Genomic DNA, 117,081 nt, shown 5'->3' with positions numbered 1-117,081 from the left:
CGAACTTGTGGCTGAACGTAAACTTTTTTTTTGTCTTTCAGAAACTTTTTTTTTTTTTCAATAAATATGTCAAACACAAACCAAAAAGTAGGGACAAACGTTCAACAAAAGCAAGATGTGCACAAATAAAACAATACAACAACAAAGCAAACAAGTGTGCGCCATCAACCAAAAAGAAATCCAGGGAGGAGAACGGGGAGAACTATTTACATGGGGGGGATGGGGCAAACAGGGGCACCAAAAAAAAACAGTCCAACTATATACACAACAACAAGGGGGGGCCACGTCCCGGGCCCATCGCCCCTAGAGCCCAGCACTGGGCGTGCCCGGCCGGGAGCCCCGCCGTGCCTGCAGTCTGGTCCGCGGCTGGGTGGGAGCAGGCTGGACCGGAAGGTATCGGTGCCGGCGAGTCTCAGGTGGCTCCAGGGGTCCCTCGGCGCTGTGGCCCTTGCGGGTGGGTGGTGGGGCGATGGCGGACGGCCCGGCGACGGCCGGAGCAGCTGGTGGTGGGGCTGCAGGAGTGGGCGGGGCGGGCGATGGCTGGGCCGGCGCGGCATGGGGGGCCAGGTATTCAACCAGGCAGTTAAATGTCTGGATATAGGCCCCCCATGCCTCCTGGCGCCAGGCCAGGGCCCGCTCCTGAAGCTGGAGGTGCTGCTCCGACACCTCCAGCTGCCGGCGGAGGATGGCCAGCAGCTGGGGGTCCGTGGCCATCGCCGGTAGTAGGCGCGGGGTAAGCCGTCTTGCCCTCCACGGGGCTGGTGGTTCCTCGGCCGAGGGGCTGCCCTGGAGCGATGGTCCCGGAGGGCTCTCCGGGACAACTGAGGCCTCGCCGGCGCTCTCTTCCGGTCCTTCGGATGGTGCAGGTGCAGGTGCAGGACACAGGAGAGGAGGGGGGAAAGAAGAATGGAGACAGGCGTTAGTGTGGGCCCCGAGCCGTGGCCTCTGTCCCCCCCGCCCTGTGCTGCAGGTTCCCCGTCCCCGTCCCCGGGACATGCTGCTGTGATGGACGGGGTTCAGGGGTCCCCCTGCCCTGCAGCCCGTCCCCTGGTGGGAGCGACTCTCACTTCACTCCGCAGGGTCTGAGAGCAGGAGAGGTTTCTTAGGCCACAGATGCCCAGTTTCTGGCAGGAGTGACAGCACCAGCTGTCGGAAGAGACAGTCCTTCCAACCCGTCGTGGGGAGAAGACCCCAAGGGGTGCCCCTCTGGGATGCAGCTTTCCCCCTCCTCTGGCTGGCTGCCTACCAGCTCTCCCTTCCCCTAGCCTCTACCTGTGGCCCCCACGCTCGCCCCCCAATTCCAAGCCAGCTCGGCTCCTCCCTCCTGTTTGTTCAGGGCAGAGGTGTCACCTGCCAGCTGTAGCGCCAGGATCCTCCTTTGGCCCTGGGAGCTCTTCGGCTCTTGTGGCTCATATGTAGCCTGAGTCTCCCTTTGGCACTCCCCCCACTCCATCACATGCTGCTGCTGCAGGGTGTCCCACCCCCTCCGCCCGGGGGCCCCTCGAGGTTCTGCTCCCCCCGGCCCGGGGATGGGGCATGGCACTGTCATGCAGGGTGGGGGGGGCAGGGGCTGATGGCTGCAGTGCTGTGAGGGCCATGGCCCTGGTGTCCTTGGGGCCATGGCCATGTGAGCGTGTGGGGGGCCCTGGACACATCTCTGTTACCCCCGCCCCTCAAGCCCAGGGGTGTCCACCAGAGAGGGGTACCTACCTGTGGGTCCGCTCCACCGGTCCGGAGATCCCCGGGGGTCGGAGGCCCTGCTGCTGCTCCGGGATGGCAGGAGGAGGATCTGCAGGCTGGATTCTGCGGAGGAGGAGCCCCCCTCCTCCTCCTCCTCCTCCTCCTGCCGCGATGTCCCAGGGATGGCCTCCGGGGGGGGCCCCCGGGGTGCGGGGCTTGCCTCCGGGGCGGACTCCGGCTGCAGGGCCTGCTGGGCCTCGTCAGCCGAGGTGTCAAGGGTGGCCGGAGGGGAGGAGGTGTGCCGGGAGCCCAGGATGTCCCTGAGCTCCCTGTAAAAGGGGCAAGTGACGGGGGCGGCCCCAGATCGGCTGGCCACATCCCGGGCCCGGGAGTAACCCTGCCACAGCTCCTTCACCTTACTCCTGACGTGATCAGGAGTGCGGGCAGGGTGACCCCTGGCAGCCAGGCCCTCGGCCAGCCGAGCGAATGCATCCGCGTTCCGCCTCTTGCTCCCCATTACCTGGAGCACCTCCTCCTCGCTCCAGAGCCCCAGCAGGTCCCGCAGCTCGGCCTCCGTCCAGGAGGGCCCCCGCTGCCGCTTCCCAGACTGCCTGGCCCTCTGGCTGGGCTGGCTGCCCTGGCTCCCCTTGGGGGGGGTCCCCTGGGGGCGCTGGGGGGGGCTGCTGGGCAGCCATCACCGCTGTGTGGTGGGCTGAGGGCTGTGCAGGCTGCCCGCGTGTGCAGGCTGCAGCCTGCACGTTGCCTCAGCTTCCTGCAGAGTCAGGGCGGGGGAGGGGACCTTTAAGGGGCCGCTCCACGCGGCCACCAGTGAGCTGAGGGGCTGGAGAGAGCGTCTCTCAACCCCCCAGCTGATGGCCGCCATGGAGGACCCGGCAATTTCGACGTTGCGGGACGCGGATCGTCTACACTGTCCCTACTTCGATGTTGAACGTCGAAGTAGGGCGCTATTCCTATCCCCTCATGGGGTTAGCGACTTCGACGTCTCGCCGCCTAACGTCGAAGTTAACTTCGAAATAGCGCCCGATGCGTGTAGCCGCGACGGGCGCTATTTTGAAGTTAGTGCCGCTACTTCGAAGTAGCATGCACGTGTAGACACAGCTTAAAAGTGACATTGGGCCAATCCATACATCTCTAAGGATAGTTCAGTGGTTTGAGTATTAGTTTCCTAAACCCAGTGTTGTGAGCTTAATCCTTGAGGAGGCCATTTAGGTGTTGGGGCAAATAGATGTCAGAGATGGTGCTTGGTCCTAGCAAAGGACTGGACTCAATGACCTCCTAAGGTTCCCTTCCAGTTCTAGGAGACATGTATCTCTACTATTTAAAGCTAAGGGATAAAATCACTGTGAGGTCCTGCCCCTAGCTGAGTTTCACCAGGGACTCTCGGCCTCAGGTGGTGCCTCGACTCTTTGCCCCCAGCTGGAGCAATGTCCTCTGTGGCCCTGATGTGAGGCACTTCAGGACTGAACTCCCTGTGGCAGAAGGGACAAAACATGTCAAAATACTTCTGATTCAGTTATATACATTCCCGTTGTGCTTTGCTTGCCAATGTGTACCTTGTGAATGTGAGTAGCTTGGAGTAGGTAAGCTTAATAATTTACAGTATCCCTAACTGGCTACATGTGAAGCAAATTCCATAATCCTGCCCATCCGTGGCCTAGTGAGCTGACAGGGCTAGGGGTTAACCTCCAACAGCCATCCTCATGTCAGGGCTCCAACAGCAATTTACAAGGCCTGGGGCTTTGGCTGCTGCTGCTGCCACAGTAGCAGTGGAAGTGGCCCAGTGCCCTTTTAAATCACAGGGCCCTGGGACACCTGTCCTCTTCTCTCCCCCTCATCAACAGTCCTGACATTGGTAAACTTGGGGATTGTCTACACTACCCTCCAGATCAACAGGCGGAGATTGATGCAATAGGAGTCGAGTTATAATATCCAGTATCGACCCAATAAATCAACTGCTGAGCAGAGTCCCACCAATTTTGAAATGCCACCAGAATGAGAGTGGCTCCGATGGGGTTCTCAGCTGCTCTGGTTCCGGCTGCACTGGGGGTTCCTCCTTGGCTGTGTTGACAGCCACTGTACTAGGGGGTGCCATCCTCGCCCCCTGGAACCTAGTGGCGTTGCCCATAGAAGGGGCAGGTGGACATCCCTGCCCCCAACCTCTGCCACACATCCCGGGACCCACATGTACCCTGACAGAGCTCCTTCACTTTGGCCCTCACCTGCTCCTGGGTGTGGGTGGGGTGCCCATGCTCTGCCAGGGCTGCAGTGAGGTGGACGACCCCCAGGCATTCTGGCGCTTGGTTGTGGAGTCCAGAAGAATGGCCTCCTCTCCCCAGAGCTCCAGCCCAGACCAGGAGCGGGCCCAATTCTTTGACCCCCCCCCACAGATTGGGTCCTGGGACCCCTTGGGCACATTCCACAAGGGTTCAGAGAGGTCTTGGCTGACCTCTGATATGCCTGCGGTGTCTGGGAGCAGTTGTGAGGATGTGCGGCAGGCAGTGTGGTGAATCTGCTGCTCACATGCTCTCAGCTTTCTGCCATGGGTTTCGGGGGCTCCTTGCACCTTCAAAATCAGACAGAGGCAGAGTGAGTAGAGCTGTGATTGCAGTGGAGGGGGTGCCTCCTGGGTCCAGCTGGCCAGTGCCACGGAGGACCTCTCTGTTGAAAAAAGGGGCCCCCTGGAGCATCTACTTTTTTTTTTTCAACAAAGGCGTTATTCCTTATTGTGGAGAGGCACACTGCTGTTGGCGGAAGGGCCAAGTTTTGTCAACAGACTGTCGACAAAACACATTTTGTGTGTTGATGCCAGTTTTGTTGACGAAACTCTCTCATGTAGACGTAGCCAAAGGTATCTTTAATAGAAGTCAAAGTGTCAATTCAGGAAGAAAAAAATACAACTAATTCATATCAATCTTTGCAGACAACTTTCCTAACAAAAATATCCTTATGTGTTACGATGGGAAAAGGGTCCAGATAGACAACTTATTTCAGAAGAATGGGATTTGATCTAGAAAAGAGGACCAGCATGCAACCTCACTCTATAGCACAGTAGAAGAACATTTCTTTATGATATTGTTTCAGTGGTAGTCCATACCAATCAGCTTAAGTATATGGAATGGGAATAAGTGTTGGAGAAAATGCGGTGAAAGAGGGGATTTTATACCTGTATGGCTGCCATTTAAAGTCATTAGATTTGGGATGCAATTCATACCTAAATAACATAAATTGTTGGATATTTATTTCCAAATTACTCTTTGGTAAGTTTTTCAGGGCTTTCTAGCTGAAGTGGTCACCCAAAAGGAGATGAAAAATTACTCTCTCATCTGCAAGTGGCTGCTAGGCTACTGACAGCCCTTCACTGGAAAAAAATAGTCAACTCTAGAGAAATATTTTTCTTAAAAAAGTGGAAGATTGTTTTGAAAAAATCATGTACCAGTCACATACCCGGCAACATAGACCAAGGAGAAATAGATACTTAGGTATTTGGTTACCATTTATTCAGCACTCTATGAATGTACCTTCACCAGCACAAAAACCAGCTCACTTGTCCATTTTTTAAAATATGAACATTTGATATGTCTCTGCCTTGTAAAATATATGAAATCAGAGATGTCACAATATTTAATAAAATCACAAGAAATAACTTGTTATAAACACTTTAAGGATGTTCACCCTGCAATGTGGTAACACTTTTAAACAGAGAGATCTGATGACTACATTCTTACACTGTATAATGATTCTATAAACAAAAGTTCACTTTTGTAATGGTAATTATTTTGTATTTACATGGAAGAACTTGTGAACTTGTTAAATTTCCCAAATAAAGAAATAGTTAAAAAAAACCTCCATTATGAAAGTCTAGTACTAAAGAACGTAAATGCACAATCAACTTGACATGCAACACAGAGGTCAGTGGATATCTTCCTGTAGAATAAGAGCCTTTGGCATTGTAAAGAATTATTATGGAAAATGTTATTGTCCTGAGTGGCAGCTGTAAGACATTTTGAATGTAGGTCAGCAAATATTTGCCAAAGCTCCTAACTATTGCACTAATATTTCCCTGAAACAATCTGCTTGTGTTTCATCATTTATAATTAATACTCTTCAGCACTATTATTTTGGTGTTGTTCTACGCAGGTCACAGGTCTCTTCTTGTTTCTGTAATGGATTTAATTTCAGATGGCAATAATGACTGGAATATAGCAGATATAGGGGGTGGGGAGGTCACAATGAGCAAAATTATGACTAGGGACCTACCAAATTCATGGTCAATTTCACAGAAATAGTATTTTAAAAATTGTAAATTTCATTATTTCAGCAATTTAAATCTGAAATTTTACAGTGTTGCAATTGTAGGGGGCTCAACCCAAAAAGGAAGGTTTTGTGTGTGTGTGTGTGTGTGTGTGAGAGAGAGAGAGAGAGAGAGACACATAGGGAGAGACAAGGTTTTGTAGGCAGGGGTTGCCATACAGCTACCCTTACTTCTGTGCTGCTGCCTTCTGAGCTGGTGGAAGCCCAGGTCTGAAGGCAGAGCCCCCACCAGTAGCAATGCAGAAATAAGGGTGGTGTAATATGGTATTGATATTTTTACTTTTGCGCTGCTGCCTGCACAGCTGGGCCTCCGTCATTATTTGTCACAATATGGCCACCCAGTCCAGACAGCAGCACAGAAGTCACCATGGCAATTACAGGTGATTGCAAAAAAGAGGGGGTTTTGAGAGGGGTGCTCTCCAGGTGACAGAGGAGCAATTCACAGGACCTTGGGAAAAGTGGCTGTCTGGACTGTGTGTTTGTGTTTGGTGGTTATGTGTTAAATGTGTACTGGGCTTGTGTTATATGTGTGTTTGCAGGCCAATGTGCTGAGCTGTTTCATGTGCTAAGCCGTTTGTTTGAAAGACTGTGTGCTGAGGCTGGCAGTTAGGATTTGAAATATAGAACCCTGTGCTCATTGGTTGAGCTGTAGCCAGGGGGTGGGGCTTCCAATCAAGGCCAGAACTTATAAATTCCGCTAGTAAGTGACCAGGGAGCGTATGAGCAAGTGATCACAAACAGGAGGGAGTTCTGTGAAGGGAGTTTAGAGAGGAAGTTGAGAGGAGAGCTAGTTCCTTTTGACATTCTTTGAAAGTTTAACCTAAACTAAACTAGCACATTTAAATAACAACCCCCATATATAATCTAATTATGCATGGAAGACCAGATTTCACAGTCTGATGTATTCTTCATGGCCCTGAATTTAGTAGGGCCCTAATTATGATTTTGTGTGTCCACCCAGGCAGTGGAGTTAGAACCCCTTTCCACTCTTTTGTTGACTACCCCTTGGGCCAAGATTACATACATCATTGGTGTTGCATGCATCTTTACTCCCTCATGAAGTGGACAGGGAGTGAAATGGAATAGACAAAGCCCCCTGGAATGGCATCTATTAATGCTGTAGCCACGGGGAGGAGTGTCATAATTTTCTGCTCAGAGAGATCAACAGCAATTTACTTCCTACACCTGGAGCAAGGGGAAGGAAGGAGAAAATAGAGCTTCAGGAGGGAAATGTTTGCAATTTTTCGATGAACTGCTAAAACAAAAACATTTTGGTAGAATACCATCTTTGGTTAAAAAAAAATCAACCACACTGCAAAAATATTTACTGGGAATTAGGGTTTTTTACCTGAACATATTCATGTTTTGAAAAACTGGACACAACCGCATATGGTCACACACACACATGCACAAATTGTACTTGAAAAGCTATTTTTTTGTCCAAAATATCCGTAGATGAACTTTCAGATAACACTAATTCCCAGTTTTTTGAGAGATTGTATGTTAGTGATAATGTAGATGGAAATACAGTTGCCTGTTTAAGGGTGATCACTGAGGAGTCTGGTATCTATGTTCACGGGTGTGGTTGTTACTGTACAAAAAGGGGCTATGTGACGCCTCAGAGCTTAATTCTTTATCTCATGGTATTTGTGGTTCTTACTTAAGAAAGATATGGTACTAGTATCCCTAAGTAGTTTTTATATAATTTTCATTCATGCGGAAAAACTTCACTAACTTTTTACTACTAAGTTCTTGATATGTTTGCAAAGAAGACAGAAACACTTTGTTCCAAATGTGCACAATTTTCAGACCAATGCCAACCTTAAATTGACACCTCTTGGACAAATTATATAATACCTCTGTCATCCTGTTGGCAAATGATCCACAGAGGATGACAAGGCATCTTCATCCAAAGGGTGATAGAGAAACATCCAGAGCAACCAGCTGCTCCTCCCCAAGAATCAAGCTGTTTAATTAGTTAGTTGAAGCCTCTTAAGCCAGCTGGCATGTAGGGCAACAACAAAGGTCCTCCACTTCTGTCTGTCTTTGGCCATTTTCTCCAGCGTGTCCCAGCTGTAGTTCATTCTCTGCATGTCTACCTCAACTGTACACCGCCATGTTGTCTTGGGCCTCCCATGTTTCCATTGTCCTTCAGCCATCCAGTGAAGCACTATCTTTACAATGGTATCTGCCTCCTTCCTCATCATGTACCCTATCTATCTCCAGCATCTTCTCATGATGATAGTGGTCATGTCCTCCTTTTTACATGTTACACAAATCCCAATCATCCTGTTTCTCCCCTGCATTTTAATGATCAGATCATGAATAACAGGGTGTATCAGACAGCAAGGCAAGAGAAACCAGTGCCTGTTGATTCTCTTCGATCCAGAGTTCAGAGGTGCAAAGCAGGTGGCTACAACCAGGAAACAGAAAGAACCTCTGGTCAGCAGGTATTTCCCACATGCTAGAGATTGGTAGTGAAATGCCAGGTTAAGTCATCAGGACCACTTTGCAAGTCCTTTTCAGCATTCATTGATTCCCTGCTGTGGCTCTCACTGAATATTCTGATAGAGATAGCAGCTGTGAGCATTGCATTTGGACATTGTTGCCCCACTATTAACTTCAACTTACAAAAGCACTGTTAAAGGTTAAAAACAACAAGACGTCCTGTGGCACCTTATAGACTAACAGATAAGCTTGGAGCATAAGCTTTCGTGGGCAAAGAAACCATATGCTCCAAAACTCTGTTAGTCTATAAGGTGCCGCAGGACTTCTTGTTGTTTTTGAAGATATAGACCAACACGGCTACCTCTCTGATACTTGTCAAAGGTTAACTAACTCTCACATGGGCTGAGGTAGGTAGTTATCATCCCACATTTACATATGGGAAAACTGAAGCCAAAAGGCCAGTGCTGGAATTTATGAATGTTTACCTGGGACGAAGAGCAAGGGACATCAGGCTAGGCCATAGGGATGGGACAGTGATTCCAGGCCTTCAGCATTTCTGGATGTGGGCTGCAAAATCTTAGTCATGCCAGGATGTTGTGTACGACTGTAAAGTGAGGAAGAGAAGGAGGAAGGCAAGACTTGTGAAGGGTCAGTTCCCTGCACATAGGGTGCATGAGACAAGGGGAAACTTTCTCTACCATGCTAAGATGCAGGTTATTTTTAGCAAAGCAGGTTCACTCAAGTACTCTGCATGTGCTGTATGAAGAGCTGAAAGGTGCCACAAACAGCCATGTCTTTTCAACTTCCATTAGGTTCACCACTGCCCCTGCCATACCGGTGCAGGTTAATCTTCCCTACCTTTTCCCACAGTGTTTTTAATTTTCATTTATTACATCACATCTTGGATTGGACTGTATGATCTCTATGGTGGAATGATGTCTCTTTTTATTTGCACTATAAGGCAAATGTTTGGGCATTGCATAAATAATGACAAGTATCAGAGAGGTAGCCGTGTTAGTCTGTAGCTTCAAGAACAACAAGAAGTCTTGTGGCATATATCTGTTAGTCTATAAGATGCCACAAGACTTCTTGTTTTTCATAAATAATGAGTAATAATAATCAGTACTACTGCGCATAAAGAAATTATTTTAGCTAATGTGAAACGGAGAAAGGGTTGTATTGGTTTGTGTGTGCTATACTGCCCTCTGCTGGCATGTCAGTTCCTTCCGAAGCTGATCTAGTTCAGTGGATATAGTCTGATATTTTGAGGATGAAGATCCTTTGCGTGAATTTCATCTTTCAGCACTACTCCACACCAGCGTTACTCCCGACGTTTATTGTCCAAAGCATGCTTCATGTGGTTTTACTATTCTATACACCACTCCTGTCAGAAATACTGAATATGTAAGATGATGTTACCAAAAAGGGTGTGTTATCCCAAAATAAGGAAAGCAAGAAAAATGTATGTTCTCCATAGAACAGCGCACCATTGGCATAGGTGAGGAGAAGATCATGTGAAATAGCAGGCTGATGCCTGAGGATAAGCCTTTGAACTCCTAAGGACCAACTTTCCTAGATCACAGCAAATCTGGTATATGGCCATTGTCACACACATTCTCCACATCCCCACTGGAGATTTCTCTGCTGTAGCCAGCCTGTCTGAAAAATCCAACTTCAGGTGTCAGATGCTGCTGTAAAGAAAAGCAAGGACTCAAACCCTGCTACCAAATTGCACCCTCTACTCTGACACTGTGCTGGAGGGAACAGCTACATAAAAGAATCTGGGTGCAGATAGATAAATATGGGATTAGTTTTAGGGGGTGGATGTGGAGAGCAAATGGGGACAGAGGAAAAGTAGAAGGCAAAGGGAGGTGAAGAGAACAGGAATCAGGGGAAAAAGTGGGAGAAGTTTCTAAGCAGGATGTGAGGTGGGAGGGTGTGAAGGAGCAGCCTGGGAGAGACAAGGCAGGAAGCAAGCTAGAAGGGATAAGTGAGAAGACAGGAACCAGAGCAGGGGAGTGGGTGGTTGAGATGCTGTGGGTGTCAGGAGTGGGAAATTAGGTCAGGAGGATAATAGTGTGCTGAGGGGAAGTTACACTGTAGTGAGGAGAGAGAAAGTTACACTAGAGGTGGGGAGGGATAGCTTAGTGGCCTGCTAGACGCAAGGTTGTAAGTTCAATTTTTGAGGAGACCATTTAGGGATTGGGACAAATAGATGTCAGGGATGGTGCTTGGTCCTGCCAAGAGGGCAGGGGACTAGACTAGATGACCTCCCAAGATCCCTTCCAGTTCTAGGAGGTATATATCTCCAATTATAATGTCAAATGCCCAACACCTAGAATGGGGAAGGAAGGAAGGAAGGACAGAAAAAATAATGTGTTGAGCAATGGTTCCTAAGCTTTTTATTTAGGTGACCCATGAACGTCTTTGTATCTTTGTTTTTTTTTTTTCACATTCTACCACACGTGTATCTCCACCTCAGCAAAAAGAGGAAGGAACAGATATAGAGACAGGATCAGAAATAAAGTCACAGTCAGACCAAGTGAGACTAAAAACAAACCAGCAGTCATGTAGCACACTTAAAGACTAATTAAATAATTTATTAGGTGATGAGCTTTCATGGGACGGACCCACTTCTTCAGATTTACAGTCCTACCAGAACAAACTCAACATATAAAGCACAGAGGTCCAATACTTGTAATTGAGATTGACAAATCAGAAAAATTGTTATCATTGTTGGCAAACCAGATGGAAGAGCAAGAGAGGGGGGTGAGGAGTGGGGAAGTGTTATATCAAACAGCAAAGTAGATCTGAAGAAGTGGGTCTGTCCCATCAAAGCTCATCACCTAACAGATCATTTTGTTAGTCTTTAAAGTGCTACATGACTGCTGGTTTCTGCTGATAGATTACAGACTAACAGGGCTACCTCTCTGGTACTATTCAAGTGAGAATAAAAGTAACATGCCAGAATCTGACTCCTTCTATGCTTCTTTATGCTGCTCGCAGGGGAGAATGTGGGGTGTGTCTGTTCCAAAAGGGTCATGGAAGGAGTGGGGAATATGTTACTCCCCCTTTCCAGCTTTCACCTCTCTTGCCCGCCTTCCCCCACAGCTACCTTTGCCTTTTCACTTTGGAAGTCTGATCCTCAAATGCACCTGGAAACAGACACTACTGGACCGTGGGTGGGGGTGGGCTGACCGACCCTCTGTAAGGCACCACCACGCTGGTGTCTCGCCTAGAGGCCCTCCGAGCACGCTGAGGGGCGGGGCTCAGCCCTTGCAGAGAGCGCCCCCTGAGGAGAGCACTCAACACGCCGCCGTCACGTCAGCGCGGGAGGTTGGGGGCGGCGCACGCTCAGTGGAGGAGGAGAGCGCGAAGCGCGCCGGGGACAAGCGGGTTACCGAGGGAGAGCGGCGGTCCGCCCCGCGCACTGCATGATGGGAGCTGTAGGCAGTGAGGCTCCTGGGAGTTGGAGTTGGAGTCGGAGTCGGAGTTTCCCAGGCATGGCTGCCTCCAGCCAGGTAATGCGTGGTGCTTCCTCCGCCTGCTGAGCCGGGGGCCAGGCTCAAGGCGGGGCTGGCGCTGCTGAGGGGAGGTGGGGTACGGCCCGTGGCCCCCACTGCATTAGCACGATGGTCGTCAGCCCCCCCACCCTGCGGCTGAGTCGGGCTGGGTGCCGGGTCTGCGCTGCAGCGCGGGGCGCGGACAGGGGGATGTGCCTCTGTCTGAGTTTGGTCTGACAGCCGCGGGGTCCGGGCCCCTCAGTGGCATGGATAACTGGGGCGTTGGGGGACCCTTCGTCTCCCCCCGTCCCCGCCCTCAGCCTTGGCGTGCTGCCCCAGGGAGGCCAATGTGGAGGGAGCGCACCAGGGCAGAGCCGGGGGCTCTCCCAGGGCTTTGTGTTGCTCTGTCCCCCGGTAGGTACTTGTTCACGTGGGCTGCTGTACAATAGACCCCGGCGTTCTGGCACAGCCCCGCCGAAGTCAAATTTTGCACAAGTGGGGGAGCCAGGAAACTGACCAACACAACAGCACTGGCCATTTTCCTGTCTCCTGTTAGTGGAGGGCAGCAGCGAGCCAGGCTGCCCATAGGAGAGGGGAAACTGAGCAGTCCTGCTGCAACTGGTCAGTTTCCCTGCTCCTGTCAGTGGCAGCAGCTGAGAGTCTGGAGGGTGTCTGGGTGGCAGCCAAGAGTCAGGAGCTGTGAAACTGCTTCCTGTCAGGGATGGCAGCCCGACTCTCACCTTCCCTGACAGGAGTGGGGAAACATTCCTGTAAGGGATGGTGAGAGTCAGGCTGCCACTCCTGACAGGAGTTGTTTCCCTGCTCCTGTCAGTGACAGCAGTTCAGAGTCAGGCTCTCCTCTGCTGCTCTTGTCAGGAGCGGAGAAACTGACCAGGGCAGCAGCTTCTCTGAGTGGCAGGAAGATGGCACCTGGCTTTCGGCTGCCCACCATTCCGGGCAGCCCAAAAACTGACCAGTGCAGCAGCTCAGATGAGTTTTTCCGCTTCTGTGAGTGGTGGGGAGCTGGCTCCTGGTGGGAGTGCACTGATGTGAAGCAAGCTGGCTCCTGTCCCATGAAAGCTCATCACCTAATAAATTATTTTATTAGTCTTTAAAGTGCTACTGGGCTGCTTTTTGTTTTGACAGTAAGGCTCTGTTTAAGACAATGTGTTTGCCTAGACTGGCTTTGAAGTCAGTGCAGCTCTGTATGGATGCAGAAGTTGCCTGCATGCATCTCTTTGCAGGCTGGGGGCTTAATGGTTAAAGTGTAAAATAAGACCATTGTGTCTATGAAATGTTATGTTTTGGATCAGCAGTTACCATGATCCACTACATTTTATGTGCATTATTGAAAACAAAGAAATTATGAAAAAATAGATAATAGGATTTTAAGAGTTCTCGTCTCATTTCCATTTTTTTCCCCATAAGTGCTGAGCACTCACAAGTCAGATTGCTGTCAGAGAGGAGTCTCAGGTGAAGAACACGCCTGAAAATTGGACTTTTATATTGTATCTGTCAGTCCTAGGGTCTACCATTTAAAAAAAAAACAGTAACAGAGAGAAAGCAGTCAAGTAGCACTTTAAAAAAGCAGTCAAGTAGCACTTTAAAGACTAACAAAATAATTTGTTAGGTGAGCTTTCGTGGGACAGACCCACTTCTTCAAACCATAGCCATACCAGAGCAGACTCAATATTTAAGGCACAAAGAACCAAAAACAGTAATCAAGGCGGACAAATCAGGAAAAAAAAGTGATCAAGGTGAGCAATTCAGAGAGTAGAGGGGCAGAAGGGGGTGGGGGGGAGTCAAGAATTAGATTAAGCCAAGTATACAAACAAGCCCCTATAGTGACCCAGAAAATTCCCATCCCAGTTCAAACCACATGTTAATGTGTCGAATTTGAATATAAAAGAGAGTTCGGCAGCCTCTTTTTCAAGAGTGTTGTGAAAATTCCCCTTCAGTAACACGCAGACTCTTAAGTCATTAACAGAATGGCCCACTCCGTTAAAATGCTGACTAACAGGTTTGTGGATCAGGAGTGTTTTTATGTCTGTTTTGTGCCCATTAACTCTTTGTGTAAGAGAGTTTGAAGTCTGTCCAATATACAAAGCATCTGGGCATTGTTGGCACGTGATGGCATATATGATGTTAGCTGAGGAACATGAGAATGTGCCCATGATTCTGTGAATTACCTGGTTAGGTCCAGTGATGGTATCTCCAGAATAGATATGTGGACAAAGTTGGCAGAGGACTTTGTTGCAAGGAAAAGTTCCAGGACTGGTGTTCCTGAGGTATAGACTGTGGCTGTTGGTGAGGATTCTTGTAAGGTTGGGAGGTGTCTGTAGGAGAGAACAGGTCTGTCACCTAGGGCCTTCTGGAGTGTGGCATCCTGATTAGGGGTAGGTTGTTGGTCTTTAATAATGAGTTGCAGTGGTTTGAGTTGGGGGATGTAGGTGATGGCCAGTGGTGTTCTGTTCTTGGCTTTTTTGGGCCTATCTTGTTGTAGCTGGTCTCTGGGTATTCATCTGGCTGTGTCGATTTGTTTTTTTTTTATTTCTCCTGGTGGGTAGTTCAAGTTTATGAATATTGGTAGAAATCTTGTAATTTTTGGTCTCTGTCAGTAGGATCAGAGCAAATGCGATTGTAATTAAGGGCTTGACTGTAAACAATGGATCTAGTTATGCGTGCAGGATGGAAGCTAGAAGCGATCAGTGGGTTTCAGGTACAGTGTGGTACTGATCAGGCCATCCTTGATTTGTACTGTAGTGTCCAGGAGATGAATCTCTTGCATGAAGTAATCGAGGCATAAGTTGATGGTGGGGTGCGGATTGTTAAAGTCTTCTAGAGTCTCTATACCATGGGTCCAAATCATAAAGATGTCATCAATGTATCTTAAGTAGAGGAGGGGTAATAGGGGATGAGAGCTGAGGAATCGTTGTTCCAGGTCAGCCATAAATATATTAGCATATTGGGGGCTATGCGGGTGCCCATAGCAGTTCCACTAATCTGGAGGTATAAATTGTCCCCAAATCAGAAATAATTGTGGGTGAGAACAAAGTTACAGAAGTCAGACACCAGACTGGCTGTGGTGGCATCAGGGAGGGTATTCCTGATCACTTGTAATCTGTCTGTGTGTGGAATATTAGTGTACAGAGCCTCTGCATCCATTGTGGCAAGGATGGCGTCGTCAGGAACTTTTCCGATGTTTTGTAAGTTCCTTAGGAAGTCAGTGGTATCTCAGAGATAGCTGGGAGTGTTGGTGGCATAGGGTTTGAGGAGGGAGTCCAAGCAACTGGCGCTAGGCCGGTGGCATGGGTGCCAGTACCTGAAATGACAGGGCTTCTGGGGTTTCCAGGTTTGTGGATTTTGGGAAGTAAATAGAATAATCCAGGCTGGGGCTCAAATGGTGTGTCTGAGTGAATAAGGTCCAGAGTAGCAGCAGGGAGTTCCTTAAGTAGTTGTAATTCCCTTTGGAATTCCAAAGTGGGATCAGTGGAGAGAGGCCTGTAAAATGTGGTGTTGGAGAGTTGTCTGGCTGCCTCCTGTTCATAGTCTGCCTTATTCATGATGACAACAGCAACCCCTTTGTCAGCTGGTTTGATTATAATGTCTGGGTTATTTTTGAGACTCTGGACAGCACAGCGTTCAGCATGGTTGAGATTGTGTCTCATTTGGCATTGTTTGTGTATAATGTCAGTCTGAGCACGGTTGCAGAAGCATTCTACGTAGAAATCCAGACTTTCACTATGACCGTCGGGGGAGTCCACCTAGAGTTCTTCTTTTGTTATTGGTGGGGAGCTCAAGAGAGTCAGATTGTTGTTCATAGGTGTGCTGGAAGAATTCCTTTAGACAGAGGCGGCAAAAGAAGGCTTCACGGTCACCACAGAGTTCTATTAAATTTGTGGAGGAAGTAGGGCAGAAGGAAAGACCCCGGGATAAGAGAGACTTTTCTAGTGGGCTGAGTTGGTAGCTGGGAAGGTTAACAATATTGTTAGTTGAGCTGTTGTTATTGTAGTAGTAATAGAGAGGAAGCTGTGCTAGTCTATACACTATCAAAACAAAAAGCAGTCAAGTAGCACTTTAAAGACTAGCAAAATGGTTTATTAGGTGAGCTTTCGTGGGACAGACCCACTTCTTCAGACCATAGCCAGACCAGAACAGACCTCAATATTTAAGGCACAGAGAACCAAAAACAGTAAGTTGAAGTATCCTGAGGTATGAAGTAATGTAGAAAATATATTCTCTTTTCTTTTCTTTTTGTAGGAAGTGGAAGTGTGTTTTATAAATTTCTTGTCTCATACAGGTAGAGCCTCACTGGCATGGCCCCACAATATGCTAATATATTTATGGCTGACCTGGAACAACGATTCCTCAGCTCTTGTCCCATATTACCCCTCCTTTACTTAAGATACATTGATGACATCTTTCTGATTTGGTCCCATGGTATAGAGACTCTAGAAGAATTCCACAGAGACTTTAACAAACCGCACCTCACCATCAACTTATGCCTCGATTACTTCACGCAAGAGATACATTTCCTGGACACTACAGTACAAATCAAGGATGGCCTGATCAGTACCACACTGTACCTGAAACCCACTGACCACTATACTTACCTACACGCTTCTAGCTTCCATCCTGGACACGTAACTAGATCCATTGTTTACAGTCAAGCCCTTAATTACAATTGCATTTGCTCTGATCCTACTGACAGAGACCAAAAACTACAAGATCTCTGCCAAATATTCATAAACTTGAATTACCCCCCAGGAGAAATAAAAAAAAACAAATCGACACAGCCAGATGAATACCCAGAGACCAGCTACTCCAAGATAGGCCCAAAAAAGCCAAGAACAGAACACCACTGGTCATCACCTACATCCCCCAACTCAAACCACTGCAACTCATTATTAAAGACCAACAACCTAGCCACACTCCAGAAGGTCCTCGGTGACAGGCCTGTTCTCTCCTACAGACACCTCCCAACCTTATGAAGATCCTCACCAACAGCCACAGTCTATACGTCAGGAACACCAGTCCTGGAACTTCTCCTTGCAACAAAGTCCTCTGCCAACTTTGTCCACATATTTTTTTCTGGAGGTACCATCACTGGACCTAACCCGGTTATTCACAGAATCACAGGCACGTTCTCATATTCCTCAACGAACATCATATATGCCATCACGTGCCAACAATGCCCAGATGCTTTGTATATTGGACAGACTTGAAACTCTCTTAGACAAAGGGCACAAAACAGACAATAAAAATGCTCCTGATCCACAAACCTGTTAGCCAGCATTTTAATGGAGTGGGCCATTTAGTTAATGACTTGAGAGTTTGCGTGTTACTGAAGAGGAATTTTCACAACATTCTTAAAAGAGAGGCTGCTGAACTCTCTCTTATATTCAAATTGACACATTAACATGTGGTTTGAACTGGGATGGGAATCTTCTGGGTCACTATAGGGGCTCATTTGCATACTTGGCTTAATCTAATTCTTGACTCTCCCCCCCACCACTTCTGCCCCTCTACTCTCTGATTTGCTCACCTTGATCACTTTTTTTTCTGATTTGTCCACCTTGATTACTGTTTTTGGTTCTCTGTGCCTTAAATATTGAGTCTGTTCTGGTATGACTGTGGTCTGAAGAAGTGGGTCTGTCCCATGAAACCTCACCTAATAAATTATTTGTTCGTCTTTAAAGTGCTCCTTGACTGCTTTTTTGTTTTATTTAAAAAAAACAAACCAGATCCAAGCCTCTTTATAAGTGGTCATAGTGCTCCATCTGCTGGTACCTAATGTTGCTAGCTACAAGCTAAATTGATATTTCTGAAGAAAACACCAACTGTTCCTGAAACATGAAGCCAGCCCAGGCTGTTAAGCAAAACTCTATGAACTCTTTCAGTTAATTTCAGTGTAGCATGATGTGGATCACTATATTCAAAATTAAAACTGTCCATGGAGCATGAATCACATAATCATAGAAGAGTAGGACTGGAAGGGACCTTGAGAGGCCATCGAGTCCAGCCCCCTGCCCTCATGGCAGGACGAAGCACTTTCTAGACCATCCCTGAAAGCCATCTATCTAACCTCTTCTTAAATATCTCCAGTGATGGAGATTCTACCACCTCCCTTGGCAATTCGTTCCAGTGTTTGATCACCCTGACAGTTAGGAACTTTTTCCTAATGTCCAACCTGAACCTCCCCTGCTGCAATTTAAGTCCATTGTCTCTGGTTCTATCCTCAGAGGCAACGAAGAACAAGTTCCCTCCCTCTGCCTTATGACACCCTTTTAGATACCTGAAAACTGCTATCATGTCCCACCTCAATCTTCTCTTTTCCAAACTAAACAAGCCCAATTCTTTCAGCCTTTCTTCATAGGTCATGTTCTCTAGACCTTTGATCATGCTCGTTGCTCTCCTCTGGACCCTTTCCAATTTCTCCACATCCTTCCTGAACTGCGGTGCCCAGAACTGGACACAATACTCCAGCTGAGGCCTAAACAGCGCAGAGTAGAGCGGGAGAATGACTTCTCGTGTTTTGTTCACAACACACGTGTTAATGCATCCTAGAATCATGTTTGCTTTTTTTGCAACAGCATCACACTGTTGACTCATATTTAGCTTGTGGTCCACTATAACCCCTAGATCCCTTTCTGCTGTACTCATTCCTAGGCAGTCCTTTCCCATTCTGTATGTGTGACACTGATTGTTCCTTCCTAAGTGGAGCACTTTGCATTTGTCCTTGTTAAACTTCATCCTGTTTACCTCAGCCCATTTCTCCAGTTTATCCAGATCCTTTTGAATTGTGACCCTATCCTCCAAAGAAGTTGCAACCCCTCCCAGCTTGGTATCATCTGCAAACTTAGTACGTGTACTTTCTATGTCAATATCTAAATCGTTAATGAAGATATTGAACAGAACCGGTCCTAAAACAGACCCCTGTGGAACCCCTCTAGTTATGCTTTTCCAGCAGGATTGAAAACCATTAATAACTACTCTCTGACTGTGGCTTTGCTTTTGTTTTTATTTTGATGCGTTTTGAGGGATTGTTTTCAATGCGAATGAATTAAGGTCCGTAATAGGTCTGATGCTCCAATGCCTTGTACATTTTATGATCATTTTGACCTGGGCAAAGTGCGTAAAAAATGTTACAAAATGTGAAGATAGAGTTTTTCACTCACCGAGCTCAGGTCTAAAGACTTGATTTTGCTTCATTAAAATTAATGGGCACTTTGCCATTGTTTTCAATAGACAGAACTGGTTTGTAAATGGCTATGTAATGTACAAGACTGTGGAGAATCAGGTTCAGTATGTGCATGGAGACACTATGCAAGTTTTCCTATAGAGTGAAGTGAGCAATAACTTTTGCAGGGGAGCCAGTCCACGAATTTGTTATGTGGTCACTGGTTGCACTTTGTTATATTAATGGAGCGGTCTGGAGTCTGAGTATAGGCAAGAGCTCTAGGCAGGGGAGGTGGTTCTGACCTGGGGCAAGGGCTGGGAGGGGGTTTGGGTGTAAAAGGGAGTTGGGGTGCGAGAAGGAGTGCCAGGTGTAAGCTCTCGCTCCCAGGAGGTGCTTATCATATGAAGCTACTGGTTTTCAGCCCAGCAGAATGCTCAGGCACCACCCCTTATATGTTGCTCAAAGTGGTCAGCTGCCGAGACATGCATGGCTCTGCAAATCCCTTGGGAGAAGGGGACCAGAACTGTTCCTGCTGCTCCCGTTGACCATTTTCTAGCCACTGGGAGCTGTAATGATGGGGATGGGGACAGTGTGCAGAGACCCACTGTGTCCTGTCTCCCAAGGGCCATGCAGAGAAGAGACATGCTTTTCCCAGCAACCAGCTGCTCTGAGCAGTGCGTATGGCAGTGGCATGCAAGCTGGCAAGGCTACCTGAGTGCCCCACTGGGCAACGGGATATTAGTGACCCAGAGGGTCATGGTGGGTCGGATCCAAATGTTTGACAGTGTAGATTTGGTCTGTGGATTATAGAGTCCTCCATACTATTGTCCATATATCCCAGCTCATATTTGCTTTTGCTATTCCAGGCCAGGGCAGATTATGAAGAGATTAGCAAATCAGGCTAAAATCCTTGGAATAAACAGATGCCCACTTCAGCAGAAGGAACTTTTTTATTTCTTATTTGTGTGCTCATCTAACTTGTCTTTGTCTACTTTTGTCAGAGACTTTCTTTCCACTCTCTAGTTGTAATTCTATGTGCTAGTTACAAATAATAGCTCCAGCGATTAAAAAAAAGTCTAGTGCCATGTCTCTAAGGAAAATTGTGTAACTGATTTCTCAAAATTTGTTCTTACAAAGATTTTCAACTTTGTTCTTAAATTTTTCTTGGTGCATTCCTCTCCCAAGTGAAAACTAAAGTTACTGCATTTTTGTTTTTAGGCATCTATGTGTTCCCTTTTCTTTACCTGGCTGATTCTTGTTTTCTTGTATTCTGAAGTGCAGAGCACAGGCATTGCTATGCTCCAAATGTTTCACTGCAGTTGTAAACAAACCAATCTATTTCAGATAAGGAAAGTATTCTGAACGTACAGTCTTTATAAAGATGATCACTTTTCAAGGGACACTGCTGTGGACCGAGCTATAACTCCCTCTTGCTTATTCATTTATGAGAGACCTCAGGGAGGGAAAGTGGTCATTTACACTAAAATTAGGAGTACTGGGCTACTGGAGAGGAGAGGCAGAACTGAGTATAGGCCAAAAGTGTGCAACGCTGCACTCTGTTACGTTTTGAAATAGTCTCCTAAGGGAGACAGTAAATGTCCGATTGCTGAGGACTTTTAAAAGTAAATTGGACTGCCACTAACAATTATATAAGAGATAATCCCCTATGGGTAAGAAGATGGATTAGGTAGCTTCGTAGAGCTTTTCTATTTCAGTGTCTGTGTTTGTGGTCATGTTTCATATTTCATTAGGTAGTGTTTTTCTCACCTAAAATGGTGTCTCAGCTTGATGTTAGGGCTCCTGCACTAGCAGAGAACCCCCTTTTTCAGTTCAGTTATAAATATGAGAACCTGGGTATTCAAAGATTGCATGCCACTGCTTGGCAAAGAGGTCAAGGACTGAATGAGCATAGAAATTCTTCTACCCTTCTGTTAGTAATCAATTGAAACACATTTTCAGAACAGAATTGTTGCAGCTGTCCCTGTTGGAACTTGTTCTATTGATGGAATACATCACATTCCTTTGCTAGCTCATTTCCTTCCAGAAGCACTTTTATTCACCTTAAGGTTAAAGAAGGAAGGGGAAGGAAAAGAGATTTGTTCACTTCTAGGTTCAAAATTTATTTCCAATTTTTATTAATTATGGGTCCCCTTAAGATTTTACTTTTATAAATATGGGGCATAGTTGTTTGTATTTTAAGTCAGTAACATTAAAACAGTAACAAGTAATATATAATTATAAACTGCATGCTTCTTTAGTGCTTTATAACAATTATACTTGCATCTGCTAAGAGAACAAACAAAATCATATCAGTATGAAGTATCACACAAAGTTATCAGCTACACAAATTATGTTTCATTTGACCATCTTTTTTTTTCCAGATTTTTACAAATTTTAGTGGTTGTATCTGTAGCTTTGTATTTGGTGACTTAACTGTGCACAGACTTGCACTGCAGGATGCTAATACTGTATCATTTGAGCAGTGTCTCTTGTGCTTGAGATGTGCTCCTAGCACCACCTCAGAAATCTTTTTGTTTTTTCATAGTAGGTATTTTGGTCCAATAATTTTATTGTGAGGGTTGAGCCCAGACTCTGTAGGTTTGCAAGCTACTGTATTGCTCCAATTAGTCAGTTGTTGGTTTATAAACCTCTTTGTAATAGAGAGATAGCCATGTTAGTCTGTATTCGAACAAAACAAAACAGAAGTAATGTAGCACTTTAAAGATTAACAATGATTTATTAGGTGATGAGCTTTTATAGGACCATTCTTCTCCTTCTGTTTAATGTATTTGATTTGTCAGGGTTTTTTTTGCCATTTTTTTTTTTTGGACCTCTGTGCTTTATAACTATGTTTGGACTGGAAATTCTGTAGATCTGAAGAAGTGGTTCTGTCCCATGAGAGCTCATCACCTAATAAATCATTTTATTAGTCTTTAAAACCTCTTTGTGTCAGTCATTAGAGCGGGGACAAAGACCCAGACTAATTTTAATGGATGTTACACTGGCCCTAGCAATTATTATGAATTGCATTTTTACTTACAGAGGTGAAGAGTGTGAAATTTTTTTTGTTGTATTTGGTAGGGTTTTTTTCATTAAAAAGCTTATTTCATTTTTTTGAAATTTCATTTTTAGTGATATATAATGTCAACATCACAGAATGGACACTTCCTGGACTTTCACTCTTCAAAGTCCTTTATGCGCATGGCATTCAGTCTGGAATGGGTGAGGCCCAGGGTGAAAGAGCAGGGACAGGGCTTCAGGGAAGAGGTGAGGCGCTGCTAGGATATTCAGTTTTGTGCCATCAGAAAGCTGACAACCCTAGATCTATGATGGGTAAGAAAATGTAACAAACCCAGGAAGGAGAAGAAAATACAACATAAAGAGGGAAGGGGAGTGTGTCAGCTTTTAAAAAAGTTGTTTATTCTCACTCTGTTGAATGCCATATTGAATAAGCAGTTCACAACTGTTTCATTCCTTTAAATGATAGGGGCCTGGCATCAGACATGTGTTGTATAGGTACATGATTTCAAACCCAATCAGGCATTGCAATGATGGAAGCTCAACTCAGATTTGGAGAGTTATGGGTTCTTGCCCTGATAAATTGGAGGAGGGGAGAGAAACCCAGTGAAATAACAGGATGAAAAATGTAGAGAAGGAGTTAGTAGGGTGGAGAACTAATGCCACAAGCTTGTGAATAAAGGAACATCATGGGAAGGAGGTTAAACACTGAAATACCCTGCTCTCCCTCAACATTGTATGTTATGGCAGCCTAGCTGGTTGAAAAATTTTTATTCCCTAATAGAGTAGTCTTGTTTTGCATGACTCATTCCCCAGGAAAAAATCCTGTGGGCATGAATTGAAGGGGAAAACCCATTTTTGTATTCAAGTTAATTTTATGATCTTCTCTTCCTCACCCCTTCTAAAATTGTAAGATTAGGGAAACCATGAACTAAATGAAGTTCCCCATTCCTATGTGAAAAAATAACTTGTGAGGGAAGTGAATAATCTCACCAGAGCTGAGTGAACTGCATTTTGTTGTCCATTCTTCAAATGAGTAAAATACTGAGATGGTCCCCCAAGATCTGTAAGGGATTTGTCACGGAGGTAAGATTAGCACAAAGGTGTTGTTAGTAATAGAAACAAAGGTGTTTGTTGTTGTTTAATATGGGAGTGTTATGTTGTCAGTGAGTCTTTGAACATTATTTTAAAATGGCCTTTCAAATAAATGACATTCAGGCTTTTTTTTTTTTTTAAAGGGATCACGAGCATCTTCTGCATTCTGCTTTGACGTTATCTTTCCAAATCACTAGTGTGGAAATGGATGACACTGGTCAAAAGAATCTGAAATGGAATAAAACTGAGAAGAAAGTATTGAGGAAACAGATCAAGGCCAGAAACACTTTAATGAGGCGTGAGGGCATCAAGTGTGTCTCTGACATCACCCAGGTAACTTGAAGCTCCAGTTATGTGAGGCCGAATGAACAGCTTATGCATATCCTAGCCTCACCTTATGGCTAAAAAGCATTTCTTCTCTGAAAAGGGTCAGAAAAAAAGGGCATAGTGAGACTCCATGTTGAGTGGGTTATGTTGATTCCACAGTAGAGCTGCACTTTGGGCTTTAGCCAAAATTTAGGCTGAAGGGATTATTGATGTGCCTGGGAAAAGTTCTGATAACAGTAATTGTTACTAATATATTTTTTTGCTTCCATCAATTAGTATATATGTTAAAGTTACCTGTTCTTTTTTACATTATTGTTTTCTGTGTCTGCTCTGCTTTCATTTTCAGACCTTCATTTATTCCCAGCATGCTGCTCTGCAAGGCATAACCTTGCTCCTTCAGACTCCCTATTAAAACCCACTCTTAGAAATCTTTTCTAACACTAACCCTATCCTCCCTAGTAATTGCACTTCAGTTTTTCATAGGTAAACTGTTGTCCCGTGTCTTGCCCTGTCTGTCTCAAGGTTCAGTCCTGCAAACTTTTCCTCATTCTAGTACTTGAGATTGTCATTGCAATTGTGGCAGTTGTTCTAAGGTAAGTTGTTGGACCTGTTCTATACTGAGATTTAGAATAACAGGAGAATGTAGGTAAACATTGACTTGAAAACCCAGTACAGATAGCAAATTGTTTGGGGGAAGGAATTACCTTTTTGTTCTGTGTTTGCACAATAGAATTCTGGTCTGTCATGGTTGAGGCTTGTATTTTACAGAAATAAAAATAATAATAGTAGTCCAGAATTTGTAAATTAATTGAACACAGAGACTTTGAAATCCCTCTGAACTTTGTGGTACCCAGATTAGGTAATGAAGAGACTCTCCTGAAATTGATTCTTTACTGAGATTTTGTTTTCTGTGTTTCCAACTAGAACAATTTTTTGTTTGTTTTATGGTTGCTTAGTAAACCTCTGAAAATTGTGATGTTATAGAAGTACTGATGCTGTCCTGAGACTTCATAATAGAAATATCTCTCAGTAGTTCCTCTGTCATGTCACCTGGCACTTGTTGCTAAGATTTTAAAGCTGCTGTCATCCCTTTCCGTTTATTAAACATTTCCTTCTAATTTTCAAGCCAATTTGTGTCCCTTTGGAAAAATTAGAGACTATAAAGTTTGAAACAACAAACACTTTTAGCATTTGCTTTCAGCAAAGGTAATAGAACATTTATAGAAATGCCATTGACAAAGATTGGCTACATCATTCTGGGGAAGATGTTGAAGAGAAAACAGTGTCTGAAATGCAGATGTTGATACATGTGTGTGCGTGCGCATGCGCGCTTCCCAGCTCTGTCCAGAGAGTTGACACTGCAGACACAGAATGGACTGCCCAATGCCCACCAGATCCGTTAAGGCACAAAGTCACCAGGCCAGGTTTATTGTTGATGAAGCACAGTAATATCTGGCAAACTCTACGAGTATCCTAATCCATGTATGTCTGTGACTGTTAACGCAACTCAGTGAATGGCAATACTTTTCATTCCTGACCCTGCCACAGCTAGACAGATACTCCCTCTGAGATTTATCTTTGTACCTGGATTCAAACAATTTATTACCTGCTTCTGACATCGTTACTGCCCCTTAACGTGGCTGGTTATTATCCATGACGTTGTAGGTGTTGGTTTGATCAAAACATCTCTGTTACATACTGTCACCCGGATCTTTTCTTTTAGGAAGGTTCAGTGTGTTCCCATTTTTCTTGGGGAAAGTTTTTTGTTTGTTTGTGTTTTTTGTACCGTCCTGGATATTGGGATATTCTGGTACAAACTGACACCAGGATGTGTTTGCCTGAGTACTCTTCTTCTTATAACTTTTGTGAGCAGGTTCTGCCTCTCACACAAGAACTTATGACTCAGGCTGTCTTCCTACTACAGCAGATATACCATTTTAGGGACAATAACAGTACACGCTTGCCCATTATATGAAGGCATTGATATCAGCTCCACATTTAAGTTCACATTTAATTTACCTTTAAGTTAGCACAACATGGGTGGCATAATGCAGATAGTCCCCGACTTACGAATGGGTTATGTTCTGAACACCTGGTCGTCACTCAATTTGGTTGTAAGTTGAAAATACCCTTGTGTACTTTGAATTTTGTGTAAGTCGGGGAGGGCCTCAGTTGGGGCCCTGGGAGGGGGCAAAGGAGTTATGCCTGGGGTGGGTTAGGGCGGCAGGGGTGGTGGGAGGGTGCAGTTGAGCTGGGGCTTGTAGGAGGTTGGACCTGGGCAGCAGAGGGTTGGGGCAGGGGTTGGAGTTGGAGCCTTGCGCACTGGGGGTTGGGAGCCCCAGGTGCAGGGTGAAGCCAGAGCCCCGCATCTTGGGGAGTGTGAGCTGGGGCTGTGGGGGATAGGGGGGACTGAACAGGATGAACCCTGGCAGGGGGTTTGCTGAGGGGAGGGTAGAGCCACATGCACCTGCAGTGGCTGACAGCTTAAGCCCTGTGCATGCTGGCAGCTGACAGCCCAGCTTGTGCCAGGTGTGGGAGTCAGCTGGTGATGGGGGTGTTGAACAGGGTGAACTGGGGTGGAAGATGTTTGAGTTGGCGGGGGGGGATAGAGCCCCTGTGCATGCCAGTGGCGGCTGACAGTGGAGCCCCAAGTATGGGGGTGGTGAGCTGGGGCTGTGGGAGGGAGGGATTGAGCCAAGGGGGGGAGGTTGAATGAGGCGGTGAACTGGGGTGGGGTGGGTGAGTGAAAGGGGGCTGGGATTCCCACCGAGGGCTAGTAACCAGAGCTCCAGGCACAGGTTGATTTTGGAGCCCTGTGCGTGGCGGGGGTGAGCTGGGGCTGCTGGGGGGTGTTGAGCCAGGCAGGAGTGGGTTTGAATGGGGGTACACGGGGCAGGGTGCTTGAGTGGGGGCCAGGTTGGAGTCCTGTGCATGATCTGGGGCTTTGGGGGGTGGGGGGGTTGGGTCCAGGTTGGCAGGGGCTGGGTGTGTGGGTGGTCAAGGCCTGGGTGTGCAAGGGGGTTGGGGCACGGGGGGGTTTGAACTAGGTCCATGGGGGTTGGAGGGGAGCCCCTGGTGTGTGGCTGGAGCCCCTCTGCTGGGGGAGGGGAGCTGGGGGTGAGCTGGAGGTTGGTCATTAAGTACGAATGGTCATAAGTCGATGTGTTCGTAAGTCGGGGACCGCCTGTATGTTTTATTGGGCCAACTTCTTAGCTGAAAGAGATGAGCTTTCGAGCTACAGAGGATGAAGGTTGAAAGGTCAGATGTAGAGTGATTGCTGTGTGAAAAGCATTCACTCACAGATGATGAGGTGTTTTTGTCTTTTATTATTTTCTTGTGAGAGGGCATGTCTGTTTAACAAATTATGGTGACCTATCAGTCGTCATCCTCAAAGGGAACTTATATAACACTGTCAGATGATGACTCTGGGAGCTAAACTTCATTACTTTGCTAGATAGTAAAAATCATGGCTTTAACAAAGACACTGGATGTATGGCTCACTGACAATCTATAACCCACTAACCCTCCCTTTTTGTCCAATTATTATGAGAGTATTAATGGGCCACTTCCCCCTGAATGGTTGATTGGATTAAGTGCTTATGCTAATACATCTGTTTGACCTTTGTCGAAGTTAGACTCAAGACTCACAATTTGTCAGACCACTCTGTTTATTAGCAAAGCTGCTCTGCTAATACATTTAGAAAAAGTGAGCCCCCTCCCAGGGCTCAGGTCTCTTAATTTATACAGATCAAGAAGGCAAGTTAATAGACAAAGGAAAAAAGAAAAAAAAACAGACACACACACACCCCATATAGTCCCTGAGACCAGTCAGGTACCTTCATTTCCATATCACCCTCAGCAATCCCCTGCCAATGACTCCTTAGTTACCTTAATTAATCGCCGTTTAGCACCTAATGCTCTGGTTCCTGCTTTTCCAGGCACACCTGGCTCTGTTTAAATCAGCATAACCTCCCCTTCTTCAGCTTAGAAGCAACATTGTATCAGTGTGATTTAATTTCTTTTTATAATGTAACTCTTTTATGTACGATGTCACATCTTATGCTTCCACACCTTATATTTAGCTGTGATGCTCAAAGTGCCTTTCACAGACCTGAGGAGGAGCTCCATGCGGCTCAAAAGCTTTCATCTCTCACCAACAGAATTGGGCCAATAAAAGATTAACTCACCCATCCTGAACCTCTAATTTCCTCGGACTGACACTGCTTGCCAGCCACTTTTGAAATTCTAAAATTAAACACTCCAGGGTGATTTCTCCTTACTCAAATTAACCTATATAAACTACAAGGAGGGTTCTTTTTCTTCCATCCAAGAAAGATGATGGGAAGTTGCATAACGAACCAGTCTTAGAAGCTCAGATAGCATCTGTTTTGAGGTTGTTTTTTTTTTTCTTGATAAACCTCATGGCATGGGGGAGACAGGGACTTTGTGGGCAGCCTGTGATTGAGGGAATCTGTCTGTGCTGAAGCATTGCTAGTTGGAGAGCTGCCCTGATACTACTGCTCCTGTGTGCCAAGAAGCAATGCTGGGGCTGCTGACCATATGTCTACTCTGTAATACAATCCCAGGTTTAGTGAGACTTGAATCTGTACACTCTGGGTTGGAAAGCTCAGGGCTAGTGTGTCCACACTTATTGGTTACCTTAGGTTAAGAATTTTTGAGCCTGGGACCCAGACTGGAGCACCTGCATCCGTACTGCAGTACTTAGATCTGAATCCAACAAATAATAAGCCAAACTATCTAATGCCTTCCCAGAATATGGCCATTTTAGCAGAGAAAACTTAATTGTCCATTCCACACATTACGGGAAATTGCCATGGCATGCCAATACATGCTGACAAGCTGTCATTTTGGACTTTATGCAACTGGAGTCAACAACTCCAACCACCATTCCCCCTTTTTTTTTCTATTTGCCCCAAATCTCTAAATGGCCCCATCAGGGACTGAGCTCACAATGCTGGGTTTAGCAGGCCAATGCTCAAACCACTGAGCTATCTCTCCCCGACTTGTGGGAGCTATAGCACTTGAGTGTCATGAAACAAATCAGTCAGAGACGGTTAAAGTAAACCCCAGTATGCTTATTCCGCCCTTTCAAGGATATTGCAGGACACAACTGTTAGCTATGGAATCTGTAAATACAAATGAACTCTGTAGCTGAGACAAGAATGTTAATGACGTGCCTTGCACATGACCTGAACTTACTGTAAATGTGTAGACTCCCCCCTTCGCCCCTCATTTATAGCCCATTGGTGTGCAGGCACCACAACTGTACCCCCAAACGAAGCATGTTATTCCTATTGGAGCTGGAATGTTCTTGCTCTGTAAAGGTTGTTGCTTAAATGTGTGCTATACTAACGTGCTCTAGGCCTCAGCTAGCCGCAGACTAATTGCAATGTCAATGTTTCCTTTGGAATGTCAACAAGAATCACAGACCAATTTTGAGATAATAGCTTCATTTCTCTTTATGACACGTGTTTGTGAAATGCTATTTTCAGGTAAACAAATCAGTGATGACTGCTAATATGTCTGTTTTTAATGTTGTTAAATTAGAGCTTGGTCATTGCCAATGGAGGTCTGGGTAATGGTGTGAATAGACACCAGCTGCTCAGGCTAGTAGAGGAATATGGATTGGTGGAAGAACTCTTGATGCCTCCAAACAAACCCTATTCATTTGTGAAATATGGGTCCACGGAAGACGCCAAGAAAGCCTACAACGCTCTCAATGGGAAAGAGATAACACTTGAGGATTCCAACCAACCAGTTACTCTATATGTTAACTGCGTGCAAGAAGGTATCAATATTCTGCTATCCCACAAAGCATCATTGTTATTCCTTTGCTTTCTAGTTGATCTAGTAGAAATGTTGATGAATTCTGGTCTCATTGGAATCATTGGAAGTTTTGTCATTGAGTTCAGAGGTGCCAACATTTTGTCCTATATCTTTTGAACTGAGTTTGGTTGTTTGGTTATTCATTCTGTTTTTTTGTCTTATTTTATCATCAGAAGATTTGCTTGGCATTGCTTGAGTCTTTCAGGGCAGTGGACTGGGGTGGAGGTGGGGGTGCAGGAGTCAGGGTAGGGGCTTGGGAGTTGAGGGGGCTCGGGGAGGTGGTGGAGGGACTGGGGGGAGGTGTTGGTGCAACCACTCCCTGTGGATGGCCTGGGGTTGTGTAGGCTGCACTACCTGGCCACCAGCTGCTCCCGGGCTCTGGGGGTGTGTGCTTGCTTACTGCCCCCCTGTGGTCATTCTGGGGTATAATTGTCCCTTCTACTGGGACCCCCCTCCCACTTTTTTTTTTTCGTTTGAGGAGAAACAATCCCATTCCAGACACATCCCATTGACCAGGCACAACCAAACCTTTATGTTGCTTTAAGGCGGGGTAGCCAACCTTTTAGAGTCTAAGAGCCAAAATAGCTGTGGGTAGAGAACAAAAAGCCACGTATTATATATTTGTTTTTATCTATCTGTCTATTTATCTGCCAATCAGAAAGGTCAGATCTATATAAAGCCTGCTAGCAAGCGACCAGGCTGATTGCAAACAGGAGGAGTTTTGAGTGGGGAGTTCAGAGTGGGAGGTGAGAGAGAGTTAGTTACTTTTGACATTCTTTAAAACTTTTATATTAAAACTATATCCCAGACTACCACATTTAAGTAATAACTCCATATATAATCTATGTAGCATAGAAAATGCAGGCAGAAGCCCAGCAGCAGAGTGGGGCTATTCTATTTATTACATCCAATGTAACATGTATGATTACCTACCCACGGTCAGGTAGTTTATGTGCACATTTGGTGCAAGGAGCTCCAGCCTCTCAGAGACCAAGTGTGGGCTTTGGACGCCAGGGTGGCTGAACTGGAAGAGATAAGGGAGCAAAGAGCTATGTTGATTAGGCTTTCTGGGGCACTGTAGAATTGTCCCCATCCTTCCAGTCAGGCTGCCCCTGCACTAAGAAGGATAAAAGGCTGAGGGAAGGAGAGCAGTCAACAGAAGCACAGGGAAACTATCCCATAGGTGGGACCTTCCTTTCAGATGGTGATATGGTATCCTCTCTCACTGAGGATGCCGCTTTGGTGGCGGGAACGCCAGTCAGTAGGAAAAGACAGGTGTTAGTAATGGGAGAGTTGATTATTAGAAGCATAGAGCTGGCTTTCCGATGATCAGGAAAACTATATGGGAACTTGTCTACCTGGTGTGAAGGTTGTGGATTTCTTGAGGCATCTAGATAGACTTATGTGTAGTGCTGGGGAAGAGCCAGAGGTCATAGTACATATTGGTACCAATGACATAGGGAAGGGTAGGAGAGATGACTGGAGGCCAAATTTTAGGTTTCTAGGAAAGAGACTGGAATCCAGGACTTCTATTGTGGCATTCTCAAAAATGGCAGTTCCACATGCAGGGCGAGGCAGGCAGGTAGAAATTCAGTCTCAAATGTATGAATAAGATGGTTGGTGTAGGGAGGAGGAGTTTAGGTTTATTAGCAACTGGGGAAACTATTGGGATAGGAGGCGCCTATACAGGAAGGATGGGCTTCCCCTGAACCAAAGTGGAACTAGACTGCTGGCACTTACCATTAAAAACTAAGAGATGGGGGAAAGCAGATTGGTGCAGGGAAGCAAGTGGATTGGACAGCGACTTCTGTTAGAGGAGAGTCTGTTGATAAACATTTTCTACATTTTAGTCAGGAGGAGAGGATGGAAGAGAATAAAGCGGGGGCCGGATCAGAAGAGAAACAATCACATGAAAAATAATCGAATGTGTCAGGAAAGGGCAGAGGAATAAATAGTGACAAGTTTTTAAAGTGCTTATAGGCAGATGTACTAGAAGCAGATGTGCTAAATAATAAGATGAGTGAACTAGAGTGCTTTGTATTAGAGGAGGATATTGGTATAATAGGCATCAGAGAAACCTGGTGAAATGTGGACAATCAATAGTACACAGTCATACTGGGGTATAAAATATATCGGAAGGACAGAACAGATCGTGCAGGTGGGGGATTGGGACAATACGTGAAAGCAAATATAGAATCAAATGAAGTAAAAAATCTCAAATGAATCAAAATGTTTCACTGAATCTCTATGGATAGAAATTCCATGCTCAAATACGACTATAGCAGTAAGGTAAGGTTATATTGTAGACCACCTGACCGTGATAGTGACTATGAAATGCTAAAGGAGATTATTGATTTTTTTTATTTTGATTGCTTTCCTAATCATCAGACATTTCAATTATCCACATATTGAGTGGGTACAGGTCACCTCAGGAGGAGATGCAGAGGTAAAATTTCTTGATACCTTAAATGGCTGGTTCTTGGAGCAGCTGGTCAGGAACCCAGAAAGGGAGAGGCAATTCTTGATTTGGTTCTGAGTGGAGTGCAGGGTCTGGTCTAATAGGTAACTGTAACAGGACCACTTGGAAATAGTGACCCTATTATAATAACATTTAACATTCGTGTGGTGGGAAGTACATCTCAGCAGTGCAACACTGTGGCATTTGATTTCAGAAAGTGGAACTATGCAAAAACGAGCAGGTTAGTTAAATGGAAATTGAAAGTGACTAAAGTCCCTGCAAACTGCATGGAAACTTTTCAAAGACACTATAATAGAGTCCCAACTTAAATGTATACCACAAACTGAAAAAAACACAGTAAGAGGCCCAGAAAAGAGCCACCAGGGCTTAACCATGTATAGCAAGCAGTGGAGATACAAAGGCATCTTTTAAAAAGTGGAAGTCAGATCCTAGCAAGGAGAATAGAAAGGAGCATAAACACTGCCAAATTAAGTGTAAAAATGTAATAAAAAAGCCAAAAAGGAGTTTGAAGAACGGCTAGCAAAATACTCAAAAAACAATAACTAAATGTTTAAGTACGTCAGAAGCTGGAAGACTGCTAAATAACCAGTGGGCCCCCTAGACGATCAAAATAAAAGAGAAGCACTCAAAGATGATCAACTCATTTCAGAGAAACTAAATTAATATTTTTCTTAAGTCTTCACATCTGAGGGTGCTAGGGAGATTCCCAAATGTGAGCTGTCTTTTGTGGGTGAGAAATCTGAGGAATTGTCCCACATTGAAGTGTCATTAGATGAAGTTTTGGAACTAATTGGTAACAATAACAAGTCACCATGGCCAGATGACATTCACCCAAGAGTTCTGAAAGAACTCAAATGTGAACTTGCAGAATTATTAATGTGGTTTGTAACCTATTCTTTAAATCAGCTTCTGTACCCAAAGACTAGGAAGATAGTTAATGTAATACCAATATTTAAAAATGGCTCTAGAGGCAATCCTGGGAATTACAGACCACTAAATCTAACATCGGTGCCAGGCAAATTAGTTGAAACCATATAGTAAATAATAAAATTGTCAGACACGTAGAAGAACATAATTTGTTGGGCAAATGTCAACATGGCTTCTGTAAAGAGAAATCGAGTCTTACTAATCTATTAGAGTTCTTTGAAGGGGTCAACAAACGTGGACAAGGGGGATCCAATAGATGTAGTGTACTTAAATTTCCCAAAAGCCTTTGACAAGGTCCCTCACCAAAGGTTCTTACATAAATTTAGTTGTCATGGGATAAGTGGGAAGATCCTTTCATGGATTAAGCATTCAATTCAGCCTCTAAGTGCTGGGGCATGTGCGCAGAGTGGCGGTGAGCACTCTGGGTGCATTGCATTTAGTTTTTGAGCAAAGAGCCACGTGTGGCTCAAGCAACATGCGTTGGCCACCCCGCTTTAAGTTATAAGAGGAAGCTGCTTACCAAAATTGGTGGTCCTACCTCTTACTATTTAGAAGGAGCTCTTGAAAAAACGGACTTACAGGTGATGGAGGCCCAGATAAACTGGTGCACAAACTCAACTATATAGTCGGTATAGCACTTAGTGAAATCTGTGGATGCTTGCAACAATATTTTTATATGGCTAAATAAAATATATGAATACATATATTACATATAAAGAACATGAAGAGCAAAATGAATTTATCAAGAGAAGCAAACAATAATAGGAGCAATAATCTACTTTCCTCGTTAATCAAAGTTTAGGAGAAAAAGATGGGTCTTTCAGCATGCCCTGAAATCTGTTCTGTTGTAGACTGTGTGACGGTTACTCAAGAGGATCCCGTCTTTCCACGAAGACATGAGAGGAACTGTCCAATATGATGGCACGTTATCGGATGCTTTCCGCATCAGGAGCAGCATCAAACAAGGATGTGTCCTTGCTCTGACATTGTTTGGGATCTTCTTTGTACTCCTCCTTAAACACGCCTTTGGATCTTCAACAGAGGGCATCTTTTTGCACACAAGATCTGATGGGAAACTGTTTAATCTTGCAAGGCTGAAAGCTAAATCTAAGGTGCGGGAAGTCCTCATCAGAGAGATGCTGTTCGCAGATGATGCTGCTGTCGTGTCACACACAGAAGACCAGCTTCAGAAGCTGCTGGATCGGTTCTCCAAAGTATGCAAGGACTTTGGGCTCTGCATCAGCCTAAAGAAGACAAATGTACTTGCTCAGGATGTTGCTGATTCTCCATCAATCAGCATTCACAACTATATGTTAGAGGTAGTCCACAAGTTCATTTGCCTCGGGTCCACCATCACTGAACCCCTGTCCTTGGAGACTGAGCTAAATAGGAGGATCGGTAAAGCAGCCACAACTCTGTCCAGACTCAGCAAGAGAGTGTGGAAAAACAACAGGCTCTACGCTTACACCAAAATGCAAGTCTACAGAGCCTGCATCCTCAGCACCCTCCTTTATGGCAGTGAGACTTGGACCCTGTATGCCCACCAGGAAAAGAGGCTGAACGTCTTCCACTTACGCTGCCTCAGGCGCATTCTTGGAATATCGTGGAAGGACAGAGTGTCCAACACCGCCGTCCTTGAGCAAGCTGGAATCCCAACCATGCACACCTTCCTCAGGCAGCGTCGGCTCCGCTGGCTTGGCCACGTCCACAGGATGAATGATGGAAGGATCCCAAAAGTCATTCTTTATGGCGAACTAGCCTCTGGCAAAAGACCTCCCGGACGCCCCCAGTTGCGCTACAAAGATGTTTGCAAGAGAGACCTCAGGGAAGTATACATCAAGCCAGACAGCTGGGAGGAGCTGGCAGACGATCGCAGTAGATGGAGACAGGAACTATACAAGGGCCTTCAGAAGGGTGAGTTGAGGATCAGACAGCTAGCAAAGGAGAAGAGAGCCCACAGAAAGCACGGCAAGGACCTGCCAGACACCCATTACACATGCAACAGATGCAGCAAGGACTGTCACTCTCGTGTGGGTCTTCACAGTCACAGCTGACGCTGCAAATGAGGATGCTGAATGGAACTACGAAGGGCGAGATCCATAGTTTACGTAGACTGAAGGATGCTACTACTGTAGACTGTGCCATGGAGTAAATACCAGAACTAAGGATTCTGAACAGAAAATGTCCTGCTAACAGCATTTTTGTGTTTAATGATCAAAGACTGCAGCTCGAATACCTTCATGAGTACATGTGGTTGTAGTGGGAGGAAGGGAGGCGGTCTGTGTTATTATGGAGCCATATCATTTGTTGCTGGAGAGAAAGGATGGTCATTGTGGTTAAGACAATAGATTTGGACTTGGGAGCTCTGAGATCAGTTCCAATTATATATAGACTTCCTTTGTGACCATGTCCAAGTCACTTGGTCTCTCTGCAGCTTAGTTTCTCATCTGCAAAATATAAACAATAGCACTTGTCTGTTTAGATTGTAAAGTCCATCTCTTTGTGTTTGCAGACCGCCTAGCACAATCAAGTCCTGATCTTGGCCTCTAAGTTCTATTATAGAACAGATAATCTTCAACAGTAATACATAGGGCTGCAAACTGGGAGCCTGTTATGTAAATAATTTTGCATTAAGATAAGTGTTGCAGTGACTATTTCATCACATCTGGTTGCAGAGCTAAAAAGGGCCATCTTAATTTTAAATAATTTATTGTATTTAAGAAACAGCATACAGCATTCAGATCCACTTTTTTCACTATACTCTATGCTTGTTGTCCACAAGTTGTGTCAAATCCTGAGTCCTGGCAAGATAAAAACAAATCCAACTAGAAACACTTCTGAAATGCATGGGAATGTTTTGAGCTCTGTTTTGACAGAGAAGTCAGATACTTTTTGGTAGTGTAAAACACTGTCTCTTGTGTCCTAAACAGAAAGATTTGAAAATTGAGGTGTATAGCAGAGAACATGGGGGTTTGTTTTATGCTACCATGGGGAATAATTAATTCAGATGACGATCAGTCTGTTGTTTCACTTATTGTGCAGTACAAGTACATGTTAATCATAGCTTAAAAGAACACAAGTGGATCATTTCCATAAGCAGCAGCACTGTTTTTGTTTTTATATCCATAGTGCATTGGGAGCACATTAAACCTATAAGCTTGCCTCCAGGTCTGATGATGGTGGAAGAGCTTGTGTCTCCTGAAGAAGAACAAAAGATGTTGGAAAGTATTGATTGGACCGAAAATGAAGTAATTCATAATGGTTAGTAGAACCAAAGAAAGTGAGACCTTTAGAAATAACTGCAAATAGTCCTTTTGTTTAATTTAATTTCTGCAAAAAGTCTTCATCTTTGCGAATGTATTCCTTAATATCATTCTGTTTTGTCCTTTTAAAATTGAGTTTTATGGCATACTGTTAAAACAGTCGGAAGCATGTGGTATAAAGTGATGATCTCCATTAATGGGTTAATTTAAATTGTGCTCCTGCTTTCAGAAGCAGTTAGGTAGAGACATTTTCAGTAACAGAGTTGGTCTGAGAATGTATCACCTGTGATTTAATAGCCTATGTGGGTGCAGGAGATTCTGTAGCACCAGAGAGAAGTCAAAGAAGCTCCCTTCTTAGCTGCGCATGTAGTTTCAAATGAGTTCCGTGGAATTCAATTATGAACAAAACCGGTTAGTTTTAGTAACTTGCTTCCAGATTACAAATTAACTTCTACTCCTCGGCACATCACAAGTGTTATATTGACTTTAGTTCATGTGTGGTTTAATGATGCAAGGAAGTGAAAGTTCCTATTACATCCAACTCATGAGCTTGTCAATGTATCAGGACTGTAAGAAGCGTCAGCCATGACTTAAGAAAATTGGTATTGTTGTCAGAGAGATAAACACAAGGTCCAGAGACCTATAGCCCTTCCCATCATGTGGAAGAATTTGACATCTGTAGGATTGTGGCGCTACATAAAAACATCAGGTTCTGACTTTGGAGAGCAGTGATACTATAGCTCTGTGTTGTGTTATCACTCTTAGTACTCGGAGAAGTTGAGTTTGGATATTGAGAATGGCTGGACATTGAGAATACTGTTGAATAGTTCTTGAGATGATTATATGGAATAGGCAAATGCCCTGCAAATAGCAAACTGTCAATAAATATATTGTGTATATTTTAATATTTTTACATTGTTTAATTTTTGTGCTTCACAGCCCAGAAGTCTTTAAAACACAGAAGGGTAAAGCATTTTGGATACGAGTTTCGATATGATAACAACAATGTAGATAAAGATAAACCATTGCCTGGAGGTGAGAACTTTCCTATGAAAAGGCATTTTAAAATGGCATTTGGTTTCCAGCAGATACAAATGGAACCTAAGGGCAGTACAGTATAGGGTCCCAGGAAGTAGTATAACAAAAGTCCTGATTGAGGAGGGTGTGTAAACAGGTGTGTAAATCCAATTAATGTCAATGGAATGTAAGGACATGCTTAAACACCCTTTTTGAGTAGGGATACTTTCCTGAATCAGTGCCTTAGTAATCAATTTTAGTGTACATATCTGAAACCCATTTCAATCATTTTTAATTTTGTATGTTAAAGATAGTTTGAAAAAACTCATAGCTGCCAATCTTAATTAAGGTTTAACCTAATGTGGGTTCTGAACTTCTAAATTTGGGTTATTTCTGAGCAATTGTATGAGGAAAATTTCAAATTCATTTTTATACTGGAAGAAAGCGGTGTACACACACGTAATATGATGATGTTCAAATTATTCAAGATAGTAAAAATATAATACTTAAAAAATTGAATAACCTGAAAATGGCTGAATACATTTTCCTAATTATTTGCAACACAACTCTGCTTTGTGCAGAAATCATTCATGGAAACTTGCTGAAAAATTTGCTTTGGGTCTGAGAGCTTCGAGTCAGAGAAAACAAAGTGAAATAGCTTACAACGTAGCTGTATAAACAATAAAACATGGAATTCAGTTAAGCTGAAAATTGAACACAATTGTTTTAGATGACAAGTATACAGTTTTCTCTGGTATAATATGACGGGGGTTCTTGGCACAGCTAAGGGAATCAACCCAGGGTGTTTTTGCTTGAAACTGGGCCACTTACAGCTCAGGCTGTGGTTTTCTTCTCACTAAGGCAAATTTATCCAGGCACAAAAGTACTTCTGCTAGCCTCACTGGCCAGCCAGAAGCCACACAAGCAAACCCACAGATTCTCCAGCTGTTTCAAAACACCCGGAGTCAGCATCCACTTTACTCAGTGAGAGGTTGTTTAAACCTATTTCTCCAAATGCACACAGATTCTTCCGGGCCCCAAAGGGTCCAGCCACAGTCCCAGGTCAATGTATACTTGGATCTTACCCAAAGCAGCATGTTGTACCATACTTTAGAATCTAAAGGCTTATTAACAAAGAAGGAATAGAGTGAGAGAAAAATTGTTAAAGTAATACATTTACATACGTCAATTACAGTTATTGATGCAGACCACTGATGTTGTATGCAAATTTATTGAAAGTCTCTGAAAACACACCCCAGGAAGGATGGGAACCCTGTTCAGATTAGTTTCTGGAGACTGGAGAACTGGAGCCTGGGACCAAGGTGGTCACTTCCAGGGCCATCTTGTAGGTTATTTATTTTATTTTTTAATGTGGAGGGAAAAAGTCCTTTTTCTTTCCCATAGCCCATGGAGCCACCTCACCAGGTGGGCTATTATGGCAAACTGCCATTGGTTGCTGGTTTCACCAGCACATCCCAGTCCATTTACTTGGCATGTGGAATGTACCTCTGGGCATCTGATCTGAACCCTGTTGCTCAGCCAGGTCACCTGACCAGATGGGCTGCATAATAGAGCACAAGTCCCAAATTTCTGAGAGGTATTTGACGTCTGAGCCTTTGTTTGGTCCGTCATTCTGGCTGGGGGAGGTGATTACACCTCCTATGGTGAATCTCAATATTAAAACATTTATAATACAGCTATAGAGCCAATATCCATAACTTTACATACAATAATGGCACAGGTATACAAGTAACATAAACAGATTCAAGGCATTATCAGCTTTCATTAGACACCTCACTTGAGCCACCTGGCACAAGGTTTGGTGCCACTAAGTACAATGGTCACAGACATGGCTTTACATTGCTTGTCAAAATTCAGTAATGTCATACCTGGAAAGATGGAAATTACATTGTATTTCAATGTCTGAAACTGTGCTTAATCTGTACTTAAGTGTTGATATTCGTCTTGCTGTTTTGTGGCCTCCCAGCTGGAGGTTGAATGGTCTGTGTGCAAGACAAACATAAATGGATGGAACAGTTTTTGAAGGAAAAACAGTAATAACCATCAATATTGACAGATTGCTGAAAGGAATATTTCTTAGCACAGCATTCAAGCGTGCTGTACCTAGTTGAATTTTCCAATTCAGTTTTCATCTGCCATAGTGGCGAAGTGCAGACTCCCTAAAGGTTTCATTTTTACATATTATTGATAAAATACTCTAAATTCAGTAGGTGTAACAGGAGACCTTATTTAGTTCAACATTTTAACTGGTGACAGGCTGTAAGGGTCAGTTTTTCAAGAGGTCTATCACAGGGTAGCCAGTTCTCATAGCTTTCATGAAGTAGCTCCCGTGTGCCACTACAGGTACTCCCATGAGGCACTGGTGGCTCTGGAAGTTCTGGGAGAGAGTCCTGGTGTGAATAGAGGAGGTTTTGGGGAAATGCTGCAGGGAGCAGAAAGCACCCAACAAAATCATTCCTGGGAAGTGGGAGGAATCAGAGACTATGTTTGGGTTTGGGACCTGAGGGCAGGAGACCAGCAAGTGAGGTCCCAAAAGGAGATCTCCGAAAGGCTGGAGAAGGCTGAAGGCAGGAGGAGCAGCAGAGGGAGTTGCATGGTGGAGCTAAGAGTGGAGGGGGCTATCAGCAGTGTAACAACTGAGGGACCTACCCAATGAACCCTAGGGCCAGAGAGGGAGTCCAAGAGGAACTGTGAGAGGGCTGGGGTGTATGAGGGATATTTCCATCAGAAAGGCTCTCAGGGTACCAGCTGGAAAAAGCGGGATTGAACTTTGATTGGAAGGGACACGTGGCTGCCCTTACACAAGGGCAGGAGAGGGCTGCATTGGAGAGCTAGGGTGTGGTGAAAGATGCCAGGGCTGTGTCTTGCATGTACCGTTTGGATTATGCCAGGGAAAAAATGTACTATGAAAGTGGGACTATTGTTCTGATTTATATAGACTATACTTTTTAATAAGATAACCCCACAAGTACTAAATTTGTCCTCTGATTCTGTGGACTATTTTGGGGGGAGGCTGCAGGAGGGAAACTGAGGCAGGCATGATTGTTATGCAGCAGCCTGCCACAGGATGGGTGCTCCAGGAGGGGTCTGCCCTAAGGCAGGATCTTAACTCAGCATTTAATTTTGCAAAAAGCCAGGGTGTATGTGGGTGAAATTGTGTACCTATTGGGGCAAGTACAGATTTTACCATTGATTACAGAATTTGGCACCCATTTCTTTATGCTCATAGACAACAGAATTTGCACATTCCAAACAATGAGCCCCGTGCGGCCAGACCTCTGTGTGTGTGGAAGGCATCTAAGAATGCCTAATAGTCTGTGTGAGTTATGTGTACAGAAGGTTTGCAGAATTAGACCCGCTCTTTTCATGCATACATCACAGTGAGGACAAACTTGCTTGTGTAGATGATCGCGTGCACATACTTATTAGCCTCATTTTGGCTGTAGATATTTTATCATATTTGTGTATATTTTGTCCAGTTGTTAGGGTTTTGTGTTGCTGAAAGCAGGAATAAAGAGCGACAAAACATCTGACTTATACTGTTGTTTGTAATAATAGGGCTTCCAGAAATTTGCAGCACTCTTCTGGAGAAGTGCTTGAAGCAGGGATATATCAAACACAAGCCTGATCAGTTGACAATAAACCAGTATGAACCTGGACAAGGTAAGTGCATTTGCCCTTTTAAAAAATTGGAACTCAATATTTTGTCTAGGATTGAAAACCAGAATGTCAGCATTGCCAAGTCCAGAAGTGATGCTTTCATGAATTGATGATGATACTGGATGCAGTCTTCCTAACTTGGGAATTCATGTTTAGAGATACCATGGTATTGAAACTCTGCAACAGAGATTAGATTCTGGCCCAAAGGTCTGAGGCCAGGTCATGGAAGCTGATCATGTAATGAAAGAGTTGGTAACGTGGAGAGGTAAACAGTCCATGTGTGACAGGATCAACCAAACGTATTTTTCACTCACTTCTGGAAACTAAGACCTGATCTACACTACTGGAGAGCCATCAACTTCAACGATGTGAGTAAGGTAGCTGAAGTCGACATACTTAGATCAACTTACTGCGTTGTCCTCACTGCGGGAAGTCAACAGCTGATGCTCTTCTGTCGACTCCACCTGCGCTTCTCATTCTGGCAGAGTTCTGGAGTTGACAGGAAAGATCTGGTTGATTTCACATGTCTAGTAGAAGTGATAAATCGCCTCCTGCTGGATTGATCACTGCCTGTTAATCTAGCAAGTAGTTTAGACAAATCCGAAGATTCAGGAAAATTACCTGGCCCAAGTGAAACTGTTGGGGTTTCAACAGGCTGGCCAAATCCCCCAACATTTCTTGCCATGTTCTGCCTGCAACAAGAATCCCCTTCTTTTAGTACATATGAGGGAATCTTCAGGGTTATGAAAACTGTGTTTCCATCCTGGAGGAAGGAATGCTGCTCCACAGTCAGTAGGACAGAAGAGGTAGTTCTTTCCATTTGGGCATTGACAGGGTAAAATGCAGACTGTGCTTTTTGCTGAGTTCAATCATCAAGGCAAGCTACCCATTCTTATGCTGTGGAACATAGCTGCTTTGTCCTTTATGAATGAAGGACAAATAGTTCCTTTGCAGAATTAATCTCTGGCAATGTATTTAGTACCTGCCATCCTACGGTCTCAACTTCTGACCCTGTTGATCCACATATCTGACAGCCAATTAAATTGGTATGGTCATGTGCTGCTAGCTGGGTTATCTGAATTAATTAGTATGAACTGTAATTTTCTTCCTAGGATACAGTGTATATATATAAAGTTTCTTAAGCACTTGTGATTTAGGACATTAATTAGCTGACAATATGTACATTCCAGTGCATTCATATAAATGCTATCTAGTATCTGTACCGAGTTAAATTCTATCCCTAGCTTCCAAGCTTTTCAAGGCAGGAACACTGACTTCATTTTTTTTCAAAATTGATTAGTGGCTTTGGGAACCTCAGTTTTTGGGTGGTTACCTTTAGATGGTCTTGATTTTTCTGAGGTCATTTTGAGAAAATCAGGCCTCTATAAGGCATCGCCAGTTGAAGGTCCCAAAATTCAAGCACCTGAAATCTCTTTTCACTTTCAAAAATTTAGACCCTGGTCTGTCTTCATGTGTTCATGCAGCTTCTACCACAGTGAGATCCTGACTGGAGAATTTGTCTACTGCTATAAAGAAATGATAGATGGACATGTTTTTTTAAATCAGGTTGACTTCAATATATTTCTCAGGGCCGAATTTCTACACTTCACAGTGTAACAACGTAACATAGCAAGCTTGATGTAAGAAACTTCATCTGTGTAATTCTGTAAGAGATGAAGTACTTAGCTTCCTTTGAAATGAATGAAAGTCAATACATTTGCATCAGGGCAAAATCTGGTGTCTGATATTAGTACTGTGTAGAGGAGTGGTCAAAACAATTAGAACAAAACATTTTGAGATGGAAAATGGGATATTGAAAAAATCAAAACCTTCTGCAGAAAGAAATACATTTTTGACAGAATTTTCAATTAGGAGAAGATAAACAAAATGTTTCATTTGGAGCCAGGTCAACATTAATCTGTGTGTCTGCCTCAGCAGCTGTCATACTTCATGGAAATTGTATTTCCAAGTCTTTCATATCCCTTTTCTTCCTGTGCGTCCTGCTCTCTGGCCAGACTGTCTCCCATGATGCACTGGAATCTCTCTGTGGCTCACCTGCTGAGTGCCTTTTGAAAACAAATGTTGATTTGGGATTAAAACAGTTGTTGAAATATCAGAATTTCACATGGGAGGGGAAGGAAATTCCATATTTTGATCTGCTGTAGTATTGTACTACACATATTGGGCATAAAAATCACAAGGGTTCTGTGTTGTGATGTGTGAATCCCAGGCTGGAGAGCAAGAGTTGAGAAGCAGCTCTGGGCCCAGGTGACCTTGCCCAAGTGTTCCTACAAAGCCTGTGCAAGCTGGAGACAAAGCTTGGAAATAGAAGCCAAGCAGCTCCTAAGGGAACAAGTAGTAGAAGGGAGCAGAATTGCACCTTGCAGTACTGTTCACGAGCACTTCCTTCTTGTGATCTGGCCACCTTGATTTGCCCAAACCTGCAGAGAAGGGACTTTTGACTCTTTGAGAAGGTTGGAAACTTGATTTTTGGGTCCGTTTTCTAATTAGCCGTGTGAGGGAAGAGGCATGAACTGGTAGGACGTGATCTAGGAAGGCAGCTATTTAGCACCTCAGGGTGAAGAACTTAGCTGCCTGTCATTAGGTCCTGGATTGGAACCCATTGGAGAAAGTGGGCTGAGGCTTCCATAGCAACCACTAAATCTGGGATAGCAATAGGAATCTACCCTTTGGTGGGGAATCCAGAATACACAAGAGTCCAGACCCTGAAGCGTGGAGCTAAGGAGAAAGACCTAAAGCTCTTCTCTGTTGTTCTTTTCATAGGCTCCAAAAGAGATGGACTGGAAAGGGGGATCCAGCCTTAGGGCTCAGCCACAAAAAAAAAAAAAAAAAAAAAGGGTGGGGGACCCCACAGGATGGAGCTGTAGATGGAGACATCAGGGATGGGGACCATTTGCCATGCTTTTGCCAAAGCACTAGATGGCACTAGAGGAGAGGGTCACCGTTCTCAGTTGTACATACAGCACACGAATGAATGTCCTGATGAAGGCTTAGCCCAATTATGGCACATGGGCAGGTCTCATAGAAACTACAAACTGGAACCATATTGTGATAATGACTTGAGACAGCTGTATTTGTAGCATAGGCCAACTTAATTCTGAAGTAAGGTGAGACCCTTCTTGTGCTCTTTTCACTTGCCAGGATGCAGAATGCCCTTCCAACTCGCACGTACTGCTACTGTTTGAGCGTGGGGTGCAGATCGAGTGGGTAGTTCATGTTTGTAGCTGCACCAAATCCATTTCTGCATGGTAATGTAGCTCTTTGATATATATGAGGCTTTGTTTTGAAGGGTATGGATCAGGAATTTATCTAGGTTTACATGTAGACAGCTGTGAAAATAGGACCTAGGAGATTACATTAAAAGTGATGGTACAGATGGAACCTTTCTCTATCCAGAACTCAATCTAGCATGATTTTGGTTAGCTGGACAACTGTTTATTGTGGGTGTGGCCAAGTTTCTCATGGTCCCATAAAGTTTGCTTATAGTCCTGGCTCTCAGTGTTCTGTGCTTTTATTTAGCTGTAATTTACCCCCTCAACATCTAAGAGTCCAGTAACTAGTGGAAGTGTTGGTAATGCTGTTAGACATATTGATGCACCATAGTCAAGCAAATCCTCTTGTTTGGCACTAGTCAGTTCCTGAGGGAGCTGGATGAGAGAGAGGTTTAACCTGTATGTCATTATAATTGCAATGGCTGTTTATTTGTTCCCTGGATTTTGTGTTGCAGGAATTCCCCCTCATATTGATACTCATTCTGCTTTTGAGGATGAAATAATCTCTCTGAGTTTGGGAGCTGAGGTATGTTTAATATTTCTTTTTATATTTTGATGACGCCTGACCGTAGACCTTAGTGTAGATCTCAGGAGGTCTTGATAAAAGTTTCTGTGTTTTACATGTCATTTCTTCTCACTCCTCCATGTCACAGTCGAGCATGCTAAGGTAATCTGTAACAACAGCTGAGTACCTGTAATAGGGCTAGGACTTCAACGTGGAATGAAATTTTCCATTAAACTGTTTTAAATTTCTAGTGCTCAATTCTCCATTGCCATTCCTCAGTTTTCTTTGTACCTTCTACCCCACTTCTTCCTGTAACATTCTCTCTGGTTTTCCGAGCCTCTGTCCTGTTGTTGTTGCGTGTATTACAGTGGCTCTTAGAGGCTCTACTGGATGGACATTGTATTGACACATGGCTAGAGATGGCCCTTGCTCTAAAGAACTCACATTCTAGACAGACACAGGGTGGGAAGAGAAATGGGGGTACAGAGAAATGAAAGGACACAGCAGGACGTTGGCAGATCTGGGAATAACATCCATATTTTCCTGCTCTTAGTACCCTCTTCACAGTTTTACACTTTTATTTTCCCTCTGTTCTGCTTTGAGAGTCAATTCTTGTAGATTGGTCACCACAGTGGAATCAGAGCATCTATATCCACTGCTTGCAGTGCCTTCTCTGCTTGGAACAGCAAAGGGGCGAGTCTGGGGCAGCCAGCCAACCAGTGCTGCCCTGGGACCCCATCTCCCAGCCAGTCCCCAGAGCCACCTGGAGTCTGGCGCTCCAGCAGTGCTTTAAAAGGCCCAGGGTTCTGGTGCTGGCTGCTGCTGCAATTGCAGCTTCTGAATTTCTGGGTTCTGGGGCAGTTGCCCCATTTGGCCTCTTCTGCCGTCTCCCTCACCTCTGTCAGCAGGCCTGTATATCTGTATTATAAGGGAAAGAACAATATAGACAATAATACCTACTGCATTTACGGCAGCACACACTGCTCTGGTAAGGCTACGGGGCAGGCCTTGATGGAAAAGCAGGAGCGCAAAGAAGATAGGTTCACAGTAGAGTAAAGGAGGGCTGGAGGGACTGAGAGAGTGTGTGTGTGAAGAATCCTGAGAAGTGAATGAACCTGTGGAGTGGAGCAGTCTGGTCTCCCACTGAGCTTCAGAGGGACCTGAGGCCAACTAACTATCAGGAAGTGGCCAGCACCTTGCAGAATCTTCCCAAATGGGAGCAAGCCACTTCTCTTGGGGTAGCTAGAGGATAGCGTGAGGCTACCGAAACATCCTAGCTTCCATAGAGCATCCCAACCAATATATTCCCCCGCCTCTAGCATGACTACAATATAAAAAACAATAATAATGTGAAAGAGAAGACTGAGCACTAGTTCAACTTTCCTTTCTTTACTGAGAAAATGTCACAAAAGGGGGAAAAAGAGAAGCAAAGGGGACAAAACAAATTCTAAGGATTTAACTCCTCTTCCTGAAAATGTCCGTTGTTTGAACAAAATGCAGCAAAAGGGGACAGAGAAGCTCTTTTACAAATAACTTCCACTGTTTTGGGGAGGCTGTTATTTTCTCTGCCGCCATATGGTGTCTCCAGAGATGCATAAGTTTTACAGCCTCCTATCAAAAGAGGATGGGTTCAGTTTGAGACTTGCTTTTGCAGCGATCTTAGAAGCTGTGGTTTTAGCTTGTGAAAGGAATTAGGATTTCTTTTGCAGACTTGAAGTGACTGTGAAAGAAGATTTTTCCTCTTTGAGCTTCCTGATAGTGGTTTAATTTGACATTTAACAGTGTCACAAATGAGCCCCATTTAGATTCTGATCCATTATTGAAAGGTAGAAGCATAGGAATTGTTATATAACAGGCCAATTATAGATCTCATTCGATGTCATGTCTTTGACAATGGTCTGTTTTGGCATGAAGATTCCTATAGAAAACAAATTATAACTTTGTATCGTGGGATGGCCTTTTATTTCTTTCCTGACTTCTGATCTCCTACGCTTAATCATGCCGTGCAACTCACAGTGAAGTGGAATCTTCTGTTTACAACAGGCCTCATTTGTTTCAAACAAGAGAAGTTTCAGAATGTTCAGCTAATCAGTAACAGAGCAGTAGCCATGTTAACCTGTATCTACAAAGCCAAAAAGTCCTGTGGCACTTTATAGACTAACAGATTCGTTGGCACACAAGCTTTCGTGGGCAAAGACCCACTTCATCAGATGCAACACAGTATCTTCGTTTATAAGGTGCCACAGATGATCAGGCTTATGAAGTGGAGCAGAGAACTTGGTGTGTCCCTAAACTCAGCCAAAGTCTCATTTATCTTAGAACTTCTTCTTGATAGTCTAAATGTGGTTGTTAAATTGTCCTTTTAGTTTAAGATCAATTGAAGCTTTGTCTAGCATCTTGGAAGCAGGGAACGGAACAAGAGAGGCCATAGAATCTTTAAAGGTATTCATAAGCAACTTAGAACCCTATGGGACATCCCACTATTAACCTCTTTCCATGCTGAGAACTGGCTACTTATTTCTGTACTTTGTTTCCTATCTTTTAATCTCTTTCTAATCCATATGGGTTAAGACAGAAATTGAGAGGATTTTACCTCTCACCCTGTAGTAAAACCAAGTTTTCTTAACAGCCTCTTGAGAGGGAATTTGTCAGAAGTCTGTTGAACCTCTAGATTACATCTTGTGGTTCTCATTTATATGCAGTCCTATTAACTCTTTCTTAAGTATTCAGACAAGTTGGACATACACTGTTTACCTTCATGTAAGCTACTCTGTCCCAAATGTATTTTACTTATCTTCAGATGCCTGTTCAATTTAGCGTGTGCTTGGTCCTTTTTTTTTTTTTGCTTCATTTGTTTCTTTCACAAGCGGCATGTAGTATCTTATGTGATTGATTAATTGTTCTGGTAATCATTAAGAGTTTGAGCCAAGCTATTCCCTAGTGTAGCGAGTCAGTATGGCCTCCTGCAGACCCGGAGGCAGGGGAGACTATGCAGAGGCCCTGGTGGGCGGGGCTGGAGCCAGGAGACCAGAGGCCCGCCCCTCAGAGGGCGGGGCCAAGGGCTAGAAGAGCCAAAGGCGGGACTCAGGACCCATTCGGGCCTGGGCCTCCGGGCAGGGAGGACGTGCCTGCACGAGCTCCTCGGCACCAAAGGGAGAGGGCCTGTGGCCGCCCGGCCAGGCCGGAGGAGCAGGCCCCCAGAGGCTCCAAGCAATCCCGGGTCCATATGCCCCAAGGGGACTACCCGGACTTCCCAGACCTACCAGGACCTTCCCGCTGGCGGAGACCCCCCACCTTGGAAGAGGCCCCAGGAGCGGGCTGCCCCAGAGTCCCGGCGGATCCTTACAGCACTGAGGCCCAGGAGCGCCTCGCGTCTCCTGTATTACCGCCGCCCGACTACCCTAACGACATTGTTATGGACGACTGGCCGGAGCCCCCGAAGGTGGATGACCCGGAGGAGACCGACCTAGGGGGACCCCTCGACCAGATGGACTGGGACCTTCCGCCAGCAGAGGGTGAGGTAGGAAGTGGCCCGGGGAACGACGCTCACGAACCAATGGCGGTGTGTTGCGGTCTGGATCCCCACTGCCGGGGTTGTGTGTGAGCGACCCCCAGGGCCCCGGGCCGGGTCACAGTGGAGTGGGAGGGCCTGCGACCCCCTACCCCCGCCCCTCCTTGACAGGGCCAGCCTGTGCTGGGCCTGCACTTAAACCCTTGGGTTGCTGCCCCGCCCCAAACTGAGGGCTGGGCTTGTGTTTAAACCCTTGGGTTGCTGCCCCGCCCCAAACTGAGGGCTGGGCTTGTGGTTAAACCTTGTGTTTCTGCCCTACCCTGAACTGAGGGCCAGGCCTAGAACTGTACTATTACCTGTGAACTGCTGCCCTGCTCTGGGCTGAGGGCTGGTCCCAGAACTATACTACTCTTGTGAACTGCGGCCCCGCCCTAGGTTGAGGGCTGGGGCCTGTGTGGTGTTGTAGTGGTGAGCCGCTGACCACCCGAGCTGAGTACGGGCTGGTGCTCTAACCCCTTTTTGCTGCCGCCCGCCCTAGGCCAAGGGGCTGGGCGTCTCTGGACTTGTTACACCTAGTCACACTAACAACATAATTGTATTTTGTGACATTGTTAAATAAAAGCAAACATTCTTTAAAAAAAAGTTTGTTAGAGTCTTTGTATCTTCCTGTAAAAATATCAGTCTTAACATTTTAATGGCTGCAGTTTAACCTTGACTAAGACCTGTGAGTTAATCCAAGCAGTTGTGCTTGAAATAAGAAGGGTCTGTCTTTACGGTCAAGAAGTCCTGTGGCACCTTATAGACTAACAGATATTTTGGAGCATAAGCTTTCTATAAGGTGCCACAGGACTTCTTGTTGTTTTTGAAGATATAGACTAACTTGGCTACCTCTCTGATACATGTCTTCACTGTGTGAGAAGTCACCTCTTCAAACCATTGTATGGACTCTCTTTAGCTTGCAGTGAGGATATCATGCCTTGTATTTCATAGAACTGTCATCCCAGGCCTTTTACTAGCATTTGTTGGGTGTCTGAATTCATGCACACTCTCATGGTTTCTTTGCACTAGAGGGAGAAGCCACAAGGATTGCTGGTGCACTTGTTAGTTCAATTCCGCAGAATGTGTGCCACAAAACAGTAGCTCATAGATGGAAGTAGTTAACCTGTTCCATCAGGGGTCGTGAGCCTCATGAGGGAGGTGGTTCAAGAATCCTAGAATTGGCGTAATCACAGTTGTAAGGCATGCTGGGAGTGGATGTGCCAAAAAATGCTGTACTGTGAACATGCCAAACTGTTGTAGAGTCAAGTAAGGCAACCATTTAATTCAACTGGTGTTCATGTGATGATTTCCTTGAATATGTGTGTCTTTCGTGTCTATACTGCAGCAGTGTGCATGCCACGCTGAGCTTGGACCTGATATAAAGTCTGCCAGAGGACAGACTCCCTGTTGACTTGAACAGGTGTTGAATTTTCCCCTCAGAGAAGGGGACTAAAACATATCCCACAGCTCTGCAGGGGAACATTTGCCATATTTTTTTTCCTATTTTTTAGGGCAAAAATATGATATTCAGAAAACCGTACTATTCCCAGGGTTTTCATGTCTGGTTTTCTCTTTCCCTCCCTTTTTATTAAAGATTCCTTCCATCACTTTTGTATCATCCCATTGCTTCCACCTGATTATTTTCATCTTTGCAGGGCTTCTGGATGCTCTGGTTTCCTCTGTCACGTTGATTGTTCAAATAGGACTCCACACCACAAATTCCTAATCCCTGCCTCTGCTTTCTCCCATCTCATAGAGTCATCTGCTTCTAGGCAACTCCTCAGTTAGCCAAATAATAGCTGCGGGTGCCCAATGTGAGTTAAGACACGGCCAAGTATCTGTGTCATGAAAGTGGCTGCAGTCTACTTAGAGATCTTGCTTCACAGTGAGATGCCATCAATACAAGCATTCATACAGCGTTGCCACCCGAATTACGGTGCTCCTATCATTTCTCTGGGAGCAATTTGACAGTAATTTGTTGTGAAGCAAGATACAGCATCTGATTCTTAACTCATCCCATCCCACTTGCTGTTGTAAAAGGCACAAAGCCAATTGTACGCTAAAATAAAAACATCTTAAAGGATGTTTTAAAAATATTTTATTTTTTTCCTATTTGGGTAAATCTCTTTGAGTCCCTGTTGCCTCTTCATGCTTGTTGAGGTACAGTGAACCTTAGAACATTTGTTTTCGCTGCTGAAGGCCTCACCTGAGAGAGCAGCTGAGGAAATGTGGCTCTCATCTCTCTCTTCTGTAGGAGCTGGTGACATACTCAGTACAGTTGGGACTGCTGAATAGCTGTGCTTACTCAGTTCTCAAACCTGGAATGCCTTTTACACTACATGCCCAGCCTTCTCCTGCACTGCCCTCCCTACCCCCAAACACCACCTCCTGCCTAACTCCTCCAGCCTGTTCTTTCACCCTTCCTCCTTACCAAACTACGCATTCCCACCTCAGCCCACTGCTCTCCCTCCCACCCAGGCCCTGTATTCCCATCCTACTCCTATACTCTGACCTGCTCCCCCAGAAGCACCCTGCCACACCCTCATTTTTGGCCTCACCTACAGCCCTGGGGGGTCTCACAAAATCTACTAACCTTGAGTCTGCACGAGTTAATCTGGCCCAAGGGTCAACCCTGGAGCTTACCAACCCACACCCCTTGTGAGGTTGGAGCTTAAGGGGAGTGAGGGTTGTTATATATATTTTTTTAATCCCTGTGTCTCTGTTTGGAGCCACATCTGTGAGGGTGTGTGTTGGTTTTTTTTTTTTGTTTTTTTTTAATTCTTCTCACTTGCAGGCCAGGTCAGTGAGGGATGTCTGCTTAAGCAGGTGATATTTATATCTGGCTGCAGTGCCAATGTGTCTTTACATCTGAAAACTGGGCTGGGCCTGCTTTTCTAACTTGGAGTAGGTTACTGCAATCTTATCACGTCACATACAATGTTAGTACACTGATTTTTCAGGACAACAAAGTGCAGCAGACTGAGTTGTCAAATGATGTCTCATAAGGCATACTCTGTACAAAATTTGTCAGAAAGCTGCAAAGCAATGAACATAGACCATCACAGAACCTCCTTCTGTAACTTTCTCTTACTGCTCTCACCAGCAAACCATGAGCTTCCTACCCAACGTTGGTGGGATCCTTCTTTTTATTTGCCCATGAATTGATTGAGAATATTACAGTCTGCTGTGAGTAAGGAGTAACATATAGCTTCCCCACTCCAGGAGCAGAGCATGAACTGTGACTTGGTGAGTCGCAGTAGCTCTCCTTCTCTCTTGCTGTCGGGGAGAAATAGGTTAATTCACCACTTTTGCTGGAGCAGCTTACTACTTCTCCACCCTGGCTGGTTTGTGGAGCCAGCATCCCTCCCTTTCCTTGCTCCTCTCCTGTCCCAGTTGTTCTCTGGTGAGGCTATCAGGTAAATACCCCCCCTGGCTCTACTCCTTCCGCTCAGAGTTGAATGAGGGTGAAGGAAACCTTACTTGTGTTCACCATAGCACCACTGAGCTGCTTCACCAGCCCCCAACCCAACACTTTGAAAGTGAGACAGCAAATGTGTAATTGATAAGAGACTAGGCTGTAGAAGAACCTGTTGGATACTGAGTGCAACGGTTCAAAGCGTTTTGAAAAATATACAGTACAGGTGAAATATGTCAGGAACCACACTGACAATTTACCTTACTCAGAAGAAGCAGACATGTTTTTCAGTACTGGAAATCTGCCAAGGGATTGCCAATCGTCTGAGAAACCATTCCATCTTTTACCAAACCAGCAAAACTTCCACAAAATTGGTTTGTTGACCTGATATTGCATTAACAGAGCATTGTTGATTCTTGTCCATTGCGTTCAAGCCTATCTGCTGTTTCTAATAGGGTGTCAATCTGATCTTTCCTATCGTGCATGCTGAGGCAACATCATTTCATTTCCACTTTGCGGCTGCCTGGCGTTCAGGCTTTAGTGGGATATATAAATATGCAGATGGAATTTTCTGGTGGAATCCACCCAGCTTACTACAGTGTCTTCTTATTCCGTAGCTCAACTTGGAGAATTTGTCTGCCATGCAGTGCAAATAGGCAACATGGGGGGTGGAAGGGACGAAGGAGCACTTGCCCCAAATGCCATAGGCAAGAGGGGTAAGGAGCCAACCAGCAGCTGGTAGCAGGAGCAAAGAGCTATCCAACCGCCAGGGCGGCTGGGGTTCCTGGGTGTCTGAGGAAACCAGCAGGGGACCTGACACCGTATCAAGAGTCTGCCTTCCCCTCTCCCACACTCATTCGCTGGCAGTGGCAGGGGAAGTGGAACAACATTGCCCCAGCTCTCTTTGCTCTCCCAGCCATGTCACTCGGGGAGGGGGTGGGACCATCCCCCACTCGTAGGCGGGAAACAAACCAATGTAGTGTGTGGAGCAGAGTGAGCAGGAGCTGGCCACATTGCTCTGCTTCCCCTGCTGCTGGTAAGTGTGTGTATGTGTGTTTGTCAGAAGGGTTGCGGGTGGGGGCTGAAGTCCTACTTCCAGTGCCAGATGCCCAGCCCTGCTAGTCCCCCAGGCTGCATTGATTTTTGGGAGAGGGGGCAGAGAAGGGGCAGGGTGAGGGAGGGGAGAGACAGGATCCATGCAGAGAGGGCGTGTCCAAGCTGTTCCCCAGGTTGCGGGGGAGTTGTCACATGGCAGGTGGCTCCCTGTGTCACCCTTCACTTTTCACCCCTGAATACGTAGTATGACTATAGCTGGTATCCTAAAATGTTTCATACCTGCGGGGGAAGGTCAAGTACCATAGTGCCTTTCCATAGGCATAAGTGGTAAATAGATTGGATCCGGTATGTATTTATTTCAAATGAGAGAGCAATAGCGCACCTGTGTAATTTACAAATGAATGAAATTAAATCCCCTTTCCCTGTCCCCTCAGTGCTTATCACTATGGTATCTGATTATATTTTTAGTAATGGGATCTCTTCTTTTAAGTAAAGTATGAAATCCTAGTTGTGATCCCATAAAAGTTGTGGTAATGGGTCATAGCTCAAACAGCTTGCGATTTAAATTACCCTACATTTTATGTAGCTGTGTATGTAGCTTTTCTCTCTGAAGCCTGAGAATCCAAAACCTTTCCTGGGAATGTAGAAGGGTTAAATCTGATCTTAGATATATCAATGTTGTTATCTGTTAGTAGACATGTAGTGAGATTTTTTTAAAAAGAAATCTTAATTTTTGGAAGAGCTTTCTCATTTTCATTCTTCATGCTATTTTTGGAAGATCAGTACATGGTGCATGAACTGAAACCCCTGTTGCCTGCTACAAATTAACAGTGAGCAAGCTGAACTCTAGGGCATTAGAAAGTCATTATCTTTAGCTGCAGCATTTCAGTAATATTTCAGCTCTGGAATTCAATAAAGAAAGCTAATTCCGTCTTGTCAGTGATGTCATTCCCTATTGTTATAGGAGTCTATTTTAGAACTGTGGCAAATTTCATTTAAAAGTTCACGCATACAGATGAGGCCACCATGTGATAAAATAAGAACCAGTCACAATTAGTCTTTAGGCAAAGAAACAAGCTTAATTTGTTAAGCTCATAGCATGGCATATTGTCTCTCCTGGATTTAAATTGGTCTTTGAGAGTATCTCAACACATTTTTACAAATGGAGGTCAACATGTATCTGCCTTTATGCTGTCTTTTCAAAGCAGAGAGGTCTGCATGCTAGAGTATCTTCTGCATCCATTTTTGTAATCGGGGTGTGTTTCAGCTGTGTTTAGACTTTTAGAGGTATATACTTAGCTAATTTAAAATATCAGAGCTCTTTAAACTGTGGTGAAGCTTTGATGTGTGTGTTCATTTCATGCCAGTTTCTTTTTGAAGTGCACTTAAACTGGACTTATTAAACCTGGGTTCAGAGTCACAGGATGGGAAGGGATGTTGGGACAGGTGGGGGAGTTAGATGTGGATTGTAAGCAACAAGCAAGCTTGATGAGCCCACAACAGGCCATTGCTCCAGCATGTGGAGGAGTTAACTTGAGGTCTTTTTTTTTTTTGATGAGGGAAGAAGAGTTTTTGGAAGGATCCAGGGGTTCATTGTGAGGTTGAGAGCATGGGTGATAGTGGTGAGAATGAGAACCCTTTCTTCCCTGTTCCTTGTCCACTTTCCATAGTTCTGTTTCAGTCACCGCTACCTGTGCCTTCCCAAGGCATCTGCTCCTTCATCTTCACCTGAGTACAACAGTTTTTACTGTAAAAACCTGTTCATACCACTGCAGTGGGAAGGATTTCCTGATGGTTAAAACTTCACTACCTCTCTTTTTTTTGATGCTCCAGCTACCAATGGTGCTATGGAACAACTTAACTATTCATTCAATCTTTGACTGCAGGGGTGAGGATTGTAGAGTGGATATTTGGGAGAGCACTGCATAGAACATTGATTTTGTAAATTGTTATGAGTTTCTTTGTTATAAACAACTGTCTTTTTTTACTTGGGTTTTTTTGTGATTTATTTTCTTATTGATTGTCATGAAGAAACAGAAAATGAAAAGTACAAAAAGGTAAATGACTTTGTTTTTCTAAGTGCTTCCCAGGATTTGTGGTAGAATCAGGTAATTTTATAGTTCATTGAAGCAGCAAGACCAGATAGTACTCAATAGAGCCCATTAGAGTGTGAGTTACAGTAATAAAATAGAAGCAAATGCACAAATAAGGAGTGGAGGGAAGGGGCGGGCTGGATGAAATGGTCTGCCATTCTTTGTCTCAATGTTTTTGTCAAAGTGTGTCTAGAAATGGGATTCAAAATAGTTTGAATTCCTGTAACTGGACTGTGAAGTGATGTTATTCTTTCTTTCATTTTGATTTCCAGAAAAATATATAGGAATCCATCAGAGGAGGGACTTCAGTCAGGCTAAGATTTCGCCCATATATATAGTGAACATAAGATGATTTATTATTGTGTGTGTTGTGGTGTGGTCCAGAGGCCAGGGCCCTAGTGTGCTAGGCAAACATATAATAAAGGCACAGTCCTTGCCCCAATCAAAGCGTAACAATATAGATAACAGGTGGCTACAGTAAAGTATACAGCAGAAGAAAATAAAAAGATACAGACAGAATGATGGGAATAGTTCCAGAGAACTACTGGTCAGAATAATAAGTGATCTCAGCATCCTGGCTGTGTAGCTGTTTATGGATTTTTTTAACCTATTTAAAACGTTACATTTCACAACTTTTCAGGGATCGGTAGTACTTTTGGAGAAGTTGAGAAGACACAGCTACAGCACGAAGTGGCTAAAGCAATCTCCTCAAAGTTTAAAGAAATCTATTTCTAAGAAAGTCATGCTGTGTTTGAATTATACTTCTCTGCCTGGTGAGACAACATTGGCCAAGAAGATGGCTTTCATTATTTTTATGCTCTCGGTAGCAGTAGGTTTTTCATTGCTAAGGAAAGACTTTACTTTTGTGTAGCTTAACTATTCTTTATATCTAGGGCCAGATTCTGGGCCCCTGTGTCCCCTGTATTCAACGCTGCAGAACAAAGAGGACATAAAGCTGTCCTACCTGGCCGCTCAGTGATTCCTGTTGCCCTGGGGTAGCTCTTAATGCTATGCCACCTGTCTCCTGCAAGGGGCATGTGAGGGTCAGGAGGGGGTCTGTGTATGTGTGACTTGTGCTCTTATAATATGCACCTTTTGAAACTGCTCCTGACGAGTCCTTGTAAGATGGTGCCAGTCAGAGAAGTGTTAATTGCTTTACAGCCACAGGTTCCAATCCAGGCTAGGTCAGTTTAGCCTTTTGTCTGGGCTGAGACATGGACATGATGCAGTGTGCTGAGTGGGAGTTTCAGGTGCAATGTGCTGGGGACATGGAGGGTAGGACCATCAATGGCTGTTATCCAGGAGGGGCTGGGATGGTGTTTGTAACCTCTCTTTGCCAGAAGGTGGAAATAGGTGACAGGGGATGGACCACTTGACAATTACCTGTTCTGTTCGTTTCCTGTGAGGCACCTGGAACTGGCTACTGTCAGAAGACAGGATATTGAGCTAGATGGACTTTTGGTCTGACCCAGTGTGCTTGTTCTTATGACACAGTGGTATGGCTTGAACGATGACTCTCTCAGATTTCTGTGCTAATCTGCTGAGGGGCCAGAGGTTCAGGCTCATAGAAGTGTAGTGGTAAGAGGGGAAACAGGGAGGGGCTGTAGGGCAGAGAAAGTGGGGGGATGGGCAAGGTTATAAAGGGGAGGAAAGGCAGGGAGGCTGTGAGAGGGGGTCTCAGTTATTTTGGGTTGGTGCAGCCTGGGGTCTGCAGGAGAGCAGGAGGGAGGCACAGGGTTAGGAGTGGTTCCTTCCCAAGAGCTGCTGCCTTGGCTCCACAGTGTCTTCCTTCCTTTCCTTGGTAGCCTCCTGAGGTGCAGAGAGGTGGACAGAGGAGTTGCCCCCACACGAACCCCTCCCTGGCTCTGCACCTCACCAGTGGGCACAGAGATGACCCCACTGTGCAGCCTCATGTTCACCACGACAGCCCTGGGGGATGGTCATGAATACAGTGGGAAGGATGGAGAAACAGCTCTCCTTTTATAATAGTGTAGATGATAAAGCTCAGTACAAGGGGCAACGAATAACTGGGGTGAGGACTAGGTTTCAGCAAAGATGGGTATATTTGCATACATTTGTAGCCTTAGTAAGATGGCAGCTACCAAGTATTATCATTTTGTAAACTCAGGCATTCTGTTTTTTGGACGCTAAAGGTCCCTGAGCAGGCAGTAATTTTCGCAAGGGAAAAGGTTTGTCCTGAGACAAAGCTTTCCCATGACCCCACAGTTGTATGGGTTTTTCTACTCAGGCTGGCTGACCTTTCTTGTCCCAGAGTTGGCACAGGGTGTGTGTGTGTGAATTACATAGACTCTATGCTACTATGGCTGCGTCTACACGTGCACGCTACTTCGAAGTAGCGGCACCAACTTCGAAATAGCGCCAGTCGCGGCTACACGCGTCGGGCGCTATTTCGAAGTTAACTTCGACGTTAGGCAGCGAGACGTCGAAGCCGCTAACCTCATGAGGCGATAGGAATAGCGCCCTACTTCGACGTTCAGCGTCGAAGTAGGGACAGTGTAGACGATCCGCGTCCCGCAACGTCGAAATTGCTGGGTCCTCCATGGCGGCCATCAGCTGGGGGGTTGAGAGATGCTCTCTCTCCAGCCCCTGCGGGGCTCTATGGTCACCGTGGGCAGCAGCCCTTAGCCCAGGGCTTCTGGCTGCTTCTGCGGCAGCTGGGGATCTATGCTGCAGGCACAGGGTTTGCAACCAGTTGTCAGCTCTGTGTATCTTGTGTTGTTTAGTGCAACTGTGTCTGGGAGGGGCCCTTTAAGGGAGCGGCTTGCTGTTGAGTCCGCCCTGTGACCCTGTCTGCAGCTGTGCCTGGCATCCCTATTTCGATGTGTGCTACTTTGACGTGTAGACGTTCCCTCGCTGCGCCTATTTCGATGTTGGGCTGAGCAACGTCGAAGTTGAACATCGACGTTGCCGGCCCTGGAGGACGTGTAGACGTTATTCATCGAAATAGCCTATTTCGATGTCGCAACATCGAAATAAGCTATTTCGATGTTGGCTGCACGTGTAGACGTAGCCTATATGTACAGAAACTCATGTGCACACATGGTCATTTTGCATATTGTTAACCATTACTATTATGTTCATATCTGTTGTGAAATAAAAGCACAATAGTTTGTAAGTAGACTGTTAGAACACTAATAATGATGTAATAAAGAAAATTATTTACTATGTGCGCTCTTCTGCTGCTTTGGACCTCCTAGTCATGGACCAGGACTCCATTGTGCTAGGTGCTGTATGGACACAAAACAAAATGTCCCTGCTCCAGAAAATTCTAAACTTGAAGAGTAAAATAAGAGATGGATGCTGACAGGTAGTACAAGGAACTAAGAGAATGCTGGTTCTCATGTTAGCAAGTTGTCTCAGCACACCAAGCTTTTGTAGATACCACAACAAAAGAAAGTTTGAAGGAAGGTAGTGAGATAGTTTGGTGGATGTTTGGAGCGGGGGGGTGGATTTCTCCCAAAGAATTAAGGGCAGCATTGGAGAAAGCACATGCATTTCCTGTCAGGACTCCCCTTACCAATAATGGAATCTGTCAGTCCCTTTCCTCCATTACTACTTAGTAGGCTCAGCAGAGGAGCATGGGCTGAAGGTGGAGCTGGGGCAGAACTGTGGATGGCGGAGAAGCTTGGGTCAGAAGCAGAGCTGGCCTGGGGGCAAAGAGGAAATGAGGACAAAGCTGAGCTGAGGGCGTAGCAGAGCGAGGAGTGCAGCTGTGGCCAGAGGTGTCCTGAGGGCAGAATGAGGCTGAATGGTGCATTCCATGTTTTCTGACACCCAGCCCAGAGCGGCTGAATGGTGCATTCTCTCCACCCTCTCCAGGATCTGCTCTGGGCACCACTGTATCTCCCCTCAACCCCCAGCATGTTCCTCCTCACACACTTTAAAGTGCTCTGTGACTGCTTTTTTGTTTTGATAGTATATAGACTAACACAGCTCCCTCTCTGTTACCATTCAACATGCAAGGCACTACATTTAGCCGTTTGGCATGGAGATAAAAAACTCGCCTATATCCAGACAGACATCATCTTTCTCTCCAAATGCAAGAAAATGGACATTGTACGCAAGGGACTAACAGTGAAAACAGTCAAGCCCTTAGGTACAATCTCATTTGCTCTGATCCAACTGACAAAGACCAAAAACTACAAGATCTTTCCTTGATAACTGTTTTTGGTTCTCTGCACCTTAAATATTGAGTCAGTTCTGGTCTGGCTATGGTCTGAAGAAGTGGGTCTGTCCCATGGAAAGCTCACCTAATAAACTATTTTGTTAGTCTTTAAAGTGCTACTTGACTGCTTTTTTGTTGTGATAGTATATAGACTAACATGGCTCCCTCTCTGTCACCACTTCAATGGGGGTGTGCCCCAGAGTATGGAGTCCACTGTCAAGCATGTAAAATATTGCAAAGAAAACCTAGGTCCCTAGAAGAAATAAATTGAGGACTAAACCATTAAACTCTTAGTGCAAAGCAAGCAAGTTGCTGAGCCCAGAGTTAGAGAGTGGGAAGCTAGTGAAATGTAATAAACTTCACTGCTGGGAACCTGATTGTCTTTGTTTCAGCAATGACAGAAACAGCAGAATGAAGGTCACATTCTGGGGCTGGATGACATTTTCTGGAGGGGATTAGGTTATAACTGCAACTGAGGAGAGAACAAGCCAAAGAGATGATTTATTTCTCCACTATAGGAAGTGGGGTTCTCTCATGCAAAACTACCATCAGATGCTTTGAGGCTTAGCCACTTTTGTTGTTGTTAAGCTGGTGAGGTGCCAGGGTCTGATGAATTCCATTCCAGCATGCAGAGCAAAGGAAAGACTTGGAAGAAGAACCTACTGATCATGTGGGAGTTTGGAGAGGCTGAATGGTTGGTGAAGCGGAAGCAAACACATCACAAAGGGCTGCGGAAAGATGGGCTGTGGCAATGGCAGACCATCTGGTAGAAGTGTGACTTTAGAGGTTAGGAATACTAATGCTTTGAACTTCTACGTCACTTTTCAGCCAAACATCTCAAAAGACGTTACCAACATGAGCAAGTTCAGTCATGCAATATGCTGCTGAAAAAAAGCAGTGTTTATCCTCCATGCTAGGTTTGACACCCTACAAAATACAGTGAATAGCCCAAATCCAGTGGCCAGGATTCAGTGCTGAGTCAGATACCGTGGAGTGCGGGAGCTGGGAGAGATAGTGGCAGCTGCCTGCTGCTTTGCTCAGTGCTGCACCAGTTTCAGCTGCACTACCTGGTTATTGCTCATAAGGAGCCATCTTTTAGCTGTGTACAGCACGAGTATTCACGGGCAACCCCCTGTGGGGATGTTGCAGTTGTCTTCCATTCCCTTTGCACCATCTGAAGATTGCAAAGGGAGCAGAGCAGACAGAGAGTCTGGCTCACACATCAGTTGCTGGGCATGGAGTCTTGGACTCCTGATCATGGTACCCAGCCCTAATCATTAGCTATGCTGCCTTTCTTATGGTTATCAAGAAAACACTAGCTGTGTAAACTCATGGAAATAAATGACTGAAATGAGGCCAATAATGTATCTGAAATAATAAAGAATGCTTCAAAAATCAGTGTAATCGACTACACTAAGACTATGTCTGTACTTAACAGAAGATCAACTCACTGTCAGTTGATCTTCTGGGGGTTCGATTTAGTGCACCTCATCGGGATGCGCTAAATTGAACTATCATGGAACCAGCATTAACTCCAGTATTCTTGGCAGTCATGAGGAGTAAGGGAAGTTGATGGGAGAGTTTCTCCTGTCGACCTCCTGCTGTGTGGATGCTGGCTAAAATCGATCTGAGATATGTCAGCTCCAGCTATGAAATTATCATAGCTGCAGTTGCATTTCTAAAATCAATTTTACCTTCTAGTATAGACCTGGCCTTAAAAAGAAGGGTTGACAAAACAGGATGGGCAATATAAGCCAGTGTTTCTCTTCTTTTTTATACAGTACCCCTTTTTATTTAAAAAACAAAAAAATGTACTCCCAGACTTCTGTAGCATGCACCTAATGGTACATGTATTACCACTTGAGAAACACGGTCCTAAGGTAATCTGAGGTTTTTGAAACGAGTGCCATTCAACCTGTCCAGATTACTGTACCCTTTTCAGGAGTCAGATTTGTTTTGCATATCATCAAGTTACACCTCACTTAAAAAGTACTTACTTAGAAAAGCATTCAAAAATATCACAGAAGACAACTACTGCAAACTTGCTGACTTTCTACCGTCTTAGCAAATAAATGATTTGGAATAGAAATATTGTACTTATATTTCAATGTAAGGCATATGAAGCAGTGGAAACAAGGCACTGTCTGAATTAACTTTTAGAGTACTGACTTTACTATTTTTTTTATATGTAGCTTGTTGTAAAGCTAGGCAAATATCTGGTTGAGTTGTTGTACCCCCATTAAGAAACACTAATATAAGGAACACAGGGTGACTGAATTGAAACCAAGTGTCAAAAGAATGATCTGCATCATTTTCAGAGAAAAGTGAACACACTTTTTTGAGGAAAGAAAATCTATTAAGTAGTTATCTGACTCTCATCAACATAGTATCTATGCACCTAAGTAGTCAGTCATTGTTAATGTGTTTTGGCATAAATCAGATAGTGTTAGCTTGGGTTTTTTTATTTATTTTTTTTGTGCACTGAGGTTTTGAGGGTGAGAAGTGCTGAAGCATATCAGCTTCATCATAGTTTCATGTTCCAGAGCGTGTTCAGATTTTATGGTGATGTGTGCAGCATAAATATCTGGCTAGATTTAGGTATCCTGTTTTTGCTTCATCTGATATGATTAAAATGAGTGGATTATTTTGGGGAAATGACATCTCCCCCCATATTCTAGTACTGCTCAGAATTCTGGTAGTGTGACTTTGTGGATGCTGACATTTAATATTCTATTTGCTTCACAGCGCAGTACCAACAGTAGTATTTTAGGCATCAGTCTTTCCGGTGACTCTCTGAAGACAGTCTCCAGCACTTACATGAAACCCTGCCATTTCGCTGTGGCTTTGTGTGGGCACAGGGGTTCTGTTCAAGCAGACTTATTTGCAGGATAGGGTCATCTAGTTTCACAATAGCCTTCTGAGGAAGGTGTTACTTTACATTTTGAAAAACAGAGGTACAGAGAAGTTGTGTGGCTTACCCCATGTCACTCAGCATGTCAATGACTGAGCTGGGAACAATCCATATTTTCTGACGCCCAGCCCAGTGTTTAACCACTAAACCATGCTTGCTATAAAGTTTTAGATTAATATTAAATACAAATTACACCAGAGTCAAATCCCAGAAAGACAGGAAGTTGTCCCTTCATAGACAATGAAATTCATGTTGGGATGGTCTAAATCCAGGTGCATCATTCATTTGGACAGCTATGCACTTTCTAGAGTCTCAAACAGTTATTCACGTGGGTCCTCCATGACTTTTATGAAATGCAACATCAGAGCCATAGGCAGCACAAAATTTTCATAGTGTTAGGATTCAAAAAAAAAAATTCTCCATGTTTTATTTTCTCTTTCTCTTTTCTTTTACTTTCTTTTCATTTTTCTATATTATGTAATAGGACCAGCATTTAGGATGTAGGCGTTTGCTTTGCTTTGATGTTTAGCCATCTTTGAAAGCTGTTGACTGATTCATATGCTCCATCAGCATGAACATTATCCCTTTACATAACCCAGCATCATGACGTAGTTTTTACCTCTATAAGGGGGTATTATTAGCTCCTTTACGTATCTTTCAGGTTTTGGTGTGCGTGGAGGCGTATTTTTCCCATAGATTCAAAGAAAGATTGTAGAGGTTGCATAAGAGCAAAATATCCAGCATTTTTATTATGAGCTGTCATCCCCAGTGATGCACCGTGGGCTAGCTGGAAATTTGATCTTTATTGACTTTGCCACCTCAGAGACTAAAGAAAATGGGTAAAAACAAAAATAGTAATTGGAAATAGCTCCTGTGTAGCAGAGCTGTCATGAAGCAGATTGATTCAGTGGTGGCAGAATAGCTTTATTGATTGTGAGTCCTTAGTGAATTAAAAAGAGGACCAAATGACTTAATCTCTCCTTTTTGTGTGTCTGACTGCAACAATTGAATGTTCTGATAGGATAAAGACACACAGATGTGTGAGAATGTTTTATCTACTTCAGTCTGCAGGACTTCTTTCAGAGATGAGATGTCTTCGAAATCTCTGCAGGGTTAAATGTTCTTTACTGTAGTGTAGTCTAAGAGTGACAAATTATGTTTTGGTTTTTATGTCTTCAGGTATGATGATTCTTAGAGGAAAAAAGAAACACTAACATAGAAATTGCAGTCACTTCCCTCAGCTGTACAGAGCTTGTTCTTAAATTTTGACTCAGTCTGATCTTCAGATTGGTTGCCGAGACAATAAAAGTCAAATTATCGTTTGATCTAGATGTATCCGCTACTAAGTTTTTTTTTATTGTTAGTAACTGCACTTTCAGAGGGGATTTCATCTGAGGAGCTCAGATGGCTTTTGCAAGTAATAGCCGTCTGTGCCTCCTAAGTACTTATGGAGTAGATGAGTATCTATCTGTTAGATAGATGAGTAAATTGAGACAGTGAGGCCAAATTCCTATTTATTTTAAGGCCATTTTAGAATGCTGTGGCAGTCAGTATTGGACCCAGTGAGAATAAGTAGCGTGTAACATGTGCCCCCAAAGAAAGCCATTGTTCTGACCTCTGGTCCATGGTTCTGAACCGGAGACAGTTCCTGCCTTTACTGTCAGTATGTACATGAGCTATAATTACTCTTTGCCAAGTAAATTAATCTTTTATCAGTAACTCCTGAAATGTGACAGGTTAATCTGTTGTGGAATGGGCATTGGCTGTGCAATAAAGGTTAAATTCAGTTAAGTGAGGAGAATCCACACAAGCCTCCTATGTTGTTTAAGTCCTGCATTTGCCCTCCAGGGAGAAGGGAGTGAGCAGAAATGGAACAGCCATGCATGGGCCTCAGTGCCAGGCCTAAATAAGCTCATGAGCACTGAGTACAGGAAGAGGGGCTCCTGGAGCCATGCTTATGCTGTTCTCACATGAGGATACTAGGCCATGAGAAGCGTGGAGGGACCAAAGTTACCATTTCACTCCATAAGCCAAAACAGGAGCAATAGCAGGGCTTTAGCTTTGGATGCAGCTTCTGCCCCATCTCTGTTTGCTGCACAGGGCCTGAGGACTTGAGCTCTGAGCAGGAACAGATTTATCTCAGCCTCTCTCTGTCACCTTCTCCTGGGTGACTCCGTCCTCTTGCTCTTAATATGGCCACATGGAACTCTTGATTTTCTGTCAAAACTTGCCCCTTTCTTTCGTTCTCCCTTGAGTACTGCCCCCCTTGGCACCCTGGCCTGAAAACTGAGCCCTAGTCTTTGCTTTGCTTTGTGCAGGCCTTGTCCAGTTCCCACTGCTTCTTTCTCCACAGCCTATGGGTACATCCACACTTAATAGAAGATCAGTGCGGGATTTGATTTAGCCTGCCTGTCCGAGCTGAGCTAAATGGAATGATCAGGGCTCTGCCATTGACCGTGGTACTCCTTGCAGTCACAAGGAGAAAGGGAAATTGACAGGGGAAATTCTCCCACCAACCTACAGCTGTGGGAATGGCAGGAAAAGTCAATTTAGGATATTTTGACTCCAACTACACAGCTTATATACCTCGTGTTGCATATCTAATATTGATCTCTTTCCTGTAATGTCGACCTGGCCTTTCTGAGGGCTGGACTACATACAGACTTGCCCTGAAAGAACTGAATTGATATAGTTCACACTTTTTATAGTTTGGTGCACACCTGCATGTGGGCACTCTGACTCCAGATTGAAAGGGTCATATGTTGATTTTGTTTCAGGTAATATAAACTGTAGAAGAGAGGCGTGAACCAAAACTGATTGCAGCGTGAGATTGCTTATAGACCTTTCACTCATTGTCCTGGCAGCTAAACTTCTCTCATCCAGGTCTTCATGCTCTCCTGCCCTGTTGACCTGCTCCTCTCTCTCCTCCCTAATATCCCCATAAACCCATCCAGTTAGCTCAACATTCAGCTGCTTAGGTCCTCTGCCTTCTCGGTGTGTCATCTCAAGCATTTTGTCATGCACTGCCCCACCTCTTGCCTTTTCCATTGCAGCTAGTTAAAACTTCTTACGTTTGCTCCCCAAAGGCTTTCACAATTCTGCCCCTCCCTGCTTCACTGCTGTTAACCTTTAGCTATGCTACATCTACACCGGCCATGGAAGATCGAACACTTACGTTGGACCTTCCGGGGTGCCGTTTCATATGCGCGAAATGGCTCATTCCAGGGTGAGTGTTGGATCCCAGAACTCCTTGCGAGTTGCAAGGATTAAGAAATGCCGGTGGGAGGAGAGGTCCCGTCAGTATTCTGCCGCGAGAACAGGGACCAATGTTGATAGCTGCAAAATCGATTTTAAGTATGCAATTGCGTACCTAAAATTGTATAGCAGCCGTTGACGTTCCCAGTAAGTGCAGACAGTCCTAGTCTTCCCCTGCTCCAGTTGGCTCTGCCAGCAAGAGCAGCTTTAAGGGTGCATTTAATGCCATCCTTAACCCCTGGAATCATTTTCCCATACAAAGGCTCTTCTTCCTCACAACACACGTCTCCCATACCAGTAAGTGTGAGGGTAGGGGCTGCTCTTCATTTAAATGTGCACATATGCTTCAGAACCATCAAACAGCGAAACAAAGGTAACCAGTAGTCAAGTAAATGTTTTCCTAGTACCCTCCTTCTCCTTCCCCTTTCAAAACTATGGTTTGTGAAACTCATCGTTTCTTGTCTCAGATTAGATTGTAAATTCTTCAGGGAGGGACAATATCATTGTATGTGTTCCTACAACTCTTGGTACAGCCTGATGAGGCCTGAGCCCTTCCAATGTATTTAAATGTCATTATGCATTTCCTAGTGTACATTGGTGACAGTATATTTTAAGAAAAACAATATTTCAGTTGTTAACTTATAGCATTTGGAGCACAGAATGAATATAACAGTCTGCCTGGTTTTTTTTCCCTGTACATCCATAGGCTGGACATGGCTTAATTTGTTTGTATTAAGCATACTGTAAGAAGGTTTTTTTTTTTTCCTTTTAAATTGCACGCTTGATAGTTTCCAATCAGGTGGCAACATGATAGTACATGACACTTGGTCTCCAGTATAGTTGGAGATATTGCCTCTATTGTGGTTTTTGTCCATCTTTCTTTCAGGATAAGTCTGCTCTTGCTCTTGTTTAAGTGCCATCTGTCTGTTCTGCTCCTTATCTTCTTCTTCAGGGCCTTGCCCAGTTTGGAAAATGTGTACCAATAAATTCCGGGAGTAGAAAGCTAGGAACAAAGTTAATAGTGTTGCCAGGTCTCATTATTTTGTTGCAAGTTTCATGATATCTGCTGCTTTTCAGCTTCTGGAGGTATTTGATTTTGTGGAATCTCAGCTTTTGTTTAAAGAAAAAGTCTCTTCTCTACAATGGGAAGGGCTGTACTTGAAAATGTGACCCCACATTCATCTGAATTCTTTAGAAACCAGAAAGTAACTTAAGAGAGGAAGGGATGTCCCAGTGGTCAGGTTGATAGTCTGGGATTTCCTCACTCTTTCACAGAATGTGGGTGTGACCTTTGTCAAGTCATTTAGTCTCTTTACTGCCATTTCCCATCTCTAAAATGGGAATAAGAGTTCATTCCTGCCTTGTATAGGTTTTGAGAGAATATATAAAAACTGAGATGATCAGATGCTGCTTGGAAGGGGAACATATAAAATACCTGAGAGAGGTAGCATTTATTTTTTTTAAAGTTTTGGGGTTTAAAAACCAAAACCAAATCTCATGATTTTTTGGGTCATACTTCAGACTTTTGAGTGCTTGAGGTTAGCGCAAGTGAAGAGGTGGAGATAGTAAGGGGTGCGGGCAGACTTGGAGGCTCTTGCTTCTCAGAGAAAGAAGTAGATATGCCAAGGATGTACACTGATTGATAGTGGCTGAAGATCTGGCCCAGCACACTTTGTTTGTCTGCATAGTGCCATGCTGTTACAAGGGACTACATAAGGACCAATACTTCTGGGGGATTTTCTCTTTGTTTTTAGGTTGTGATGGATTTTAAACACCCAGATGGCCAAACAGTGGCAGTTATGCTGCCTCGACGGAGTTTGCTGGTGATGACAGGAGAATCCAGATATCTGTGGACTCATGGGTATGTGTGGAAACTCCTGTGTTAACTGCATTACTTACATAAAAAAAAGATGCTACAACTCCCTCCCCACAGAATGTATTTAAATCTGTTCAGAAAGAAATGAACTTGAATGTTCCAGTTAAATGTGCAGACCGTGATTCTCCCCTCTGCCCAAGGTGTGCTCAGACAAATTAAAAACCAGTGAGTTATAGGAAATCATCTGCTGCTCCCTGATTCTGAGCTACCAGGCCCTAGCACAAGTTAATAGCGGAGATGAGATGGCTCAGGGACCTTATGCTGGTGAAGGATGGGGTGTAGCAGAACTCCATTTTATACCCTACCTTCTCAGCCCATGCTTGACCCCGACACATCCACTGCTTCCATATGCCTGTGTTTGGGTGGGGTTTGGTTCAGGATGCTGAGGACCCACCTCTCTCAGTACAGGGAAAGTGGGCCTTTGTGCTGGCTATCTCCAACTAGGTAAAGGCCACTTTTGACTGGTTATACAGTACGAAGAGGGCTTAACAAAGTGGGGTTCCTGTAGTAGGGATTTCTTGATGAATGCAATACATCTTGAGGTGCTATTTATTATAGAGATTAGAGAAACACTGTTACGATCATGCATAAATGGAAAACACATAGGACTGAAACTGACAGGGGATCAGATCATTTTTCTCTGTAATCTCATACTTGAATGCTCTGTTCAGCAAAACCCTTTCTTTATTGCAAACTAGATCCAATGTGCCCTTCAGCAATAGGGCAGTGCTATTATGTCAAACTCTCTCAGCCTTCCTCTGCCTCATCTCCAGGGCTGAGAATATGGTTCATTTGCACCATCAGTTGCATCCTTTGTCTCACTGCTGAGACTTAAAACAAGGGTGCCTCCTCAGGAGGATTTTATGCTGTGGGCATGTGTCAGTTGAGAACCAGATTAAAATTATTTCCCATGTCTTCAGATATCATAGTCTTCTAGGTCTGTGGACTTGGGCCAGATTAAAAACAGAGATCTCAGAGATCTTCCTTGTCTAATAAGATGGGTGAACTGGAGTACCTCATATCAAAGGAGGAAGTTGACATAATAGGCATCACAGAAACATGGTGGAATGAGGAAAATCAGTGGGACACTATCATACCGGGATATAAATTATATCGGAAAGACAGAACAGGTTGTGCGGGTGGCAGAGTGGTACTATATGTGAAGGATAATATAGAATCAAATGAAACAAAAATCCTAAAGGAATCAAAATGTTCCATAGGATCATTATGGATAACAATTCATTCCTCTAATATGAATATGGCATTAGGAATATATTATTGACCACCTAACCAGGACAGTGATAGTGATGCTGAAATGTTAAGGGAGATTAGAGAGGCTATCAAAATAAAAAACACAGTAATAATAGGAGATTTCAATTATCCCCATATTGATTGGGTACATGTCACCTCAGGATGGGATTCAGAGATTAAATTTCTTGATGCCTTAAATGACTGCTTCTTAGAGCAGCTAGTACAGGAACCCACAAGGGGAGAGTCAATTCTCGATCTAGTCCTGACTGGAACGCAGGCTCTGGTCCAAGAGGTAACTGTTACTGGACCGCTTGGAAATAGTGACCACAATATAATAACTTTTAATATTCCTGTGTTGGGAAGAACACCGCAGCTGTCAAACACTCTGGCATTTAATTTCAAAAAGGGGAATTATACTAAAATGAGGAAGCTAGTTAAACAGAAACTAAAAGGTAGAGTAACTAAACTAAAATCCCTGGAAGCTGCATGGAAACTGTTTAAAGACACCATACTAGAGGCCCAACTTAAACGTATACCCCAAATAAAAAAACACAGTAAGAGACCTAACAAAGAACCACCATGGCTTAACAGCCATGTTAAAAAGGCAGTGAGAGAGAAAAGGGCGGCTTTTAAAAAGTGGAAGTCAAATCCTAGTGAGGAAAATAGAAAGGAACATAAACACTCCCAAATTAAGTGTCATACATGTAGTAAGAAAAGCCAAAAAAGATTTTGAGGAACAGCTAGCCAAAAATTCAAAAAAGATAGTAAAATGTTTTTTAAATAAATTAGAAGCAGGAAGCCCGCTAAAAAAGCAGTGGGGCCCTTGGACGATAAAGATATAAAAGGAGCGATCAAGGAAGACAGTGCCATTGCGGAGCGATTAAATGATTTCTTGGCTTCAGTCTTCACAGCTGAGGATGTTACAGAGGTTCCTAAATCTGAGCCAGCCTTTTTAGGTGACAAATCTGAGGAACTCTCCCAGATTGAAGTGACATTAGAGGAGTGTAGTGACTCAGTATGGCCTCCTGCAGACCCGGAGGCAGGGGAGACTATGCAGAGGCCCTGGTGGGCGGGGCCGGAGCCAGGAGACCAGAGGCTCGCCCCTCAGAGGGCGGGGCCAAGGGCTAGAAGAGCCAAAGGCGGGACTCAGGACCCATTCGGGCCTGGGCCTCCGGGCAGGGAGGACGTGCCTGCACGAGCTCCTCGGCACCAAAGGGAGAGGGCCTGCGGCCGCCCGGCCAGGCCGGAGGAGCAGGCCCCCAGAGGCTCCAAGCAATCCCGGGTCCATATGCCCCAAGGGGACTACCCGGACTTCCCAGACCTACCAGGACTTTCCCGCCGGTGGAGACCCCCCGCCTTGGAAGAGGCCCCAGGAGCGGGCTGCCCCAGAGTCCTGGCGGATCCTTACAGCACTGAGGCCCAGGAGCGCCTCGCGTCTCCTGTATTACCGCCGCCCGACTACCCTAACGACGTTGTTATGGACGACTGGCCGGAGCCCCCGAAGGTGGATGACCCGGAGGAGACCGACCTAGGGGGACCCCTCGACCAGATGAACTGGGACCTTCCGCCAGCAGAGGGTGAGGTAGGAAGTGGCCCGGGGAACGACGCTCACGAACCAATGGCGGTGTGTTGCGGTCTGGATCCCCACTGCCAGGGTTGCGTGTGAGCGACCCCCAGGGCCCCGGGCCGGGTCGCAGTGGAGTGGGAGGGCCTGCGACCCCCTACCCCGCTTCCTTGACAGGGCCAGCCTGTGCTGGGCCTGCACTTAAACCCTTGGGTTGTTGCCCCTCCTCAAACTGAGGGCTGGGCCTGTGTTTAAACCCTTGGGTTGCTGCCCTGCCCCAAACTGAGGGCTGGGCCTGTGGTTACACCTTGTGTTGCTGCCCCGCCCCAAACTGGGGCTGGGCTTGTGTTTAAACGTTGTGTTTCTGCCCCACCCCAAACTGAGGGCTGGGCCCAGAACTGTGCTAGTACTTGGGGACTGCTGCCCTACCCTGAACTGAGGGCCGGGCCTAGAACTGTACTATCACCCGTGAACTGCTGCCCTGCCCTGGACTGAGGGCTGGGCCCAGAACTATACTACTCTTGTGAACTGCGGCCCCGCCCCAGGTTGAGGGCTGGGGCCTGTATGGTGTTGTAGCGGTGAGCCGCTGACCACCCGAACTGAGTACGGGCTGGTGCTCTAACCCCTTTTTTGCTGCCGCCCGCCCTAGGCCAAGGGGCTGGGTGTCTTTGGACGTGTTACATGTGGTGGAGAATGTGGGTACCTGATCCCCACCCCAGACGTAAGGGGTGAGGAAGTGGGCGCAGACCCACGGAGCGGAGGATCCCTGGACAGTGAGGGCACTGTCCGCTATCTTTTTTTTTTTTCTCTCTGGTGCTTGTTTTGTGGTTTCTTGTGTATTGCTGCTAACCCTGCCTCCCCAATGGAGATGGACAGGTTACTGCAGTATTTGGCCGAAAGCCAGCAAAAGCAGCAAGCTGCTCAACTACAGCAGCAGCAGCAGTTAATCCAGCAGCTGGGAGCCCAGCAGCAGCAGCAGCTCCTGACGGAACTGATGGCGCAGAGCCAGGAGGACCAGCCACGGTGTCTGCAGCAGCTGGCAGCCCTGGTGCCGTTACCAACCGAACCACGGCAGGAAGCTCCAGGGGAGGGCCCAGCATCAGTCCCGCCGGTACGCCTGATGAAGATGGGCCCCGCGGATGACCCAGAGGCCTTCCTGGTCACCTTCGAGCGGGTAGCAGTGGTGGCCACGTGGCCCCGGAGCCAGTGGGCCACATGACTGGCCCCTTATTTGACCGGGGGGGCCCAGAGAGCTTACCAGGCATTGTCGGTGGAAGACGCCCGAGATTATGACCGGGTGAAGGCAGCCGTCCTGGACGCATTGGACGTCAGCCCGGAGACCTTCCGCCGGCGCTTCCGGTCCCTGACCTACGCCCCGGGAGCCCGGCCGCGGTGCGTGGCACAGGAGTTGAGGGACGCGTGCCAGCGGTGGCTGCAACCAGAGGTGAGAACCGCCGCAGAGATCATGGAGCAGGTTGTCCTAGAACAACTCCTCTGCATCCTCCCACCTCGAGGACGGGCTTGGGTGCAGCGCCACCGCCCTGCCACCGTGCAAGCTGCTGTGGACCTCATGGAAGACTTCCTAGCGGCGGAGGAGCCAGAGGCACCCACGGACCTGGTCCCATCGTCCTGGCCCCCGCGTCGGGGAGCTGAGAAGCCAGAGGAGCCCCGCTCCGAATTGTCCGGCCAGCTGCGGGAGCCACCCAATCCGCGTCGGACAACACCGCTAAAGCCAGACCCCAGTAAATCCCAGGGGCGAATGGAGGGGGCTACTAGCACGCGACCACCAGGTCCTAAAGGGCACCAAACCCAGGGGCGGTCCCAACCAGCGTTAGGACCCTGCTTCAGTTTCGGTCAATGGGGGCACCTCCAACGGGACTGCCTGGAAGGCGTCTGTAGTTTTGGCCGAGTGTGGGTGGCTGAAAAGAGGGCGCGACCCCCTCAGGCACCCACAATTACGGTCCCAGTCCTCATGGGAGCCAAGGCCATGATCGCTTTAGTGGACTCGGGGTGCAGCCAGACTCTGACATGACAACGTGCCGGCCTAGAGGCTGACCCCGCTCTAGGGACTATCCGGCTCCAATGTATCCATGGCGATGTGCGCCCTTACCCCAGCGCACGAGTGCCCCTGACGGTGGCAGGGGTGACCCATTATCTGGTCGTCGGCCTAGCCCCCCAACTACCGTACCCTGTGGTGTTGGGTCGGGACTGGCCAGGCTTCACAGGCATCTTCCAGCTGGCCACAGGACTCAAGGGAGAGGCGGCCCCTGTTCTAGAGGGGAACACGCCCAAGGACCCACCCGAGGAGAGTGTGGAGTCGAGCCTGGAGCCCCCAGTGGAAAGATCTGCCGAAGGCCCAAAAGGGACCAGCCCCGATGACGGGGCAACCTCGGACTTCTGTCGAGATCAAAAAGACGACCCCACCTTAAGTCGGGCCTATACTCAGGTGGCGGCCATCGACGGAGTGGTGACAAACCCCCAGCTCATGACGCAGTGGCCCCACTTTGAGCTACGCCAGGATCGGCTCTACCGGGTGAATCAGGACCCCCAGACCCAGGGCCAATGGGCACAGCTTCTGGTGCCGAAATGCCACCGACAGGCCGTGATGAAGCTGGCCCATGACATCCCTGCTGCCGGCCATCTGGGCCAAGAAAAAACCGTGGCCCGAACACTGTCCCGATTCTTCTGGCCCGGGGTCTACCAAGACGTGAAGGACTATTGTAGTTCTTGTCCCGCGTGCCAGCTTGCTGCCCCCCCGCGGGTCCCTAGGGCCCCTTTGATTCCAATGCCAGTGGTGGGGACCCCGTTCGAGTGGGTGGCTATGGACCTAGTGGGCCCGCTCCCTAAGAGCGTAGCTGGCTATAAGTTCGTGCTGGTCCTCGTGAACTATGCCACTCGCTTCCTGGAGGCGATCCCACTGCGCAATATCACGGCCCGCACCATCGCGGGGGAACTAATGAAGATCTTTGCCTGGGTAGGATTACCACGGGAACTGCTCATGGACCAGAGAACTAATTTCACATCACGCCTGATGAAGCAGGTCTGTGCCCTCCTGGGGATGAAACAGTTACACACCTCCGTGTACCACCCTCAGACGGATGGCCTGGTCGAGCGATTTAACCGCACGCTAAAAGAAATGATGCGCAAATTCTCCCCAGAAGACCTGTGACAGTGGGATCAGTTGTTGCCCCCCTTGCTTTTGGCCATCCGGGAGGTTCCCCAGTCCTCTACACGGTTTTCGCCATTTGAACTGTTATACGGACGTCGTCCCCGGGGAGTCCTTGACCTGGCGCGAGAGGTCTGGGAACAGACCGCGTCTCCCTCGAAAGGACTGCTGCAATACATCCTCCAGCTCCAGAAGCACCTGGAACAGGTAGGGATCCTCGCAGAGGAAAATTTGAGAACTGCGCAGGTGTCCCAGGCTCGAACATACAACCAGGAGGCACGGAGCCGCAGCTTCGAGCCAGGTGACCGGGTCCTGGTCCTACTGCCATCCAGCGAATCGAAGCTGTTGGCTAGGTGGCAGGGACCCTACGAGGTTGTTCGAGCCGTAGGGCCGGTCACCTATGAAGTCCGCCAACCCGACCGCCGCAAGAAGACGCAGCGGTATCATATTAACCTTTTAAAACCATGGCTGGACCGGGAGGGCTTCATGATAAACCCCTGCCCCCCGGACCCCGAACTAGGACCCCAGGTGCCTCATGGGGAGGAACCTGTACAACCGGCCCTTGGGGCAACGCTAACTGGTGAGCAGCGGAAACAGGCCCAGTGCCTCCTCCAGGCGTTCCGGGAGAACTTCATGGCCCTCCCAGGACACACCTCCCTGGTCTGCCATGTCATCTGCACCGAGCCTGGGAAGGTGGTTCGCGACGCCGCGCGCCCACTGCCCTTTCGGATGCGTGAGGTGGTAGAGGAGGAGGTACAGGCGATGCTGGCCCTGAGAGTCATAGAGCCGTCCCAAAGCAAGTGGCGCAGCCCCGTGGTGCTCGTCCCGAAGCCCGACGGCACTCAGCGGTTCTGCATCGATTTCAGGCGGGTGAATGCAGTCTCCAAATTTGATGCGTACCCGATGCCCCGCGTCGATGAGCTGCTGGGACGTCTGGGGGCCGCCCGCTACTTTAGTACCCTGGATCTCAGTAAGGGGTACTGGCAGATCCCCCTGACACCTCCCTCACGAGAGAAGACCGCCTTTGTGACCCCATCAGGCCTATATCAGTTCACCCGGATGCCTTTTGGTCTCCACGGTGCCCCAGCGACTTTCCAGTGGCTTATGGACCATCTCCTTCAGCCCCACCGGGACTACGCCGCGGCCTACCTCGACGACATCGTTATATATAGTCGTCACTGGGAGGAACATCTAGACCGGGTGGCTGCGGTCCTTAGGTCTCTGAGGGCCGCGGGCCTAACAATGAACCCAAAGAAGTGCCGGATTGGATGGCAGGAGATGACCTACCTTGGGTACACCATAGGAGGGGGCCAGGTAAAGCCCCTCGTGGGCAAGGTACAGGCCCTAGCGGCCTGCCCTCCCCCCAGTACCAAGCGGCAGGTACGACAGTTCCTGGGACTGGCAGGATATTATCGACGCTTCATCCCCGAATTCGCCTCAATTGCAGCCCCCCTGACGCAGCTGTTGACGAAAACCCAGCCACAAAGGGTGGTCTGGACTGCGGCTACCGACAAGGCATTCCGGGCACTGAAACAATGCCTAATACAGGAACCGGTTCTCTACAGCCCCGACTTCACCCGTCCGTTCATCCTGCAGACGGATGCCTCGGGGGTAGGCCTGGGAGCTGTCCTGTCCCAGGAGGTGGACGGAGAGGACCATCCAGTAGTTTACATCAGCCGGAAGCTCTTCCCCAGGGAACAGCGCTACGCCGTCATAGAAAAGGAGGCCCTGGCGGTGAAGTGGGCCTGCGACGCCCTTAGGTACTACCTGCTGGGTGCCCCCTTCACCCTAGTTACAGACCATGAACCCTTACAGTGGCTGTCGCGAATGAAGGATACGAATGCCCGCATTATGCGCTGGTATTTGGCATTACAACCGTATGCCTTCGACATACGTCATCGGGCAGGTAAGGACCACATAAATGCAGACTTCCTGTCCCGCCTGGGGGAAATGGAAGAGCCCGCCCCCATGGCATGGGAGACGGACTTGAGGGGGGCGGAATGTAGTGAGTCAGTATGGCCTCCTGCAGACCCGGAGGCAGGGGAGACTATGCAGAGGCCCTGGTGGGCGGGGCCGGAGCCAGGAGACCAGAGGCCCGCCCCTCAGAGGGCGGGGCCAAGGGCTAGAAGAGCCAAAGGCGGGACTCAGGACCCATTCGGGCCTGGGCCTCTGGGCAGGGAGCACATGCCTGCACGAGCTCCTCGGCACCAAAGGGAGAGGGCCTGCGGCCGCCCGGCCAGGCCGGAGGAGCAGGCCCCCAGAGGCTCCAAGCAATCCCGGGTCCATATGCCCCAAGGGGACTACCCGGACTTCCCAGACCTACCAGGACCTTCCCGCCGGCGGAGACCCCCCACCTTGGAAGAGGCCCCAGGAGCGGGCTGCCCCAGAGTCCCGGCGGATCCTTACAGCACTCAGACCCAGGATCGCCTCGCGTCTCCTGTATTACCGCCGCCCGACTACCCTAACGACATTGTTATGGACGACTGGCCGGAGCCCCCGAAGGTGGATGACCCGGAGGAGACCGACCTAGGGGGACCCCTCGACCAGATGGACTGGGACCTTCCGCCAGCAGAGGGTGAGGTAGGAAGTGGCCCGGGGAACAACGCTCACGAACCAATGGCGGTGTGTTGCGGTCTGGATCCCCACTGCCGGGGTTGAGTGTGAGCGACCCCCAGGGCCCCGGGCCGGGTCACAGTGGAGTGGGAGGGCCTGCGACCCCCTACCCCCCCTTCGACAGGGCCAGCCTATGCTGGGCCTGCACTTAAACCCTTGGGTTGCTGCCCCGCCCCAAACTGAGGGCTGGGCTTGTGTTTAAACCTTGTGTTTCTGCCCCACCCCAAACTGAGGGCTGGGCCCAGAACTGTGCTAGTACTTGGGGACTGCTGCCCTACCCTGAACTGAGGGCCGGGCCTAGAACTGTACTATCACCCGTGAACTGCTGCCTTGCCCTGGACTGAGGGCTGGGCCCAGAACTATACTACTCTTGTGAACTGCGGCCCCGCCCCAGGTTGAGGGCTGGGGCCTGTATGGTGGTGTAGCGGTGAGCCGCTGACCGCCCGAACTGAGTACGGGCTGGTGCTCTAACCCCTTTTTGCTGCTGCCCGCCCTAGGCCAAGGGGCTGGGTGTCTTTGGACGTGTTACAAGGAGGTTTTGGAGTTAATTGATAAGCTGAATAGTAACAAGTCTCCAGGACCAGATGGTATTCACCCAAGGGTTCTGAAAGAACTCAAATGTGAAATTGCGGAGTTATTAACAGTGGTTTGTAAGCTATCCTTTAAATCCGCTTCGGTACCCAATGACTGGAAGACGGCCAATATAACGCCATATTTAAAAAAGGCTCCAGAGGAGACCCTGGCAATTATAGAGCGATAAGTCTAACATCAGTACCAGGCAAATTAGTAGAAACAATAGTAAAGAATAAAATTGCAAGGCACGTAGAAGAGCGTGAATTGTTGGGCAAAAGTCAGCATGGTTTCTGCAGAGGGAAGTCGTGTCTAACTAATCTATTAGAATTCTTTGAAGGGGTTAATAAACATGCGGACAAGGGGCACCCAGTGGACATAATATACCTAGATTTCCAGAAAGCCTTTGACACGGTCCCACACCAAAGGCTTTTATGTAAATTAGGCGGTCATGGGATAGGAGGAAGGATCCTTTCATGGATCGGGAATTGGTTAAAAGATAGAAAACAAAGGGTTGGAATAAATGGTAAATTTTCACAATGGGGGGGTAACTAGTGGTGTTCCCCAGGGGTCAGTCCTGGGACCGATCCTGTTCAACTTGTTCATCAATGATCTAGAAAATGAGGTAAGCAGTGAGGTGGCAAAATTTGCAGATGACACCAAGTTGTTCAGGACAGTCAAAACCAAAAGGGATTGTGAAGAACTCCAAAAAGATCTCAGCAAACTGAGTGATTGGGCAGCAAAATGGCAAATGAAATTCAATGTGGGTAAGTGTAAGGTAATGCACATTGGAAAAAATAACCCAAATTACACGTACAACATGATGGGGTCAAATTTAGCTTCGACAGATCAGGAAAGGGATCTTGGAGTTATCGTGGATAGTTCTCTGAAGACATCCACGCAGTGTGCAGCGGCAGTTAGTAAAGCAAATAGGATGTTAGGAATTATTGAAAAAGGGATAGATAATAAGACAAAAGATATCATGCTTCCACTATATAAAACTATGGTATGCCCACATCTTGAGTACTGTGTGCAGATGTGGTCTCCTCACCTCAAAAAAGATATATTGGCATTAGAAAAGGTTCAGAAAAGGGCGACTAAGATGATTAGGGATTTGGAACGGGTCCCATATGGGGAGAGGCTAGAGAGACTGGGACTTTTCAGTCTGGAAAAGAGGTGATTGAGGGGCGATATGATAGAGGTATATAAAATCATGAATGGTGTGGAGAAAGTGAATATAGAAAAATTATTTACCTTTTCCCATAATACAAGAACTAGGGGACACCAAATGAAATTGATGGGTAGTAGGTGCAAAACTAATAAAAGGAAATTTTTCTTCACACAGCGCACAGTCAACCTGTGGAACTCCTTGCCCGAGGAGACTGTGAAGGCCAGGACTCTATTAGGGTTTAAAAAAGAGCTTGATAAATTTTTGCAGGTTAGGTCCATAAATGGCTATTAGCCAGGGGTAAAGTATGGTGCCCTAGCCTTCAGTACAAGGGCAGGAGATGGATGGCAGGAGATAAATCACTTGATCATTGTCTTCTGTTCTCCTTCTTTCTGGCACCTGGCATTGGCCACTGTTGGCAGACGGGATACTGGGCTGGATGGACCTTTGGTCTGACCCAGTATGGCCATTCTTATGTTCTTATGACGCAGTAATTCCTGGCCCAGGTTTTTGATATACTTTTTCCACTTAAAATACTAAATCCTAAAATGCTTTGTCCCACATTTTCGAAGGGATCCACATATGTTTTTTTGAAAGGCCAGATCCTCAGCTGATGCAAATTGGCACAGCTCCATTGTTTCAAAGATACGCGTAGGAGGTAAAACACCCACCTCATAGCACTTTCTAGTTGTCTGTGTTCCCCTTAGTTGTTTTATTCGTGAATGCCAGTTGTTACAATCAACAGAGCAGCATCCATTTGTACCACATAAGGATTTGTCCGTTTGTGTTTAAAATGCACACTTTTAACCTCTCATCCTTCTGAGTAAGGAAACTAAGCAGAGCAGACATAACAAGATAGACAGGGTGTGGTGTATAGCCTTCCAGTGAAGCATGCAGTTGCAGTCTCCACAAAATTAGTTAATTGCCGTGGAAGTGAATATAGTCATTTCACTTGCAAATATATCTAATCATGATGTATTTAAGATCATCTGTGTAGCTTTTTATCTACCTCTTACAAATCAAATTACTGAGAGCAAGAGGTTCAGTTCTGAAATCATTTTGGAAATGTTTTCATTCTATGTAGCTGGAAGCCAGGGAAATTAGAGACTTCATTTAATCCTATTAACAAGATACATAGGGGAAAAGTAATTTATTTCCTGTTTCAAAAGGAGCTCTTGTTTCTGAGAGCAGTAGAGGGTCAAGAAACAAATTGGACAATATCAGAAAGGTGATAGGGAGGGCAAAGTGCTCATTGTGCCTTGTCAGTATAATTAGCCTTGCACTTCATTATGGGTTTTTCCTTTTGGTTGCAACGGGTATTAAGTTTTGGTCAAGTACAGATGTGTAAGTTGGTACAATTAGCCGCCACATGACTCCGTCACAGCAGTGATTTCAGTGGAGCTAGGCTGATGTAGGTCAAGGGGCCTTGGAGTTGGAGCTGTGCGTTCTTGGAGTTTTCTCCCTGCTGGCTCACAGGTAGCTGCTTCTCGACAGATTCCAAACTTCCCTTGACTGCCTTTATTGAGTCTTCTGTTCCCATCTCTGCCTCATTATTCCCCTCTAAGCCTGTGGAGGTTTCAGGCCAAGAATTAATCTGCTGCATTCTGGTTTTAAGGCCCTCCTGTTTTTCTGTGGTAGAGAACAAGAGGCTGCTTCATTGAGCATGCCAGCAGTGGAGATTTGTGTATGTTAATGAGAGAGAGAATGCTGACCATGATGTATGCACCAATGCAAAACCGCTCCCCTTCTTTTTGGAAAAAAAAATATCTGCTCCTTTGCATGTGGCCTTGAGTGGGTTTGAGATCCACAGAACAACTGTCTTCTCAGATAGGTATATATATAAAGACTGACTGGTGCTGGAGTTACCTGGAAACAGTTACAATAGAAATTAGATTAGATGAAGAGATGGGGTTGTGCTTCACAAATACTTTATTAATATCCATCTTCTCAACTGGTCCCAGGAGGGTTAAAGTCAGCTCTCCAGTGTGGAAGTCAGCTTTAGATTGACCTCCTCTCTTGCTGAGAATCAAGCATTCACTTTGAAATGAACAGTTCTGAGGGGGCTTCAGTACAAGGCAATTTTCTCAAAGATTAGTTCTTGTTTTTATTGAGGAAATTTCTATAATAATCTCTATGATGGAAAAAATTCAGGAAATGTGGCAGTTTGACAATAACATCTTTGAAGTGTTTAGCTATTTCCCCAAAGGATCTCAACTGCATTCCAACATTATCCACTTTATTCTGTGTGAAAGCCATGAGAAAGCACATGTGGGCGTAGCTATGTTCCTTTTACCTCCTATATCCTTTGCTTTACTTCCTCATACTTTTGGCATGATTCTGTGCTTCCTGCAGCCAGGTCTCGTTGGAATAGGACTGCACAAAATTCCCCCTTTTGAACCTCTTCATGGTGAAACCCAGGGGTTTGGAAGGGTGGTGTTTACCAAGGCAGAGCCATTATTTCCACAAAACTACAAATAAAATAATCACCAGTATCAGATAGTACAGCTTATCTTTCAAAAATGTTCTTCTCAAGACATCTTTCACGTTCTGTGGTTCAGAGGATAGGCTTCTGGGATGAAAAGAACCAATCACAGCAACAGCAAACCCTGTGGGAGTCGGGGGCAGGAGAAGAAATGTCATTGCTTGTAATAAAAAATTAAATTCCTCAGTAACTGGTGAACTTGGCTGCCTCCTGTTCTACCTTTCGCTTTCCCCTGGAGTCTAATTCTTTCGAGGTTGCAGTTGAAACCCATATGGTACAGCACTTGAGGGCCAGATTGGCCCTTTGCAGTCCAACCTGAGTAAGGGTCTGCACACAACAGTGCAGCCTCAGGCAGAGGCAGGGCCTCAGAGGGTCACAATTCAGTCTTTTCCCTAGTGAACCTCATTTCTCCCTCCCTGCCAGTTCAGTGCTGGCCAGGATGTTGATGTGGGAGCAGCATTAAGATTCCATCTTTTCCATACCTGTTCTATAAGAGAGGGAGCAGCAGCTTCCTGCTCTACTGCACATAGGGCTGAGTGATGTGGGAGCTTCTATATGTCCCCTTAAATCTATACGTTGCCAGGTTCCTTGGGAAGCCCATAAAAGTTAACAAAAAATATTCTGTCACATAGACTTCATTTAACATGCCCCCCCCCCCCCGCAAATCCAGCATCAAAGATCTTGTTTTCTGTTACAATGTGTAGATTGAATGAGTAATTCTGCTGTTAAATGTCTATATAGTCTTATTCATTTTGTCCCTGTTCAGTACTAGTCAAGTTGTCCTTCCTTCGCACAGGTGGAGGAAGGACTTGCTAAGAGCTACTATCCATTGGTATTAGAGATGGGCAAGTATGAGGGTAGCTGTGGTATCTCAGTGCTGCATGGTAACTGTTGGAAATCCTGCCTCCCTGACAGAGACTGCTTGGTATGGCATGTATAATGTGGATGGGCTGTATGTTGTGTGTGTGTAATTTGAGAAGCTATGGCACGTTAAATAGCATGTTGGAATAAAGTTTGTGGCCGGGGCTATTTGTCCTCTAAAAGTATAATCAATTATGAGAGTTACAGTTATAGCCACTGACTCTGTATTCCTCCTCCATGATCACTCACAGGCACCCACTCTAGAATCCTAGCTCCCCCGGTGTTACCTTTCTTGGGCAGAGACTCGTCTCTCTCCCTCTTGACCAGGGTTCTTCCAGGCTGCATAGTTCCCTGCCTGCCCTGTGGTAATCCTGGCAAGCCGTATTGCCCACCCAGGCCAGCATCTGCACATTGCTTTCTCTTTGAAGGCTATAAACAGTGTACTTGCCATGGTTAAATTACCAGACAGCTCTTAATAAACATAAGAACAGCCATACTGGGTCGGACCAAAGTCCATCTAACCCAGTATCCTGTCTGCCGACAGTAGCCAATACCAGGTGCCCCAGAGGAGGTGAACCGAAGACAATGATCAAGCGATTTGTCTCCTGTCATCCATCTCTTGCCTTTGACAAAAGGCTAGGCACTATTCCTTACCCCCTGCTAATACCCATCTGTGGACCTATAGGGTGTGAGAAGAGTTTGTAACGGTCTCTGAGAGCAGGTCGACCCCTCTGTGAACCCCTAGAGGAATCCTATACGGAGGCATGCTGCCAAGGCTTCAAGGCTACCAAAACCAGTTTGTGAAAAGCTGCAAAACAACTCCTCCTGCCTCACAACACAAGCCGTGCTTGTCAAAACTTCAAGGCTACGCTGGCAGTAGGCCACTAAAAAGAGTGATAAGAAATGCATAGGCAATTTTAGGCAATCTTATGTTAATGAGCTCAGCTTTATCAGCTAGTGTTAGAAGGCCTGTTACAGAGCCTCTCCCCGAGCGAAGCTTGGCGCGTCAGGTCTTCCCCCACGGGTGACTGCGGCGTCTCCGGGGCTCCCGCTGCGGGTGTCACATGCTTTCAATAAACCAAATATAGCACTCACTTTCTGGGTGCAGCCTCGTCTCTGGGGAACCCGAGCCTGGTTGGCAACAGGACCTACCCTCCAAATATTTATCGAGCTCTTTTTTAAACTCTGTTAGAGTCCTGGCCTTCACAGTGTCCTCTGGTAAGGAGTTCCACAGGTTGACTGTGCGCTGTGTGAAGAAAACCTTTCTTTTATTAGTTTTGAACCTGCTACCCATTAATTTCATTTGGTGTCCTCTAGTTCTTATATTATGGAAACAAGTAAATAACTTTTCTGTATTCGCTTTCTCCACACCATTCATGATTTCATATACCTCTATCATATCACCCCTCAGTCTCCTCTTTTCTAGACAGAAGAATCCCAGTCTCTCTAGCCTCTCCTCATATGGGACCCGTTCCAAACCCTTAATCTTTTTAGTTGCCTTTTTCTGAACCTTTTCTAATGCCAGTATATCTTTTTTGAGGTGAGGAGACCACATCTGCACACAGTACTCAAGACGTGCGTGTACCATAGTTTTATACAGGGGAAGTAAGCTATTTGTCTCATTTTCTATCCCTTTTTAAATTATTCCTAACATCCTGTTTGCTTTACTAACTGCCGCTGCACACTGAATGGATATTTTCAGAGAACTATCCACTATGAGTCCAGGATCCCTTTCCTGATCTGTTGTAGCTAAATTTGCCCCCATCGTATTGTATGTATAATTGGGGTTATTTTTCCCAATGAGCATTACCTTACACTTACCTACATTAAGCACGCACATTTATTCTGAAGGTGACTGCATGACAGAGAGAGAGATTACAAGCAATAAAAGAATGTACAAGTATGCTAATAAGCTTACCAATCTCTAACGTGCTCTGGTGGGAGTCAGTCCTTCAAACGCCACAAAGGGCTTTTCCTGTGGTTACAAGTTCATATCAGCCGTAGCTGAGAACTGGCATACACGTGAACAGTTCAGTTTTTCCTTTGTACAGCTTGTGCCTTTGAGCCTCAGATTCCAGGAGAAAGAAGTCAGACTGTGGATGCCTCAGGGCATAGCTTCAAAAGGCTGGGTTTTTGCATAACTGGAGGCAGAGAACTTACGTTTAGCTACCCCTCGAGAGTTTACATACAATCCCAGCTCACAATAATCGTTACCATTCATATAATACAATGGACCCCAAAGCTATTTAAACTAAATTTAGTGAGGGCTTTCAAGGATATGGCTGGAAATTGCTCCATCTGTCACAATGAGCAGTTTTCCCAGTACAGATTAAATACTCTCATTCTTTTTGCATTAGGATCACTCCTCGAAAGTTTGACATCGTTCATGCATCTGAGAGACAAAAAGTTGGATCAGTCGCTCCTGATGTTGGAGATTTGACATTAAGCAGGAGGGAAACAAGGACATCGTTTACTTTTAGGAAAGTGAGGAGAAGCCCTTGCAATTGCAGTAAGTCTCTTGGGTTGATCACTGACTCCTGTGTGTTGCCTTTTTAGCAGACCTTTTAAGTACTGTTACCTGAAATTGTGTATAATTAAAGTTTAATATTTCTGTGAACAGCCCTCACATTCAAAGCTTGCATTTTCTTTGTGTAGGCAGAGAACAAAGTTTACCTGGAACTCTTGCCTGTTCAAAGCAATATGATGAAGCTTCAATGAATGGATACTGTTCCCCATGTTCGTGTCCTTCGCAGAAAAACATTGTGTAGCACAAAAAACATTAGAACCGCTGTATTGGGTCAGACCAATGGCCCACTTATCCCAGTATCGTGTCTTGTGACAGTGGCCAGTGCCAGGTGTTTCAGAGGGAGTGAACAGATCAGGTATTCATCAAATGATCCATCACCTGTTAACAGGGTTGTCCCTAGGGGTGTGCAGGGCCCAGGAGAACCCACCCACTCCAACTCTGCCCCAGGTTCCCCTCCCATCCAGCATCTTCCCACCCCATTCTACTCCCTTTACCGCCTATTCATAAGCTGTGCTCTGCCCCTGTTTTGCCCCCATCCTGCCCCCACTCCATCTCTTCCCCTAAACTGCCTCCCCCAGAGTGATGTGGCCAGGGGGAGTAGTGGGGAGCCTAGTGCAGGCTGCTGAGGTTGGTCTGCCTTCACTCTCACTGGCTGGCAGCAGGAAGTGGAGCAACATGGCTGGGAGTTGGGGGGTGGGGCGGAGCAGGCTGGGGCCAGGTATCTCCACTTCCTGCCACTCTTGGAGAGTGCAGGGACAGCCTGATCCCTGTTGCGAGCTAGCCCCCTAGGTCCCAGGCACCTCCCCCAGATTGTGGGGTTCATGGCAATTGCCCCGAACTGTTCTACTGGTGGGATGGCTCTGCCTGTTGCCCATTGCCAGCTTCTGGCAAGCAGAGATCAGGGACACTTCAAAGCATTATTTTGCATCCTTGCCCATCCTGGCTAATAGCAATTGGTGGACATACCCTCCATGAACTTAACTAGTTCCTTTTTGAACCCTATTATAGTCCTGTCATTCACAACATCCTCTGACAAAGAGTTCCACAGGTCGACTGTGTGTTGTGTGAAGAAATACCTTTGTTTGGTTCAAACCTGCTTCCTATTAATTTCATTTGGTGGCTCCTAGTGCTTGTGTTGTGAGAAGGAATAAATAACCCTTAATTATTTACTTTCTCCATGCCAGTCATGATTTTATAGACTTCTGTTATATCCCCCTTTCTCATCTCTTTTTCAAGTTGAAAAGTCCCAGTGTTACTAATCTCTTCTCATATGGAAGCTATTACATATCTGTAATTATTTTTGTTGCCATTTTTGTATCTTTTTCACTTTTTGGTATATCTCTTCTGAGCTGAGATAACCAAATCTGCACATAGTATTCAAGATGTGAGCATAGCAGAGATTTATAGAGAGGCAGCATGATATAGTGTGTCATTATCTACCTCTTTCCTAATGATTCCCAACATTTTATTAGCTTTTTGACTGCAGCTGCATATTGAGTGGATGTTTTCAGTGAACTATCCACAATGACTCCAAGGCCTCTTTTTTTTTGAGTGATAAAAATTAATTTATACCCCATCACTTTTTATGTCTAGTTAGGATTCTGTTTTCTAACGTGCAGTACCTTGCATTTATCAGTATTGAATTTTATCTGCCATTCTGTTGCTCAGTGACCTGATTTTTGTGAGATTTCTTTGTAGCTCTTTTGCAGTCTGTTTTGACCTTAATTATCTTGAGTAGTTTTGTATCATTTACAAATTGTTCCACCTCATTGTTTGCCCCTTTCCCCAGATCATTTATGAATATGTTGAATACTACTGATCCCACTACAAGCCCTTGGGGGACACCATTTTCCTCTCTCCATTCTGAAAATTGACCCCTTAGTCCTGTTCTTGGTTTCCTATATTTTAATTAGTTACTAATCCATGAGAGGATCATCCCTGTTTATTCTATGACAGCTTACTTTGCTTCAGAATCTTTGGTGAGGAGTCTTGTCAAAGGTTTTCTGGAAATCTAAGTACAGTATATCCATTGGGTCCATAAGCCTAATGAGTCTATCAAAGAATTCTGTTAGATTGGTGAAGCATGATTTTTCCATTACAAAAACTATGTTGATTCTACCCCTCAAAATTGTGTTTCTCTGCGTGTCTGATACGTCTATTATTTTTATACTTACAAAAGTCTCCAAAGACCAGATAGTATTCACCCAAGAAATCTGAAGGGTATGAGTTTGTCTGGCACTGAGGTTAGACTTGCAAGCCTGTAATCACCAGGATCATCTCTGGAGCATTTTAAAAAATATTAGTGTCAAGTTAGCTATCCTCCAGTCATCTGGTGCAGAAGCTCATTTAAAATGATAGAGTATATCCACATTTAGTAGCTCTGCATTTTCATATTTGATCACCTTCAGATTTCTTGGGTGAATGCTATCTGGTCTTTGGAGACTTTTGTAACTGTTTAAATTATCCATTTATTCCAAAAACCTCCTCTAATGACACCGATGTCTGGGACAGTTCCTAAAAAAGAACATGATTGCTCCTAATCAGCTTGACTCTAGTCAGATTCTATTTTTGGGCTGATCTGTCCAGATATGAAAAGTAAGATAAATGAATGCAGGAAGAGCCAGATGGTAGGCTGCCATCTAGAGATATCAAATTGATGCTCTCTAGCCAATTGAAGCCCATTTCACTTATTGGGTGAAATTAAGACAAAATACAAGACATGGTCCCATGCAGAGGATGTGACAGGTTTAGTCGCAGAGATCCTCTTGAGACTGTCACTTAAGATACTGAAATACCACTGAATCTGCCTAACTGCCCTGAGGGGGATCCCGTCACCCAGTCCTACTGAGCTAGACCCCCTGGTCTCCTCTAGCAATGGCACAGACTTAAGGTCACAGCCCACAGCAGAGAAATACCAGCACTCTGATCAGATGTGGAAAGCATAGCTCCACATCTGGAGTATTGTGTCCAGTTCCCCCCCACCCCAATAGAAAGGATGTGGATGTGCTGGAGCAAGTTCAGCAGAGGGCAATGGGCACATGACCTATAAGAAGAGGCTGAGGGATTTGGGCTTATTTAGTTTGCATAAGAGAAGACTGATGGGTGATTTGATATCAGCCTTCAACTTCCTGAAGGGGAGCTCTAAAACGGATGGAGAGAAACTATTCTCAGTGGTGACAGACAGCAGAACAAGGAGCAGTGGTCTGAAGTTACAGAAGGAGAAGAGAAGGTTAGATATTAGGAAAAACTACTTCACCAAGAGGGTGGTGAAGCACTGGAATGCATTGCCTAGAGAGGTGGTGGAATCTCCATCCTTACAGGTTTTAAAGTCCTGGCTGGGATGACTTAGTTGGGGTTGATCGTGCTTGAAGCAGGGGGATGGACTCGATGACCTTCTGAGGTACCTTCTAGCCCTTGGATTCTGTGATTCCAATGGGACCAGAAATTCAGATAAATCTTTCTTACTTTGGATAAAGCTTTATACAGGTCAAGCTCATCAAATATTCATCCCCTTATCAATGGAGAAGAGTGTAGAGCTGTTCCTCCCCCCAAGAAACAGTTATTGTCATTGGGTTTATTAATAAACATAAATGACTAAGTATAAATGGTAGGATTTGAGTGGTTACAAATGATGTCAGGCAGATCAAGATGAGTTACTAAGCAAAATAAAATAAAACATGCCAGCTAAGCCTAATACTCTAAGAAACTTGTTACAAGCAATTTCTTACACTAACAGTAGTTCTAATCATCTTTGCTTACAAGCTGGGAAACCTCCCTATCTGGGTGTGATCCTTCTCACTGTTCAGCTGTAGATGTTTCCAGCAGTTATCTTGAGTGTGAGCAGCGGTGTTCTGGCGTTTGGCAACTTCCGCTGTTGTTTGGTTTCCTACCTTTATGTTCCTTTTCCCCAGGGTGGGAATCCTTTGTGTTCAGTTTAAACTTTTCACACTTTCAGTGGAAAAGTACAGCATCCAAAAGGGTTCCAGCATCAGGTGACCTGGCTGCATGTCTTGTCAGGACCAACTGTAGTTGAGGCTTACAGGGAAAAACAAGACTACTTGTTTACAAATGATTGTCACAAGTAGTGGGCCATTAAGCTTTTTGAGTACTATTAATGGCCCTCATTTAGCATGTGTAGACCAGTAAACAGTTTATACTTTGTATTTCAAATTTGAAATACAGGAATGAAACATGCATGCAAATAGAATATATACATTCAGTAGATTATAACTTTTTAAATGATACATTACATGAAGTGTTTTTCATAAGGCATATTCTATTCAAATTGTCATATTCCTATTCATCAGCATCTATCCAAAAAGAATCTGGGTTACGTTGTCAGAGAGCTCACTCTCCCGGATGCCAGAAACATAGATTCAATTCTTTTCTCCATACCAGACTTGCCATATGACCTTGGGCTAGTCAAGTCATTTAATCTCCTGGTACTTCCGTTGCCCATCTGTTTTTTTTTTTTAAAGGGGTAAACGATACAGGAGGCAATAATAGTTCCTTATCTCACTGGGGTGTTATGAGGATAGATACATTAAAGACTGTGAGGTGTGTGGATACTAGATGATAGGGACTATGTAGGTATTTTAGGTAGAGATCACAAGACCTATGTACCACTTAAGCCCTCATAGTAGGAATTTAAATGGTATTTAGCTCTTGTGTATAGTGGTAAACTTTGCCTTTAAAAACTTACACTCTCTAGCAGAGGCTCTGTTACAGCAAGAATATGATCTTTGACACTTGTGGTAATGTATCATTTTTTGAAGCAAATGCTAGTGGGAAACTTGGATAACGTGACAGATGATCATTTTGATACAAGCCTCTGGCAAGCCAGTATGATGACTAATATACTGGCTGTTCGCTTTGAAGTTCTTCAGATTTTCACAATTTGATCTGCAGTTCAGATATATTATTGACACACCATTGACAAAGTTTTCATGATATGCCAATGGTTTAGTGGATTTTCTATAAGATGGATAGAAAGGTGGCTGGCTAGACTGCTGCTGCTATCAAATGGAGTGCCTCTAGATTGGTTCTGGGGAGTGGTTTTGTTCAACTTCTCAAATGATCTGGAAAACAGGATGAATTACACCCTCAGCAAGTTCATGGATGACATTAAGCTGCAGGGAAAGATAGGTACACTGGAGGGTAGCGATAGGGTTCAGAGGGACCCTGACAAATTGAAGGATTGGGCAAAATGACAAGTGCAGAGTCCTGCACTTAAGATGGAAGACTCTCATGCACTGCTGCAGGTGGGGGACGGACCGGCTAAGCAACAGGTCTGCAGAAAATGACCTGTGGATTACAGTAGATGACAAGCTGGATTTGAATCAACAATGTGCCATTGTTGTAAAGAAGGCTAATGGCATATTGGGGTGCATTAGTAGGTGCATTGCCAGCTGATCAAGGGAAGTGATTTTTTTCCTCTATTTGCCACTGGAGGCCACATCTAGAGTATTTTGTCCACGTTTGGGCCCCCTACTACTGAAAGGATGTAGAGAAATTGGAAAGAGTACAGTGAAGGGCATCAAAAATGATTAGAGGACTGAGGCACATGATATATGAGGAGAGGCTGAGGGCACTGGACTTATTTAGTCTGCAGAAGAGTGGGTGGTTTGATAGCAGCTTTCAACTATCAGAAGAAGGGGGGGGGTGGTCCATCAAGGATGGAGCCAGGCTATTCTTAGTGGTGGCAGATGACAGAACAAGAAGCAATTGGTCTCAAGTTGCAGTGGGGTAGGTCTAGGTTGGATATTAGGGAAAAACTACTTACTAGCAGGATGGTGAAGCACTGGAATGGGTTGCCTAGGTGGGTGGTGGAATCTGCATCCACCGAGGTTTTTAAGGCCAGGCTTGACAAAACCCTGCCTAGGATGATTTAGGGCTGGGGTGTATGACTTCCTGAGGTCTGTTCCAACCCAGGTGCTTTAAGATTTTTTTTTTCTATTAAGTAAATGTAACTAACAAGCTAAAAGTTTCCCGTCTGGATTTCTTATTCCTACACCTAGCTTACCCTTCTGTATGTGACAGTCAGCAAAGCCATCGAAGAGAGGAAGCACCCTCATTCCATGACCGAGAAAAAGAGGCCTCAAAGTTGGAACAAGAGTATGTACACAAGGTCTATGAAGAGATTGCAGCACACTTCAGCAGCACCAGGCATAGTCCGTGGCCCAAAATTGTTGAGTTTCTAAGAGCTTTACCAAAAGGATCTATTGTGGCTGACATAGGTTGTGGGAATGGGAAATATCTTGGCGTCAACAAGGACTTGTACATGGTAAGTCACCGACGTTGTTTGGCTTCTTTCATGATTTGTGTTACTGTGATGGAGGCCCTCCAGTCGTGTACTGGGACCCCATTGTGCTAGGCACTGTACAAACACAGAACTAGAAGGTATGCTCAGCCCCAAAGAGCAAATAGTGATTGTCCTACGTTTACCTTCAATATGTCATCTTTTTTTTTTTCCTTTTTTCTTTCCTGTTCCCTTTCCTTCCTTCAAATCAAAACATGTCATGTTAGAAAATTGTAGTGAATAATTGCAGTGGTCTGTATTTACTACTGCCATGAAAAATTTGCTAAAGGGGCAAATGATCAAATAATTCCAGGTGTCTCAGTTCATTGTCCCCGTGACGGGTAGGTGGGTGGGATGTGGGACATATCTCTGAAACTGCAGTATCAATAAGGTCTCCAAGGCATATGTGCAAGGCACACTGTACACAGCACCCTTGTCCTCTTTCTCTGGCAACATGACTTACTTGGGAACTTGGCTGCCATTGGCTGGCACTGTCACAACTGTACCCCAGCCCGCACACCTACACATACATCTTGAGTGTGTACAGAAGCAGCCACAGAGAAGAAGGTTGAACTGTCAAGCAGCATCAATTTCATCACAATTGTCCAATTAGAGCTCTACCCAGTTTTGAGGGGAGCCTGTAAAAGGACTGCTCCCCAGTCCTTTACCCCCCAAACCTAGCCATGTAGCACACTCCGAGGGGCTTTGGTGAGTTCTCAGGGTTGCAAGCAGCTGCTACTAAGCCATCTCTTTGTTTTGTGACCTTTCACCCCTTCTTTATGCTGTTTTGTTTCCTTCTGCATTACACAGTGGAGGGGAGCATTTGACCCTTTTTAAGTGATACAGCTTTACCCAATGAATAATCAAACAGCAGAATTATTCGAAAATGTGCCAGAGAGAGGCACCTGTTTGAACATATCCAATTTCCAGGTATTCTAGTAGATAGCAGAAGAGTGCCTCTTGCCAGTGTAACTGGATCTGATGTCAGACCCCTGTAGTGTGTCACATCAACTGGTATAATTAATAGTAGATGCCACACCTTCTGTGGGTTATACTGCCAATGGTATTTATTTTGAATGTGCCTAAGAACTCTGCACAGGATGAAGATGACACACACCCCCACCCCTGTAGAGCTTGTAGTCTAAAACCCCTTTTGCAGGTTTTGGGCCTATGTTTCAGAATAAATAAATAAGGAAAAGAGTGCAAACAAAACACATTCAAAGTGTTTCCTCCTGGCATGCATAAAGGGACAGCTGTAGGTAATTTTCTGCCCCAGGTGAACTTCCTGCAACATAGTCCTCCTGTTTCCTTGTTCATCTTTTCTATCCATGTTTTATTCTTTATTGGGTTATTTAATGTGACCTTTGACATGTTGCATACTATTCAGTAGTTCTCTAAAAACCCAAATATAATTGGGCCAGGTCTTCACTTGTGGAAATTGTCATAAAGCCTTCAAATTCAATGGAGCTACACAGATTTATGCCAGCTAAAGCTCTAACCTGCTTGGGTTCCTATGTGTTATTGCTTCTGCTCCCTTTTACTTTCCTTTCTGCTCAATAAATCCTGGTATAACATTTGTTTGTTTTTCATTCATACCAGTTTCTGTGATGTGTAATTTTTCCATGGCGTCTTTGCTCTTCCTCCGACCTTTCTCCTTTCACTGTTGTAGCTGTGTTCTTGTGGCTTCTTGCTCCACTTTGATCACTCCTCCTTCCTCTCATCTTCCTTATTGATCCCTTTCTTTTTTCCTTCATCAAAGACAGCCCCTATCATTAACATCCACTAATGTCCCCTGGATTCTGCCAATCAACTGTGTCTTCTACTCTCTTGGAAGCCCCACACACTTGCTTTCCTCCCTTCTGAGAACAATGCTATACACACAAATATTAGACAAATAATTCTTTTTCGATGCAGAAGAAATGCAGATATTTCAAAGTTTTAAAAATATCCTGATGCTTCTCCTAGAGATACAGGCTTCCCTTGGTTCTCTGGCTAAAACTACAGTTCCCTCTGTTATACAAAGGGCTATATCCTCGTGTTCTTCACCCCAGAAATTTCTGTCTTTGAGCAATTAATTGATTCCTGTTTGTGTTTAGTTTGTAAAACCTCTTGGAACCCTTCAGGCTGAGAACATCCATACAGTGTAAAATATATTCATTGATAACAACATAAGTCTGATTTATTTATTTGTTGCAGGGAGTTTGTCCTACTATTTATACTTTGCTATAAAATGTTAGCTGTTATTTAAAGCCCTGCCAGTATTTGTAACACATGTGTTTTCATTACTTATATTAGGAGCCAAAAAGAACTAGCTAATTTATAAGCAGGCACATTTATGCCTGACTCTTCTAGCCTGAAAATAATGATTAGTCCATTGGAATATGAAGTACATAGTAGTCTTTCATTCCTGAGTGCTCTCCAGAAGGAAATATCTGCACATCTAACTAGAGTGAAAAAATTCTTCAGGTGATGGTCTTCTACCCATGGATATGCACCTGAGTCCAGAGGTCTCTAAAAAACAATATCTATTGTTCTGAACATATGCAGTTGCTCTCCTCATAGTTCTGTCCAAAAATGTAAAGGGTGGTTTGGACCAACATTCCTCCTTCCAATTTCACCTTACTTCCACTTCACTATCTCTCCCTGATGCTCACAGGCAGTGCCAGATGGTTGTGTTAAGAGTGGCATCTGAGCTCCAGATGGAGGAGGTCGTCTAAATACCTCAACAATGCTTTTATGTAACACATTGTATAGCTTCTCTCAACTCTTACCTGCAAATCCCTTCACAACTCTTCTCAGGGACTAGTCTCACAAGGAAATTCTACCAGGAGGTGGACTCTTTTGTCCAGCAAGGAACTGTAGAACAAATGCCACCTCAATGTGATAGGAAAGATTCTGCTCGCCATATTTCTTAATCCTCCAAAACACTGGAGGAGGAAGAGCAATATTCCACTAACAAATAAATGTCTTCTTCCAAATATTAAAATTCTTCATCGTTACACTGGCATAGATAGTCACCTGTCCCACAGACAGTTCCTCAGATTCCTCTTTGGTCAATCCAGAGTCCTCCATTTGGACTAGCTACAGTATCTAGAGCTCTTACAAAAGCCCTTTGAGTGGTGGAAGCCTGAAAGAGTAGATATGGCTTTACTGACTTTTGTATTTCATTGATTGGATCCCTGGCATGCAGATCCAATAGGGACCTTCTCAGCAACCTTATTCCTACTCTGCCTGTTTTGCCTCAAAATCTGCATCAGTGAAGAAAAGTCTATTCTGATTCCCATGAGGACCATAAATGTCATAGGAGCAGCCCTGGACTCTACTACAGCAAGAGCATACTTCCCAGTGGACAGATACAATGCCCAGAAAAACTGTTTAGAACATATCACCCTCTGACTTCAGACTACATGCAGATCTGCTTTTCCCTTCTAGGCTCTTAGTCTTATGAACCCAGGCATCGCTTTTTGCTGGGCTATTCCTCCATTACCTACAAACCTGGCTTTTGTCCATTTACTTACCTTCAGAGTTATAACAACAGTCTCAGTCAACGTCGTGGTTTCTCTTGGCTGGTGCACAATCCAAAAATAATTTGTGCAGGAGTTCCTTTCCTCACACCCACACACGAGGCTCTACTCTGACCAAAGATGCTTCCCTCTTAGTTGGGGGCCCAAATCGATGGGCACAGTGTACCAGGCACCTCAACCCCCTTGAGAGACAAACTGCATCCCGACCGACTGAAGTTAAGAACAGTGCATCTACCCTACGATACGTTCTTTCCAGTCATCCGATTCTGCCTGCCACATCCAGATGATGACAGACAACATAACCATTGTGTCCTATGTAAATAAATGGGACGGAAGGGTGGTGAGGAACAAGAGCCCTTCCTTTGTGTGTAGAACCAGTCAAACAATTGAATAAGTGTACAGTAAACCCTCAAAATGCACAATTTCGAGTTGCGCTTAACTGATGTTAACGTGAGTTAGGCGCAACTCAAAATGTCGCCCCTGTTGCTGTGCAGCTCTGGTTCAGCTCCAGCCACTGCAGCCCTAATCTGCCCCACAGCCCCCCTCCCATGGCCCCAACCCACTGCCAGGCTTAACCTTCCACAACTGCCCTCCTCCCCCCCACAACCCCTAGACTTACCTTTCTGCTGCTTCCCAGCTGCAAAACGTTTGTTCCACCAGGGAAAATCTACCCCCCACACTATGTGAAATTCAGGTTACGTGAGTGCATGTGGGAACGGAACCCTCGCATAAATCAAGGGTCTACTATGTTAGAAAAGACATGAGTCTCTTGGCAGTATACCTGTCTGGTGCAGAGAACTCCCAGTCAGACAGTCTCAGCAGACATTTTTATATGGACCATGAATGTGGAATTCAGTGATCTGATCTTCATTCTGTAAGGGCATCTTCACCTTAAAGATGAACAACAAACTCTCCCTGTTCTGCTCCAAAGAGCTCAGAGGGTGATTCCCTTCTGCTGCCTTGGATGGACCACCTCAGATATAGCTTTCCTCATACCCCATGAAAACTACAAGTTCTGCCAAAGATTAATCATAGCAAAACTTAGATTATCTTTGTTTTGTCCCACTGGCTGAGACAGTTCCACTACTCAGGTCTCTTGAGGATATCAGCGCCCCCCCCCCCCCCCCCCCGCCATTAGCATCTGACCATTTCCAGATCTTCTAATGCAACATAACAGTGTAACAAGGCACCCCATCCCAGACCACAGTTCACAGATTTGTGTTTGGATGGGCATCAGGCATAAAACATTCACATTGAGTAGTGATCCATTCTCAGCCAAAGCAGGAAGGATTTTACCAGAAGATGCTCTTTGGCCGGATGGACACTTCTCTTGGTCACAACAGCGCCTCTTATATCCAGAATCCACTTGGATTTCTGATATCTTAGACTCCCTACCCTTCCTCAAAACTTTTCTGTTAGTCTATAAGGTGCCACAGGACCCTTCGTTGCTGTTACAGATCCAGACTAACACGGCTACCCCTCTGATACTCTTCCTTAGGATACTGGGCCTATCTCTGGACTCAGACACCAGGTGTGCATGTGTGTACCTGCGTGTAATACAGTTAGGGACAATACCTCTCTGGTAACCTCCTGGTACAGCTAAGTCAGCTTCACTTTTTGAAATACTATTCTAACAGCTAAGAGGTGGGCTCTGGGCAACAGATGATGCACTGTCATAAAGTCAGGTTCTGCAGCCAGGTCAGGTTTGATACTAGGAGCTCAGCGTCTGAGACAGGCAAGACTGCAGAGGTCAGGAGGCAGATAGGGCCAGGTTACTGGGAGATAAGCAGCAGGCAGTAGGAGCAGATATTTCAGGGAAACAGTCAAAAGCAGGGAGAACCCATTTACACGGACAACTTTCCTGTTCCTGAGCTGGGTTTAGATAGATACTGTGAATCAGTCGGGACCTATTCTGATGATACCTAAAAGGCCACTGGGGGGCTGGTTGGAGTTTTCTTGTGCTGGTGTGCCCTTTGGACCAAGGTTCAAGACTCACATCACTGATGTGTATTTTGCAAAATTAGCAGATGAAACAAAACTATTAAGGATAGTCAAGGCTAGATGACTATGAGGAATTTCAGCAGGACTTAATAAAGCTTGGTGACTCAGCAGCATGATAGATGGAACTGGTTGACAAATGCAAGGTAATGCGGATTGGAAGAAAGAATTTAAACCACTCATAAATGTTACATATTCTAAATCCATTCAGGAAAAGTACCAGGGTGTCCTTGGAGATTCTGTGGGGTGGGGATTGATGTCTGGATTGCACAGCCCCTACCTGGGCACTAGGAGAAAGGGGGACGAATGTATGGGTTTTGGGGAATGCAGCTGGATTCTGGGTGATAAGGGGAACATGAGTTTGGGCTGATGGGCCATGGCTTGTTTGTGGCCTAGGGATGGGCATTCAGGGAGGGAAGGGAGATGGGAGGAAGATGGGTGTCTGGACTCCAGTGGCCATAGCTGGGCTGTAGATGGTAGAGGCAGGGGGGTCTGGGCTTACAAAGCCGTGGCTGGGCTTTGGGATGAAGGGCAAGTGGGTTTGTGGCCGAGGGGGTCCCCCATGGCTATGCTCAGGGTGGGCAGGGAGCTTATAGTGTCTTGGCTGTTGGGGAGGCCTCTGTGACTGGACTCTGGGTAAGGGACTGTGGGTGCCTGATCCCCCAGCTGGGCTGTGGGTGGGGAAGGGAGCAGAGAAACAGAAAGTGGGTTGTCATAGGGTTATCTTTAACTGTCTACTCCAGGGCGAATTGTTATGTTTGTCTGTATTGTTACAGATGTACTTGCCGACAGGTATGTTGAGATAAATTACCCAAATAATTGAAACTGGTGTGATTATGTAGTGTTATTTTGACAAATAACATTGGCAAAATATTAAAATGTTATGTGCAGAATTATTAGGGTTTTTTTGATGTCCAAGTCCCCCAGGAGTAAGGGGCAGGGAATCAAAGCTTTTCTCCTTTTCTCCCCTGGGCTGAGGGCGGAATTTGACCTGGAATTTTTCTCAGTAACTGTGATCTGCCCTTTCATGACAGCACTTACTAGTATCTTTCAAGAAGTCTCTTGGTATTCAGAGCACCTATTCAGAACTCTCAGTCCAGACTCTGTAGGACAAGAGGCAATGCCACAGTGCTGAAAAATTGAGTTATTTTATTACAGCACAAATACTTTAGGCTGCATGGCAGCATTGATATATTTTGTCCTGCAGATATTGGAAAGTAAAGAGAAGGAACAGAGCTAAGTAGTGTCTGCAGGTAGGCAGTGTGCTGTAGAGGTTAGGGTATATTTTTAGACAGGGTACTTTAAATAGCAGCTCTAACAGCAGTTCAAAGTTAAGGTACAATTCACGGTGTTTTAATCTCTAGGCACTGTCTGAAAATGTCCCCACAGCTGTCTGTGGTATTGTGTTTGCTTGACTTTTAGATGATCACAAAGAGCCTTGTCTAGTCAGGTATTATTGTAGGACAATGGAACTAGCATGAGTTCAGGCATACTCAACAAAACCAGCTATGCCATAATGGTTGTATTATCCTATTACAATAAAGAATAGCAATTGCATGACAATCAGAAACTCAGCTGAAGAATTTTTGAGTGAGAGATTGAATCAAAGCCTCATTTAGTCAGGACAAAACTGACAGAAGATTGTGCATCAGAATAAAATATGAGATCCCAGTGTTTGTTGGGCTCCCATGGGTATTTCATTGTTATAATGTATGCAAAGGAGCCAGAGAAACTGATTTCATCAGGGTTTTTTTTTCTGGCTAGCTTTTGTTACATGTATATCTTTTGTTTTTAAGCACAAATTTGATATCTCTGTCCATGGGTTTTGTTTTCTTATAATGCCATATTTCAGCCTGCACCACTTCATGAACTAAATTCACAGCCCACTGAAGTCAGTACAAAGACTCCCATTGAATTCAGGGAGATGTGGAGCTGACTCCAGTTTCCAGCATCCCAAAGCAGGGGTGAATGCAAATGGGAAGTGTGGCACCCCCACAGAGCTACAGCATTGAATCTACTACTGTCCTCCCAGAACAGATAGCATTTTAGTGAGCCCGGTGGCATTTGAAAACAGATAGGAAGAACCAGGCCTGCCAGCTGGAAAGGGGTGAAGAACAGTTGCCCTGGGGTCCAGTAAATTGCTGCCAGAGCCATAGATGGCGCGCTCAAGGCAGCTCAGGGCTGGCTGCAGGGAGTAGGTGATGCAGTACGGTGCCCTCCAGACAGTACTGAGGGCTGGCTGCCCCAGGCCAACCTTCCACCTCAGACCCAGCTCCTTCTGGGGGTATGGAGCCCCCCTCCAGTCTTGCCTAGGGGCCTGGCAAATCTGCTGCCCTATCGCCCCCCTGGAAGAACTGACTTACCGAGTATCCCTGGAGCCAGCTCTCTGTGCTGAGGAGTGGTCAGACTGCACTGGCTAAACACAGTCTCCATTGCCCAGCTCCCCCAACAGAGAACAACTGAAGAGAAGAAGCTATTAGGGTGGGTAGGTGGAGGATGAAGGGAGAACTTTGGCAGAACAGGTGAGCAAGGAGCATAAAACAAGTGAACATATTGGTGTAGATGAGTTTATTTTTGATATTATGCCAGGGAGAGATGAACTTCCCATTTTAGACACAGCCTATTATTTCTAAAGGCAGCTCAGTTCTGGGTGGTAGAAAACAAAACACTACGTGAAAGAACTGCTAAAGGTCTGACTCAGCCCAGCTGAAGCAAGGGAATTTTTTTCTTTCGCTGTGTACTGTCATTTTTCTTGCTCTGTGTGTGTGTGTGTGTGTGTGTGTGTGTGTGTGTGTGTGTGTGTGTGTGCGCGTGTGTGCGCCCGCTTGCTGGAATGTAATTTGGTTCCTCAAGACACTCATGCTATTAGTTATAGCTGAAATGGTTCTCTGGGGAGCCATATAATTTCATTTGGTGGTTGGATTTCAGAATTAGATGTAGTTCTCTTTATCAGCATCTGATGAGCTGAATCAATCAGGTTCCAAGAGAGTTAAATGAACTAATTCCACCAGATGGAGTTAGTTATAACGAGGTGGAGTACAAAGAATATACATAATGGTGGGATATTATAACCTACCAGGGTACGGTCCAGGCTAATGGGTAGCTGTGTCACCCTGGGGTGCCCTTTACAGTGCCTTGCTATGGGAGCCTCCAACCTGACATGCTCACTCTCTCTGGCATGTGAGTCACTCCTAGCTATGTCTGTTGTTGCTGCAGCTAGCCAGCTTCACCTTGGCTTGTACTAGCCATGGCTCTGCGGTATGGTGACCACAATGTGGCTGCGGCTTCCAATCTGGGGCACAACAACTGCCGCCATCTTGGGTGCGTGGCCTAATTGGTGCTCTAACACGCATGTCCTTTTGTGGTTGTGCAGCCCTATTTCAAGCTCTGGTGAAACCCGAGGCTTGTTGCCGAATGCGAGCCACCAGGTGCCAGGGAAACCCAGGGGAAGGAAATGAAGAAAGGAGAGTGTATATATGTTTGAAAAACAACTATAAAACTTTATTAAACACTGAACAATAAACCCTGAACACAATTATCTTATATTCCTAATATACTATTTAAATTATAAAGTACTTACTATTATTACAATAAACATGGTTTTTTGGCCCAAGGTCTCCTTAGAAGACTCCGTACAGCTCACGCCCACTTTTCTTCAGGGCCCGTGGTAGCTGCACCCGTGGTCCTCTCTGTGCCTTCCCCTGGTGGGCTGCCAGGCCACCGGGAGGAAGGGTGACCAACGGGAGGTTGCTACGCTCCCAAACGAGTTACCTTTTGACCTTTCTAATGGACTCAGGTTGCTAGGCTGAGTTCCGCTGCGCCTTACCATATATTGTCTAATATAAGTACCTTACAATTTCTATTAACAGATTTTAGAAGCTACTAATAAATTTAACTAACAATTTCTTATAATAACAAACTTATTAATCTACAACTAATTAAAAAACTAACAATTAATAACTATTAATATAACAGGTAGGTACACAAATATAACTGCCTTTATGGCTTAAGGATACTGTCTTATAGATGGCATCGGCTAGTTTAGGGGGTTGGTGTCACTGAGGTGTGGGTCAGCTCCCTGCGGACGCAGACTGATGGAAATGTCATCACTCTGGTAGCAGGCTCTGAGGTCTGCAGCTGTGGGTACGCAGTACTGTTAGCCAGTGGCCAGGTAATGTGCGGTGAGGTATTCCCCTGGGTCCTAAACAACCCAGTTTTTTACTGTTAGAGCAGGCAGCTCCTAGCACACTCACCCACGGCCATGCTGTAGTAACCAAACGGTTAAAGTTCTTTTGTTGTGCCGGCTGTGTTGCAGTGACAAAAGGGTTAACAAAATGGTTAGGCTCAGAGCTTAACTAGTTACAAGTTTATTTAAACTACAGTTATAAGCGTGTGGTTACAAAAGGCTATTGTTTACTTCTTATATGCTAGCAAAGTACAGGTGTTAACAAGTTACGTTACAATCCAATACAAAGATATCTATTATCATCTAACACAATGATATCTTGATACTAGTTACAGAGCTCTAATTCTTTAGCTGTGCACAAAAAAGTCAGAGACCTAGCATGGGTGTATCTTACTGTTGCCTCCTTCTTAAGGTGGCACAGTGGCAGTTCGTGCCCGGTATGCAACGCTGGCCCAATAACACACCGAGAGTGGAAGAAGAATCTTTATTTGGCATGCCAAGTAAGGTGCAGGGGGATCTCTCCTCAAAGCCTGCACACCTTGCAACAAGCAGTGTGCAATACTTATACCTCTCTCCTCCTTTGTTCACCCCCTCCCAACAAACCAGGGGAGAGTTTCTCATAATTCCCTTATCCACTCCCCCAGCTCAAACTGAATTCTTACTGGTCTTATGCCATTCCGCTCTGGTAATTCCCTATTGAGCAGGAGGTCAAGTACCAATAGATTATTAACAAAAAGTAAATTACAGGAAGGTAGAGTTATTCGGTCGTATAGAACATGAACAGGATCTCATTAACAAAACAATACTGAAAATTAAGGAGGATTCACTAACAATGCTAAATTCAATATTGAACCTTATGAGAACATCAATAAGCATTCATTTACAAAACAATGTCTCTATGAGATCAGAATATAATAACGTTTCCCGTGCCAACATTTCCCCCCTTTGAGAACACTCAAGTTGTCCCATATTGAGTCTTCTCATATTCCTTACTTAAAACCTGATTCATAGGTAGCATTCCCATTTTGTTATCTCTTAATACATGCATTCCCACTGATTGGTGGAAAAAGTCAACACACCCTTTAAATAATGGCAAACCTACTTGAATCCTAACAAACAGTTACATATTAGCAAATAACGCATTTTGCTACAGCATACAGAATTACTTTCGCTTAAACAACAATTTCAGTCCTAAATCCTCTTCAGCTTCTGGGGTGACACGGCTCACAGTCCACTCCTTTTCCTCAGCCGGTTTGACCTTCTTTAATCGAGTGAAATGGACCCACGGTTTGACTCCTTCTAGTTTAGCAGCAGTTTTTGTGGTCAATAAAATGAGGTGGGGTCCTTTCCACTTCTCTTGAAGGGGCTCCTCTTTCCACGTCCGAAGCAACACGCTGTCTCCTGGCTGAATATCGTGAAGGGGTTGGTCCAACGGAATGGGCTGATTGTCACGAACAAACCTGTGGATTGAAGACATAACAGACGAGAGCGACAGCAAATATTTCTTTAAAAACCCCTCCCCTATTCCCCCATTTTATACCTGTACCAGGCACCCCATTCATTGGCCATGGTCGCCCAAACAAGATTTCGAATGGGCTTAATCCTAACCTCCCTTTGGGTAATATTCGGGTCCTTAAGAGGGCTAAGGGGAGGGCCTCTGGCCACTTAAGCTGAGCTTCCTGGCACAATTTTGACAAATGTCTTTTCAAAGTCTGATTCCCTCTTTCCACCACTCCGCTGGCCTGCGGTCTATATGGAGTGTGGTATTTCCATGGAATATTGAGTCCATCTGCTACTTTCTCCACACATCTGGCCGCGAAATGGGTTCCTTGGTCTGATTCAATCCATTCTGGTACTCCGAACCGGGGTACTATCTCCTTTAAGATTTTAGTGATAACCGTGTTGGCCATACAATTTTTACATGGAAATGCCTCTATCCATCCTGTAAAACGATCCACAAGTACCAGTAGGTACCGAAACCCACTGGCGCGAGGTAGTTTAGTAAAGTCAATTTGCCACGAGTCCCGGTCCCGGGGCTGATGGTAGTGGGGAGGGTACCACGGGTCTTCCTGCTCGGGGATTATTTTTCTGACATACCATACAGTCTCTAACCACCCGTCTGGCTTCATTTCTTATTCCATCTCCTATAAAGTACTTCTCTATTAATTGGATCAGGGCCTCCTGACCTGCATGTGTCCCTTGATGAAAACTCATAACTGTCGGCCTTATCAAGGGTCCAGGAAGCAACACTTGTCCTTTTTCACTTACATACCATCCTTCTCGCAGGTTCAGCTGTAACTGCTCAGCTAACTGCTGTTCTTGGGCAGAATATTCTGGCTTCTCATGGGGATCTGGGAGAGTGGGAATCAGAGGCAAAAGAGCAATATCTTCCGTATTCGCTACCCGTTTGGCCTCTCGGTCTGCCCGGGCATTACCTTTAGTTACATCTCCATCCCCCCTTTGGTGAGCTCGACAATGGACAATAGCTACCTCCTTTGGTTCCTGTATAGCCTGGAGGAAAGCCTGGATTTGTTCTCCATATTTGACCGGCTCCCCTTGAGCTGTGAGCATTCCCCTTTCTTTCCAAATTCCAGCATGGGCGTGTGCTACCCCAAATACATACTTAGAGTCCGTCCAAATTGTAACTCGCAGATCCTTAGCCATTTCCAGGGCTCGAGTGAGGGCTATAAGTTCTGCTAGCTGAGCTGATGTACCCACTGGTAAAGGATGGGCCTCAATAGTTTCGTGCAGGCTGACTATCGCATATCCAGCTCTCCTTCTTCCGTTTATCACTTGGGAACTGCCATCTGTGAACCACTCTAAGTCCGCATTTAAAAGTGGTTGGTCTTTAAGGTGAGGGCGGCTCGAATATTGAGTGTCAATAGTCTCTAAACAGTCATGCTCAATTTCCTCTGCCCCCTTTTCAGGTAAAAGGGTGGCTGGGTTCAAAGTTGGACTGGTTACTAACTTAACTTCTGCATTCTCTGGCAACGACGCTTGGTACTTTGTGAGTCGGGCTTGCGTGAGCCAAAGCCCTCCTTTTGCCTCTAGCAGGGCTTGGACAGCGTGTGGGGTGTTGACCTCAACTTCCCTTCCCAAAGTAAGTTTTCCTGCCTCCTCTAAGACGATGGCTGCAGCCGCCACCGCCCGCAGGCACGCTGGCCAACCTCTAGCAACAGTATCTAATTGTTTAGAGAAGTAAGCCACAGGTCGCTTCCAACTTCCCACCTTTTGAGTTAATATTCCCAGGGCCACTCCCTTCCTTTCATGCACATAAATCGAGTGAAATGGTTTAGTAATATCTGATAGACCTAGGGCTGGAGCTTCCATTACACGCAATTTTAAAGCTTTAAATGCATGTTGAGCCTCTTTTTTTTTTTTTAAAACAGAACAAGTCTCTGTTACTTTCTTTAACACACTCGTACAGAGGCTTAACCAGTACCCCAAAATCAGGTATCCATAATCTGCAAAATCCTGCTGTTCCCAAAAAGGCACGCAGTTGTTTCCTATTGCTGGGCTTAGGGATTTGACAAATTGCTTTTTTTCGCTCCTGCCAAGTTCATGCCTTTTTCTTGCTTTCTCCCTGGCTTTTGTTACAACCTGGTTACTCTCCACTTCAGACAACAGGGTTCTCATTAGGACCTGACAGTCATTCCAATCAGGCTTGTGACTGGCTAAACACCCTTTGAAAATTGAAATAAAGCGGCTAGGATCCGTGGAAAACTCCCCGGCTTGGGGTTTAAAAGTTGCCAAATCGATCGGATTAAAGGGCACATGGGAATACACCTGCATAGTAGTAGCCTGCCGATCTGCAGCTCCCGGTCTGTCAACCACTGTTTCAGTCACTAATGGATATAATCCAGCCGATGGGGCTATCTCTGAATCATGGGAAACCCTTTCCCTATATGGAGGGGGTGTGGGTGCAGAAGCCGAAGGGGGGTCCTGGTGACAGTTTACATTAGGCTTATTTACAATTGGTTGTACTACACATGTTAATCCACACATTTCCTGCAAGTCTGGTCTATTTCTAAGATATTCAAAACACTGGCCATACATATGTTCTTCCCATTTACCAGTACGTTGTAAGAACAAAAGCAGCTGCAATATGGTGTTATAATTTAGGGATCCCTCTGGTGGCCACCGCTCCTGCCCTTCTAAGTTATACTGTGGCCACTCTACTGTGCACAGTCTCCTTAGTCTAGATTTGGTTGTGGGGTCCCCCCCTATAATTTTCCAAAGTTTCAAAACACAACCCAAGGGAGTATTATCCTTGGGGCTACTTTGACCTAGTCCCATCCTTATCACAACCTATTGCCCCAACCCTGTATTGGCCGTCCGGCGTCCCGGAAGTCCCTTTCACAAAAAGGGACTGGGTCTTACCTGTCCAGAGGTCCGGCTCTCGCCGCTCCACCCTCTGTTTCCTCTCTCTCTTCCACGTTGCTGCGTTGCACCATTGTGTCGTCCCCAGCAGGGGCTGCGGAACCCGGACGCTGAGTTCCCCAGTAAAATTACCAGTGCGCGCTGGAAGTCCGACGCCATCTCCCGCTACCCCCGCCAAGAGGCGAGCCAGGCAAGGCTTTAATTTAGAATGCCCACCCAGGGACGCCAAAACTGTTGCCTCCTTCTTAAGGTGGCACAGTGGCAGTTCGTGCCTGGTATGCAACGCTGGCCCAATAACACACCGAGAGTGGAAGAAGAATCTTTATTTGGCATGCCAAGTAAGGTGCAGGGGGATCTCTCCTCAAAGCCTGCACACCTTGCAACAAGCAGTGTGCAATACTTATACCTCTCTCCTCCTTTGTTCACCCCCTCCCAACAAACCAGGGGAGAGTTTCTCATAATTCCCTTATCCACTCCCCCAGCTCAAACTGAATTCTTACTGGTCTTATGCCATTCCGCTCTGGTAATTCCCTATTGAGCAGGAGGTCAAGTACCAATAGATTATTAACAAAAAGTAAATTACAGGAAGGTAGAGTTATTTGGTCGTATAGAACATGAACAGGATCTCATTAACAAAACAATACTGAAAATTAAGGAGGATTCACTAACAATGCTAAATTCAATATTGAACCTTATGAGAACATCAATAAGCATTCATTTACAAAACAATGTCTCTATGAGATCAGAATATAATAACGTTTCCCGTGCCAACATTACCCTCTCTGCGTCTCTCGATACCAGCGTAGCCAAGCTGGATCGGTCACTCAATTCCGCGGAAAGACGAATACGAGGTTGGGCGTCCCCAGCTGTGGACCTCGGGAGGCAATCACCTGACCCGACCAGCAGGTAGTTGGTGGAATGCACTCAAAGTTAGAGTTCTGCTGGACCCATCTTTTATACCCCCTTTTGGGTTACGTATTCTCTTTCTTATCTATGGTGCCAGATCATACTGGTCTGTCTTTGTGACGCCAGTTTGTTACAAGGGCGTTTCTTACTTAATTTGCACTTGTAAGACAGAAGATAAGCAATTTGAGAGTACAGGACATTCTTTTGTGTGGGCGGGGCACGTCCCCTTCTGGGTGATTGTGTGTGTGCATCATATTGATCAATGCCAGCTGGGGTGATTTCTGAGGGTCCCCCCCCACCTCATGTGTTGACTGTCTGGCCTGTTAGCCTTCCATCTGTACTTTCTGCTTCTCAGGGTCACGATAAGCTAGCATATCTGGGCCTCAATGAGGGCATCAAAGACTGTGCTGTCAGCAGCCATTTCCGTGCCCTGTGTGCTCCTCAGTGCGGGGGGGCGTAGCGAGCAAGCTGGCTTGTAAGGGGGAGACTTTGTCTGGCTACATTCCACCCCCGATGCACCACACTACATCCCAGAATGCAAGGTTGTGGTGATGCCAGCACCTTTTGCCCTCCTTGGGGGAAGTCTAAAAGTGCCCAATGATCCGATCAGTATGTGGGGAATCGCGAAACTGGCTAGGATCACTTGTCAGCTCCATGTATCGGATTTGCGTGGAGGAGATAGCCACATCAATTAGTCTGCTGATTGTACCTGCAAGCAGGCCAGGTTGCTACCCACAGCGCACCCGCAGAACACTACCTTGCAGTCTAAGCCAGCCGGCTGCTGCCGCACTGACAGGTAAGTCAGGACAGGCGACAGTCTTGCGCCTCAGCTCAGGTCAGGAATGGCGACGGTCTTGCGCCTCTGTCTTCAGTCTTCTTTCTTGTATCTTCGCCCCAAAGGGCTGGCCTAGGGATTTGGTGGATGCCCCGTAGAGCCACACCTTCCCATCAAGGGCCCCTCCTGAATGGGCTTTGAGCTCCGTTTATATGGAAGTGTCTTATGCATATGTATAAGATAATTTGCATATGGAATTCTGGGGGGATTGGCCCCTTGACCAATCACAACGTTCATTTTTCTTATATTATAATCAGTAGTGTGATCAGCTCATGCATATTCATGATTCTTTTGAACTCAATTTAAAGTCTCGGGGGAGCTACCAGTCAAAATTGAACCGTTGCAGTATTGCCAATGGGCAACTAATAACAATTTAAAGTTTCATGAGTTTGTAAATTTCCCTGTCAGCGAGCCCACTGTAGATGAGATCATGCAAATACCCTGACCAACGGGGACGATAATGCCCAAGTTGATGATATTACTCGACACACAACACACCCTCAGACCCAGATCTTGCCCGCAGAAATGCATGTCCTGTACTGTCCAGCCAACTCCTGGGCTGTACGATATACTAAATCTGTTTTTCCTTTAGAGGAATGATGTACCATTTTCTTATTTATATAGGTATCCAGACACTTCCATTGAAACACATTGGCTTAGGGAACACAATAAAACCAGTTTGTTAACCACAAAGAGAGATATGTTAAATAAATACAAGTAATGAGGCATAAAAGTCAGAATAGTTGCAAGCGAAATGAAGATAAAATGTTTACTAGTATCTAAGTGAGAAGCTAACATATTGCAAAACAAGCTTTCTCACCACATTCTAGCACAGTGCTTTCCAATCTTAAAACAGTCATACGATCACAAAACTCGTTCAGGACTTTGGCTTTACTGGCATACCCCCTCTCCCAGTGCCCTCACAGTGCTTATCTCCTGATTTTTAGTAATTCATTTCTGCTGCGTACCCCCTGAAATCCTGGCGCGTACCACTCGTGGTAAGCATACCACTCTTGGGGATACACTGCTCTAGCAGATTACTGACCAAACGCTCAGAGCTAGACCCTTCTAGAGTCATATGACTGTTTCCTTTTGTCTTCTCAGGTGGGAAGAATGAGGTGGGAGGGAAAGAGAGGGGTGTCTTGAAGGTGTCTGCCCCTTCTTTTATAGTTTTGTCTCCCTCTGAGAGGCATTTCCAGAAAGAAGCAAGGCTATACACAATCAGGTGAGGAAAGAAAACTCCATGCTGTTTCTTTGCTAAAATATACCTTTTTGTCCCTGCCTTCTTCCCTACCAAAGAAAGGCCACTGGTCAGGAAATGGTCCAACAGCCTTACTGACCCCTGGAAGACATATGCCACTCATGATTTCAGCTTACGTGCATACCTTTATATACAACACCACTATGTGCATTTTGCCCTATTATTGATCAGCAAGTTATGCATTTTTAAATGATACCTCACAAGGCATACCTTGTGTGGACATTATTACAGTATGTAGGGTGTGACTCCAGAGGTGTGTTCTGTCACAGCAACATAATGCAGTTATCTGTCTCCACCTAATCCTCGTTGAGGACTTAGCTTCTCCCAAATTGTGATGCCATTAATATTTAAAAAGGGCTCTAGAAGTGACCCTGGCAATTACAGACCGGTAAGTTTAACAGCAGTTCCAAGCAAACTAGTTGAAACAATAATAAAGAATAAAATTTTCAGGCACGTAGAAGAACATAATTTGATGGGCAAAAGTCAACATGGTTTCTGCAGAGGGAAATCATGTTTTACTAATCTGTTAGAGTTCTTTGAAGGGGTTAACAAACATGCAGATGGGGGGATCCAGTGGATATAGTATACTTAGATTACCAGAAAGCCTTTGACAAGGTACCTCATCAAAGGCTCTTATGTAAATTAAGTTGTCATGGGATAACAGGGAAGGTCCTTTCATGGATTGAGGACTGGTTAAAAGGCAGGAAACAGAGGGTAGGCATAGATGGTAAATTTTCCAAATGGAGAGGGGTAACTAGTGGTGTCCCCCCAAGGGTCAGTCCTAGGACCAATCCTGTTCAATTTATTCATAAATGATCTGGAGAAGGGGGTGAGCAGTGAGGTGGCAAAGTCTGCAGATGACACTAAACTGTTCAAGGTAGTAAAGACAAAGGCAGACTGTGAAGAACTTCAAAAAGATCTCATCAAACTGAGTGACTGGGCAACAAAATGGCAAATGAAATTTAATGTGGGTAAGTGTAAGGTAATGCACATTGGAAAAAATAACCCCAACTATACTCACAATATGATGGGACTAATTTAGCTATAACTAATGAGGAAAGTCGTCTTGGAATTACCGTGGATAGTTCCTTGAAAACATCCAAGCGGTGTGCAGAGGCAGTGAAAAAGGCAAATAGGATGTTAGGTATTATTAAAAAAGGGATAGAAAATAAGACAAGGAGTATCTTACTGCCCCTATATAAATCTATGGTAGGCCCACATCTTGAATGCTGTGTACAGATGTGGTCTCCTCACCTAAAAAAAGATATCCTGGCACTTGAAAAAGTTCAGGAAAGGGCAACTAGAATGATTAGGGGCTTGGAACAGGTCCTGTATGAGGGGAGGCTAAAAAGATTGGGACTTTTCAGTTTAGGAAAGAGGAGGCTGAGGCGGGACATGATAGAGGTATATAAAATTATGACAGGTGTGTAGAGGGTGAATAAGGAGAAGTTATTTACTTGTTCCCATAATACAAGAACTAGAGGACACCAAATGAAATTAATGGGTAGCAAGTTTAAAACTAATAAAAGAAAGTTCTTCTTCACTCAGCGCATAGTTAACCTATGGAACTCCTTGCCAGAGGAAACTGTGAAGGCTAGCACTATAACAGAATTTAAGAAAGAGCCAGATAAATTCATGGAGGCTAGGTCCATAAAAGGCTATTAGCCAAGGGTAGGAATGGTGTCCCTGGCCTCTGATTGTTAGAGGCTGGAGATGGATGGCAGGAGAGAAATCGCTTGATCATTGTCTTCGGTCCACCCCTCTGGGGCACCTGGCACTGCCCACTGTCAGCAGACAGGCTATTGGGCTGGATGGACCTTTGGTCTGACTCAATATGGCTATTTTTATGTTCTTAAGAGCATGATTTAGCCCCTTTTGTTCCCAAGTTCCATTCCATATCACTTTATTGACTAGATACTATTAGAATAATTTTATTCACCACAGAAATTCGGCCACTACTGAATGATGCTGAGGTAGTTGAGCTGCTAGAAGCTCAAGAGTGACAGTAGGCCTGTTTCGTGCTCCTCCCCACCTCAGCCCATCGCACCCTGAAGAATCTATCTATGGGGCTGCTGGAAATACTGACTAATCACCACTCTCCCCCTTTTTTCTCAATTCCCACATCCTTTTCCTATAAACTCCCTTTGTTCTTCCGATGAAGTGGGTCTTTGCCCACGAAAGCTTATACTCCAAAATATCTGTTAGTCTATAAGGTGCCACAGGGCTTTTTGTCATTTCTTTCTTCAGTCTCATCGCTTACATGGACTGTTCCTTAGCAACACTGCTCTTCCACAGTCCACATGTGGCAATTTAAGTGACAGAGACCTTGGTTATAATGGGGAATCACCTGCTCAGCTGCAAACCCAAGTGCAGATAGGATTTTTTCCAGTGCGGCTTACTCTGCTGTAAAACAGGTTTGGATATATTACCGTAAAATCATAGAATGCTAAGACTGAAAGGGACGTTGAGAGATCATCGCGTCCAGACCCCTACGCTCATGGCAGGACCAAGTACTGTCTAGACCATCCCTGATAGACATTCTTCTAACCTGTTCTTAAATATCTCCAGACCTGCAGATTCCACAACCTCCCTAGGCAATTTATTCCAGTGTTTGACCACCCTGACAGTTAGGAACTTTCTCCTAATGCCCAACCTGTTCAGGCATGATGCAGTTTAAGCCCATTGTTTCTTGCTCTATTCTCAGAGACTAAGAACAAGTTTTCTCCCTCCTCCTCATGACACCCTTTTAGATACCTGAAAACCGCTATCATGTCCCCCTGTCAATCTTCTTTTTTCCAAACTAAACAAGCCAAATTCTTTCAGCCTTTCTTCATAGGTCATGTTCTCTAGTCCTTTGATCATTCTTGTTGCTCTTTTCTGGACCCTTTCCAATTTCTCCACATCTCTCTTGAAATGCAGTGCCCAGAACTGGGCACAATACTCCAGCTGAGGCCTCACCAGTGCAGAGTAGAGCGGGAGAATGACTTCTCGCGTCTTGCTCACAACACACCTGTTAATGTATCCCAGAATCATGTTTGCTTCTTTTGCAACAGCATCACACTGTTGATTCATATTTAGCTTGTGGTCCACTCTAACCCCTAGATCCCTTTCTGCCATACACCTTCCTAGACAGTCGCTTCCCATTCTGTGTGTGTGGAACTGATTGTTCCTTCCTAAGTGGAGCACTTTGCATTTGTCTTTACTAAACTTCATCCTGTTTACCTCAGACCATTTCTCCAATTTGTCCAGATCATTTTGAATTCTGATCCTATCCTCCAAAGCAGTTGCAACCCCTCCTAGCTTGGTATCATCTGCAAACTTAATAAGCGTACTGTCTATGCCAATATCTAAATTGTTTATGAAGATATTGAACAGAACTGGTCCCAAAACAGACCCCTGCGGAACTCCACTTGTTATACCTTTCCAGCAGGATTGAGAACCATTAATAACTACTCTGTGAGTACAGTTATCCAGCCAGTTTTGCATCCACCTTATAGTAGCCCCATCTAAGTTGTATTTGCCTAGTTTATTGATAAGAATATCATGGGAGACTGTATCAAATGCCTTATTAAAGTCTAGGTAAACCACACCCACTGCTTCTCCCTTATCCACAAGGCTTGGTGTCTTATCAAAGAAAGCTATCAGATTGGTTTGACATGATTTGTTCTTTACAGATCCATGCTGGCTGTTCCCTATCAGCTTACCACCTTCCAAGTGTTTGAAGATGAGTTCTTTAATTATCATAATAATCCCATATCTGTGTTAAGTGGTTTGCCCTGCTGCAGCTACATCAGTGACTGAAATTGCAGTGTAGAGAGGCCTTCCTTAGCAAATCAAGGAGACCCTGAAACCCCAAATAACCAGTAGGGATGTAAATATTGGTCAAAAGAGTTAACTGGTTAAATGATTAAAATTACATCATGTAACTGGTTAACTGTTAATGGGCCAGCACAGGGCAGTGGGGTTGGGATCCCACCAGGGCTTTGGGCAGGTGTGGCTGGTGCTGCTCCTGATCAGCCTGCCAACAGCAGCTGGGGCCAAGTCCACTCCAGTGCGACTGTGGCTAGGGTTTTAATTGCCCAGCAGGGCCAATCTGGCACAGCTGGGATGGGGGGATCAGTCTGCTTGCTGGAGCCACTCTGGCACAGCTGTAACTGTTATTCCACCTGCCCTCCACATGGTCCCATCTGTCACCCCAATATGGCTAGGGTCCTGCTGGCCAGTCTGATGCAGCTGGAGCTGGGAAAGGTTGGGGAAAGGTTCACTTAACTGGTTACGTAGTAAGCATTCTGGTAAGCTTAATGCTTATCGGTTAAACTTTTACACCCCTACTAACAAGTGTCTCAAGATTGCAGCCCTCAAAGGATTGCACAGAAATGCAATACTTACATTTAAGTGATTTTTTTGCAAGCTACCAGAGAGACACAGCAGCATCCACTGTGGAGCTCCCTGTGGGCCAATGTTCTGTTCACAAAGAATAATGGAGAAAGAAAGGAGTGTGCATCCCACAATGGCTGGTGATAGCGGGCTGCGATCTAAAATAAAACCAGTTAAACCTGAAATCCAAATGTCCTTCAGGGAAATAATAAAAGGCGCAAAATGCCTGGCTGCTAGAATGGTTAGACTTGAGGCATGCTCCAGTGAACATTCAGTTTCAGTACCTGATAGAGATAAGGGACTTCAGGTGGTTCAAAGTAAGGAGCTTGATTTTTCTTAAATATCTAAGATTGAAAGGATTCCAAAGTGGAATAAGAAAAGGGAAAATCTTTAAAAATATACATCTTACACAGGGACATGATGGATTCTCCATCACCTGAAACATCTAAGTCAAGATTTAATGAATTTACAGTAGAGATGTTTGCTCAACCAGAAGTGCTGGGCTTGATGGAGGAATCACTGGGGGAAATTTTATAGTCTGTGTTTTGCAGGAGCTCTATTCTAGGTGATCATACTGGGTCAGGAAATGTATAACTCTGTATATGGAAATCCTGCAGAAAAAAAGACGGGTAAAGAGGAAGCAGCTCCTATTCATTCAAACGGAGCACGCCACTTTCTAGTCAACGGCAAGGTCTTGCCTTAGGGATATAGTCATTTGGTTGCATGAGAACCAGGGTCACATAAGATATGTCTGTCAGCCAGCAGCAGAGAGCCTCTGAGCTCAGGTCGACAGCCTCAGGCTCATGAGGCTCACGCTATTGTGATAAAAATAGCTGTGTAGAAAGCACTCTTACACTGTGGCATAAGCCATAAAGCCCATCCCCTGCCCCAGGTTTCAGAGCCTCAGCTCCAGCTTGAGATGTAAGGTATCTTCACACTTATTTTTAGCAAAGAAGTCTGAGAGCCAGGAGCCTCACTCAGTTCATCAGCCTGGGTTTGGAGGCTTGCTGGCACAGGCTGTGAAGATATTCCTTTATTAAGAATCATTAGAGAGGGACATGCTCCCCTGGAACTCTGGGGAGAAAAAGGAAGGTCAGTGGAATTGCCAAAACATCTGGGACAGGCCAAGATAAAAGAGAACTGGGGCTTCCCTGTCAACTGTGGTATTCCTATAGAGACTGAATTTAAATCCTAAAAGCTCTGGCTGAAGTGAAAAATCCTGGAAAGAGGTGGGGTTACCTGGCATAATGTGTAAGAAGAGGAGATAAATGAGATGAGCAGAAGTGGGAGAAGACCCTGAAGTCTTTCAAAGACAGCATATAGTGAGAGCCAGAGGAGTAGAAGAATAAGCAGGAGGTGAAGATGCCAGCTAACGAACTAACCAAGGACACCAGGAATTTCCAGGACTATGATTGTTTATCCAGACTGTGATAGCTCACCAGATGGGCTAGGTGCTGCACAGACATGCAAGTGGGAGACCATTCAGCAGCATACCACTTACGACTGCCTGATGCCGTCACACATTTTTGTCAGGTTACTACCCAATTTTTGGACACACAATAGTAATTGGTGATAAAATTCCCTCCTTCCCCCTCTTCTAGAAGATAACCGTGAGGACAGTATCCCTTTCTGAACAAAACAGTATTTAGAAACTTATCCTGAAAAAACTAAAATATTTCCTATCACACACAGAGCATTTTCTTATTTATTATTTTAAATCTGAGGGCAATGTAAGGGGGAGGGTCTGCTACATGGTAATATGGGGCACTTCTCTGCCTCCAAAATGCTTTATGAACATGAAATTTCACCATATTACTGGGCTAGTGAAGTGATTTTGCTCCCAAAAGCTTATGCTCCAAAATGTCTGTCAGGCCATGTCTACACTACATCATAAAGTCAATTTTAAGGTAGTTAGCTTGATTTTACAATGTCACTATGTTCACTGTAAATACCATTAGGTTGATTTTAGGGAGGCACTAAGGTTGAAGTAGCTTCAAGTTAGAATTTAAAAGGTTGAATTAATGGTAGTGTGGAAATGCCATTTCTTTAAATCGATTTTGTTGGCCTCCAGAGGTGTCCCATATGTATTCCACAATGCCCCACAGCTGTCCACTCCGGCCGCTTCCATCTCTGCTGCTCTCCGGGTGCGCAGGAAGTAGGTTACAGGAAGCCTGCAAATTTGAACTAATCACCAGGAGGCCCAGGAAATTTAAGGGGCACCCAGAAGCCTGACTTTCTTTCTAGCCATTGTATTGGTAGCCTTCTCATCACGTCAGTAGCCATCTCTTGCCATCCTGAATAGTCAAGTTTCTGATCTGAGTTCTCAGGGCTGCAAAGAGCTCCAGCATAATACCATAATGAGATCCTGGATTTCCTTGCTGTTTGGGGAGAGGAGTCAGTGGCAGGTAGACTTCAAGTCTCCAAGTGAAATACGGACATTTATGAAACGATTGTTTATGTGCTCTGAATTCTGGAATAGTGCTTTGCCTTCTGGGACAGCGACAGCAAACACCCACAAGCAACTGCAGCAATTTTTTTCTCCCACAACCCAATCATACAAAACCCCCAGAATGCAACAAGGCTAAGGCATTGTGGGATAGGTACCCACAATGCATTGCGCGCAAAGTCAAACTTGGATAAGGCAATGGTGATGCGGTAAGTCAACATGGAGAAACAATAAGTCAACTTTATGGAACATTTGTGGACAACTGACTTTCAATTTATGGAATTGATGTTAAAAAGTCAAATTTATTAAAATTTATTTTGTTTTGTAGCATAGATGTAGCCTAATTCATGCTTTTTAGTATCAGGGATCCATAATCAACTCCCTTAGAATCTAGTATCTCTCATGTCAATTTTAAATGAGTGGAAACAAAATCATACTTTGGACTATTTTTTCTCCCTTTATCTAAAATTTATGTCGCACTAAAATGTATCCAGGGTAATGAACTCAAGAGATTGAGGGAGCCATTCCTGGAACTATTTTTCTGTGAAAACCTATCGTTCAGCAAAACATTTTCTGTTACAGATTGGCTGTGATCGTAGCCACAACCTGGTGGACATCTGTGGAGAAAAGAAATTCCAAGCATTTGTCTGCGACGCATTGTCTGTGCCAGTTCGAAATAGTTCTTGTGATGCCTGCATCTCTATTGCTGTAATCCACCATTTTTCAACACTGGTAAGTCCACTCTCACATCTGTAGAGCTCACAAGAGGACTTCAGCTTGTCCCGTTGGAAAGTGAATGGAAAAGGGGATCTGAAAATCGGAGAGAATGTGGGAGCAAAATAAAGAGGAGAAGGTATGGGCAGGGAGGAAGAAGGTTGAGAGGATGCATATAGCCACTTCATTTCTTCTGTCTCCTGCAACGCTTGCCCCACTCTCTGGCATTAAAAGGATCATGAGGTGAAGAGATGTTACACATAGGCTGGTTGATAAGATTGGGCTGAGCTGCATCTTGATTTTATTATGTAGTTTTAATATATGTTTATATTACTTAGATACAGGGAGAACCTCCCTGTGTCCAACACCTTCAGGACCTGACTGGTGCTGAACAAGAGAGTTTGCCAAACCATGGGAAGTCAATGTTGTCTAGCAGTATTACCAACACTTCCACTGCATACTAGGTTCTCAGAAGGAATTGAGGGGTAAATTACAGCTAAATAACAGCACAAAACACTGAGAGCCAGGACTGGTTGCTGGAAATAAACATTATGAGACCACAGGAAACTTGGACGCACCCATGAGAAGTGGTTGTGCGGCTAACTAAAATCATGCCGGACTACAGATGTTGCCAGATGAGAGAGTGTTGGACTAGAGGGGTTCACCCTGTAGTAAGCTCTTCAGGGAAGGTATCATCTCTTTGTGTCTTTATAGAGTGCTTAGCACAGTGGGCAGTGCTATAATACAAATCTAAAAAATAATTACTACTGCGGTAGCTCCCAGAGTCATCCATCAACTAGAGTGCCAATGTGGTAGGTACTGTTTGAACTGCACACAAGAAGTAGAGCGTGTAAGAGCTTCCAGTCCAAGCAAATGATGAAAGTTTTGAAGAAGAAAGAGCTGATAGACAGAAAAATGACAGAGTTTAGTATAATGATCAGCAGGCCAAGCACATCAGCTAACCTGATTCATTTATGCTCCTTCCTAGAAATTATTGTGTTCCTATGTTTCCCCCTTCTTATCGGCTACTTTGGTTTCCCAAGTCACTTCCCATTGCTTGCTGGGTGCCCTTCTATGTGATCAGGTTGCAACATACCTGTTTTACAACACAAAGACTTCCTTAGACATCAGAACCTGCACCGGTACTGCCATCTATGTTATTTTCCCACTCTGTGCAGATCTCCCACGTATTATACCATTTGCCCTTAAGAATTTGCTGTGATTGTATAGACATCTGTGTTTCATTTTGCTCAATACAATTTAATGACATTTGAGAGGAAGACCCTGGATTAGGATGAAGAGACTTTGGTTAAATTCCTGGCTCAGTCTGAGACTTTTGTGCCTTGGTTCTTCATCTATAAAGTGGGGATCACAACACTTCATCTATTTAGATTGTGACTTTTTTCTAACACTTAGCATAGTGCAGCTTATATCTCAATTAGCGTATCTCAGTGCTACTTGTTATAAAAGAATACAAGAGGTAAATTCAGCTGATTCAGAATACAAGAAGTAAACTCAGCTACATAACATAAACAAAATGTAGTTCCCATGCAGCTTTGGCCTAGCCCATGTGCTTAGTGGTTGACTACATTATGAATGGTTTCCCTGTCTACTTACTCATCATCCCCCACTAGTGGGGTGTATGCTTTCTTCTGTCAGGCTCAGAACACATAACCAAGGAGTTGGATGGCGGGGGGGAACTATTTTATACCTGGGGGTAGAGCAGGGAGGAATCATTTCTGTTCATGGCAGCAGTGGTGTTGCTGTCAGTTTCATTTCATTGTGTTCCTGCTTATGTACTAACTTCATATGCACTCACTGAGACTTTCCATTTGTAGGAGAGAAGGCTGGCTGCTGTGCGTGAATTAGCCCGGCTCCTAAGACCCGGCGGCAAGGCACTCATTTATGTCTGGGCAATGGAACAAGAATACAACAAACAAAAGTCAAAGTACCTTAAGGAAAAGAGAGCTAGTAAAGGGAAAGAAGAGGAAATCAATACCAATGTGGCCAGAGAATTGTTCCATGATCAAATGCTTGACAACAGCAGCCAAGACTCAGCATGTTCTGACCGAGTCCTTAATGACTCTCAGGACAAAGTCAGCAATGCAAAGCAGGTGATTAACTCCAAGCTGCCTGTTCATACTAACAGAACGTCCTTTCAGTCTCAGGATGTGCTAGTTCCCTGGCACCTGAAAGGAGACACCAACAAGAAAGGGGAATGTGTCAAAGCCCTTCAGTTTTCAGCTGGTTCCAAGGAATTGCAAGAATTCAGTCCTGTCTTCCACCGATATTATCATGTGTTCTGTCAAGGAGAACTAGAAGCAGCCTGCAAAATCCTGGATTGCATAAGAATTCAAGAGTGTTACTATGATCAGGGAAACTGGTGTGTGGTTCTTGAAAAGCAGTAACCCATTGCATTTCCTCCAATGCATCAGAAACAGATGCTGTTTTCAGCCTAAGTCTTTGATAGTACTGTGCAGAGCCATTTAAAAACCCATCCTGCAATTGTCACCGTCTTAAATTGTATAATAAACACTGTTATTTTAAGCCATTACCCAAGGTTAGATTGTGGTAGTTGTCTTCATGTGTTACTAAATGATGATAAAATTTGGTATTAACAGAGAAATGTGTTTTCCTTTTCACAGTAGTGAAGAGAAAGGGGGGGTGTGTGAAATTCTGACTGTTGGACGTCAATGGCAACACTATCATTGACTTCTGGGTGAGGCCAGGATTTCATCCAGAGAATACACAGTTCTAAAGACACAGGAACAGATTCTCTACTCTGTGCCAGTGTAACTGAACTGACCTTGGTAAGGGTATGTGGAAGTATAACATTGTATAAGTATAACGTTGTATAAGGGGACATGCTGGATACATTGTATATGAGAGGGCATGCCAAAACATGTTACAAAGTATCTGAGGGAGCACACGTAGGGACAGTTAGCTTTTGAATTGAGAAGCAATTAAGATGGAGCCAGCACGTCTAAGAAGCAGGCATCAGAATGGAAGGTGTGAAG

The 117,081-nt window shown here is 45.2% G+C and overlaps 2 protein-coding genes across 3 annotated transcripts; one reads left to right on the top strand and one right to left on the bottom strand.

Annotated features, from left to right (window-relative positions):
* Positions 1 to 11,898: 11,898 nt before the first annotated feature.
* On the top strand, positions 11,899 to 116,625 carry ALKBH8 (alkB homolog 8, tRNA methyltransferase). Of its 2 annotated transcripts, XM_074984830.1 has the most exons (12): positions 11,899 to 11,981; positions 23,400 to 23,589; positions 29,152 to 29,392; positions 35,966 to 36,097; positions 37,039 to 37,134; positions 40,696 to 40,800; positions 44,546 to 44,616; positions 66,816 to 66,922; positions 82,970 to 83,121; positions 89,157 to 89,422; positions 113,933 to 114,082; positions 115,903 to 116,625. In XM_074984830.1, the coding sequence occupies exons 2-12, from the start codon at positions 23,461 to 23,463 to the stop codon at positions 116,470 to 116,472; spliced, it is 2,019 nt and encodes a 672-aa protein (XP_074840931.1). In that variant the 5' UTR covers positions 11,899 to 11,981; positions 23,400 to 23,460; the 3' UTR covers positions 116,473 to 116,625. The 2 variants fall into 2 exon arrangements, with proteins under 2 accessions (XP_074840931.1, XP_074840940.1); XM_074984839.1 differs by lacking the exon at positions 11,899 to 11,981 and having other exon boundaries at positions 23,582 to 23,589; positions 29,297 to 29,392.
* LOC142008031 (uncharacterized) lies at positions 98,464 to 104,288 on the bottom strand. Its single transcript, XM_074984817.1, has 2 exons — positions 101,418 to 104,288; positions 98,464 to 100,605 (listed from the first exon to the last, which is right to left on the bottom strand). The coding sequence occupies exons 1-2, from the start codon at positions 103,439 to 103,441 to the stop codon at positions 100,308 to 100,310; spliced, it is 2,322 nt and encodes a 773-aa protein (XP_074840918.1). The 5' UTR covers positions 103,442 to 104,288; the 3' UTR covers positions 98,464 to 100,307.
* Positions 116,626 to 117,081: the final 456 nt, after the last annotated feature.

Source organism: Carettochelys insculpta, chromosome 1, assembly GCF_033958435.1.
Source record: "Carettochelys insculpta isolate YL-2023 chromosome 1, ASM3395843v1, whole genome shotgun sequence".
Lineage (NCBI taxonomy): Eukaryota > Metazoa > Chordata > Testudines > Carettochelyidae > Carettochelys > Carettochelys insculpta.
Note: the sequence above shows the minus strand (reverse complement) of the source record. Positions and strands in the feature narration are given on the sequence as shown.

Coding starts and splice junctions, on each gene's coding strand:
- ALKBH8 (XM_074984830.1), top strand. CDS start 23,461: ATGGATGACACTGGTCAAAAGAATCTGAAATGGAATAAAACTGAGAAG. Junction 89,423..113,932: donor TCAACAAGGACTTGTACATG/GTAAGTCACCGA, acceptor TTTCTGTTACAG/ATTGGCTGTGATCGTAGCCA. Junction 114,083..115,902: donor TCCACCATTTTTCAACACTG/GTAAGTCCACTC, acceptor TTCCATTTGTAG/GAGAGAAGGCTGGCTGCTGT.
- LOC142008031 (XM_074984817.1), bottom strand. CDS start 103,441: ATGGGACTAGGTCAAAGTAGCCCCAAGGATAATACTCCCTTGGGTTGT. Junction 100,606..101,417: donor CTGAACCTGCGAGAAGGATG/GTATGTAAGTGA, acceptor TTCAATCCACAG/GTTTGTTCGTGACAATCAGC.